This window comes from Lynx rufus, unplaced genomic scaffold (genome assembly GCF_022079265.1).
Source record: "Lynx rufus isolate CCGP_SWC_20201006 ecotype Redwood Valley unplaced genomic scaffold, mLynRuf1.p SCAF_7, whole genome shotgun sequence".
Taxonomy (NCBI): Eukaryota; Metazoa; Chordata; class Mammalia; order Carnivora; family Felidae; genus Lynx; species Lynx rufus.
Genome location: NW_025814889.1, coordinates 46962439 through 47106617, shown reverse-complemented (window position 1 = coordinate 47106617; position 144179 = coordinate 46962439). Strand labels below are relative to the sequence as shown.

Genomic DNA, 144179 nt, shown 5'->3' with positions numbered 1-144179 from the left:
TCACCATAGGTCATCCAGGAAAAGATTGCCACAGATCATAGGACATCACATTTAAATTAACTGGTTCCTCCACACTTGTGAAGCAAAGCCAACTGAGATCACATTCCAGAAAAGGGTGGGGGATGATAGGCCACAATATTTCTCAAAATTCAGGAGTAAACTTCTGCCAGGATATTTCAAATGGATCTTCCATTTGCTGGTTCTCTGGACCCTCTTTGGGTCCCAGAAACTCCAAATTCATCACATAAGCAATCCAGCAGGACTGAGAGTTTCCCAGAGCTTCCTTGGAGTGGAAAGAATCTCTACTTTGTGCTAAACAGCTCTCTGACAACAGAGAGCAAATGGATGAAAACCCTATTTTCAAGTTTACCAAAAAATCATTTAGCCTTCAATAATATATTCTGTCACTCACAAAGAGTGCAATGAAGGCAGCAATGAACTGGTTCTAAATAGGGAGGAAATAAGGAAATGAGATTAGCTTAGCATCAGACCATTGGCTCCCACCCTTGGTGTGCCTCTCATGTCATCTTGGTTCCAAAGCAAACTGGTTTAGGCATAAGTTTTCTTCCCTGTACATGGTCTGGTCTAGGGCCAGAGAGTTTTTGGTTGGTTGGAGTAAGTAAGGGAACCAGGAGGCAGAACTTGAGCCTTACCCCTGAGTCAGCAGCTGTCTCACCAGGTGACCTCAGGCAGGCTGTCTGAGCCCTTTTGGATTCTAACTCTCTGGTCTGTAAAAGGAATGATGACTGTACCCTTCTGTTCCCAGCATGCTGTGAGACTTGGTTAATTGGTGTTTGGAAAAGCTTGTATCTTTGGATGAAAGCATTTACAAGTTTTGAGCTCTGTTCTTAGCTGAGCCTTTGTTCAGTTGGATTTTCTTGACTGTGGCAATGGACGGTCTATAATCCCTTTGGAGAACTAATTCCTTAACCCTAAGAGTGTGTGAATAGATGGCTTTATAAACCTCTTAAGTCTCCCTCTAACTCATGTGTCATCTCATCCATGATCAACATAGATTGCTTCAACTCTAAGAAAAATCCTTTGAAAAGTTTTAATTTTAAAAATATATGGTATAAACTAGATTTTTCTAAATCAAATTGTGGATTAAATGTAGCAGTAAATGTTCCTTGCTTTAAAATTTCAATTTTGAATTTTTAGAAAAGATAAGGTTTTTCAAAGTGAATACACCACCTTCTGATATTCTCCTTTCTTTAAACAGCTGTGTTGACATATAATGACATACGATACGATACGATACGACGTACGATAATGACGTATAATAACATACACTGTTTAAACTATATGATTTGAAAAGTTTTTGCATATATATACATCTATGAAACCATCACTATAATCAAGACAATAAACGTACCCATTATCCTCAAAATTTTGCCTGGATTCTTTCACTCCGTAAAATTATTTTAAGATTTATTCCATACTCTTAGGTGTATCACAGTTCATTCCTTTTCATTGGTAGGTAGTATTCCATTGTGTGGATATACCACATCTGCTTCTCTTTTTTGCTTGTTGATAGACATTTGAGTTGTTTCAATTCGGGGATATTACAAATAAAGTTGCTATGGATATTTATGTACATGTGTCTGCATGGGTATATCTTTTCATTTCTCTTGGGTAAATACCAAGAAGTTAAATGACTAGGTCTTATGGTACAATATTATCTTCTGCGTACATTCTGAACAAACATATTGTATTTGGAGAAAAGCGTGATACACGTGAATCCCTACATATGGTTCTCGATGCCTAAAATTGTTTATCATGGAACCAAAAAAAATGTATAGTTTCTTCTTTATTCCTTATATTATGATAATAACAGAAAGAATTTGCTTTTGTATTACACAATGCAATTTAAAAAATGCTTTTGCACACATTATCGTAATATATCCTTACAAGTCATTTCTTCTTCTAATTCTCTGATTCACTCCAGTTGATTGTCTCCTGACATAACAGTAACACCTCCAAGACTGAATGAAGTATTCTAGCTCTCCAAAGAACTACATATCCAAGGAGCTTTTTCTCCCTTGTCTCTCCAATGGCAACACTTACCCCAAGTCATACGCCCCTGCCAAAGGCTGCCTTGCCCTACTTCGGAAGTGAATCAGCAAGGTGCAGACCAGACCCTCCACTGTTGCCTTCTTTTCTCTCATTCCGCATGTCTACAGATTCATCAATCACTGAGGCTGCAGTTCATATCTTACAAACTTCTTGACTCCAGCCCTTTCACAGATGTCCCAGCTAAGAACATACAGAAACGGCTCTTTGGGTAATTCCCAAACGACAACATCTTACCATGTTGTTTTGGTTAGAAAACAATATTATTGGGGAAATACTGTTGAAAACCAAACTTCACATGTTCACTGTTTCATGCCGGAAACAACTTCATTCAATGGTTGTAGAAAAATTGCAGCGAGACCTTTAGAACCTTCACTCCAGAAATCCCATCCTGTCTCTCTCCGTTCCCTACTACGCTGTCTGTTGCTAAGTCTTACTGCCTTTTCTCTCTCCGATCTCCCAGCATTTTTTAAGGTGTGGAGAAAACTGTCAAAGACTCTAGGAAATCATTCTAAAAAGAGTATTTAGCTTTGGGACAACTGGTTTCCTGAATGCAGAAGTTGGGTTAGATCCCTCCCCACACAAAAATGTAATTTAATATGGATTTACCAATTAAAAGTAGAACTACCCAAGCACTGGAAACATATGGAACTTTTAAAGTAATGTTAGGTGGGAGAAGTCTTCCTAAGCAAGACATAAAACCTAGAATGCATAAAGGAAGTTATTGATAAATTAAGTGGCTACGTAAATTTTCCATTTATGTAAGTGACAACCATTGTAATAAAGTTGAAAAGTAAGAAGCTGATTGGGAGAAAATATATCTCTTGCAATATATCTACATAGAGAAAGAAAGATTACTACTGTTAATATATTGAAAAGCTCCCTACATTGAATTGTACCCCTAAGATATATGCACTTTGGGGGCACCTGGGTGGTTCAGTCGGTTAAGCATCTGACTTCAGCTCAGGTCAAGATCTCATGGTCTGTGAGTTTCAGCCCCCAAGTCAGGCTCTGTGCTGACAGCTCAGAACCTGGAGTCTGCTTCAGATTCTCGGTCTCCTTCTCTCTCTGCCCCTCCCCTGCTCATACTGTCTCTGTCTGTCTCTCTCTCTCAAAAATAAATAAATATTTTTAAAAAGTATGCACTTTGCTGTATGTAAATTTTACCTCAAAAAATAAAAAAGACTGTAAACAAATATTAAATCCTATTATTGATAAGCAACTGGAATATTTAGTGTACTGATATCTACAACTTAGTTCAAAATGCAAAAAAATAAGGTAAATTGAGGGGTGCCTGGGTGGCTCAGCCGGTTGAACATCCGACTTCAGCTCAGGTCATGATCTCACAGCTTGTGAGTTCGAGCCTCATGTCGGGCTCTGTGCTGACAGCTCAGAGCCTGGAGCCTGCTTCGGATTCTGTGTCTCCCTCTCCCTCTGTCCCTCCCCTGCTTACACTCTGTCTCTCTCTCCCTCAAAAATAAATAAACATTAAAAAAATAATAAGGTAAATTGATAAATTAATAAAGGAAGAGACAGAAAGATATATGATAAAGTAAATATAGCAAAACGTTAATTATCCATCTAGATGGTAGGTGTGTGGATGTGTAAACTATACAATTCTTTCAACTGTTCTATGTGCTTGAAAAGTTTCATACTAAAATGTTGGGGGAAACCCCCTAAAATGAATAAGAAAATACATATAACTCCTGAGAGCAGAAAACAAAGAAAATCAACGGACAATTTGAGATTGTTTTAAAAATGGATAAAAGAAAGGACTTTCAATTTCACTTGGAATAAGAAAACATGTATAATGCTTGATAACATCCAACATAAATACACACAAGGGAAAAAAATATATGTGTAAGGATATTTATTGCTTTTCTGTTTAAAACAGAAAATAAGAAAGGGAAAAAAATAGAAAAAAAAAAAAAAAGAAAAGAAAAGAAACAACCCAAACACCCCTCCCTGGGGAAATGGTTAAGTAAATGACAGCGTGTCATGGTCCAGAACCCTGTCAGCGGTGACAAAGCGTGAGATAGTGCTTTTGGACTGACACGGAGGACATCCAAGGTCTGTTGTTCACTGGAAAAACGGGCATCACAGAACATTGTGTGTAAATGGCCATTTGCATAAAAAATAATAATAAAACTACGTGTGTATACAAATATACAGAAAAGGTGTCTAAAAGCATACATATGCAACCCATGATTCATCTTAGGAAAGAGTGAAATTAGAGGGAGGGATAGAAGACAGAGAAGGACATTTAAACTTCTACTCGGTAGAGTTCTAGATTACTTGGACTTTTTGCAATGAGCATGCAATACTTTGGTAACTTTTTAAATTGCCTAAATTGATCCAAAATGCTAATAATGACTAAAATCTACATATCAATAAAGCACCCTGTGCAAATTGCAAAATTCAGTCAGGAATGCACATATTTTTCCCTGCCTAACATCAAAAGCCTGAAGTCTTGCAGACAAAACATCTGGTGATCTTTTACAGGATTTTTCTCTACTTTTCATCTCAATGTGTCAGCATTCGTGTCTATGAGCCGAAACAGTCACAAGCCTATAAATCATGTGAAAGCTCTTTCTTCTCCCAATTGCATCCCCCCAGGGCTTCACCCGACTCTGGATACAGTCTGCTCCCAATAGAAGCTCCATTGACAGAAAAGTGTTCTTAAACATAATGGAACACATTCTGAGCGAAATACCAAAGACTAGATGGGTCAGAGAGGGGAAAGTTTTACAAAAACACTGCACGCCAAAGGAAAGAGAAGCAAAGATGAGAAGTGAGCAAAAGCAGAAGGAAGATGGAGGCAGGGAGCAGACGAGGCGAGGGGGGAGAGTAAGGAAAGAGTTTCGATGTTAATGTTTGCAGTATTTTGACCCGTGAAAAAATTCAGAAGGAATTTCGCCACCTAGGCACACACACATACATGCGTGTGGAGCCCTGTTCAGGAAACCAGAAGAGACTTTCTAGAAGCAGACAGAATGGTAAATCGCTCGTTCAGAGTGAGAGTTTTGGGTCTGCAGATATGCAGACGTGGAAAGAGGAGCGGGGAAGTGTTGAGTCAGGATACATTCTGAAAGATTGCATGCCTGCAAGGAACAGGTTCCCTGCCCACGGAGGGCCTCGGGGCATACTACACACATCCTTGTGAGTGGGGAGGGCATTCAGCTTCTTGCCCAACTGCAGCTTCTCAGGTAGGGACTGGATGGTTTGCATCTGGACTCTGGCAAAAATACCTATGCTCAGGTGAAGATGTAATGTAACCAGGACCAAAATGCCTTTCGCAAAACATGTTTCTCACTACCGCTGTTTCTTACTACCATGGGGGGTGGGGGGGTGGAATACCCCCCCCACCCCATGCCATGCTTTCCAGGGAGGCAGCGGTGCCCTGTGCACATAAGTCCTCATTTCACACTTCCATGTAGTCAGCACACACATATTGGGTACTTAATTCATGCCAGACACAGTGCTTTGTTCTGGAAATGCAAAAATGAGTCATATGACCCTCTCCCCAAGAATCCCACAGTCTGGTGGGTAAATATTTACCCACCAAATAGGGCAGGTGTTTGCAAAAGGCACAGTGACAGCACAAAGTCAATCTTGAGCAACTGCTGGGGAGGGGAAGAGTTAGACCCAGTGTCACAGAAGGTGAGCTCTGAGCTGTGCTTTAAAAATGAATCAGGGCTAGGGGCGCCTGGGTGGCGCAGTCAGTTAAGCATCCGACTTCAGCCAGGTCACGATCTCGCGGTCCGTGAGTTCGAGCCCCGCGTCGGGCTCTGGGCTGATGGCTCAGAGCCTGGAGCCTGTTTCCAATTCTGTGTCTCCCTCTCTCTCTGCCCCTCCCCCGTTCATGCTCTGTCTCTCTCTGTCCCAAAAATAAATAAACGTTGAAAAAAAAAATTAAAAAAAAATGAATCAGGGCTCAAGAAAATGAGAAGATAAGCCAAAGACCAGAAGAAAATATTTGTAAAAGACATCTGATAAAGGACTCTCATCCAAAACATGCAAATAATTCTTAAAACTCAACAATGAGAAAACAAACAACCCGATTAAAAAATGGGCAAAAAACATGCTCAGGCACCTCAGCAAAGATACACAGATGGCAAATAAGCATAAGAAAAGGTGTTCAACATCATATACCATTAGGTGATTGCCAATTAAAACAGCAATGAGATATCACCACACACCAGTTAGAATGACCCAAATGCAGAACACTGACAACATTAAATGCTGGTGAGAGTGTGGAGCAACAAGAACTCTCACCCACTGCCGGTGGGAACGCAGAATGGTACAGCTACTTTGGATGACAGTTTGACACTTCCTTATAAAACTGAACATACTCTTAGCAAATAATCCAGCAATCACACCCTTTGGCATTTACCCAAGGGAGCTGGAAATGGATGCCCACGCAGAAACCTGTATGCAGATGTTTATAGCAGCTTTATTCATCATTACCAAAACCTGGAAGCAACCAAAATGCCCTGCAGTAGGTGAGTGGTTAAACAAACTCTAGTACATTCAGACAATGGAATATTATTCAGAGCTAAAAAGAAATGAGCTATCAAGCCATGAAGAGACATGGAGGAATTTGAAATGCATATTGCTAAGTGGAAAAAAAAAAAAACCTTACAGCTACACACGGTATGGTTCCAACTATGACATCCGTCCCCCCAAAAAAGGTAAAACTATGGAGGTAGTAAAAAGATCAACAGTTTCCAGGAGTTGGTGGGAAGAAAAGATGAATAGGCAGAGCCCAGAGGATTTTTAAGGCGGTAAAACTATACCATACGTTCCTATAATAGTGGATACATGCCAGTACACATTTCTCAAGACTCATAGAATGTGCAACACCAAGAATGAACCCTAATCTAATGATGGACTTTGGGTGATAGTGATGTATCAATGTTGGTTCATCAACTGTAATAAATGGACCACATCTGGTGGTCCATCCAGATGCTGATAGTAGGAGAGGGTGTAAAGGAGAGCCAGGAAGTAGATGGGAACTCTCCGTGCTTTCCACTCCATTTTACTGTGAACTTAAAAGTGCTCTAAAAAATAAAGTCCATTTAAAAGAGAAAAAAAAAGTAAATAGGAGGTATAGCACTAGCTACCACACCTGTCAATGCAGGTTCCCCCTCTAGGTAAAAGACACAGGCGAAGTCAAGCCGTCTGGATTACAAGTGAAACACTCATGTGAAGAAATAAAAAATATATTTTAAAAACTCATAATTGTATCTGATGAGTGACCAAGGTCGAGGAAAGCCAGATTATGAACATAAGGCACTAAGCCCCAAGAATGGTATGTTATAAATTCCCAATACATGGTGGCTGTTGTTATCATCCTCCTTTGCTTCATCATTATCGTCATTATTCAAAGCATTCCAGGGAGGGGGCCACCTTGTTAAAGGCACAGAGATTAGAAAAAGAAAAAACAGACGTGGAGTTGTTGAGTTCATAGAGAGTGTCTCTGGAACACAGAAATCGAGGTAGAAGCAGTAAGGAGACAAGCCAGGTCTTGTGAAGCCATAATTTACTCCCAAAGAACGTTTTATCCTGTAGATAAACAGAGATGGTCTAACGCAAGAGAGTACTTGAGATCAGATGTGCAGCTCTCAAAGACTGGGAATGGGAGCCAGCCTGGAGGCTGCTGCCATTGTCCAAGAGAGGAATTGTGCACTGCTCTGGAACAAGTAGCAGGAATGAGGGGCGGAGACGGAGATTGAACCGGTAGAAATGATAGACTTTAGTGACCACTGAGATGTTAGAGGAAGAAGAAGAGAGAGAAGTCTAGGATGACATTGGGGTTTCTGGTTTTAGTAACGGAGAATGGTGGAGACACTAAGGGGAGGCACAGGTTGGGACAAGGCGGTGAGGTAAGGAGAAAAGAGCAAACGGTACATGAGCTCTCTGCCCATAAGTACACCCCAGATGGCCGTGGGCATCATGGCACCACCGACGACCAACATAGGTGCATGAAGCACTAAATATGGCCCTGCCACTCTGCTGAGCCTTCTGCCCACACTCTCATTTGATCCTTCCAACAGCCTTATAAAATAGACACTGCTGTTATCCTTGTCTTACAGATGAAGAAACCAAGGCTTACAAACTTGCCCGAAGGCAAGCAGTAAGTCGTGGAGCAGAGCTCTAAACCCACGTCTCTCTGACTGCAAAGCTCACATCCTCTAAACCAAAATGTCTGATCTCGCTGAATCGCCAGCACCTCCAGCCCCTTCTCCTTGTGACCCGGGACATGCAGCTTCATCCTCAAGCACAGCCAATCCCCACCTGAATGCGTAGCTTGGTGAGAGAGCCCACTTCTCTCAGCTGGGGACCCTTGGCAGGACACAGCCTGCACAGCTGTCCATGGTGGCCCCATGCTCTATTTCCGAAGCACAGTTCCCTTGTTCTCATCCTTAGGCAGGACTGGGACAATCGGAAGGATTTCAGCCCTATAGGGGGGCATGTTCCACCTTGGCTGAACGACACTTCCCAGAGAAATGGTCTTTTTCTGTGTGTGCCGCTGTCCCCCTTGTGTGCACTGCCCTGGAACTAAATAAGACATCATGATGAGGTGATTTTCATTAAAAAAAAATACACCTAGGGATAAAAACTGTACCAAGAGGAAATAAAAGATGGATGTGTATTTGGTACCTTTGTCATGAAAACCTTTGGGACTCTGAAATTTGCTCTCCTCAGCAATGTGCAGCAATGGCAATTGCAATAGTTAATTAATGACTCTGACTTTTCGCATAGCAGTTTCCAAATGCTAGTCCTCAGGCCAAGTAAGTGCTTGAGGAAGTGTCACTACAAGATAGAATGAGAAAAATAAGCACACTGCAAAATGCTTGTGTGTGTGCAGGTCTGTTGCATACATAGGTACATCAGGATAACTTTTCTAACCGCCTTTCTTGGGAAGAACGCTCCTTTATTTTGAGACTATTATCTTCCCATTTTTAGAGCAGTTTTTACATTCTAAGCAGCAACTCCAAAATTCTGGAACAACTATTGCCGTTAGCCAGCCTTATTTCATCATTCAACCCAATGTGCATTAAGCGTCTACTCTCTGTGCGGCTCTGGGGATGTCCCAGGGAGCAAGTGCCACCAAATGCTGCTCTTCAAGAGATTCCTGGCGGGAAAGATGGGTATTGACGATGTCATCAGAGCACGAGGAACACCAAGAAGGAGAAGCACGGGACATTGCAGAAGCATGTGACAGGCATCCTCGCCTCGCTGCGGGGGGATCTGGGAAGACTTCCTTGAGAAAAATGGCATTTAAGCTGAGTAGGAATGAGTAGGATGAGCAGAAATAAACTGAATGAAGTAGCCCTAAGTGGCAGCAAAAAGTGAGGCAGTTTCGAGGAACGGAAGGGGCTCAAGAGCCAGGGGGCTGGCTATGTCACAGGAGCACTTTATTGTTTACATCTAGATGGTCTGTGGCTAAAGAGGAAAGTTCCCCCACCATAGGGTAAGCCTGAATTAAACCCATAGTCTGCATCTCCCAAAAATGCTCCTGATTGCTTGCAGCAAAGTCACCAACGAATAAATGCCTGACTGCACACTATCAAGTAGTGTTTGAGAAATAAATGTTCAATGAGTAAGATTCTGTCCCTGGCTGAGGAGGGTAGACGAACAGGTTACTTTGCTGATCACTCTGTGCTTTGTTTCGTTTTGTTTTTTGTTTTTTTTTGCTTTTTTTCTGATGCCTAAAATAAGAGGGTTAGTTCTTAGTGCTCAAGGTCTATTCCAGGGCAAACATTCCATAACGATAAATGTGTAACAGCTACCATTTATTGAGCATTTAAAAATTGAAGTCACTGTGTTAGATGTTGTATCTGTATTATCAGCAATCCCCATCACAGCCTCACAAGATAAATGTTATTACCACCATTTTATGGATGAGAGACTCTGAGACATAGACCAAAAGTTCCAAGGTCATGCTCTAGTACATAGCAGATCCAGGATTCAAACCCAGTGCTGTCTGATTCCCAAACCCATGCTCTCTCTTATCAGTTTGTGCACACTACCGTGAAGTCTTGTGATGTTCTGTGATTCAGCTCCTTGTCCCTTTGATATTCTTCAGCATGGCACTCAGAGTCTCTTCTGAGCCACTCTTCCCCCTGGCTGTAATCACACTTGCCTTGGGGCTGGTCCACGATACTCATCCCCCGGCAGCACTCTGCTTATGATGTTCATCCCTGGTCCCCCCATCACCACCTCCTTCCCCCACTAGAATAAAACCAAGTAAGCAACTGGACAATGGCCCGGAAATAAAACACACTGAGTGGGGTCATACAAGCACACAGGAGCAGACGTTATAAGAGAAGATATTTGAAGTCCAACGGGGCTGATGGATGGAGTAATTCCTATGGAGTGAGTAACAGGATAAAGGTCTTGGTGGGCCCGTCAGCATCCAGAATCTCCTACAAGTGTGACAATTGGACCACATACACAAATATACAGGCATGATGCTGGCCAACAGTGGCCCAGGATACAGCGATGAAATTCCTGAGACTGTGGGACTGGGTGGATGACCAAGGCAGCCGCTTCAGCCCTGAGGAGCAAGGCAAGAAAGAATGGAGCCCAAGACTGGGGTTTGGCTCATGGGACAAAGAAGGAACCAAATCATTTATGAGGGATGCCTCATATGAGCCAGAACAGCAACAGAAACCACCCCCCCCCGCCCCCAAAACAGGACGAGGGCTGTTCCCAGGTGCTGGAACAAATTTGAGTCTGATGTCTTGGACAGGGAATCAGTGAGATCATTACACTTCTCTTGGCTGCTTTGGTTCTAACCCTTGCCCTGATGTTTACTAGCCGGGCAACCTTAAGCAAATTAGAAGACAACTCTCCATGAGTCTCTCAAGTTCACACGTCTCTATGAGAGAGGTGCTGATTACTCTTTGTTCCAGATTTAGCTTTTCAAAGACACTTGTGTAACAAACAGACTTGGAAGATAGAGTGTCCCTTTGGAACAAAATACAAGAAGGCTTATTGCCCTTCATAAAAGATTTGGGTCCCCTAAGCTCAAGCTTCCTCTTTTATAGTGAAACCCACTTCGGGTACAAGTATCATCTGGTCCACCTAGCAGATTTACTCAACAAATTACATTCCTTCCACCACCTCTTTCAGAGAGGTGGTGAAAGGATCCTCAAAAGCGCTCACCATAAATGCTAATGTGCTCCATTGTTAATAAGTGTTACTAACAATACAAACCCTACAACTTCAAGTCCCCGCTCATTTCTCTGTCTCCATTTTGACCTTTTCACATAGGTGTCAGGACAGAAGTTAGTCACATAATTTGCACATATTGTCGAAAATGTTTATGCTTACTTCTTAAGCATAACTTTTAGCTCCCTGACTTGATTATTAGTGTTTGAGGGCAGGGATCATATTTCCCACCTCTTCTGGATCAGGTATCTACACTTAGCTTTAGGATAAAGATGCCCAGTAAACACTTGTAAATGATTGAGTCTCATATGTCATCGTTCCACATACCTATTACCAGGAGAAGCTTAAGGAAGGTCAATAGGAAAGAATGTTAATTATTTTTAATCAGTTTTATTGTCTCTGTGATACAGGCTTTATAGCCTGGAAAGAGGGCAGGCTGATAAAAACTGTCCGTGGGATGGCAAGCCCATTGAACTTATCTGAAAGGCTGATTTAGCAGTTAATATGTTTATAGGATATTTGCATCAAGTGTATTATTGAGCACGGGCTTAAGTATTTATATATGCAAAGCAAATTGCAATAATTCACATAAGTTTTTTCCAGCAACTCATCATGTGGAACAAGCCATCTGCCCACCTACAGGAAACAGTCAGGGTCAAACCTCAGAAGCCACATCTTCACCCTGTTCCTGGGATCTCTGAGCCACAATGCATGCCATCTACTTCAAAAAGACGTTAACAAAATTAAGCTCTAAGCTATTAGGGTCAGCAAGCAATAACTCCTATGAGAAAAAGCAAAACTAAAGCAATGAGAACCAAAATCAAGCTTATTCTACAAATAGTTACTATGCTATTACTATCATTATAGACAACGGGGTATCCAGGCAGTTTATTTTCTCCAAGACAGTTGTCCTACAGGGTGATAGAGGTACCTGGGTGGTGGCCTCCTAGTCTAATGGCTATACAACTCAGACACATGGTTAGTAATGAGTTGAGAAGGCTCTCTCAATTAGTTGTGCTAAATATACGAAAGTGGTCCTAGAGTCACCAGCACAAATCCAAACCGATGCTGTCATTGAATATGACAGTCCACAAAGTAGTATGAGTATATCATTTCACAAACCTGCAAGTGAGGATTGGCACTCAAAAAGCGCCCAAATGTGGAAGTCTACCAGTGTTATAATCTGACACACTATCAACAGCCAAATTATGGAAAGAGCCCAAATGTCCATCGACTGATGAATGAATAAAGAAGAAGTGATATATATATATACACACACACACACACACACATATATATATACACACACACACAATGGAATATTACTGGTATATATTTATATTACATATATATTATATATATAGTTAGTGGCATATATTAGTATATTAGTTTTATATATGTGTGTGTGTGTGTATATATATATATATATATGTATGTATATAATGGAATATTACTCAGCCATCAAAAAGAATGAAATCTTTTCATTTGTAACAACATGGATGGATGGAGCTGGAGTGCATTATGCTAAGTGAAATAAGTCAGAAAAAAACAAATACCATATTTTTCACTCATATGTGGAATTTAAGAACCAAAACAGATGAACATAGGGAAAGAGAAGGAAAAATAAAATAAGACAAAAAACAGAGAGGGAAGCAAACCCTAAGAGACTCTTAGAGAACAAACTGATGGTTGCTGGAGGGCACGTGAGTGGGGGAGAGGATGGACTAAATGGGTGATGAGCATTAAGGAGGGCATTTGTTGGGATGAGCACTGGGTGCTTTACGCAAGTGATGAATCACTGAAGTCTACTCCCGAAACCAATATTACACTCTATGTTAACTAACTTGGATTTAAATAAATTCTTGGAAGGAAAAAAAAGAATCTGACCACACTTCAGCATGTTCATCTCCTGTGAGTCGAGAAATACAAGAGGCCCTACTTTCTGGTCTAAAGTACAGATGGCCCACCACATTCCTTAACTTGGATTTTCAAACACTCACACACACACACACACACACACACACACACACACACACACGGCTTTCAGGTAACATTACAACCTGGGAAAAGAAGTGAAATCATGTATGTAATGTTTCTGATTCATCATTAGCATTCACTGAATGTTCATTCAGTCCTCTCTTTCCTTTCTCCCTAAAAGAACCAGAAATGAGAGCTAAGAACGTGCCAAGAAGTCAGAGACAGTAAGAGACCACAGCCCGCTTCATCAAATGCTACCTCCATCCTGGCCACTCACACGTGGGGCGGAGGGTGAGAGGAAAACCCAGACAACCTGCTGCCGCTGAGAATGGAAACACTTGTCTTTAAAAGCTTGTGCTGTGATGAGACCCGCTCAGATAGGTCCAGGTTAGCATCTCTAGGCAGAGTGCTCACTTGGGCCATCAGAAACAGAGCTTTCCCATCTCTTTGTTTCACCAGAACATGAAGCATTTGCAGTGCGAGTGAACTAGACTGAGAGCCAGCCTTTGGTCCTTCCCGGTTGCGCATTTGACAACCCCTACGTCACCCACTACCGTGCATGGCGAACCACGCCGCCCAGGATGGGGCAAACTCCGGCACATCCTCGATTAATGAACCCCGCGTACTTCATTAAAAATCAGAAAACGTGGGTCAGGTCTCACAAACCAATATATTATTGTCATTTGTTTCCACCTAAGAGGTGAAATTCCAACCTTGGTCAAGTCAAAATACAACCTTGGGCAAGTCAAAATACTCTCTCTATAAATTAAGTACAATTATGCCTGGTGGCAGATATCAGATATGTCGAGTATAAATAGCTTTGAGATCTCAAGATGAAAGGTCCAGTTCTCTTTGCTCTTTGTGATGTTATTTGCAAGAATCCCCAGATACTGCCCTTTTCCTCTTTTGCCCGGTGCCTTGCACTCCCCTCCCCCAACCCCTTGGCAACTGAGCTCCAGGGAATGCTCCAGACCTTTTGCATCCGATTTGCCACAGGGGAAAGAAAGATGGGGGAGCTCAGGGTTAAATTCTGAGACTTAGAGATTATTTGGAATAAACTCACCCCTGCAAACCAAAATTTCAGATAACGAGCAATTTTATGAAGTGCTGTATCAGAGCGACTTGTGGTAGCTGCCATACAAAAGGTAATGTTTTAATGAGTGTTTTTGCTTCTTTTATTCAAGGGCCTTGGAATCCTTTAGGATGAAAGGTCCTGGGAGCCTGAAAGGGATTAATGACAGGCTTTGCGTGTTATTATCCTCCCACAGAGGCACCTACAATCTAGAGTGCAGAAGGTGAGTTTTCAGCCTGAAGCACTCAGGTGACACGCCGTTTTTGCTGCTGCAGAAATCCTCCGCGAGAATGACCCTCAGTGCCAAGAAAATAAAAGGAGGGCAGGAGAACAGTCACCCTCATCCCAATAACAGCATGCTGAGGACAACAGTTTGAATTTTACATTTTCCAGATGAGGAAACTGAGGCAACAGGAGATTAAGTAACTTGCTCACATTTGAAGATCTTATAAGGGGTGCGAAAACAATTTGAATCCGGGGGCACCTGGGTGGCTCAGTCGGTTAAGCGACTTCAGCTCAGAGCCTGGAGCCTGCTTCGGATTCGGTGTCTCCCTCTCTCTCCGCCGCTCCCCTGCTCCCTCTCTGTCTCTCAAAAAATAAATGTGTTAAAAATTTTTAAAAAAAAAACAGAATTTGAATCCAAGTAGTCTAATTCCAGAGATGAAGCTCTTGACAGGGAGACAAAGCTATTTAATCTTGTCCATTTCATAAAAGATCAGCTCAGGTGGGAATAGAGTCCCCATACTCCTTCCCTGTTCCTCCCTCTGTACCTCTGCTCTCACTGTGGGGGAACACCCATCCTACCCACGAGAGGAAGAGAGGAAGAGAGCAGGCCTCTTCCCAAGAGAGGAAGCTCAAGGAAAGGAGGGGGGAATCTGCTGAGCATTGGCTCCTCGAGTCTGCCTCGGAAGCTGCTGTGTAAAGACAGATTGAGAGATCTAACAGCTGGAGGCTGAAGGAGGGCCACACTGAGCTCTGGACAGACACTTTCCAGCCCAGACCATGCGGAGCTCATTCAGAACAGCCAGGATGGTGAAAGAACAGGATACTACACCCAATAAGGAATTGCTGAAGGAACAGGGCATATTTAGCCCGGAGCAGAACAGACTTAGAAAACAGGAGGGCTATCGTCACGCACCTGATCTGTTCTCCTGGAAAGAGAGATGAGACTTTGCCAGATGAACCCAAGGGAAGAATTTACGCTAATTTTAGCTAATGCTCAGAGCTGTCCAAAGACAATCGCACCGCCTAGTCTTAGCAAAGGTGTTTAGGTACGAGCCCAAGGCCCACCGGCATCCTTGTTAGTAACACATCCTTTCACTTTCAAAAGGGTCCTGGCTTGGGTCTACAATACTGGTCACCGGAAAGAGGGAACACAGACCCTGAGCTCCTGGATGATCTGTGTAGGTTTCAAAACATTTCTAATGTGTCATTTTTAAACTCACATATACAAGATTTTTTGAGATAGTAATCCCGTTAATGATTCGTAACTACAAGGATTATACTTTTTATCTACTTTTCCATCATTTCCATTGTGGTGACGGAGCATAGTCCTTCACAGGCCTGCTCCGCTTTCCTGTCTGTGCGCTCCCACTGGCAGAGGAAACAAGCCCAGGAATGTTGTGCTGAACGGAAAAGGCAGGAAAGTTCTGTTTGACTTGGAATTCTGCGGCATGTGGCAGCAGGGTGGAGGAGTGACTGAGCTCTCTGAACAGGGTGTTCTTTGGGGCCTAGAAAACTTGCTGAAAGAATCTAAGTTCCAAATAAACCGGGAGGGAAGGGCGGAAGGGACAGGCAGGGACCAGGCCAGGGGAAAACAAGCGTTCGGGGACACAGTCTCACCCTTTGGTGTGGCAGCACCACTTTGTTTTGCTTCGTGCTCTTTCTTTTTTAAAGAAAATACATCACCAGGCTAGGGGCTAAAGTAGCCATTTGAATTAGTTTACAGGGAGGGAGGGAGGGAAGAGAGGCCTCAGAAAGGAAAATCATTTAAGAAAAAGAAGTAAAGAGATCCTCATGTGGTCTAGGTACCAGGTGCCTCCATCAGAGGACGCGAGCTAAAGTTCTCTCAAGTTCCTTTTAGTTTATGACGTGCTGATTTTTGCAAAGAGGAACTGCAGTCCCGTGCAGTGTGAGAGAGCAGAGAACATTTGGCTGGGGTCACCACTTCCCTGCTTGATTCTGGGGCTTTACCTAAGTCACTTCACCTCTTTGAGCCTCAGGGTCCGCATGTGTCCACATGAAACCTTAAGGACACCATGTTTCCAAGGCCCCTTCTTTTTTTTTTTTTTTTTTAAGTTTATTTATTTTGAGAGAAAGCGTGAGCGGGGTAGGGGCAGAGAGACAGGGGGAAAGAGAATCCAAAGCAGGCTTTACGCTGTCAGCGCAGAGCCTGATGTGGAGCTCGAACTCACAAACCGTGAGATCATGACCTGAGCAGAAATCAAGAGTCCGACGCTAAACCGACTGAGCCACCCAGCCGCCCCACCAAGGCCCCTTCTAACTGAAGTTCAGTGATTCTATGATTAAAGTCTAAAAGAGCTTGTAATTGCCCTGGGCACCTCCTCCAGGTAAGGCAATGAGACGGGAAGAGCGGCAGGAAGGGAATCTGTCCATGAGAGTTCTTGACATGCATGTAAAAAGGAACTGGGCTGATGAGGAATGCAAGCAGGGAAGCCCCTAGACTTTTCCTCTGTCTTACTCCATGTCTGATGATCACCAAAGAGAAGGGCAAAAACCACTTCAATTGCCCCCCTCTCCTCTGGAAATATCCTCGAAAAATGAGATAATGGTGACAGCTGATAGCGTCCCTTCTTCTGAGGGGCTGAGGAGGCACAGACAGGAGGCCTATATGACATCATCAGCTGATTTTATCAGAGGCCAGCTCAGGCTTCAAGCTCCACGGACCAAGTGTAAAGTGAGTCACCCAACACCACTAGTTAAAGCAAAGAATCGGGAAGGAGCAACCTGGCAAAATGTGGAAGGGAAGAGGGGAGGTCTCAGGGTAGGCATATTTGTAGAAGACCCTGAAAGCCCCAGGAAGCCAGAACGGCTGGGGACTAGTTACCTTCCCACACGCAAATTCTGTTCTAGGTCCTCAACAGCATCCCCAACGCAGCCAGTTGCCTCTTAGATGCCTACACAGGCTCTGGACAAAACAGTCACCAGTCAGTGCAAACACACGTGTTGGAGTGAGGGGAACATATCTGAGCACGTCTCCTGCTGCTTCTGGAGAACCAGGTTTGGGTCTGTGCTGTTTGACAGCCCAGTTTGCGAGCCAGAGAACTAAGGCCACCGAGGGAACACATCCGCTAACGTGCTCTGTACAGCAATCCCTCCCGAAAGCCAGTGCAGCTTTGAATGTAGCTGTCCCCTCTGGGCAAGAGGCCACCAATAAAGCCCCATGCCCCTAGGTGAGTGACATCATAATAGTAGCTGTGTGTGCAAAAGCCTGTGTGTCAGGCTTTACTGTGTGCCTAGCTTTGATGTATGCTATCTCATCAGATGCTATAACAACCCCGTGAAGTAGATAAAACTGATACTATCACCCCTGTTTTAAGAATAAGAAAACTGAAGCTCACAGTGACCCAATGACCTAATCAAGCTCCCACGCTAGGGAGTGTCTGAGCTTACACAGACTTTGGTCCCAATTAAGGAAAGGCAATACTTCAAAAAAGAAAGAAGGAGCCTACCCACTCCTCTTTGCTTTGCTTTGGAATTTACTTGCATTTATGCCACTGTGGCTGTGAGCCCCAAGGAAGAGAAGGGTGTGCGCTTTCCTGCACAAGAGGCTCTAAATACCTGGCCAATCAGCAGCGTCTCCCTGCTCACTCCTCCCACACACTACACACAACTCCCAGGAATCACACTGGGTGGAAAAGTTAATAACGATCCCTGCTGCACTCCGACACCAATTAGTACCTAATGTACGGAACACCCACGCAGTCCTCACCAAGCCCTGCAGGGCTTTATGGCCACCGAGAAAATGCTGTCTTTATTCTCAAGGAATTTACAGTCTTAAGAGGAAGTAGGAGAAGATGCATATCAAGTTACGCATGGCATAAAATGCTTCACAAAATGCCAGGATGACTGGGAGGACCCGAAATCTATACATAGGTGGACGATGTCTCCTGCGGGAGAGCGTCCTTGGGGTCGGGTCACACTTCTACGTCCAAGGCTAATTGCGTGACCAAGCATATTTGCCTTGCTCGCTGTCCTTATTAAGTAAAAATGCACATGCATACTTTCAAAGGCGTGCTTAGATTTCACAGCCTTGCATTTACTACTAGGATAGCTAATACGCTGCACACTTCCCTTTACCTTTTAAATGCCTTTTGTGTCAATTAGGACTATTAATAATAACAGCCTCCATTAAGTAGATGTTTACTCTGTGTCTGGCACTGTTAAATGCTTTGTATTTACTATCTCATTTAATTTCTTCTAAGACCCTATGAAGTAGCTGTTTTTAGCTTCACTCTTCAGATACAGAAACTGAGGACTAGAGAGTTTTGAAAACGGACTCAAACTCATGCAGCTTATGAGGAAAAAGTAGATTTGAACCAAGGTCTGTCTAAATCCAAAGCTCCTAAGCTTAGAGTCTTCCATTTTAGCTTTATGACACCTTTATGAAGTAAGTAGGAAAGGTTTTATTAACCCCATTTTAAAGATGAAGAAATGGATTTATCCAGAGTATCAACAACTTACCTAAGAGTTTTGGCACTAATCCTGCAACCCATTCCACTTAACAGCCTATCCCATCGTCTTTCCACGGTATCAGCCACTACATACATGAAGAGGGAAAGCCAGAATATTATAATCAGCCTTGAGACCGATCATAAGCAAGAATGCAATCCATGTGTTTTTTAAATTGTTATTTGCTACGTGAGTAGCATCGCATCCAAATGTTAAAAATTCTACCCTTTACCCAGTAGAGAATGCAGGTGGTTTGGACTCTTCAAAGCCAAGCTGGAAATGACCTACATTTGAGAAAACTCATGTCCTGGGCTCTCTCAAAGCCACACGGTGCCAGAGATGGTTGGAACCTTGAGCAGACTCATTTCAGCGCTTACCACTCGAAACTAGCAGTTACGTTGGAATCGCCAATGATTCAGACTCCAAACTCCCCCGGAATCCCTCCCTGCAAGCCCTGTCTGCTCTCAGTTTGCCTCCATAGAGAGTCACCTTCTCTGAACTTCCGCCATGTTTGTTAGTCATCCTAGTAAGTTGGGTAAAATGTGTGTTCAGGCTGTGATACTTTCGCTTCCACAGAAACCCTCTGAGACCTACAGTCCTGCTGTAACTTACCAGAAATTCAAGGGTCGTGATCTATACAGTCATATCCTCGGGTTGCTCATGGATAAAATAATATTAATGAGTCCACCTGACTGCATTACGGGGACTAAGTGAGACAATGAACAAAAAAATCCCATAGCAGAATACGTTGCAAGTAGTCAATAAATACTAGCTACCCAATATTGTATTACATCACATTATACCGTATTATGTTATTAACAATGTAATATCATTATATTATTACTACTCATGAGGAGTTTGAGTATATTGAATTTAATTAAGGAGAGTATGACTAATCAGTATAGGCAATTGGATTTTTTCTTTAAAAAACTCTGAGTAGGATCCTTTCTCAGCCAAACAATGGTTTAAGAAAGGAAAAGACAAGAGGTAGAATTATTTGTAGAGTCAATTTGGATCACATTGTGCCTGTGATGTCTGAATGGATCAGGGGAAGAAGGCAAGGTTGAGAACCACCTACCTTTCATATATGGGAGGGAGAAGAGGCTTACATGAAGAGCTTGTATTTTGGGGACCTTTGCTCCTTTACTCGCAGAATCCCTACGTATTCCATTTTTCTGTTATAAATTAAAAGCAGTAAGGCACAGAGAAGACATGCCTTCCTGCAAGTCTGTGTATGAGCTGGGAGTACTGTATTAGTTTCCTAAAACTGCTGTAACAAATTACCACAAACTTGATGGCTTAAAACACCAGAAATGTACTGTCGCCGACTTCTAGAGGCCAAAAGTCTGAAAGTTATTCCACTAAGCCAAAAGCAAGGTGTCGGTAGGGTTGCACTCCCTCTGGGGGCTCAGGAGTGCATCCTTCTTTGCCTCTTCCAATTCCTGGCCGCCACCATATTCCTTGGCTTGTGGCCACATCACTCTGGCCTCTGCCTCCACGGCCACGTTGCCTTGTCCTCTTCTGTGTGTGCCCAGTCTCCCTCTGCCTCCCTCCCACATAATGTTCAAAGTTCATCTAGTAACAACTTTGTCCCATCTCTGGGATTGGCCATTTCTTGGAGGAACTCTTGGTTTTACAGGCCAAGATTTGAATGCTAGGTGCTCACTGCTACTGGGGAGCCTTTACTTCTAGGCCCTTTCAGTAGACAAAGCTAGAAAAAATATACATATATTTATGCATATACATACAAACATAATACATAGGTGTATATTATACATATACACACATGCACACACATATGTACAGGTATACATATTTAGGTGTCCATATATATTTATATGCATACATATGTATATATGTATACATATAATATATATGTATATATATAAATAATACATATGTGTATATATAATACATATGTATATATGTATATATATAATATATATACAAACATAAAAATATATATATATATTTTTTTTTTCACACTGATGCCTCTAATTCCAGTCCACCCAATAAGGTTCCTTCTTGCCTTCCCCCATTCCATAGTTTGATGTCACTTTCCCATATGGAAATTCTAGCTCCCAACTGCATTAACCATGTTTCCATTTGCCCAGTGCCACAATACCTCTGAAATGTTTCCAAATTGCTTGACACATCTACCACAAGATGCATTAAGGATATTTACTAAAAGGAGTTCAAGAGGTGGCTGCCATTCTCCTCAACTGAACTTCACCCAAGACTGAAGGTAAGTAGTCACGAGTTACTTGGATTTGCTCTATTCCTTTTTCCCCTTCAGGGTGGTTGTAGTGTTTATATGAAACACAATTGCCTTCGTTTGTTTCCCGTTTGTTTTCAGTTGTAGGTTTTTCTTTCCCTTCCCATCTTGTTTTAATTTTATTTTTGAATACGTAGAACATTAACATGCTTCCAAAAGTCAAAACGACACAAAAAACATTGTTCTCCGGCGAAGTGTCACTCCCTCCTGAATCACTTCCATCCCTGCCCCCCACCAAGTAATCAACTTCATTGTTTTTTGGTTTATCTTCCTGTTTCTTTGGTAACGATAAGCAAATATTTATGTTTTATTTGCCCTTCTTTCTCACACAAAAGACAGCATGTTCTATATCCTCTTTTACACTTTCCAGTTTTTCAGTTAATATTTCCTAGAAATCATACTATATCAGTTCATGGAAATCTCCCTCATTTTGGTGTTTTTTAATTTTTATATAGCTGCACAGTACTCCATTGTTTGTATGTATCCATAGTTAATTCAACTAATCTATTTTGGGAGATTCAGGTAGTTTCCAGTATTTCATGACTGCAAAGAGCACTGCAATGAATAACTTTGTGCATATATATTTCCATATTGTTGGAGGTGCATCTTCAGGGTAAATTCCTGGAAGTGGGATTTCTGTGGTTAAGGGATAAACACATGTGTAGTTTTGTTCAATGTTGCCAGTTCTCCTCCAAGGGGCTGGTACCATTTTGGATTTCTACTAGCAATGAATGAAAGTGCCTGTTTCCCCCACAGCCTTATCAATAGAGTTATATTGTCAAGTTTTTTAATTTTGCCAGTCTGCCAGATGAGAAATGAGATTCCATTGTTTTTTTTCCAATATGCACTACTCTGACTATAAATGAAGGTGAACATCTTTTCATATATTTAGGGCCACTTATATGTCTCTTTTCTTGAATTGCCTGTTTCTTAATTTTGCCTGTTTTTTTCTAAGGGAATTTTGATCTCTTTTCTCCCTTAATGTCTGAAAAATCTTTATATGTTAGGGCGAGTAGCCTTTTATCTGTCATATGTATTACTCATATTTTCTCCCAGTTTATGATCTGTTTTTTACTTTGTTTATGGTGATTTTTGCCATGGAGAAGGTTTTTGTTGTTTATTTGTTTTTTAATGTAGTCAAATTTATCAATCTTTTCCTATCTAGTATCTGGATTTTGAGCCATAGTCTGAAAGCCTCTTTTTCACCCAGGTTATGAAGTAATTTGCCCACACGTTCTTCTGGTACTTGTATAATTTCATTTTTTTTACATTCAGATCTCTTGTCCGTTTAGAGTTTATCCTTGTATATGGCATAAAAATGGATACAATTTACATTTTTCTAAATAGCTATCCAAGTGTGTCCCAATGTCATTTGTTAAAAAGATCATCTTTGCCCCAGTAATTATGGATATCACCTTTATCATATACTGGGTGTCTATATGGAGCTGTGTGTATTTCTGGACTTCCTCTTCTATTCCATTGATCTGTTTGCTAGTTGTGTACCAGCACCACATTGTTTCATTTCATTGCAGCCTGGTTTAGTATTTGTTACGGTTGGTCTCCCTCAGAGCTCTTTCCTTCCAGTATTTCCTAGCTAGTGTTGTGCATCTGTTTTCCTAAATGAACTTTAATATCAACTTGTCTTGCTCTTTAGAAATGCTCACCGGTATTTGTATTAGGGTTACATTAAATTTGTAAATTAACTTAGAACCGACATCTTGATCAAGTTGAAACATGCCAAGAACGAGGCATGTGAATTCCTTTTGTTCAAGTTATCAATAGATAATTTCAATCTGGTGTTCTCCCTTAGGCATTTACTTAGGCATCTTAGTGAATACGAAGCTCCCCATTGTACAATTGGATCATACATGCTATACAAGTTCAGAGGAAAGGGAGAGAGGAGACAACTAGAATCACAAGAGAAGGCTCTGGGCTGAATAGAGACTGGAATCACGCGTCCTGAAGGTTGTGTAGGATTTAGGTGGGGTAGCAAAGAAGAGGAGGGAATCCCAGTGAGGGGCACGCAGGCAAAGCTCAGGGGTGGACTGAGGGTGACCTGTCTCACAGGACAGAAAGCCCCCATCCAGACTCTTAGCTGGAATAATGGGAAAGACACCACCTTGCTCTTTAAACCTCAGAGTTACGTCTCAGTGTCAATAGCTCCCAGATCCTCGTTATGTATTATTAAAATTGTATTAGTGAACATCAACTAGATTTCCAGATACTGGAATGATAATTTCTGCACATTCTTGCCTTTTCTGGGAGTGGTCTAGAGCTGTGTTATCCAATACAGTAGCTACTGGTCACGTGGTTACCGAGCCCTTAGGTGACTAATGCAACCAAGGAATTGAAGCTCTCTTTTTTTTAATAAGGTTTTTTTTTTAAGTTTATTTTTATTTATTTTGAGAGAGAGACAGAGAACAAGCAGGGGAGGGTCAGAGAGAGAGCCAGACAGAAAACCAAGCAGGTTCTGAACTGTCGGCGCAGAGCTCGATGCTGGGCTCGAACCCACAAACCATGAGATCATGACCTGAGCCAAAATCAAGGGTCAGACGCTTAACTGACTGAGCCACCCAGGCACCGCTGGAGCTCGTTTCATTTTCATCAGTGTCAGCTATTTTTCCATTGAACCCAACTTTATTGCTCTGAGGAGGACTACATTTTATTCTGATGATACCACCGCATAAGATACCATTGTCGCATCGCAACATGTGTGTCCATTTTACTTTTTTAAATGTGGCTCCTAGAAAATTGTAAATTACATGTATGGCTCATATTGTATTTCTCTCTGACGGCACTGGTCTAGAACCTCCCGCCTCAGTGTGGTCAGCAACATGTGGGAACCATCCCAGGCCTTCAGAATCTGCTGGTTCACAAGGATCCCCGGCAGGGAGCGTGTTCTTCTGCCCAGGAACAGCAGCGCAGGTTTGGATGACTCAGAAGATATCCAGGTCTCTGGCAGGTACCCCAGAGTGGCCCCCCCATCCTTCTGGGGGTGGCGAGAGGAGGCGGGGGGTGGGCAGCAGAGATATCCCTACCTCCCACTGTGATGTCACAGAGAAAACCTCTTGTGTCAGCCAGCCCCACCCGCCCTGGGCCGCAGGATATCCTTTCCATCTCCGGCAGCCCATCTCACACCACCTCACCCCTCTGCTGGCAAGAGGGGACCTGATTCGTCTTCACACCAGAAACTCATTCCGTGCAACCGATTAAGGCAGAGCCGAAGAGAAACGGAAACACCCTTGCCTCAGAGCTTCAAAAGTGAATGAGCAAACCCTCCCAACTGACTCAAAATGTTTGTCTCACCCAGAAGGTAGGTACCAAGACTTTTTTTTTTCGGTTTTATTTAAATCCAGTTCATTGACACACAGTGAAATGGTAGTTTCAGGTATACCATATAGAAATTCAACAGTTCAGTACAACAACACGTCATCACAACAAAATTTTTGAAATCTCATGACTCTCCCCTGCATCATACCCCTTATGGTGGATTTGTAATACAGCTTATAAAAATTCACTGCCTTGTTTCACATGCTCATGGTAAGGAGCTTGAGAACACACTATGGGATTATACAAAACAGGATCAAAATTTGTTACTCAAGCCCCATTTTTACTGATAAACCTGGTGATGGCCATACCTCGGCCTTGGGGTTTTTTTCATCTTCTTCCATTATACTTCCCTTCCCTCCTCCTTTGACTCTTCATCTTGCTTTTCCTTGCTGCTCCCAGGACTACTTAGAGCCCTCTAGTTCTCCTTTCCTCCCTCCCATCTGTATGATTCCCGCTGCCAAAATCTGGTTCCTAGTAAAAGGCTCAGCGGTAGTGGTAACCACAGAGCTGTGTATCACTCTAATGAAGAAAGAGCAGATTTTAAGTTCTCTGCCAGAAAAAGGTGAGGCATCCACATGGTCCTGCTGGTAGTGAGCTCTGATCTGGAATCTACTGGAACTAAGGACAGCACAACCTTAGCTGGGCTCTTTCTGGTCTCAGGGAACCTGGGAGTATCTGCAGGGATCCTTGCAGCTCCAGAAAGACCCTCACGGTCGGCAAAAGATGTCTTGGCTTGTTTAGGAGAACTCACATCTGGAAATGACTTGCCTCCCATCTGAGATAGTTGGGAACTGCCATCTTTCCACTCAAAGGGTTACTAGAAAAGCAGATGTTCATTCTCATACTTCTTGCCTTTCTCGGGAGAGAAAAATGAAGCTTGCAATTCGCCAGAGAAATAAAACCCGCACGCACACTCACGCACACAGAGCAATGTGGTGTGCTGTTAATTGGCTGGATATTAGGGATCACAAAAGAAAGGATAGAAACCCAAAGTGAATAGGTCATAAATAGGAGAACCCACAGAAATGGGCAAGAACGCGGTAGAAAAAGCCAGACATGGTAAATTTTATTGATTATTGATTTAGGAGAGACAGAGGGGGTATGGAAGTTTATCTGTATATCTGAAGTATAAAACACAACGCGTCACATCATTCTGTGTACGTTTCCATAATCTGTCCGGCGATCCCTGTCTTTTGTTTAAGTGTGTGCGCCTCCCCTTTACGAAGGGGCAGCCTGGGGTTGAAACAAGAGACTTTGAATATTGACTCCACCATTTACTAGCATTGCGGCCTGGAGCAAGTCAAATGCTCCCTCTGGAAACAACCTGTCCTTCAGGCCTATTGTGAGGGTTCAAGGAGATGTTTGTGAGGAGCCTAGCAAGGTGTCCGGAACACCGTAGATTCCCTTCCCCTTCCTCCACACTTTCACGAGGCCTCTTGGTCTTCACGGCGGGACCCGGGACCGTGAGGAACAACTCTCTCCCAATTTACTTCTGAATCACTCAGGTAGGTTGTGTAACTTGGCCGAAATCGTTAGTCCAGCGGTGGGCGGAGTAGTGACGAGAACCCAGAACTACTGAGGCTTCTCGGTGTCCCACTTTCCCCTCTTGGGCCCACGAAAGGAGGCAAAGACACAGTCTTGCTTTAGAACAGCGGCCAGGGGCCTGAGCCTTTAGGGGAAGGGCGGGGGCTGGGAAACGCCGGACTTTGGGCTCCCCTGCACCCCGAACCTCCTGACCCTCAGGCCTACAGGCCGGGGCGTGACGAGATGATCGGATGACCCGGGCGGTGCAGGAGCCGCCGCCGGCCAGCAGGCCAGCCCTGGGCACCACGTGGCGGCGGCCCGGCCTCCCTCCCGCCAGCTCTCGCCGGCTCCTGGTCTCGGGAGGGCCCGGGCCGCGGCTGTCAGCGGCAGCGGACGCAGGAGCCTGGAGAGGAAGACCGGCCCCAGTCCCCGGCCCCACCCGCTCGCGTCCCCAGCGCTCAGCCGCTAGGGCGGGGCCTCGCCAAACAATTCAAAACACGCTCGGGGCGCGTCGCCATGGCAACGCGCGCCCGCTGCTAGGCGACCGGGGAGCCATAGTAAACCGGGGGCGGAGGTGTTACTCATGGAGGGAGGGGGGCGAAGGGAGTCGGCGGGGACTCGGCGGGGCTCGGACACCGCGACTGCAGCGGGGAGGGGGAGCAGAAAAGTAGGGACGAGGGGGGCGCGCGCGGAGTGCAAATGGGGCGTCCCAGCTCCGGGCCCTGAGCATCCCTGGGGAGGCCGCTCCCCTTCGGCGCCCCTTCTCGCCCCGCGGTCCCCAAGAGCCCCCAACCCCAGCTGGCCCCGAGGGCTCGGTCACCCGCGCGTGAGCGATTGCCCCACAGGATGTGCAGATGTGGCTGCCGCTCTGATTCACTCCAGCTGCTTAGGGCATGGAAGAAAGGCCGCTTCCTCTCCTGGAAATGACTGTATTAGCAAAAGCCCTCTAACAATTCCACCAACAACGGAAAGGGAAAGGCGACAGAGGAGAGGCCCCCAAATGCTATTCTTCAGTCCTTCCCACTCGACATAAGTAGAAGCGTTCCCAGAACTCAACTGGGGACCCATGTTAGAAAGGAGTCGTATTTATTCTACACGCCCCTGTTCTGGGGCCATGCGCACGCTAAACACTTGGGGGTGAGGTTAACCTGAGGCTGAGAAATCCCACAGCTAAGGGTCCTATGTTAATATTTTGGACATTCGCCATGGGCACTTTGGTGACATGACTCTTCCCTTCTGGGCTGGGAGGCCTATCAAAATGTCCTGCGTGAAGACATTCCTCGTTTTATCAGTGATTCTGTGAGCTGTGGAGCTGTGAAATCTCAGATGGCTCAAGATATGTCATCCGAATGGGTTCCAATCACTAGGGAATCACAGAGCTTGGGAAAGGACATGGCATTTCCAATCCGTCACTGGCTTTTAAGCAATCTGTTTGTACCCTGCTATCTGTGAACCAAAGATAATACTCGTTCGTGAGATCACTGCTGTTTTCTGGGCTTTGCTCATCAAAAAGCAGGAATGTTTCCACAGGTGGGAGGAAATGTATTGGCAGCGGATCTGTTCAGTGAAACTATGGGTGCATCTGTGTAGAAAGGCACAGGGTGTGTCTGTGGACCTGTGGACCTTCTACCTTCTCACTGTTCTCCTGTATGGGAATCAGGAAGATTTGCGTGTCCCTTAACAATAAAAGACTGTTTGGGACACTTTTCTTTATTCACATGTGCTCTTCACCCATAGGCTTCCTCATTGTATTCTGAGCCTGGTTTCCATTACAAACCTCATTCACTGATTCCCGGATGTTAGAAAGTGCTGGGCGCTGACGATCAACAATGAATAAAACACAGCTGCTCCTGTATCTAGCGACTTAAAGTCAAGTGAGCATGTTATGAGCTGCCTGAGAGGCACACGGTAGAACGTGCAGGAACAAAGAACAGGGGCATGTAGATCGGAGCCAGAGACAGCAGAAACATTTCGCATTCCACTCCAGCTTTTTGTCTGCTGAGTAACAGAAAGGGATTAGTTAATGGGTCATGGGTCAGATAATCTGACTCCTGGGCAAAGGACAGAGATACTACTGCTAGGGAGGGCAAATGAACCTATCCTGGGAGAAGAGGCCACTATTGATAATGGGGCGGGGGACAGACAAGAAGGGATTTGCCACGAGGCTTTGCCTTAGGGAAGTGGTATGCTATGCAATTTTCTCTGGCTCAGCCTTCTTACCCATTGTTTTAATCATGTCTAATGGACACTGTATTCACAAAACAATAAATTGGATTCCTGTTTACAGAGTTTGTGTGGGTGTCCCCAAACCATTGTTTCCCTTTGTGTGTACTTAATAAATATGGTTTCGTACAGTGCAGGGAACAGGGACTGAGGACCTTAGCAAGTATAGGTTAGTCCCAACCCTTGGTTTGGTGATGTCATAAATGCTGAGTCACCTATACATCCCCATGGGGAATCGTCCTGACATGGTAACAGTCCAACATACCAAAGTTAAATACTGTTTTGGGATGTGGAATCTTTGTGTCTGTCCTGAGTCATGAGCTTCTGAGCCCAACCTAATTATAGTCATGTTGCACTGACTAGCAATGACTTTTTCTGTTCTAAGAGAGGAAAGAGAAGAAAAAAATATTAACATGCCTAAATTATAATGAAAGGAAGTGAGTGGGATGCCAGACAGAGAAACTCATGGTTCATCAAAAAGGGGAAATTAGACATTGTGGCATAGGGTCCTCGGGGAGGGAGGGTGTCCTCGAGATGGATCACAGCTAGTAGCCAGCCAGCCCAACCATGCAAAGAGCCAGCCTTCGAAGGGGTGGATTCAGGCTTTGGGGAGGCCTAAAGTAATGTAACTTTGGAGGCTCTCTTTAAGAAGAATCATACAAAATGAGGAGTATGTAACAGGCTGGGAAAGGGCCTGAGTTAGCAGAAGACCCCAGAGCCAAAGTGTCCCTGGCTTCACTCAGTCTACCTCTAGGCCTCCTCACATAACCTCCAGCCTGTGCCGCTCCCGTCCCCTTTCCCTTGGAGAAGGCACATGTAATGCTATGAGGGCAGAGGGGGTGCGGTTTCTGAGCAGAGGCAATAAAAACCAAAGACATCAGACTGTGCCAAACAGTGACTCAAGCGGGATATGAGAAGCGTCTGCAAGTATTTGAAGGGTGTAAGCACAGAGCAGGGAAAAGAATTGTTCACTGTTCTGGGGTGGAAAAGGGAATGAGGATACGATTCAATAAAGAAAAATGTGCACGAAACTCATCAGGAAACATTGGCGAACTCTATTTTCTGACACCGTAGAGTTGTATTTCCCATGGGAAGTATTTGAGGATCTATTGAGTCACTGGAACTGGAACTGGCCACACATAAAAAAAAAAAAAATGTGCTGCAGGAAATAATCCTGCGAGATGTCCTCGAGGGAGCGGCTGGATGCTCCCAGAGTTCGTTCCGAGCCCTGAATTCCAAAAGGCTGACACATGGCATTGTATAGATTAGTGAGTGGGGAGGAGGCCAAAGGAAGAAAAAAGAGCCATCCCCCGCAGGGAGGGACAACCACCTGCACCCCATGACTGGAGTTGAGGACGGAAGAGGAAAAACATGAGGAGACAGTGCCACCCAGCGTCAGGACAAAAGCTGTAGCCAGTTGAAACGTGAAAAGTGACCACAAAATTCCTCCTCCCTTCTCCCAGAGAGAGAGCTCTGCCACAATGAATTAAGGGTCCTTTGGGTGAAACGGAGAATCAACGCCTGGGCATAAGCACATGCGTGTCAAATGTGCTGTTACATCAGTCCTAGAGGAGTAGGAAGCAAGATCCAGAGACACCCATCTGGCTACAATCTGGATTAATTCTGTCAGAGGGGAGCGGGCCTTTGATTCCCCAAACTAACTGTACAAATACACAACAGGAAAACCATGGCTTGGTTGGTGGCAAATCTGGAAGAGGTGGGGGAGGGCCGGGGTAGAACACGAAGGGTTTCATTAAACCTAAGCCCAAAAATGAATCAAACAGGTATTACTTCATGGTACATTCATTCCCTGGCTGTATATTTTCCAGTCTGTTCGGCCTTTTCCTCATTGTAAAGCTGAAGTGGCAACTTCCAAGCTCTTTACCTGCGGAACCAGAAGCCAGAAGTCCATCCCTGGGTATATACGAAGAGTTTTCTACAATTGCACATTCCTGGACCTCACTCAGCCTTACTGTGGAATCTCAGGATAGGGCCCAGGAATCTGAGTATCTTTCAGTTTTCTGATGCTCAGTGGTTGTTCTGATGCTCAGGCAGAATTGAGAACCTCTGCTCTCCAATTAAAGAGTGGCCTTTTAGGGGCGCCTGGGTGGCTCAGTCGGTTAAGCGTCCGACTTCAGCTCAGGTCACGATCTCGCGATCTCGCGGTCTGTGAGTTCGAGCCCCGCGTCGGGCTCTGGGCTGATGGCTCAGAGCCTGGAGCCTGCTTCCGATTCTGTGTCTCCCTCTCTCTCTGCTCCTCCCCCATTCATGCTCTGTCTCTCTCTCTGTCTCAAAAATAAATAAACGTTAAAAAAAAAATTAAATAAATAAATAAATAAAGAGTGGCCTTTTGAGGACAGGACGATCAAGCCAACTAACATGAACCACAGAAAGCATTACGAGAGGGGTGCAGTATGGAAGGACAGAGAGGAGGGGGTTGTTCTTTGAGAGAAAAGAAACATTTTCCAAGAATGAGTGGCCTTAACACTACTCTTGATAAGAGGCAGATCGCCAGATAAAAAGGGACTGAGGACATTCCAGGTAGAAAAAAGAGCGCCTGCAAAGGCACCCAGGACAAAAAAAAAAATGTGTGGCATCGGGTATTTGGAGAATCAAAAGCAGCTGCAGCACGAGCTCCATCCTTGCCATCCCAATTAATTGGTACAATTTTTTTTTTCTTTTCAACGTTTTTTTTATTTATTTTTGGGACAGAGAGAGACAGAGCATGAACGGGGGAGGGGCAGAGAGAGAGGGGAGACACAGAATCGGAAACAGGCTCCAGGCTCCGAGCCATCAGCCCAGAGCCTGACGCGGGGCTCGAACTCACAGACCACGAGATTGTGACCTGGCTGAAGTCGGACGCTCAACCGACTGCGCCACCCAGGCGCCCCTAATTGGTACAATTTTTGAGGACGGAAAGAATTCCTGGTTCTCAGGTGGCTGGCCGCAAGAAGATATGCAATCCACCCCTTACTGATTTGTCAAATTACTTTTTTAAAGTTTTAGAACCACTTTTTAAAAAAATAAACATTCTTCTTCCTATGCCCTGTACTATTTTCTGTGACTGCCATAAAATCAAGCCCAGTCCCACCAGCTACCGAGGGAACGGCAGTCAGATGGAAACTGAATCTTCACTTACTTTTTAAAGACCCGTCCCTCTGAGAATGCAGGTCCTTGCTTCTTTGTGCTTAATCCTGGATCCCTATTGGCAAGCTCTCCCATGTACTCTTCCAGAACAGCTGGGCCATGATTGCATTGTCAATTATTAAATGCCCACGTTCCCTGCAAGGCAGCGGTTTAATCAAGAGGCACTCCAAAAAAATAGGAGGTAGAGGAGGAGGGAGGGGCCGGGAGGTGGGAGGGTGGGAAGGCAGTTTCATTCTGTCAACATTAAACCAAAGGGATTTGGGGCACAGATGGCATCCGTGGTCCTTCAGACAAGCAGCAAGTCGCTGACCATGGCCAAGGTAACCCAGCTTCCCGCTCTTATTGCTCAGAACGTACATTCCATGGTTATTTTGCGCCTGATTTAGAGGTGTGTCTGTCTCATCAATGTGTTGTCTATGTTAATTCTGAGTTTTTCTGTTAACCTCTGTCGATGGAAGAATTAGTGACGATTTGGCACCTATGCACTTCCAACTGGCCTGAGCCAGAGTGTCAAGGGAAGCCACTCTCTGCCCCTTTTCTCAAGAGTAGAGAGTCACCTTGGCGCGGGACTTGCCAGCATATGCAAAGATAAAATTTTCTTATGGCTGCTACCCCTTCATGATGACTTTATAAAGAGACCATTGCAAAATTAGACTTGGCCTTCCAATGCAAGAGGTATCTGAATCCTGGAGAGAAAAGGACATGTTTAGAGGAGAAATAAAATACAGGATGAAGGGCACAGTACTGTAAGTGTTGAAGATGATTCTCGAAAGGGCTCTTGAATGAACTCCCATTCAATAATCAAAATAATTCTTGAATGAGTCTCCTTGTGTCCATCCTCGGTAGGACACTCCTTCTAGAAGCAGCCTCTTTGAGCTTTACTCCAAGCTGTAGTTCATCCTTTGTCTCTCAACTCACTGCTTCCTTAAATTGGTTATCACCTTGGTGCTGCAAAGTGGTTATACCATGGTGTGGGGTTCATTATTCTTATCTGGCAACAGTCTGCAGAATAACTTACAAATACGTGTGACTTGAAATGGATTGAGGGTAACGAAAAAAATCTGATGCGATGATAGTAGTCAAATCTCCAAGCCACATAGTTGCTGAAAATATAGAATTGCCTAAATCATTAGCTCAGTCTGTATACAGAATGATTAATGAAGATGTTTCATCTGGAAGTCCATTGCCTGTTCAAGCAATGGATGTGAAAATAATTAGAAAGAGTAACTTATAGTAACAGAGCAATGACTAAACCAATAGATTTCAGAACTAAAAACAAGATGAAAGCATTCTTTTGGGGGGACAGGGGCAATATGTGACTTCCATACCTGGTAATATAAGATCTTTCTTCATTCCTGATGCTGTGGTTTTCAGTCTTTACCAAGGTCACCCAGAGTCTTGCACAGACTGACAATTCTTGGGGGATTTAATTTGTTGAGTGCTTTTTTAAAAAAATCATATTAGCAGATTGCTTTCCAGAAGTTGTTTTATCATGTATTTTATGTATTGATTTTTATATGCATATGAACCTTATATATTTCTTATTGCCATAAATTATCTGTCCTTTATCTGTGGTATGCACTGTTTTAGTCCCTGGAAATTCTGAAGAACAAACTGTTACATTTCTAAGATAAAGTTCTCTGTTAAATGTAGAAAATGCTAAGCTGGAGATGATGAGGCAGATTTATGAGCCTGTCCCATTTAGCTATGGTTTTATTTACGTTTCTTAAGCTAAGAAGATTTAGGTCTGATTAATTCTGATATGAGAGATCCCCCGGAAAGCTCAAGATGGTTTACTTAAGAAGCGTCTGTCAGCAACTAAATATGGGCTTCTTTTCTGTTCCGTATGTATTAATGTAACAGTATAAACAGCTCCATAACACAAAAGTGCAAGACCGGTCAGATTTCTTTATCTTCTAAAGTTCAGTCTGGCTCCGAGCCACCACTCATCAGTGTTGAAATGTCTACTATTAGTCATTTTTCAGCTGGCTCTCCTCTTAGGCTAAAAATGAGGAGGAGGTCAGGGGCTCCGGCCAGAGCCACACGGGCCACAGATCTTTCTGCGGCCACACACTGTCCCCGCTGTGAGGCAGGCACCACTGCTGCCTCAAGCAGTGGAGATGCCCCTCCAGTTCCTCCCCAGTGGCCAAGGGCACCCTCCCTGTGGCTCCATGACCATGACACTTGGTATCCAGTCTCCACGGACACCACCCGGATACCTCCCATTTGAGATTCTGTCATCTCTGTGGCAGTGTGTGAAAGCCGGACCCAGATCACCATCTCTCAGAACCTATAGCCCCATCTCCTCTCCCGGGGTCTCAACACCCCCTCGTCCCAGTTGGTCCACTGCCTTCTTTAATCCTGAAGGCCCTGATCCTTGCTCCCCGCCCCCTGACTGGGGTGAGCCACTTTAATGTTTATCGAGCGAACATATCCCCCTTTCCTCTCCTCTCCGAGGAATCTGTCAGGCAGAGAAGAGGGCAGCAAAAACTTCTGCTGTTACAATAGCAAATACCTCGGCCCATCAGGGCTACTACGTTCCAGTGAAGACAAAATCAAAACAATTCTCAGCAAGAGCATCAGAGTGACCACAATTCTTTTACTCAGCTTGAGATAGACTAGCTCAGTGGCTGAATCGCATTCTGACTGAGGTTATTATCTGATCCTTATTCAGATCATCCTCAGTAAACATGTTCGTGTAATAAGGTCCAGCTTAAACAAACAGCATCGCCACGGCGTCTTCTCCGGGCCACTGCTAAAGCTGAGCCTCCACACGGCTCCTTGGACAGAGCCCCCGGGGCGGGCTGTGCCTGGCACAGGGGAGGGGCGTGGCTTGAGCCCAGGGAGCCTCAGGATCGGGCACCCTGTCCAGATGTCCGAGGGCGCTCTGCAATCAGCTTCTCTGCTCCTGTTGGTCTGTCACAGGTGGAACTCTCGCAGGGCTTCTATGGCCAACGGGCATTCCTATCTGCCATCCTCAACATGCTATCACTCAGCCTCTCCACAGTATCCCTGCTCAGCAACTACTGGTTTGTGGGCACACAGAAGGTGCCCAAGCCCGTGTGCGGAAAAGGTCTGGCAGCCAAATGCTTTGACGTGCCGGTGCCCTTGGATGGGAGCAGCACCAACAACACATCATCCCAGGAGGTGGTGCAATACAGCTGGGAGGCTGGGGATGACCGCTTTTCCTTCCATACCTTCTGGAGTGGCATGTGGCTATCCTGTGAGGAAAGCGTGGAAGAACCAGGTGGGCTCCTCACCCAGGGGACCTTACGCAGCCAAAGAACCAGGGGGCAGTGGCACTCGCCATCCCCGGCTGGGCCCCACCCCCGGGCTCGGCATCTCCCACCTCTGTGTTGTGTCCCTTCTCCTCGGACTCCCTTTTTCTTTCTTTGAAGTTTTATTTATTTTTGAGAGACCGAGAGAGAGCGAGCCCACGTGAGCTAGGGAGGGGAGGGGCAGAGAGAGAAGGGAGAGAGAGGGGCGGAGAGAGAGAATTTCAAGCAGGCTCCCCGCCGCCAGCACAGAGCCCCAAACCCACGAACTGTGAGATCATGACCTGAGCAGAGACCAAGAGTCTGACGCGTAACCAGCTGAGCCACCCAGGCGCCCCAGGACTCCCTTTTAATAGGGTCAAAGGCCATCTGGCTTTTCCCCTCCTGACTGTCTCGTAGACCCTCTGGTTTAAAATAGCATTACCCTTAAAGGGTTTCATTTAGACTTGTAACATCATGAGAATTCCCACTCTAGTGAGTTAGGATTGCCGTTTGGAGACCCAAGGGAGGAGAGATGATTCTTCTAGAAAAAGCCCTGGCTCTGCCTAGCTGTGACCTTATATGAGCAGCTTCCTCTCTACAGACCTTGATTTTCTCACAGGTGAGATGAAAGGATCAGAGTAGGTTACCTGTAGAGCCCCTTCCTCCCCGCCCCCCAAAGGGTTTTCTCCTTCTAAGTATTCTCATTATAATTTTCAGGTCAGGGAACTGAAGCCCAAAGAGGGTAACTAGACCCTGTAAGGGTGCCCTTGACCCTCCCAGGTCTCCTGCCACTCAGTGCATACTGGCAGAGCGGTGCCCTGTCATTGTGCATTCCTTCACTTGTGGTTCTCGGTCAGGAGCAGTTGGCCTAAGGACACCCTCCTCCCCCCTGCGCAAAGCATTCAGAGGTCACTTGCTAGTGAAGTTTCTCTAAAGCCCAGAATTGTGTACAATTAACCACATGCCATTTCTCCCAATTTGGGCTAAGGGAAAAAGGAGATGGAAGAGAAATATAAATGCGTGTATATTTAGATTTAGTATGAACGTCCCGCTTAGCACTGCTCCAACCCAGTCCTGGAAACAATCGAGAGCCATTCAGACCAGTGGTACAGCGGCAGCAAAAGGTTGACACTAGGATTGTGAACCCTTCCTGGCACGAGAAATGGGGACGTTTCCCCGCGGAAGCCCTCTCAGCGATGTTCTCGTCTTCACTGTCTGGAATCGGGGCGGGGCGGGGCGGGGCGCGGGGAGAAATTAATCCTGAGGAATTCTAGCCTATGTCATTGCCTGCCTACTGTATGCGGGCAGGCACTGGTCTGAACGGATGGAGCTGAACCAGGTGGGAGACTGGGGGCAAAGTTTTCATCCCTCCCTGACGTCAGACCTCGTCTGTGTTTCAGGGGAGAGGTGCCGAAGTTTCATTGAACTCACGCCACCAACCGAGAGAGGTGAGAAAGGACTACTGGAGTTTGCCACGTTGCAAGGCCCATGTGACCCCACTCTCCGATTTGGAGGGAAGCGGTTGATGGAGAAGGCTTTCCCCCCCCACCCTCCCCCGGGGCTTGTGGCAAGTATGTGGGTTTGATAACAAATTTAGTTGCCGTTGACTTGGGCCTCTCTGGCCCAACTGTGCTCTGCATTGTACTGTGATCTCCTTTTCTCTTCTTCTGAGCCCCACAGGCTGACACGCATTGCTTCCAGAGTTGCCGCTCATTCATATGCAGGAATGCAGAACAGGAACAGCAGGAACAAATAAAGTTCACAAATAGAAAACCGCTTCCAACCAACCTCTCTAACTTCCTCTTATTGCCTAGTAACCATGTTGAAAAGCTTAGAGGGTTTTTCCCTCCCATATATACATATAAATATATTTTTTTCTATATATATATTTTTAGTGGAATGGAATGAAAAAGGGGAGGGAGGGAGAAAGAAACAAAATTGATCGTTCCAAATTCAATAAGGAGAAAAGAGAGACAAAAATGACCCATAGCAGTCATGCCCCTGGAAGATTTTATGACCATTAGATGGTTTCTTCTGGAATCTCCCTAACGGTGTTTCCAGCCAATCAAGTTTACTTGATTATATATCAGGTAGTGAGCAGAGAGAGCCGAGGGGCTGACAGCAAAGGACCCAAATTGGAGGAAGCTCCCAAGCAGGTTCCAGCTCTGTCTCATTCTCCCCTTCTCTGATTCCACAAGGCTTTTCCCTTTCCGATAGTCATCATTTGTACCACGTTGTTATTTAACTGCCTGGGTGAGGGCTCTTCTTCTGGTTTCTGACAGAGATCCTATGGTTATCAATGGGAGCCCAGTTCTCCTCCATTGGACTTGAATTCGTCAGCTTCCTCCTGCTACTGATGGACCTGCTGTTCACTGGGAACCCGGGCTGTGGGCTCAAGCTGAGTGCCTTTGCAGCAATCTCCTCCGTCCTGTCAGGTGCGTGCCTCCCGGGCTGGAGGGGGTGGGTGTCCTGGCCACCTTTGAGGCACCCCGGGAGGGTGTGTGTGTCTGCAGGGAGGGCAGGAACGGGGTGCCCACAGGTGGTATAAAGAATGGACGTTGCAGGCATGTTTAAGTTGAAATGAAATTTTGTATTAGAGCATTATGTACTCTGCAAAATGATTTATCTCTAGGTTCTTTTTACTTGCAAGCTTTCCCAGTATGTGAAATACGGTTTGGTTTGCTTTTCAGTTGTACATATACACACACAGCTTTTCAAGACTCTTTTGGATCAAGTAAGAGAAAGAGATGCAGATATCTATCTTACATCTTATATCTTATATCTGCAGATATCTATCTTACATCTTATATCTTATATCTGCAGATACAAGACACATCAGGAATAAAGCTCACATACAGGGCCTGGGTAGGAAGAAGTAAAAGCCCCAAATGCAGCATTGACGCAGAAACTTTTCCCATAACCCTACACCTAAAGCCTGGGGCAGCCTATTGGAAAGCTATGCATTCAAGGAGAAGCCCCCATTGCAGATGAGTCTCCCTGGGAATGTGGTGGCAGCTGGGTAATGGAACTTCTCAACCTAGGCTGCACCTGATGCAAAACAAGGCGGTTGCTCCAAACTCCTATTCCCTGTAGACGGCAATGCCAGTGTCTCTCTAAAGGCGCTGCCTTCCTGTTCCCTCTGTAGGCCTTCTGGGGATGGTGGCCCATATGATGTATTCACAAGTCTTCCAGGCAACGGTCAACGTGGGTCCAGAAGACTGGAGGCCACATGCTTGGAATTATGGCTGGGCCTTCTAGTAAGTGCTTATCGTCTCCTGAGCCTTTTACCCCCTCCTCAGCCAACCTGCATTAGATGTTCTGCCCTTAAGCAGGTGCTTGCTCCGTGTCGTCCTATCTTCTCTTCATCCTTCATCCCTCATCAGGGGGGTCTGTGGACCAGCGGGCTGGCCCATGAGGTCACATCTATTCTTTCCCCACCTCCTGGGGAGCTACGGAAGGGATTCTGTTTTTCTGATGATACGGTGGTAGCAGTTGCTTCTTCGCCTAATACACATGTTGCTTTGGGAAACGAGACTGGTTTTATGTGACTTACGGAAGCGATACTCCATGTTTTATATATTTTGTGGCTCAAGGTATTGGAGGACAGAGCAACGAAGAGATAGCCTTGAGATTTGGTTGGAATCCCATGGCCTGTGAATGGCTGACTCTTCTCCTGTAATGAAGAGTAACTTCCTCCTACTTCCATTCTTATCCCACCAAACTGTGTGAGACATAAAACCTCCCCTGCTGGTCATTCCCTAACCCTTAAAGAATGAAGGGGCCAGTTGTTTTCGATTTCTCTTGAGGAGAAGCAGCCACCATGACAAAGTAAACACCAAGTAAACATCCCCTTTAAGAGTTGCTCGCCTTCTCCCTTGAGGAACATGCTGTCTCGGCTGCACGGGTGCCAGCTTGGAGTTGCCCTACTGTCTGGGATAAGTGTGAAGTACTTTCATCGTGCCGAAAAGACACGGTGCTGGGCTCAAGGAGGCGATATGGAAGCCCATCCACGTCTGTTAGGAGATCCCATCCCCTTTTCTCATGGTAGGAAACAGGCCATTTGATTCAGGCGTCTTTGGCCTAACCCACCAGCCACCAGAACTTATTTTCCAGACACATGGTTTTGCACCTTGTGTCTATCTTTAAGCCATTCTTGGCATCAACATCTGCGGAGCTCAGACTACAAAACCCCCATCAGAAGCATTGCCAACCTGAGCCCACTGAGTCTGTCAGAGGCAGCAGATAGGAACACACTGTGCCAGCGTGTGGCCTGGCTTTAACCATCACTTGACCTCCTGAAATTCCTCGCTAACCTCACACAACTTCCTGTTTCCTGGGCTTCCCAGAATCATGGGGAGATTTAGGGGTTGACTTTCCAAGTTTTTAGGAATGTGTTTGATACAGTTCCCTGGTGGGTTTTTTTTTTTTTTTTTCCTTGTCAAATCCATCCAGCTTCTCTTAAATCTCCGGCTTCTCTTCCATCCATTATAAACTCCCTTAAGCCAAGAACCACACTGTTTTCATAATAGGCAAAATCCACTATTACAACCTATAATACCTCCAGATTTGTAGTATTTCCTGAACGACTCTGAGAGGCTCAATTTGTGAACCCTAAGAATGCTAACCTCAAAACGAAGAAGGCAGAGGAATGATCACTCTCAGCAACTGATCTGAACAAAGGAAAATCTTTGGCAGGGTGTGGGGGGTGCTGAGGGGGTGCGTTGGGCTGCATCCACTCTACACGGCTGAGCTACAGGTTTGTGGAATCTCGGGAGATTACAAGGGTATCTGCAGCTTGGGAAACAGTAGTCCAGAAAACTGTGTGTGTGTGTGCGCCATGTGTGTTTACATATGTATATAAAACAGGCACACTGGGAATAAAGGAGCTCAGCACTGACAACGGATCAATCCAGTGAAAACGAATCTGTTAAACTCCTAGTCTGACTCTTAACACTACTGACTACAAGAGTCATTCCCTTGGACTACAAAACGTTCAGAACGTATCCTACTAAGACAGACCAAATTAAGGCCTCGTGCCCATGGTTCTTGACCTAGAATGTGGTGGAGGGAGCACACGCAGGTGCCTAAACCCTAAGGGGCATCGGCCTAGTTTGCTGGTAGGAAGGAATCATGGTATTTTCCCTGAAACCTGTAAGGAGGTCAGGTTCTTACTGTGCAATTTTTTTTGTTCATCCCTAGCACGGCCTGGGTTTCCTTCACCTGCTGCATGGCATCGGCTGTCACCACCTTCAACACATACACCAAGCTGGTGCTGGAGTTCAAGTGTAAGCACAGTAAGAGCTTCAAAGGAAACCCGACTTGCCTGCCACATCACCACCAATGTTTCCTCCAGCAGCTATGTGCAGCCCACACAGGGGGTCCTTTGACCAGCTACCACCAGTATCCCAATCAGCCCATCCGCTCTGTCTCTGAAGGAGTTGACTTCTACTCAGAGCTCCGCAACAAGGGATTACAACAAGGACCCAGCCAGGCTCTTAAGGAAGAGGCGGCGGGGTCAGTCGTAGAGGAAGAACAGTGTTAGGAGTAGTGGGGGGTTTAGAGGGCAGGCTGAACCCAACCTTACATGTTCGTTATCAACATGTACGTAAGCCAAAGTCTGTGTCTTAAGCATGGTTTTGATGGGTAAGAACAAGAGTATCTTAAAGTACAAGACCAAAGGGGTGTGTGCCCGGGTGCCATCGCTCCCTTTTCCTTTCCCACTCCGTCTCCTGTCTCGTTTCACCGTCCCCCTATCTCCCACGTTCAGAATCACCTCCTCTCCTTTACTGATTGCTTGTTACGTGCCAGGTTCTGGGCTAAGCAGCACAGTCCCTGTCCTTTAGGAGTTTATCAGTTTGGTCATCTATCTGGGATTTGGGGGAATGGAGGTGGGCAACTCAACAGGTGATTGTGACTCACCTTTCCACGATGCACTTGAATTTTCCTGGAAGCCTCAGAATGGAAAACGAAGGCCCTTCCGGGAGCTTGGACATGTAGGACAGATGTCCTCCACACTGCCTGCTGCAGTGTCCTGCATCCACGTAGGAAGGTACCCAATAAAAGTTTAATTAGGTATTAACCCAGAGGTCACCAGGAGACTAGTATACACGAGAAGGCTCCCACAGCATGCAGGGACAGGTCCACTTCCAGAAAGGGTCCACTGAGGCTATTCCTCTTGGGATTTATGGTAAGGGAGACGTCTCTAATGAACAAGGCCACAGCACATACTCCTCTCTGGAGCCCCAACTCATCCACCCACTCACCGTTTCTCTTTTCCGTAAGGGAAAAGAAACCATTCCAATGGCTAAGGAGAATAAGGATAACACACAAGCATGTTTCTACACATAATTTTTATTTGTTCTGCAACAATTCACATTTTTAATAGTGCTTCCTGACCATATACCAGCTGGCTCTTCTGTAGTATGGGCAATAAAAGTAGCAATTCACATTCAAGGGGGTTGGTATCAGCATCCCACACTGCCAAGGAGGAGTAGAGACCATCTACGGGATGGGGGGATGCCGTCTAGGATCGAAGAGGCTGTAAGGATAGCAAGGAGGAAAGCTTGGGCGAAGGAAGCCCCTTGCATTTGTGGAAGTCACTACTATCCCTAAGTGGCAGTCACGCTGGCCTTGCCGGCTCCCCATCTTGTGAGTGGGGGGAAGGGAGGAGCTCTTCCCATCTTAGATGTCAGGTTGGGTGGGTGCCTGTAAGGAGTAGGAAGTGTGGGGACCTATCTGACAGACCAGCACCCAAGCTGGTCAGATGAAGCTTCCTCAGTCCTCAGCCACCATTTCTACCCTCTGCATGGCTGCAGGAGGGACGACAGCTTGTACTGTGTCTAGCAAAACGGGAAAATTATAGTCAAAACAGCCTATGTTAAGTTAGTCTGTAAACACATCACGAAGAATGTAGGGATGTATGCTTTCCTAGCTTCCTCTTACATAGTTCTGGGACTCACCCAGCATAAACACAATCTTCTACCAAAAAGGATCCCCCCAGAGCAGGTCCTCCGTAAATGACCTTGCATTTTATTCCTCTACCTAAAGTGGCTGGCTTCCCACAGAGCCTCAACATGGTAGAGAACGAAGTTTAGGCATAGATGGCTCAGCCCAGGCCACAGGACCACAACCCAAGCTTTAGGTATTCAGTTGACTATAGATTAGTCCTTAGAATTATCTACTAGGCCAAACAAGATCCTAGGCTCTTCCACCCAAGTAGATTCAAACCCTAGAAATGAATCTAGAATCATCCCCATCCTCTTGGGTTTTCATCTAATTAATTGTTTCCCCAAGTTTACAACAAGCTGGACCCACACGTGCTTCCCAAAGTATTGAAACCAGATTTGCTTTCAGAGACTATGGCAAGGGGGTTTCCAAGAAACATCGCAGGCCAATCTGCTAGTGCTACCAAACTCGTGTTATGTCATAATGCCAACCAGTGGGCAAGTAATATACATCCCTTTAAATCTGGGATCCCTAAATTTCTGTAATCTCTAAATTTTCTGGACTCCCTTTATTAACACAAGCTAAAAACACAAAGGCTCAAGCAAAGACAGAACCTGAGTTGCACTCGGGCATGACCTATCAAAATTATTCAAGAAGAAAAGCAGTTCTTCACCGGCTAACGTGGGATTTTCTGCTATACAAACAATGACCTAGAAGTTTAGAAGAAAACTTAATAGAAGTAACATATGTATTGAAGAAGGAAGAAATAAGCACTGGAAGTAATTCCAAAGAACTTAATTATAAAAGTTATAATATTTACATGGGAATTTTCCCAAAATACAGTGCTTCCAAGGCTCTACAAGGAAGGAGATGTGCAGGCAAAATGGTTGCATACTGGACTCAAGCAAGAGTAAAACTCCGGAAACAGCTTTGCTGTCATGCAAGCAAAGCAAAAATATCTCGGCAAGTGAGAGGCGATAAGGAGGATGCCCCATAGGAGATGCTAAGAAAGCAGAGTAGAGATGAGGCAGGGATAAGGCTACCCACCTCAATCGTTCCTGACTTCACACACGTAAGGACCACACACGCACAAGCACTCCTGACGTTACTGCCGTGAAAAGGTCATGATGGGCAGGGCAGAACAATCAAGACCAAATGATACCATTGTTAGAGGTCGGTCCCCAACTATACTACTCTGGCTCCCCTTCTGACAGGAATATGGTGGTGGTTATGGTAACTAAGAATATAGAGATGGAAAGTGTGAGGAGGGAGGCTCTGTATGATAAGAAAGTCCTGGATGGCTACCTCAGCCCCTCACTGCCAGTCTTCTCCCTGCTGTTAAAGTAGGGAAGAAGCCAAGGTACAGGTGGTGAGAGAATACAGAGGGAAATGACAAGTGGCCCTGAATATTGGAGGCAGGGCACCTGACGTCTCAAGATGACCAAATAACCCAGATGTATTTCAGAAGGACAAGAAACCGGGTCCCTGAAGCTTAAAACAGACCTAGAAAATGTTTCATCACAATACTAATACATACACACGCGTGGCATGATGCAAAACAAAATGTTCTGGGGAAGAACTTCACTGGAATTTCCCAGTAAGAGTTTATAAATTAGACATACAAAAAACAACATGGAAGATTCACATTTGCATACTATCCACAGAGTGCCCAGAGGGGGTTAACGCAGGGACTGAAAACGTAGGTCAGATACCCCAGCCAAATGGATGGTGCTGTCATCAAAGAACTCTGATGCGCCTTCCAAAGTGCTTTGCAACAATTGCGCAGACATGGTGAAATGAGGTTGAAGTCTTCCTTCTCTCCAAAGCACTGACTCTGCGCTGATGGGGGAGAGAGAGTACCACCCTGCTCACTTCTTCTGAGACTGAAGATTCCATCAGACTATATCTAGGGGAAAGAGCACAAGCATCAGAGACTTTATTTTTTTCATGGTAGAGAACTGGAGGAAACCTAAAGGTCAGGCTATTCCTCTACTTTTCTGTCCTTTTGTCTAGCCCCGGTAGTTCATAAGTCTTTCCAGAAAGGTCCAAAAACTTTACCTTTTTCCATGACAAACTCATGAACACTGAACTAGACCACAGTATTTGAGGGGTGGGGGATTAGCATTTTGAGCAAGATAATTCTCCGGAGTAACCGCCACAATCACTGCATGACGTTAGCACCACGAGGCCCAACCCAGAAAATTAAAGTAGAAGCCACCCACCTCAGTCACTGAGACCGTGAAAACCATGAGCCCACATTTCCAAATGTCCCCTAAGGGAGATGGTACCATCCCCAGCTAAAAACAATTGAATATTTCTGAATGGTCATGAAGCACCCTGAGAAAAGAGTGCTGCTCTAAAACAACTGGTTCTTGACACCCAAGAAGACTCCCACTCTCCCTACCTTCTGGAGAACAAAGTCGGAGTTGGTAGTATTTGCCCCAAACCCTCAGTGGTAACCAAGTATTTCTTTCAGAAGCGATTCACCTGGTAGGGAAGATCAACAAACTTTATCCTAGAGAGGAATCTTCGCAGCTCCCCGCGGCCAATTTTGGGGGTGGTATCCTCGAGTTGGACCACCTGGCCTTCCATCAGTGCCCACCGTAGACTGAGCTTGCTGACCACCAGGGGTGCTGGGTGGCCTTCGGAGCTAGGCCCTGTTGTCCTGGTAACATAAAAGGCATCTTTCCAGAGGTCGTTAATTCCAACTGAGGAAGGACAAAAACAAGAGCAATTAACATAAAGACCAAAAACTTCTGCTAACAGGAGAGTGGCTCGGTTCAGCAGCTAGATTCATTCATTCATTTACTCTTTCATTAATTCATACACAAAGTTTATTGAGCACCTAATAAATGCAGGGCACTGAGCTAGGCAGTGGGTGCACAGTGGGAATGACTGGTGGCCGGCAAACCAGCACATTCCTCTCGGTCTCTGAACCTTTCCTTCTCTGAAGCTGTTTCCAAGAAAACCCCAAATCAGGAAATGAGGATATGCCAACTCTGGTGACAATTTATTTATTTTTTTTCCTGGTGACAATTTGGTAAAAAAGTGAGCATGACAAACTAGAACTTCTGAGAATTCCTGGACTGTCAGTGCGTGGTCACAGAAGCTATGTGCCTCCCCAGTGCTTATTTGGCCTCATCCTTAAAACAGGGATCATAAAAATGGTCTGCATTCTTAATCACCATCATTTAGCCCTCACTGAATAATATTTGATGCTAATATTGAGAAACGGCTCATTTAGATCCAATCACAGGATTCTCCCCCACCCCGGCCCCCCACCACACACACAGCCAGCAGGCCAGTATGCCTGCAAGTTCCAGATCAGGTGTTCTTCCCGATATATCTCAACAAACTGAGAGCCACAATCATTGGCTTTAACTTCAAGGCAAATGAGTTTGTGCACAGTGAGCCAGTCTGTGAATGGCAAGAGAACACAGAAGTAAAGGAAAAGGGGCCAGTCTGGTCTTCCTCTCCACAATACCCACAGCAAGGACTACAGACTCGCTTAGGCCAGAGAGAGGCAAAGGATCTCGGTGGAGGAGACCATCAGATACTTCCAGACCAGGAGGTGGCAGTGGCTGAGTTTCCAGAGCTTTGACCACCTGAATCACAGGACTCCAATACAGGATCCAGATTTTGCTGTATGGTATTATTTACATACATATATAAAGCTGAGGAATACTTCTAAAATGTTAATAGCAATTATGAGTGGTCAGATTCCGGCAAAATTTTTTTTTCTTTTTCCTTTGATTTTTCTCTTGGCAGCCACTTCTACGCAATGGCATGTTTACTTGTACTAGTCAAAAGAAAGCCTCCCACTGATCCTAAACCAATATCCTGGGGACAACATGCTACCTCCATCATATCCCTCACAGTTAATTCTAAATCCTAAGCTCTTGGAGGGTCGGGAAACCAGTCTTATTTGTATTCCTAGCACCTGGCATGGTGCCTGACATACAGGTGATGCTCAGTGAATGTCTGCTGAAGGAGTGGCTGTGGGAATCACATCCCCCCAAGAACCTCTGGGACATGGGGCTGCACTGGCCCTCAGCTTTCAGGCCTATTCAGAGAATTGGGTCCTTAGCCTGTGAGCCAAGTGCTCCTCCCAGAGGGAGCACTCCGGCCATGGCCCTGGGCACCAGGACGCCAGGGAAAATGCATGGGAGTGCTCAGCTGTCATTTGAAAGTACACATCCCTCCGCTGGTAGGACGGTGGTACCCTCACACACACACAGCCGGCACATCTCCTCCCCTCGCTGTGCATGCAGTCCCCACTGTCACTGGGACTCACCCTCTGAAGCCGTCACTGTGCCCGTGGCATTGGCCAGATCGAGAAGAAGAGAGGGGAATGCTGGGTGCAGGAGGTAGAGGTGGTGAAGGCTGGGTGGCCCAGTTCCCGGGATGGCGTCCTGACAATGAGAAGCAAAAAGGAAGAACGCAGGTAACTCTACGTTCCCACATGTGAGGTCCTCGGACAAAAAGGGCAGAGGGGACAGTGATTACTCACTCCTCTCTGATGCTATGACCTGACCCCAAATACAAGCATGTGTTTGAGAAAAACTCCCATATAAAAACTCCACATATTTCAAAGGGCTCAAAACAGACTAACCACTAATTTCTTCAAACCACTAGAGCTGGAAAATGCCCTCTCCCTTATGAGAAAAAAAAGAACGGAAATGCGCATGCCCCAGGAGAGAAGTTTGATGGGGCGGCTCCCAGTCTTCTGCCTGTGGAGTATTACAACATCTCTTGCAGTAGGTGGGGCTTTGTGGAGACAAAATGTATGTTTGAAAAGACATCTGTCTCCTCTCACTGGATATTAAAGCCAATTACAAGTGTCAAGCTCAAATCCACAAAACTCTTCTCAGTTCCTGAGATAAACAGAGCATTGGCCACACAGAAGCAAACCATTAAAAAAAAAATTCCAAGGCCCAAGTGTCAGTCGTCTTTGCAGAAGACATGCACATTGGCCCTTCCTTTACCGGTGTGACTTTTGCACAAGGATGACATTCCATTCTTGCACGTGTGCAGCCATTCGGTTGTTAATGCACAAAAATACCACAGATGGGTTAGTAAATGACTGCTCTACCAAGCTCCTCGAGGACCTCCCCTCCCCTGGGAGCATCCTGGGGCTCTGCTAGTGGAGGAAGTGGAACCCCATATTCTTAGCATAAGAAGTCCACTGAGTGAGGAGAAACACAGGCGGGAAGCTTGCAGCCACACTCCCACCACCACACAGAAGAGGGCGTTTTCCACACACACGCTCAGGAGCCCAGGCTTGAGAGGACAGACCTCTGGCTCTGTCCACGTGACAAGCAAGGAGTCAAACTCCCTCCTCACTGCCTAGGGAATGGAGCCCAAATTCCTAGCCTGAAAACCAAGGTCTAATGGCATTTAATCCAAATCTGCCGTTTCCAGCCTCTTCCTACAATTATTTACCTGCCCACCCATGCTTCAGCAACCTCTACTGCCCTTGCCCTCTCTAACCTCTGCCAACCTATTTCCCCCTTAGACTGTCTAACTATCCCTGCAGCCCACTTCCATGCATTAATACAATTCTCAGCCTTAGGTCCCACACCTAAATGCCACCCCTTTCACAAAAAGCTCTCTAACTGCCCCAGACAAAATTAATATCCTCTCCTTTTGTGCTTCCACCTAAACCTCTTATTTGTGCTTCCTTTGCGGCATGTGTGACATGCCTTTGTTTTGTGGTTATTTATAGACACTTACATTTGAGAGTCACTTGCTCTAATCCCCTCATTTTATTAAATGAGGAAACCGGGAAGTTTAAAATGTTAGGAAAACTATTCGTGGGCACACGTTGGGGCAGAACAGAATTAGGACTAAAACCTAGATTTTGAGTAAATCTGATCCTCAAACTGGAACATATTAGCATATTCACTGACAGATAAAGACCATGAGGCTCAGAAAAGTGAGGTGGCTCGTCCAAGAGTGCACGGTTGATGAACTCAGGACTCTTCATCCTTTGGGGTCCCCCCCCCATCTGGGGACCATCTGCCTTCTCCTCTAGAGGACCAGCACTCTTTCCAGGCTATCCTTAGGTCCCTACAGAGAACACGGCATCTGGCGCAGAGTGAGTGCTGGTCAAGACGTGTTTAATTGAACTCACTCAGGGTGGGTCTTACCAAAAACTCCCAGGCACCTAATACAGGTGGCACCCTGCCTCATCAGCCCCACTGAAATGCTGTGTATAGCACTTAAGACATTCCAAAATCTGCCTTCTGGGCATAGGACCTTCTCTCCCACACTTCCCCCGGGTAAACCCTCAACCTCGGCCTCAGCCTCATCATCCTCTCCAACTGCTTGCCATCCCAGCCCCACACCGTTTCTGCAGGCTCCGTTTATTCGCCTCAAAGCCCAGCCTCACCCTCCATGAGACGTCCTCTGCCCATTCCACACCAGTCACAGTTAGTTCTCTTCGACTGTGGCACAGATGGATCATCTGGAAATCTGGACCTTGTGGCTTTAGAAGACCTATCCTTTATCTAGCCTCCCACTGTCAGCAGCCAGCAGCCAGGGGCTGTCGGCTTGCACGATGCTCGGCCGAGAGGAAGGCCAGGGCAAGCAGCGCTCAGGAGGAAGCAGGGTCTTGCCCTGCCTGCTCGAGTGCTGCTGTGATCCACCCCTGCCACCCGGAAGCATGGCGGCTCCATGGACCCCAGCAGGCCCAATCAGCCCAGCAGAGCAGTTATCACCTCACCAAATGACAAAGGCCCCCAGGCCCACTTACAGAACTGGGAGTTACCGCCGACATCCCCTCGGCCCAGAAGAGGAAGACAGACTTCTGATCTGAAGTAACCGCCGAGGTGGTTGGCGTTTCCTTCATGTGGCAGGGAGCGTTGTAGGTCCAGGTAACAGAGCCCGAGTCCCCATCCACCACCATCATCTGCAGAAGAGGAGCCTGTGAGTACAGCCCGTCTCCAGAAAGGCAGCAGGCCAAGAAAACACACAGAGCAAAGAAAACCCGCAGAGATCCAAATAACACATGTGTTAACAGGTTGAGCTTATTACATGTGAACAAACTGGGTGTTCGGAGAGCATTATATAAGACCTAGGGACCAAGCCCCACTTTTCAGCAGCCGTTGTCTCCATTTTGTAGAGTGTAAAGGATTGTAGAATTCTCCAGTGGGAAGGAGATGTTAATCATCTGATCCACCTCTCATTCTCAGGGTGAGAGGGTGGAGGCCCGGGACAGGAAGGGACTCAGATTGTTCAGGGTCTGTGACAGTGCTCCGACAGAGAGCGGCCCTTGGAGGGGAGCACCTCCTCCCGCTCCTTCCCTCCCGCCACTGCAGCCACCACTTTAGGGAACAACGACTAAGTGGACGCAAGTCCTATGGGCTGTGCTAAAAGCTTTCTGGGTTTGATGATGTCACGGCACATGTAGCTCAGCCCCAGGGTGGTCTCAAATTCAAAAGAGCACATCTAAACAGATGAACACATAAACTAAGAGATTCACTTAGTTTACTTAGATTTACTCCTCAGCTGCGTCTTTCAAAGGACAATTAAGGGGCCTGAACTCATCATCCCTGACACACTGCTATCTCCTTTTCACCCCAAATACCTCATACCTCACGGTTTTAGAGCCTCTTCTCGGCCAAAATCCACAAGAAACTCCCCATCCACCTCTAGCCCCTGTCTTTATGGCCCTTCTCCTCAAGGGTCTGTTCTTGGATAAACGGAAGGACTGTAGCTCTGGCAACAATCACTTCCCTATTCTTCCAGCCTCTGGGTCCTGCCCTTCTTTGTCCGTGCTCGGACTCTGCCTCATGGAAGGTCCTGGAACCACACAGAGGGACAAACTCCCCTGAGCCAGCAGTTCAAGATTCCCTCCGGCAGTCTGAGGAGAAAAGTCTTGAGACACCACACTAAAAAATTTTATCCAGTCACACATACTATTTAGCTGTCATAATAACCCTATGAAGATAGGTGATACTCCCACTTTATAAAGCGATGTAGAATCTGCAGTTGGGTGAGATTATGTAATTCACCCAAGGTCACTAGCAAGTAGTGGAGCCAGGATTAAATTCCAGGTCCAAACCCTCAGCATCTCAGCTCTTAAGCAAGCTACATATCCCCTTCTCCCTTAATCCCGCTGGAATGCCCATGGAAATTCCAATCTCTACCTGAAATCTTTTTGAAACACAACCAGACATCGCTTCCTTCCTGGACAGCACTGCTGGAACTGCTCCCTGAAGTGATGCTTCTGTCATCGGCTCTGTCCTCCACTCATGACCAAATAACCCTACTGCCTCCAATACATCACCTAAATTCTGCAGCCTTGCTTTTCAGGGCCCTCCATCATCAGCTGAGCTCACTCTGATCTCTCTGGAGGAAATACCCCTTGGCCTACCCTTATATACCGACCCAGCAAACCACTTCTCTGCTCTCATGATTTGAACATCTCACCTGCAACCAACATGAAGCACCTCTTGACTCCCTGCACTCTATCTGCTCCCCACGTCCCCATGGCATTGTGCAGACCTCCTTTACCTACCCACCACGATGTGGTAGGGCTGTGTGCATACAGGCACCCCAAAGACTATGAACTACACAAAACCAGGACCTTGTCTTCATTACTGCTGTGCCTCCACAGATATCATCTGTGCATCTGGCACGGAACTTGGCAGATATTAGAGGAGATGATTAAGTGTTGTGTTTGCTCACAGGGAACAGGGCATAATATATAAATATATATGTTACAGTAAAGATAAACTGAAAAGATTGGTCAGTTATAAAAAAGAAATTTTAAAAACTCTAATTCTCCCTGTAATAAGAATGAAAACTGTCTATCCAATCATTATAACCTCATAACATGCAACCTCACATAAAATCAGGAAGACCTATGGAACATGCCATACCATTCTGTCTCTGGGCCACTGGTGTCAGTGTTTCTAACCTAACAAGCCTTCCCAGCCACCCTTCCTCATATAAATGTGGTTCAGCTTTCCAGGTTCTGCTCATCATCTTTCCCTCCTTTGTTAAGTCTTTCATAACAACTCAACCACCCCAGATATCCTGCCTTCTCTGAAATCTTGGGAAGATATGTACTGAAGTACTAAGTTCATTTATGCCTGCCTTTCCCCACCAAGAGACTTCAGAAGGTTCCTATTGCCTAACTGTGAGTTAAGAATCCAGAAAGGGGGGTGGGGAGGGCGGCGGGGAGGCGGGCAGCACCTGGGTGGCTCAGTCGGTTAAGCGTCCGACTTCGGCTCAGGTCATGATCTCGTGGTTTGTGAGTTCGAGCCTCACTTCAGGCTCTGTGCTGACAGCTCAGAGCCTGGAGCCTGCTTCAGATTCTGTATCTCCCTCTCTCTCTGCCCCTTGCCTGCTCACGCTGTCTCTGTCTCTCAAAAACAAATAAACACTAAAAAAAAAATTTTTTTTTTTAATTTTTTTTTTTAACATTTATTTATTTTTGAGACAGAGAGAGACAAAGCATGAACGGGGGAGGGTCAGAGAGAGGGAGACACAGAATCTGAAACAGGCTCCAGGCTCTGAGCTGTCAGCACAGAGCCTGACGCGGGGCTCGAACTCACGGACCGCGAGATCATGACCTGAGCCAAAGTCGGCCGCTTAACCGACTGAGCCACCCAGGCGCCCCAAAAAAAAATTTTTTTAAAAAGGAAAAAAAAAAGAATCCAGAAGTGGGAACTCATGTACAGGAAGGAAGTTAGCTAGACAGGCTTCCAATGCTATAGATTGTAGCACCGAATTGTGAGTTTTCATTTTATCCATCAGCCAGAGTTTGAGTTCTCTGAAGGAAGGGACCAAATTTTAGGTTCTTTTTATTTCTCACAGGGCCTAGCATATGGCTGGACACAACATATATACCTTATATATGTTTCAATTGATTTGAGTCCCAAAGTTTTACCTTTTTCATCCCAACTCCATCCTGTATCTGTAGAAGGAAGTCTAACGTCTGATCATCAGTGAAATACCCAGGAGTAGGCTGGCTGCAAATGAGAACACAGTGATCAGTGGTGAATAAGAAGAAGAGGAAAACAAGGAATTCTCTTCTCCTGCATTGCCCCACATATCAAGCAATTGTCCTGAGAATTTTGACACATGGGAAAGCGGATCAGAACGACAAACACACAGAGGAACACGCTGCAAACCTGTGCAGGCCTTGCAGGCTCAATGTCCAGGAAGGTGTCAGATTTTGCCCCCGCAGCAGGACAAGGCCTTGTCTGGCTGTAATCAGGAGGTTGCTGCAGTTGGAATCAGGTGCCTTCACCATCTGGAGTAGCTCGACACCATCACTGAATTAAACAAGAGCCCAACAGTTAGCCTCCAGCTGGGATGAGATTCCCAACCCACCAGCTTGGGCTTTTGGTCTTGGTACTCTTGTATTCATCTCCCACCATTATCTCATCAGGTGGGCACTCTGTCATTCCAGGGAATCTCAGTTTAGAAACCAAACATCCCTAGAGAATTCACGCAAGTTCAAAAGGAACTCCCAGGAGAAGCGCTGCAGAGCCGTATCTCTGATGTTAGACGCCCTGGGAAAGATAACAGAGCCAAGGATAATGGCAAGGAAGGCGGATGGAAACCTGGACAGGAGGCCTGAAACTGTCACTAAGCTTGGACAGCAACTCACTTGACACTGCATCAAATTATTTCTCTGTCTGGACAACTGGGGCGATTCTATTTAACAACTGCCAAACTGACTGAAACAATGTGATACTGCCAGAGAAAATGCTAGAAAATGATTTGAAACTTCTGACAGAATAGAATGAAGACAATTACCATCCAGGCCTGGGGTTAAATGGGTAAAATCCACTCCATGTGGAAAATGGCATGCTTTGGATTAAGAAATAAACAAAAATAAAAAATAAGATTTCATGGATGCTAGCCTTGCTTCTGCCAAAATGAGTTTTTAACTAAGAGAAAAACACAGAAAAAGAGTAGGGCAGATGCTTCAGCACAGTTTTACAAGCAGGCATTTTAAATAAATCTGTCTCCCTACCTGAAGGGTTCCCAGTCTCACCTATCCCACTCTCAGAACCCTAAACAAATATCCTTCTTTGCAACCTATGTGCAGAGTGATCACAAATCATGATCCCCAACACATAGCTATCAACACATTATGTTACCAAGAAAAGAAAGTTTCTAACTCACCAGACCAGAAGATGGTATATTAAGGGCAGCACTGTTTCCCCCCAAACTTCTGCCCACTTATTCACCAGCCCAACCAAACTTGGAGACTCCATAACACATGCGATCTCAGATCTCACTGTGACAAAGTTAGACATCTGCCCTACCTGTAAATGTCAATGAGCTCAGACAGGTTGATAGATCTTCGCTTCTCCCATTCTGGCTCTTCTATCTGCAGAGAAGGTGGTAAGCTGTCTCGATTTTGGGCCTGAACAAAAATGTCCCGCAGGGCGACAGCTTGGATATTTCCTAGCACCACAGGAAGAACCAACACTGAGAAGTTGAATTTACTAGAACTCTCCCAGGGTGAGGATCTGAGCAAGAGACACAGAGCCGAATCAGATGGGTCTAATATAGCCCACCCAGTACATATCCAACATGGAGTAACTGGAGAAGTGATTAAGCAGATGCTGCACAGTCTTTGGAGAAGGCAGCTGAGAAAAGCAGAGTTAATAACCCGCCATGGGTGGGGGAGAGTGAGAGGCCCCTGGGACAGGAGGGGGCAATAGGGCTGGTGACAGCAATTCCGAGCTTTCATTGTCTCAAAAGGGAGGCCTAACGCACACACACAGATGGGGAACAGCAGCAAAACTACACTTAATTCTTACCAAAGCCAAAAAGGATATAGACAGCCCCATTTGTGGTGACGTAAACCTGAGGACCAATCAGATTCCCCACGCCCACGATGTTGTACTTCACAGGTCGGCCCACCGGACTCCCTGTCCGGCCAGACACCAGCAGAAAGCACAGATCTGGCTGAAGAAGCAAAAAAACGGGAGTCAATAGATGTCATATCGTCTCCTAATCAAGTAGCTTCTACAGAAGTCACTGCGCTCTGATTAGCTAAGGGTTCAGAAACACTTCCCAAAGTTGCACAGCACAAAGCCAAACCTGCTTCCCTTTTTTTCCCTGGAAGCAAGAAAATGAAGCCAATGTCCCATTCCTTGTTAGATATGTGCAAAAAGCATCTTCATGGTAGCTCAGGCAATTTCTCTGAAGCATGGTTGTTGCTGATTAACAGTCTTCTGAGGCACAGAGTTCTAGCCGAGAGCTAAGTGTAGGACAGCTGACTGCTGGGTCTCTATTCTCATACCCAGAAATCCCCAGTAATATTTGGTCCCAACTAAAATCAACACGGGCAGTCTCTCCCATCATAACATTACATGTCTAGCCTGGCCACTATCAACCCTCAAGCAGAGATCAGCAAACCTATCCTGTGAAGAGTCAAAAGGTGGATATTTTAGGTTTTGCAACTCAGATGATTTCTGTAGCAACTAGTCAACCACCACAGTGTGAGAGCAGCCATCGATAATAATAAATGAAGAGGCATGACTGTGCTCCAATAAAACTTTAGAAAAACAAGCAGTGGGCCAAATCTGGCCTGCAGGTCAGTTTGTCAACCCTGCCCTAAAGGGTTTTCTTTAGCAATAGAGTCACCGGTCACTACAATATGAGGATTGTAATGATATCCTGACTTAAGTAAAGCTTTTGACGAAGTTTAGCATCATGAATTCTTCTGGACAAGATAAAAAGATATGGTTTTCAGTGCACCTAGAGTAAGAGTCAATGCCAATCCAGAGGGAGACTTTTGGTGGGATGTCACAGCACTCTGCCATTATCCCATTGCTACTAATCATTCTCATCAAAGACTTGAATGAATAGCTTATCTCAAGCTTATCACGGAACTGAAAGTGATAGCTAATATGCTATATGACAAACTCAAAATTCAAAGAAGTCTTAGGCTTGGAAGATGGGTCAAAATCTGAAAGAAGAAATGGGGCCACTAATGAGTTGATTAAGTAAGAGGTGTGGGTGCTTTAACGGATTATAAACAAAAACTAAATCTTAGAAAGGCTATCGCAATCTTCAGCTGCATTAATAGAAATATAAAGCCTATATCTAAAGAAGTAATAATTTCCCTATGCTGGTAAAACTGGATATATCACAAATAGAATATTGTTTTCAGATATGGGTACCACATTTTAAAAGAGATATGGATAAAATGGAGTGCAAAGGAAAAGAAAGCAAGAAAGAGAGGGGTCTAGACTTCATTTTGTACAGAGTACAGTATAAGAATGGGGGTAGCCTTAGAGTAGCAGGTGTAGTGGGACGAGGCTAAGGGCTAATAGGCCTACATGAAAGCATGTAGAAAGAGGATTAGATTCTTTCAGAGTAGCTCTGTGGGGCTGAAGCTGGAACAGTGAGTAGAAGCTATGAGAAAACAGAATTCTCACCAATGTGACAGAATTTTCTTGACCTGACCAAAAATGAAATGAACTGCCTTACAAATCAGTGATATTCCCATTAGCCTGAGTACTCATGGAGAGTATGGATGCCAATGTGTCTAGAATACCGTATCAGACTATAGCACAGTGGAAGAGGGTTCACCACATGGCTTCCCACCTAGAAGATCCAAACTGTTCTAGACCAGATCAGTTCCTCTCACCCCAAACCAGGTCCCACTGTCCCAAGCCCACCTCATTCTAAACCCAGATCTAAGAACAGAGTCACTCTAAGTCATAGACCTCGTATGTTCTATTCCTCAAGAAGAGAGAGCCTTCTATACTGTAGCTTAGAGTAAACCAGCTTAAGTTTCCCAGGTTCTTTGTTGCTGGCATCATGGTCAAGAGAGGTCAGTAGAAAGATGAGGCTACTGCTGTAAACCCATTGCTTCACTAAGATTTTTTTAATCTACCAACCATCTATCAACCATCTATCAACTTTTCAGGCAGAATGTGTAAATAATTCTGTGACACAAGTTGGGTGATACACTTTTTTTGCTGTTTGGTTAAGACAAAAAAAAAAAAAAAAAAAGCACAGAGTTGGAGCAGACAAGAAGCTAATTCCTCTAATAGAGGCCACCTCACTACGGAGGGTCCTTAGAAGCCAGAAGCTCTAGCCTGTCAACCACCTCTGGCTAATAAGAAGCCAAATGGGGTATTAAGGCCGAGATTTTTAAACTTATCCAGGATACAGAAACTTTTTCAATTTCTTGCTATGCCTCTGCTAACCATACTTCCATTGAAAAGAAACTCCCCATACTTTCCACTTTGGCACCTTCAGATAATCACTCCCTGATGGGCATAGTCTTCAAAAATTTCCCTACACCCTGGTCTCTTTCTTCACAATGACTGTAATAAAAAAGGTTATGTAAACAATAGTTGAGTTTTGGGTTCAATCTACTTTGAGACCAACTGGCTAGCTGAAGAAAAACTAACAGAAAGCACCCTTAAAACAAACTAGCCTTCAGAAATTTATCTAACTTCTTTGTTTTCATCTTACAAAAGTATCGCCAGGTGTCCTAGAGCAGTGCTCCTCAACACTTGTGATTGGTGAAGCACTTTCAGTTAGTCTCTGGTGCTCCTGGCAGAAAACATAAAACACTGATAGATTTCACGCTATTCTAAATAATTTTACTTGCAGATTTTATAACTATACTCCACGCATATGCATTACAAAAATCACAGCAGCAAACACAAGGTCTACTAAAAATTAACATATGCTACCAAATAAAGCAAAATCATCTACATCCACAGTTTTCCACAAATATTATCTGCCAATTGTTCCTGGCAAACTCACATAGGAAGTCTGAGAAAAAGACTTAGAGGAACTCTGACACAAGCTTGAGGAAAAGCTTTAGGAGTAAAAACTTAAAGTTGAGATAAATCTGTTCGTTAACATATTCTTTCCTGTGAATCAGGAGGGAAAACTACTATTATTTTAACTGTGCACAGAATAACTAGTTCCAGTACCCCACAGGTCCAATAAAGCAGAATTGAGAAGCGTAATTTAAGGACCAACGTACTAGACTCAAAGTCTGTATTATCATAGCCTGCGTTACAACTATCCTTTCTTAGGTCATTGTTGTTATTACTTATTCAATTTACAACATGCTCTATGTACATGAACTATCAGCCTATCTTACTGTTTTATGTAAAATAAAAATTAAGTATACATAACTAACAACACAAACACATGGTCCAATAGGCACTACGTGAGGCACTTAAATACATTAGTTCCAACTTTCACAACAATCCTGTGAGTAGACAGAACCTTCCCATGTCCAGGGCCCAGCTGGATCCCATGGCTTGCCCACGGCCACACAGCTACAGCAGAGCACAAATTGAAACACAGACCTATTTGGCTCCAGAGCTCTACCATGTCACAGTCAATGGGAACATAATGAGGCTGCCGGGGAAAACGAGTTCATGATCGTAATTTATTCATTAAATCTCACAAAGACTACTTGCTTAAACCCAAGCCCTCGTAAAAAGGTTTCGAGCAGCATTTATAATAACAACACTAGGAGCTGACTAAAGTTGGAACATTTCCTATGAGAAACACAGACCATTTAATATAGGGCATACCTGCAATTCCCCAATGGCCAGGACTACAAGATCTCGAACACCATCTTCATCCAAGTCTGGCAGCACCACCCCTGGGGCAGCCAGGGTACCGTTGGATAAGTAGTTTGGGTTTAAAGTCCAAATGGCTTTCCCTAGGGGAGGGCAAAGAGGCTGATCACAATTTACAGCTTTCGGACTCTGGAAAAGGCAGACGCCATGCTCCCAGATCAGAAAAGAGAAACCCAATGGGCAAACGACAGACAGCAGCTCTTCCTTACTTTTTTAGTTTTTATCTTACAGGGGACAAACGGAGCAGGGAGTGTAAGCTGAAATCCTCAAGTGTCTGACTCATAAACCTGTGTGATAACTTCATGCCTAGATTTTTTAGATAAAATAGAAGTGCTGAAGTCTCTTCAAGAAAGAGGAGCCCACTTGTCTGGGGCAGAGAAACTGATCTGTAAGAGATTATTACAACTATTAAGGAAACATCCAAGGGCAGCCAGCCAGACCAAGTCTCCCTCCCGCTACCACATGTTCACATGAGCAGGGAAATTGTAGGAGGTTTTCAAAATGACTTCACTTCTGGAGTTAACTCACATTTAAATTTTTTTCACTCAAAGTTACCCCACTACCAAACTCCAACCTCTAAAACTGGGAAGGTTGCTATGCATTCATTCAGCTTCGCTCGAGTCCAAGGTGTTAATAAGCAGTACACTTATGGTGGTGTCGGGGGCCTTCATTATATTTGATTCTCTTTCACTCCTTGTGTCATGGATGTCTGAGTATAATAAGAAGTCAAAAGGCCAAATCAACATGCATCAACAAACCTTAGTTTCTTCCCTGACCTTTGCTGAGGTGGTTAATGGCCAAGTTTACACAGGGACCCCGTATATATCAGATACAAGAGACAGAGCTTGGCTGTCTTTTGTACACAGCAGGAAGACTGGAAACCAAAAGCCTCAGGGTAGTTTCTGTTTGGGCAATTCAGTTTAGCCCCAACCTAACACCAAACAGGTTTAACTGTGGATCTATTACTCAATCTATTCAAACCCTTTCTCTATCTATCTTAATACTCACCTTCCCAAGTAGTAAAATCAGATTTTCCATCATGCGACAGTGGAAAGGCCCCTTCCACACGAGACTGTTCTGACCAGAGACTGTGACTCACTGGAACAGAGGCTTTTGTGGAAAGTGATCTTTACCTGATGTCGCATTGAACGCACTGAACATCTTATGCGTCCCTGTCACGAGGCAGATGGTTTCAGCCACGCTTCCTGGTATCAGATCCAAACATGTAATATCTCGGGCCTCCTCGGGGAGGGGACTCAACCAGAGTGTGCTGCCATTCATCCCCGAAAGGCACACAAGGATAGCAGCTGGCCTTGAGACACCTAAAAGCACTCGAGAGATACAAGAAAAGAAAGGAGACAGAGAAGATAAACAGTACAGGTGAGAAGGAGGCCAGAAAACCAAAAGTAAATGGTGCCGAAGCAGCACCTCACACCTGCGTATTCTGCTCCTTCCCATATTTCTGGCTCCAAGTCTCAACAACAGAGTTCCTCTCACATCTGCCCAACACACTTCTCACGTAGGACAAGAGGTTGTGGACCTCCTCCGGGCCACCTTGTGTGCATGCTGCACCTCCCCCAACACACTTGTTTACATGTCCGTCACCTCAGCCCCCACTAAATAGCAACACTCGTAAGGATAAAGACTGTCACATTAATTTCTGTATCCTCAGTGCCTCACAAAGCACCTAGCACACACAGCAACCAATTGTTTGCTGAATAAAAGACAGGAGCAAAATCTAGAACATGGGAAAGTCACTGCGGAGAACAAAAGCAATCAAGAGGGTAAGGCATGCTCAGAAAAGTCAGACTGAGCTAGAACATGCACAGAGCAGGGGCAAAGAAATACCTGAGTTCTGAGATGCTGGGGTGGCTCAGTCAGCAAAGCCTCCGACTCTTCATTTCAGATCAGGTCATGATCTCATGGTTCATGAGATCGAGCCCTACATCGGGCTCTGTGCTGACAGTGTGGAGCCTCCTTGGGATCCTCTCTCTTCCCCTCTCTCTGCCCCTCCCCTGCTCTCTCTTTCTCTCTCAAAATAAATAAATAAACTTGGAAAAAAAGAAAAGAAAAGAAATACCTGAGTTCTAATCATCGCTAGCAAGTGCTCCCTGAGAGCAGAAAAAGTAAAACATTTTAAAAATAAAATCCTGAAGATTACACGTAGCAATGATCAGTAGGCCTTCCTGGTCTAGACTCCCATGGAATCAGCTGATATAGCCCCAGTCAGGAAAGAATACTTGGGAAAACTTAATGTCTATGTTCAAGGACAGCTGGTAAGGGATCAGAGTAGCTCATCTCTTTAGTAAATAATCCTTTATGTCACTTAATTAACAATTAGAATAACAACTTTCTCTCTTGCCAGTTTTACATTCACTTTCAGGATAGGGATGCTGACTCATCTCAACACTTTCCACTTCCAGCAACAACCAATATGGACAAAGTAATTAAGTTTTAGAGCTTCCCTGTACCTATTCCTCAGCACTGCTAATTAAATATACAACCAAAAAACAAGAGACAAGCTGTGGCTCACTGTTTCAGACCCTGTTGCCAGAAGCATTGATACACATGACAAATTACAGTAACATATGTTAGCTTCCGGACTTCCCAGCGTTGCTGTGATTAATATACTGTGCTGTCCTTCCTCCTTAAGGACCCTCTGAGACTCCAGATCAGTTCTCTGAATCATCTTTTTCCAGGTGGTAATGGGTTATCCCTTCCCCACCAGACTATGGCTCCTTGAGGCAGAGACCACATTCATCTTGTTTAGCTCAATATGACTGGCACAGCTCTATGTAAGGTGCACAGCAGGTATTCAATTCATAGTTGTTGAATAAATGGATGCACAAATGAATAAATAAATAAGTAAATAAATAACATAACCCTTCTTGTGCTCAGTGGCACAGATCTTTGAACCCACTGGCTGGGGTTATGGGCACAGCAGTTTGACATAAGGGTCACGGATGTGAACTCCAGAGACTCTCAGCTATACAGTTTGATCCCAGCTCTACCATTTACCAGCTATGGGACTTTGCCAAGTTCCTCAAACTCCCTATGTCGGTTTCCCCATATGTAAATGGGGAACAGGGGGATATTAGTCTACCCCACAGGATTATGTTGAGAGATAAATTTGTTCATAACATGTTATACACTTACACCAGTGTATAGTACACAAGAAGTACCATATGTTAGCTCCAGTGTTTTCATCATCTGTAACAAAATCAGGCTAGTCTGCATTGTGCCCAAACCCATGGCCTTGCCATTATAGCAATCTGTGTAAAACAATAACTAAAACAAAGTCTCCAAATCTAAAAGGGGATAGGGAAAATTTTTACTTCAAAGGCTAATAGTCATAGACCAAAAAAATGTAATTAAAGTTCAATCATATAAAAGTCAATTAAAGTCAAAAGTCAACCCTCTAGGCTGAAGTTTCTCTCTGCAAACAGATCTATTCCTAAATTGCTTCTACAGATTACACAAGACCCAGAAAGTTTTTTTCTAATAATGTCAGAGAAGAGGGCAGCTTAGCATTCCCTAAAACATACCTAGATGTTTATTCCAGGGCCTGGATGATTAAAAAGTAGCTACTAAGGCATCCTCAGCCTCAAACCAGAGTTCCTGTATCAGTTTACAGACTACAGTTTGAATCCACTTTAATGGATGCTATAGGACAAACCAGAAGCCCCCATGTACCTACAATGAAAATGCAACTTTTTTTTTTTTTTTTTTTTTTGTAGTTGACATATATCACACACTCAATCAGGTTAAGTTGTGGTAAGGTTTAATAAAGAGACTGTTTACAAAGTTGTGGTCTGGGTACAGACAAACCACAAGGGATAGTACAACCCCTTAGAACTGTTACCACTCCCAGACACAAAGAGACAGGAGAGGAAGTGATTCCTGAAATCCCAAAAAAGAAAGTCCTATGAGAAGACCACCTTAAGAGAGGATGTGACCTATGATCAAGGATGTAGCCAGCCTGAGTTCACCCTGGCAGGGAGGGAGCCAAGGGAATAAATACCCTCCCCTCACTCTCTTCCTCTCCTCCAACTTCTTGCCTGTGCTTCCTATTGGCCAAACCCAATCAGAAGTTGGTAAGCAAGGTAGCCTGTTGACATAATGCCTACTGGTTGGCCTTCCAGTGCAGAGAGCAGGGTGGGAGACCAGAGAGAATGAGAGAGGACTAAACAGGAGTAAAAAGAAAGCACCTGGCCAAGATATATGTGTGTAAAAATATGTTAGAACATGAACAGAAGCTTTCTGCTGGGGATAGGAAGGTCGGATTGGATTAGCATTTACTATAATCTAAGAAGCAATGGAAAATTGGCCAGGAGAAAACTCAAGAACCCTGGGAACTAATGCTGTTCATTGGTGTGTAGACAAGTCACCTCCTCTCTGGATCTCAGCTTCTGTATTATGGGACTGGGCGACCCACTAAAAGTTCTTCCAGCTACAACTCTCCATGATTCTTTTTTTTTTTTTTTAATTTTTTTTTCAACGTTTTTATTTATTTTTGGGACAGAGAAAGACAGAGCATGAACGGGGGAGGGGCAGAGAGAGAGGGAGACACAGAATCGGAAACAGGCTCCAGGCTCCGAGCCATCCGCCCAGAGCCTGACGCGGGGCTCGAACTCACGGACCGCGAGATCGTGACCTGGCTGAAGTCGGACGCTTAACCGACTGCGCCACCTAGGCGCCCCTCTCCATGATTCTTGAAATGAGCTTTGCTTACACACAGGAGCTTTCCAATAAGGTTAGTCACATATGATAGACCCATGGTGACTTTCTATTGACTCCAGATCCTTTTCTATAGTGCCCTTCTGGAGACAACCCTCTGTTTTCTCTTAGTTCACAGCCCCTCCAATCAATGAACTTCTCCTGTAGCAGCCTCTATAAGACATGTCTCTTACCGACCGCACTCCCATTCCTTGAAGTTACGAAGGAGAGAAGTACATCACGCAGGCCATCTCCATTCACATCAGCCAATTCCAACGGAGACAGGTCCCCACCTGATGAACACATAAAAACAAAAAAGTCCTGAGTTAAGTCACCACAAACCAGTTCTCCCAGGTTACAAAGGGAACAGACACAGAGCACTGCCAGCACCTCCCTAAAAAATAGGCAGACTTCTGGTTCCTAGATAAGACAGAGTACACACAGTACTGCCTATTCTTCTAAGTGCAGCTCAAGTCCCCAGGCATTACTGAGAAAACAAATGTAAGAAGACTCTGGAAGGCGCAGAGAAGGTAGCATGGCTAGAGATTGCAAAACCCAAGGAATGACAAGGTGATGACTCCCCTGGGCTTTCTTTTGGCCTGAAATGTCCCAGACGAGGTGCTGCAGAAGCTGGCAACCAGAAATGCCAGCAGGTACAGACAAAAAAGGTCCAAGAAAAGCTGGCTCCCCTAGCCAAAGGACCAGGAAAGGAACAGCATAGCAAGACAGGAAAGTTTTAGAAGACAAGTGTTCTACACCAACCAAACACCATACAGATAGAACTGTGCCCCCACCCCACCCCCACAGCAAAGGCCAAGTGAGAGCATAGAGTTCCACTTTGCCCAGCTGTAATAAGGCACCCTTCCCCCACCCCAACCAAGGTCACATCGGAGAAGGCCAGGTGGGGAGCCAGGACTTTCATCCCTGCCTAGTGCCCTCCACACACACAAGGGAAGCCTATAGTTTTACCCCTACCTGGCATGAATGAGGCAGCTCGTGCTGCCCCTGCCTGGGTGGTGTCAGCAGAGGCCTAGCAGGGAGTCTGGGCTTCCCACTGAGCGGTCACAAATAGATAGTGCCACCCTACCCCTCAACAGTGTGGAGTCAGAGGACACCTGCCAAAGTTGGAGAGAACTCATGCACAGCTGGTGGAAGTGTAAATTGGTACAACCACTATGGAAAATAATTTAACGTAAATTGAACACACGCACACCTTATGACCCAGCAGTGTCACTCACAGGTTAATGCTCTAGAGAAATGCTCACACACTGCATCAGCAAACATGTACAAGAATCTTCTTAACAGCATTATTCATTTTTTAAAAAATAGAAGTCGCCTAAATGTTTATCAACAGTAAAATGAATCAATAAATCATGGGATAATCATACCATGGGAAATCAGTGATGAAAATGAGTAAGGTCCAGTTACAGTATATCAATATTGATGAATGTCAAAAAGCATTTTATAAACATGCTAAACAAAAAGAAAAAACAAGTCACAGAAGCCTGCTTAATTACATTTATACAAAGTTCAAAATGGGAAAAATTACTTTACCATGTGGTAAAACTTTAAAGAAAAGTAAAGAAATAATGACACAAAACTCAGGGCAGTAGAACTCCGGCAGGGAGAGGTGGCTTTGGTGAGGAGGGACACATGGAGATTTCAACGGTCTTTATAATGTCTTATTTCTTAAACTCGGTGGTGGATACATCAGTGATTTGTTCCTAGCCTTACCACATATACAAATATTATAAGAGCTCACTTAGAATCATCAAAAAAGGAAGGAAGAGGTGTGCCTGGGTGGCTCAGTCAGTTGAGCATCCAACTCTTGATTTCAGCTCAGGTCATGATCACAGGGTCATGGGATCGAGCCCTGTGTTGGGCTCTGGGCTCTGAGCTGAGTGTGAAGCCTGCCTGCTTAAGATTCTCTCACTCTCTTTCTCTCTCACTCTCTCTCTTTCTCTCTCTCTCTCCCCCTCTGCCCTTCGCCCCTACTTGAGCTCTCTCTCTCTATAAAATAAAAAAAAAATTTTGTTAATAAATTGAAATCTTTTAAAAAAGGAAGACAGGGAGAGATATCCTGTGTGGTGGGAATACAGCATACGTCACATCTACCCAGTCTTGCCTTAAGAGAAAGTAAAGGTGAGAACACAGAACTCATCAGAAGCTAAATCAACTAAAATTAGTGAAGTGTCAGAGGTAAAATATTTCTAAACGAAGATGATGTAGGGGTTTGGGAGTATTGTAGGGGAGGGAAAATTTCTCCTCTACCTTCTTAGGGTTCCTAGCTGGGACTGAGTAATAAAACATAATGAGATAACCGGTTAAGAAGACAGACTGACGTGACAAAAGGACTCAACGTTCACTGAATGAAATTTCACATGTACGTGGGAGCCCCCACAGAAAAATAAAGACCTGGAGAAGTGCTTACGTACTAGGTTGAACAAAGAGTGGTAGCCATGGGAAGGGAGCTAACACGTCTAAAGAGACTAAAAGAAGAGAAGAGTTATTTTAACAAGGTCTCTGTTTGCACAGACTTCCCTCAGCCTCAACCCCCTGTCTCTGTTGATTAGAATGCTTCTTTCCTCCTGGTACTGGGAGGGCATCTTTCACATAGGAGTTTCATCTCCTGCTTCAGGGAAGAATTAAAGGTCAAGGTCAGAGTGCCCTTCTTGCATCTGCTGCTATTCATGTGCCTTCAACTCAAAATAAACAATATTTTGTTTGCTGCGACATATTTTGGGGTGGTGTTCTGAACCCCCGCACCCCAAGGCAGTTCATAAAAGACAGGACTGTTTGGCACTCACAGCTCAGATGGAATCGCATTCTGGACCCAGAACAAGCTGTTTTAAAGAAACCTGCCCCAGAATGAGACAAAATAGCTAGAATTACTTGGGTGGCACCAACCTAACCATTAGGAGCAAGAAAGAAAACTTACCGCAAGAAAGCAAGTCGACTTTACTTGAAAGAAATTATTTCAAAATTCAAATTGGGTGAGGCTCCTATAATCGACAAATGCCTGAGGGTCCTACAAAGCCCTGGCCTCTGGTCTGGCCAGGCCTTGAGCCTTACTTTTCTCTGTAAATAGCCCGTCTCACAGCTTTGCTCTCCCCTGACAGTGTTGGCTGCACTGCAAGGACCCAGCAAACCAATGCTCTGTCCTATCTGCATCTAATTAAGACCAACGCCAATAGAAACACAACAGAGCAGCGACCTTCCCAAGCTTCTGGAGCTGTATCAATCTTTTTGTTTTATTTCCAGTTTTAACCTCCTAACCACCTCCACACACAGGGAGAGGAATGCTATATGACACATATTTATTTGTAAAGACCTGGAGGGAATTTTCAACGTCATCAGCATACAGTTTTACAGAAGTTTTACAAAATTACATGTAAACTTGAAGTTTTCCACAATTGGGGCTGGAAATCCTGCAACTCACCTCTCTGGGGGCCCAGGTGGCGGCTCCAAGTGCTGTGCAAATCTCTGGGGGGACAGGGGATCAGGAAAGCACATACGAGCACCAGGATCATGGAGATGACCAAAGTTAGCAGGAAGACAGATGTGCGTACGTAAGACACGATGGAAGAGGTTGCCTTCTGCTCCAGGCCCCCAAGAGGTTCTGAGGGATACCCCTCTGTGGTGACTTCTGAAAGATGCGGCTTTGCAGCCCCCACAGCCTCAGCATCTGAGTCAGGTTCTGGCACTTCTCCCAGAGGGCTCTTCCCGTTTTTGACCCCTCCATTCTTCTGCTGCAAGTTGAGCACAAGGTCATCCTCGCTCTCGTCACTGTCGGCCTGTGTGAGGGGGTCATACTCCCCTAGATCTGGACTTTTCTTCCCTGAAACACAGAAAGACGGAATGTCAGGAAGAACTAGGAAGGAGAAACCCTCAACAATTACATGGCAACTGTGAACAGCTAAAAGAAAACACAGAAAACAAAATAACTTAAGTTTACAAACTTAAATCTTGATGGCTATCTATAAAACAGATGCCAGCAAAATGGGGAAAGAATGGGGGGAAAGAAAATCAGTGTTCTAAAATTATTGCTTTTATGACTTTAAAAAATTGGAAAAGAAACAAAGTGGCAAATTTCAAATACCTTTTTAGTTTTTTTTTTCAATATATGAAATTTATTGTCAAATTGGTTTCCATACAACACCCAGTGCTCATCCCAACAGGTGCCCTCCTCAATACCCATCACCCACCCTCCCCTCCCTCCCACCCCCCATCAACCCTCAGTTTGTTCTCAGTTTTTAAGAGTCTCTTATGCTTTGGTACCTTTTTAGTTTTAAAAAAAAAACTCTTAATTTGTGTGAATCTCACTAAAGAAAGACATAGCTCTTATATCAACCTTCCATATGCCTTATGTGCAGATTTCCTTTGATTTTCTTAGATCTGTGATGTTCCAATCCTTCCTGGAACTTGCCTAAACTTCAGAAGAATCGTTCTCTGGGCACTGCTTCTCACAGTCGGATATTCATGGCTTCCTAATGGTCTCCACAGAAACAGCTTGCAAAGTAGAACACTGTCACCTGAAAACTCACTTCTGAGAAACTTCCTATGATTCTAAAGCCCTGTCAGTACATGTTTCAGTAAACACTGTTTACCTTTACAAATGCTATTCTGAGCAAGTATTTTAGGAGGGGTGGGATCAAGCAGGAATGCAGCGGTAAAGGATTTTTCTCAAAGCTGGCTTACACAACAAGCGCCCTATTTTTACTTAAACTCTACATTTATTCGGGGTGGCTGACAGGTGAAAATTATAGGAGAGCTGAAGCAACACTTGCTCCCAAGCCACTCCTTGACCCTCACCGCCAATGACTAACTGCTTTTATGCCTTTAGTTCATGCTATCACCATGCAAAAACCAAGAAAAAATTTCCAGTGTTAGAAATTACATGGTAAATTGTACGAACATAAACTCCATTGTTAAAGCTTTTATTAAGAAGAAATGTAAAGGGGCACCTAGGCTCAGTCAGTCGAGCGTCTGACTCTTGATTTCAGCTCAGGTCATGATCCCAGCATCGTGGGATCAAGCCCCACATCAGGCCCCTGTCAGATTCCATGCTGAGCATGGAGCCTGCTTAAGATTTTCTCTCTTTCCTTCTGCCCCTCTCCCCAACTCTCCCCTCCATCAATCAATCAATCAATCAATCAATCAATCGTGTTTAAAAAAGAAATATAAAAAAGAAAATACGACCCAGTTAATTAAAAAGGAAAAAAGAAAAACTCTTGATGTTGATCTCTCCCTCTTGTCACTGTGATCTTGGTGATGTCACTCCATATATTATGTCTCATTTACTCAAGACATAATATGAAGCAATAAAACACTATATAGAAACCAATATGGGAAGTAAAATCTTTAGTGTAAAGCTTAGTGCTTGGTACACAGAAAATCAATAAATATTTTATTAAAAAAATAAACATTACACAGACATACTTTATAACATTAAGTATTTTACAAAAAAAAAACACAGAAGATACTGAGCAAACTGGCATTCTATTAACTAGACACTCCTATGTATTTTCACTTTCAAAGCTATTCATTTTATCAACAAATATTGGATTTGTCTTGTAAAGGCACAAATTGTAAGAAAATAGACCAATTATTAGGAATTTAATTCAAAATAGTATTTCCAAATTATGCTATAAAGTCAGTACAGGTTTTAAGCTAATCTTCTACAATTTATATATCTACTCCGTGAACCAAATTATTTTATTAATTAGGGTACCCCATTTTCTAACTGTCCCATATAATTTTAGTTATAATAATCTGCAAACAGAACCATAGGCTGTTATAATAATATTAACTCTAAAACTTAAAACGAAAAATTTTTTTAACTAAAAGGATATACCTGATGGGATTCAAAATGTGATATATACATCCCATGGATTACTATCCCACCTTAAAAAGTAAAGAAACTCTAACATGCTATATAATACAGACGAACCTTGAAGGTATTATGCTAAGTGAAATAAACAGAGACACTGTATGATTCTTATATGAGATATTTATCTAGATTAATCAAATTCATAGAAACAAATTAGAATGTAGTTTCCAGGGCCTGGGAGTATGGGTAAATGGGGAGTTGTTATTATTTAATGGGTACAGGTTTCCCTCACTATCAAAAACTAGAGTATTCCTGTCAAAATCCTCCTAAGCTGTAATAGCATAAAACAAAGAAGCAATTATCATTAATTAATATGGAAAAATTTTTTGAGCTTTCCCAGACCCAAGCAATAACCTCTCCTAGGCTTTTCTGATACCTCAGGGCACATCTTGCTAATGGATGCACAAAATAAGTTGGGATAAAGCACAGATGCCCCCAGACACAGTTCAAAGCCCTGGCGGCTTGGGGCTGAGATGCTGAGGGTGGTTCCCAGGCAAGCAGCTCGGCGGGACCCCTCCCACGGCTGGGGTGAGCGCTGCCTCTCTAATGACTTGCTGCAAAACAAGCACCGAATGCTCTTTTCACTTTTTGCCTTTTTTCACAAAAGCGAAAATCCTCTTTGGATTTCTTTAGGTTAGTGAAAATAGGCACTGACACAGGTCTTCCATAAAAGCAAAGGGACATAATGCAAACTATCAAAGAGCGGGGGATGCCTTACAGAGCTTCAGCTTTGCTAGACAAAGTTCTAGACACTGGTTGCACAACAATGTGAATATGCTTAACAATACTACATTTAAAATTGGTTACATTTTAAACGTGCATTTAAAAATGGTTGAGAGGGTGACTTTTATGTGTACTTTACCATGATTTTAAATTTTTTTAATTAAAAAAAAAAAAAGACTATATCTAACAAAGAGGAAATCAAACACCCACCATGCAGTCACTCAGCATACACCTGAACATAAGCAGTATGAGGGAAACTCACTGCCCTCCAATCCAGAAAGCAGTTCCATACACTGATTCGAGAATCTGTTTCTGGCCATTTGCCGATTATCTGCCCTAGTTCTAACTTCTGGGACCCCTCTTCCACATGCAAGTCCTTCAAAACGTGAAGACACCAGTCATAAGAAAAGTATGGCATGGTGTTTAAGAGTTCAAGTCTTTACAGGCAGACAGACAGAGTCAAATCTTGGCTCCATCTCTTTTTAATCATGTGACCTCAATTAATTTCTCAGCTTTAGTAAGCCTTATTCTCCCCATTTCTGAAATGGGGCAATTATGTTTCCCACCTCATGCAACTATTTTTGAGGATTAAATAAGATAACATATGCATGGTCCTTAGGGTCTGGCTTATAGTTGCAGTCAACAGATTTCAGCTTCTATTATTACTGTTGGCATTATTTCTCCCAACTGCCCAATCTTGTCTTCCCCAGGTTAAACGTCTCCACCTCCTTCAACTCATCACTTGAAGAAGCACCGTTTCACGTGTCCTCAACATCCTGGTCGCTCTGCTCTGGACACAATGTGATATGTCAGTGCTTCTTAAAGTATGGTTCTTGGAACTGGATACAATCCCCAGGGTGCAGTCTGACCAGGCCAGCGGAGGGCAGAACCATGTCCTCCCTAATCTAGAGAATATGCTACAATTCGATTACTGTAACCTAATATCTTGCCAGCTTTCTTGGCAGTCACATCACACAACTGATTCAACTCAAACTCCCAAGTATTGTCTACATACACTCAGGTCATCTTATATAACGGTACAATTGGATTTTTAGCATCAAGTGAAAAATTTAGCATTGATACTTACTAAATTCAACCTTGTCAGTTGCCACCTTGCAACAAATATACCAGTCTAAAACAGTCAAAGTAAAACCCTTACTAAAATATTGGCTAACAAAACAGTTTAAAAGAAATGCATTTTATGATGTCACACACTATCACAGGCAGGAAGAGAACTTGGCTGCATATGCTACAGAAACTAGTAAAATCTTTACTAAACCTATAAAACTAATTTGCAAGCATCCTTTGAAAATCAGCTGCTCTTGAAATGGTCTCTGTAAAATACTATATACTTCCAGTTGATGATAGCAAAGGAAAGCATTTCTGTCAGTATTCATCCTAAAAACTGGGGGGTGGAGGGAGGGGTGTAATAAAATGGGAGAAAAGAAAACAACCACATTCCCAAACTACAATTTATGAAAAATTGTTGCCAAATGCAGCAAAACTTGTATCCTATTGAGGAAGCACACTAAGAGTAGATACATGCATCTCAGGTCCCCACCAGTGAGCAGAGTTCACAGAGTTAATAATGACAACAATAAAGATGATGGCAATGATGCTAACTGAAAAGTAGGAGTGCCTACTATCCTGGGCACTGGTCCAAGCATGTACATGTTAATTCATTCCATCCTCATGACAACCCTGGAAGGTAGGTATCGTTGTTGTTGTTGTTGTTGTTATTCCCATTTTACCAACAAGAAATGAAAATATAGAGAGATAAGTTGCATAAGATCACAGAACTAGGGAGAAAGAGAGCCAGGATTCAAATTCAGGCAATCTGACTACAGAATTCACAATCCTAACCAATCAATTGTATTACCTCCCTTGTTCCATGGATATATAGCCAAACTGGTTATTTCTTGCTTAGAAAGACCAAGTCTGGGGTCCCAAAGGCATCGATGGGCCCCATTCAACACCATAGACTCAAAAGCAAGGTACGAGTAAATGAGAAAGGCTTCTATGTTTACAGGAAGCAGGCTGTCAGCCTGGCAGGTAAGAAAAGTAGCTGTAGACAGTCAGACCTGAAGAGGGGGATTTTTTTTTTTTTTTAAACAGGCTGGGGCCCAAGTAGATTAAATTCTAGCTTCTAACTGCCCTGGCTCACTCCCCCAGCCTCTGCCTGCATGTCAGCCAAGAGCTAGCTATAAAACAAATGACCATTAAATATGATTTATAATCAGAAAGAAGCCATCATTAGTACTTATTCTATGAGATACTTCAAAGTTCTGCAAATATTCAAGAAAGAAGTTACAAAGAAACAGCCAACAAAATCTACTGAGGAACCAATGCTGGACAAATTATGCCACAAAATGGAAGAAATAATGAACAGATACTTCCCCAGGGAATCCAAGAAATTAAAGAAAACAGTTTCTCTGAAATAAGAGTACACACACACACACACACATAATATTTCTAAGAATAAAGGACAACTGAATAGAGAAGATGAGAAGTAAACAAGCAGGGCTCGGAAAAACAATGGAAAAATTAATAAAACAAGTTTAGAAAAGATACCCTTAGTGGAATAAGCAAACGGGCAGACATGGCTGAAAAGAGTCCGAGATATAAAAGGCAGACTGGTGGAAAATCAAGCAAAATGAAATGGAAACAAGAATGGCTGGTAGTTCCAAGCACTTAGTATGCCCTCTTCCACACCCTTTTACTGCCTTATCTCTGCAATCTTCATAACAACTTTTGGAGACAGAAACATTATTATCTCCATTTTCAAGATGAAGAAACTGAAGTTTAAGTAACTGGGCCCACAGTTAAACAGCAAGTAAGCAATAATGCAAGCATTCAAATCCAGGCAGTCTGGTTTTGAGGTCTCCCATGGAAAAGATCAAGGCTTTCAAGAAGACTAAAAAGGCATAGATACGGACAGCAAAAGTGACCCAATATATGCATAACTGGAGAAGACAACGGAAAAGAAAATGGAACAAAAAACAATAATTAAAAGACATGCCAAACAAGCTCCTGTAATATAGCAAGACCCAAAATGGTAAAGGGTACACTGAGCCCCAAGAAAAACTGATACAGAGTAATCAATACTGAAATATATTGCAAAAAAGGGGCTAAACTTCAAGAACAAAAAAAGAATCATATATGAGCAGCCAAGCCAAGGGAAAGAGAATCCAGTCACTAAAGATGGGAACAAAAACCAGGCTAACTTAGTAGTGCAATTGCTGGGTTGTAGGGTTTTGAAGGGGCACATGCACCCCAATGCTTACAGCAGCACTATTAACAATAGCCAAAGTATGGAAAGAGCCCAAATGTCCATCTACGGATGAATGAATAAAGAAGATGTGGTGTATACACACACACACACACACACACACACACACACACACACACAATGGAGTATTACTCAGCAATCAAAAAGAATGAAATCTTGCCATTTGCAACTACATGGATGGAACTAGAGGATATTATGCTAACTGAAATTAGAGAAGGACAAATATCGTATGACTTCACACATATGTGGAATTTAAGATATAAAACAGATAAGCATAAGGGAAGGGAAGCAAAAACAACATAAAAACAGGAAAGGGGACAAAACATAAGAGACTCCTAAACAGAGGGTTACTGGAGGGGTTGTGGGAGGGGGGATGGGCTAAATGGGTAAGGGGCATTAAGAAATCTACTCCTGAAATCATTGTTGTACTATATGCTAACTAACTTGGATGTAAATTTTAAAAATAAAATAAAATAATCAGGCTAACTTCTTATCAGTAACCTATATTATCAAAAGATAGTGTATTTTTCCAGACATTACACAAAGCCCAGCTTAATTATTCCAGACTATAAACTTGATCAGAGAACTCCTATGTAAATATGTTTGCTATCTGTCACAGAAAGACAAGGGATTGTGAAGTATAAAGTACACCAACTTGCCTGAAGTTATAATCATGATCAAATCCACACTTCAGAAGGCAGGGCACTTTAGCACTCTTTTCTCTACTGATTACAGCCACCACCCATATTTTTAATCAATGAAAGGTTTTCAAAGAATAAAGGAGAGGATACTGATTTCATAATGTATCAATATAAATGAGCTTTCCACAGCTATCGCTTTTCACCTTAGGAAGACTGAGGATGCCAGTTAAACAGCATTCCCAAAATGGTACAGAGGAAAACATGAAGGAAGTGCAACTGTATCTTCCCCAGGTATGTTCAGGAAAATATGGTGTAAAACACACCATTCTGTGATATGTACTATACATAGACTACACTCTACTGCAATTAAAGGTAAATCACATCATAGATTAGATTATCCAGGGCCCATAACGATTCTAAATTACACATAATAAAACAAATCGTTACAGTAACATTGCGCTCTGATATACCTTTCAGGCTTTGACCTTCAAACTTTAAAATGGACTAAAAAAAATACTTACTTAAGATAAGTTGTTCCACAGGCTGCTTTATGAATGTCACATTGTCCTTCTGTTACTAATTTACCCTATCATATGCATGTGAGCCAAACATCTTTCCATCTTGGGCTTAGTGGAAGGGTAAGAGACTGAAATAGATTCCAAGCAACTGTCCTTTCTTCACCAACTTGATGACATCTGTCATTAGCTGACTGTTACATTAGGCCTTCCTTCAGGAAGCACATTCCTAAATGAGCCTGGTGCCAACAAAGATGATAATAAGAACTAACACTTACTGAATAATAACAAACCTCTTCAGTACATCCATTTCTTCTACTAAGACAAATAATCCCGGGGCGCCTGGGTGGCTCAGTCAGTTAAGCATCCAACTTCGGCTCAGGTCATGATCTCACGGTTCATGGGCTCATGCCCCGTATCCGGCTCTGTGCTGACAGCACGGAACCTGGAGCCTGCTTCAGATTCTGTGTCTCCCTCTCTCTCGCCTCTCTCCAGCTCGCACTCTCTCTCTCTCTCAAAAATAAATAAACTTTGAAAAAAAATTTTTTTTATTTTTTTTTTAACATTTATGTATTTTTGAGACAGAGAGAGTCAGAGCATGAACGGGGGAGAGTCAGAGAGAGGGGGAGACACAGAATCTGAAACAGGCTCCAGGCTCTGAGCTGTCAGCACAGAGCCTGACGCAGGGCTCGAACTCACAGACCGCAAGATGATGACCTGAGCTGAAGTCAGAAGCTTAACCAACTGAGCCACCCAGGCGCCCCCCAAAAAATTTTAAGCCAAATAACCCCATGAGGTAAATATGAAGCAGAGTGTGCAGTACCTAAAGAATTTTCCATAATAATAGTATTACGACACATGAACAAACTAAAGCTTAAAAAGATTAAATAACCAATCTGGTAAACACTGGACTTGAACCCAAAGCTGTGTCATGCTCTTAGTTACCATTCTAGTCTGCTTTCTTACACATAGAAATAGTGAGGATGTCACTGTGGTGATCATTTTGCAATATATACAAATATCGAATCATTACGTTGTATACCTAAAACTAATAGGATATGTCAATTAGACTTCGGTTTAAAAAAAAAGAGACGATGTTAACTAAGGTAACATAACACAGTAGCCCAAACTGGATAACAGCCTCACAGTCCCAATCACAAGAAATCCAAAAAAAAGTTATTAAGAAGGCAACTTCTACCTAATATAAAAACTAAAAATTGTATTTGGGGCAGTGGGGAGAAACGACAAAAGGGAGACAAGCAAAAGTACTAACAAAAACAAACAAAAGAAACCACAACCCACATCATCGAAAAGAACACATGGCCATTGCACCCGGGCCTTAAAAAGTATGGAACATACCTGTCTCTTCAGGTCCAAGGCGCTGTTCAAACACAGACCCAAGGACCAGACTATACTTTCCCTACCCTGTCAGCTGACTGAGTTACTGCAACTGAATACTCCAGGGAGGATAGTGTCACAGCCTTACGATGTGAGAATGCAAAAGAGCTCAAGAGTTTCAAAAGCGTTTTTCTTGCATTCCCATCCTTAGAGAAGAATAATTATCTATGCTGGAAAAAAAGAAAAGGAACTTAAAAGAAATAAATCTAAATATGTCTGACATCTCATTATCCTTAGAGAGGATATCATCCTACACTAAGGATATACAAAGGTACTCTCTTTAAAGTTAATTAATCCTGGGGCGCCTGGGTGGCTCAGTCGGTTTAGTGTCTAACTTTTGATTTCGGCTCAGGTCATGATCCCAGGGTCGTGGGATCGAGCCCCACGTCCAGCTCGGTGTGGAGTCTGCTTAAGATTCTCTCTCTCTCTGCCCCTCTCCCCCGCTTGTACCCTCTCTGCATTCTCTTAAAAAAAAAAAAAAACAAACAAAAAAAAAACTAATCCTGCAGGTAAAGGCACACATCCATCCCCCACTTCATTCCAATGTTACATACACATTCCAAGACAGATATTATCAATGTTCCTTCAAATGTTCTAATGAGCCCATGTCGGGGGAAAAATGTCTCAGGTCATGAAGTCTGGGGACAGAAATGCAAATTCATACCCAACCCAGTGTCATCCATGGCACAATGTGGCAGCAGGCTGGAAGCTCCTTTAGAATAAAGTCCCTGTGATGCACCCTGTGATGCCGTAGGCTGGATTATCCACCAGACACCAAACTAGCCCTTTCTTCTGATGCCAGTGAAAGCAACTGTTTTTCCTACTAACCCTGCTTTTCCCACTATCACCGTATCAGCAAATACATGTTTGCAGCTTAATGTTTAAAATTTATTTGGGCAGGACAAATATACTTTTATTTAAAAAAGCAAGCTTGGGGCGCCTGGGTGGCGCAGTGGGTTAAGCGTCCCACTTCAGCCAGGTCACGATCTCGCGGTCCGGGAGTTCGAGCCCCGCGTCGGGCTCTGGGCTGATGGCTCAGAGCCTGGAGCCTGTTTCCGATTCTGTGTCTCCCTCTCTCTCTGCCCCTCCCCCGTTCATGCTCTGTCTCTCTCTGTCCCAAAAATAAATAAAACGTTGGAAAAGAAAAAAAAATTTTAAAAAAGCAAGCTTGTAGCGGCACAGTCCCATTCTGGAGGTTTAAGCGAAAATTTTTAAAAACTTGAAGCTGCTGCCCAAAGTACTGAATTAGCTCTAGAAGTTGTCGACACTACCAGTGTGCCTCCTTAAAGAACATTCCACAATTTATCTTCAACTTTCAGGGGCCAAATCCTTCCCCTCCTCAATACTTAGCCTTGAGAGCCAGAGGCTGATCAATAGGAATCAAACCCCAGGATCTAGAATCAAGAGACCCCAGAGGTTCTAGTCCAGGCGTTTCCAATGCCGTTTTTGCGACCTTGGGACAAGTCAATTAGCCAAGTAACTCTCATTTTCCTCTTCTGTAAATCAGAAGGGGTAAACACCTGTCCCGCTTACCTTATGGCTGCGTCAGTGTTGTCATTAAGTGGAGAGGCTGCTCCAGAGGGTGGCCCGCTGTCCTGCAGCTCCTGTCCCCCCTCGCCCGCAGGGCCAGCCCAAGACAGAAAGAGCTGGGGACCCTGCGGTATGTGGTCCGCGGCGCTCAGGAAAGGATGCTCCCCTCACCAGCCCTCCCTTTGGGATGGCGGCGACGCGCGCTCTGACTGCCGCCCTCGAAGCAACGCCCGCCTGCTCCAGGCCACCAGCCCCGCGCGCCTCCAGCGCTCCCTCCCTTGAGTCTCCCAAGCTCGCCCCGCGCCCGCGACCCCCGACCAGCCTGGCGCCCCTCTCGCCCCCTGGTGGTGACAGACCCCCAGCCCGTGGGGGCTGCACCGGCTCGCCTCCGCGCGCCTGCATCTACGCTGGGGCTGGGGCCAGGCCCCGACCGGCTTCGCCTCCAGCGCCTCGCCTCCCAGTCTCCCCAGGGTCCGCAGGAGCAGGGTGGTCGCGAGGCTGCGACTCCTTACCCGGGAGCTTGAGCGCCCTGGACAGCACAGTCGCCATGGCGGAGGCCCCGGTGCGCGTGCGCGCGCCCACGTCCTGCCGGGAAGTGTAGTTCGCAGCGGGCCGTGCGCGGGACTGGGACCAGGGAAGGTGGGAGCCGCGAGGCAGAGCGGAACCCGGGGAGGCGCGGGGTTGCGGCACCGGAGTCCACGTGCACGCTTCTGCCCGCTCTCCTCCCGCCCACTCGGAGCCAGATCCTTTTCCCGGCAAGTCACTTCACTGCTCCGAGTCTCACTTTCCTGCTCAGTGAAATGGGGAAATAATAACTACCCCGGAGGCTTGCAGTGAGAATGGAATGAGATAGCAGGTATTAAAGCAGGCACTGGTTGTGAAATGAGCCTGGGCTTTGGAGTTAGACGGGATTTGAATCCTACCTGCATACCTTGCCAGCTGGGCCATCTTGGTCAAGTCACTTGGCATGACTAAGCTTCAGCTTCGTTTTTTAAATGGAGACCCTACCTAATTCACAGGCTTATTGTGAGAATTAGATAATCTGTTTAAGACACAGGGCACACAGTAAGCGCTTAGTAAATGTGTTTCTTTATGTTTCTTAGGTAAAGGGTGAGGTTTCTTAGGCCTCTAACCCCCGTCTGGTGTTTCCAGTTCTTCCCAGGTATCTACTGGACACTCTACCCTGCAGCTTCTGGCTTGAAGGGTGTAGGAAGCAGGAACTGACCTGCTTCTTCCCCACAGGCACCAAGAGATCAGCATTTTAGCGCAGGATTGCTGAAGATGTTATTTATCTTAGACTTGGGACGGGTCTTAGAGGTCACCTAGTCCACCCTCCTGTTTCTCTGAACAGAAAACTAAGATCTAGAAAGATGATGTGACTTCTTAGTGTCAAACAAAAGCTCTAAGATACCTCTCTCTTGGACTCTGCCTCATTCCCATGAGAAACTGTCAGTGGGTATCCTGTGGGTGTAATTCACATCCCATCACCCTTTTCCACTCAAAAACATGTCATGGACTCTGATAGGGCACAGAGTCTGGGGACAGGCCACTGAGTTTGAATCCCGACTCCACCATTTCCTAGCTGCCAGATCTAGGGCTTCTTGCTTAATCTCTCTCTGCCTCAATTTCCTCATCTGCAAAATGAAATAGTTCCAATCCCACAGAGTTGTCCTGAGAATTAAATGGATACATGCAAAGCACTTAGAAGAGTGCCTGGCACCTAGTACCTGTCATATAAGTGTCAGTGCTTCTTTTTATTAATAAGTGATTAATTTTTGACAACTTAATAATTTAATAACATAAATTTATTAATAACTTAACGGATTGGTAATTTATCCATTTATTCTTTCAGAGTTCTACAATACCCCAATGTTCTTTGCCATATCTCTGGAGGTATGATTAAAAATCATATTTTACATCTATGTAGGTCATCCTGGACCAATAGCACTACAGATCACAGTAAGCCAGTAGTGGCTTGCCTGATACCAGATTAGCTAATTAGAACACATTCTTGAGATATGGAGACTGAGGAAAATAACTTTAAAGTGAGCAGGATGCGGGGCGCCTGGGTGGCTCAGTCGGTTGAGCGTCCAGCTTCGGCTCAGGTCGTGATCTCACAGTTTATGGGTTCAAGGCCCGCGTCAGGCTCTGTGCTGACAGCTCAGAGCCTGGAGCCTGTTTCAGATTCTGTGTCTCCCTCTCTCTCTGCCCCTCCCCTGTTCACGCTCTGTCTCTTTCTGTCTCAAAAATAAATAAACATAAAAAAATATATAAATAAATAAATAAAGTGAGCAGGATGCAGGATATGTCAGTGTTAGCTGCAGAAGAACAGGAACTTGAGTTTCTAGGAGAAAGCAGGTGGGCTGGAACAGCCAGGGTACACAGAAACGAGAGAGATAATCTATCCACTTTTCATAGTAAAAGGGTATATGCTTCTTATGTGACGGAAGTAAAAGTGTACAGCTTACAGTTTGATTAAAATTCTGCTTCAAAGGGCATAGTCACCAAAAGCACCAACGTGTGTACATAATTACCTGTGAAAACATAAACGCGGGTGAATGTACACATATCCCAGAGCTGTGTCCTCTCCGGCCCCTCAGCTTTCCATGCCTAATCTTTGTGGCATTTACAATCTCCCTATAATCACCCCAGCTTTGCCCAAATGATTTTCAGGGGGAAGCAGATCGCTGAAGACTCCTTCTCAGCTCCCTGAGCGGTCCCCCCTCTTTGTTTTCCTTGGCCCTTCCAGAAATCTCTTCCATCCTCCACTTTTTTTTTTTCATCTTAACACAGGACCCCCAGCTTAGAACATTGTTTCTCAATTTCAACGTGCTTTGCTTCCAAATGAAGGAAAAAAACCTCAGAGCAACCACCAAATGAATCAAGATCCTGGCCTTTTACAAAGAGGAAACCTGCAAGTTCCTCTCTCGTTACCTGCAGGAATGTGCCTTCAGTGCCCAAACACCCATTGAGGTCACTGTGGAAAACGCAAACATCCTGGGTTTCCTGACTGCCCAACTTGGCTTACCTCCCGGAGAAGTGAAATAAGGGGTGGCCGGGGAGGGACGCCTGCGGACAGCCTAACCTGCCTGAGTGTTGTGCCTGCTACGTGGAGAAGAAATTCTATTTCTGGAACTCATTAACTGAAGCCAGAAGGGCCCCTTCTCTTCTTCCTACATGATCTGCATTGGGAGAGTTCCTTCCCAACCTTCCAAGGTTCTAATACTTGGTAGAGGGGACCCATACTTGCTGCTTCTTATTACCATCATGCTTTCCCAAGTTTTGCTCAAAATCTCGAAGCGTCCTACATGGGTTCATGATCCTATCTGGTCATCTAATCCTTAACATTCCCTGGATGCCCGTGTCACCACTTCTGCTGGCTGTGACCGTCGCATTAGCATTCACCGCTTCCCCTGGGAACCCGTACTGCTGTGTCCACCAGCAGCTACAACCCCTCTCTCTTGGTACTACTGAGACCTCCAGGCCTCCTGGCCATTTCTACTTCCTTTGAAAACTTCTCCTTCTTCCTCTGTCTCCCATCAGTTAACGCCACTTCCTATTTTAATGCTGTTAACATGGCAAAGCTGTTTGATGCAGTGGCAACTAGGGAAGACTGGCTCTCTTCTTTTTTTATGTTACTCTTTATTAGAAAAATACTAACGCTATGCTGCCCATTCTTCAAGGTCAGATGCAGTATTTTCATTAAACAAAGATTTCCATTTTTACTTAGCAAGTCAGTCAGGGCAAGGTTATTGCTGTTAACGAACAACCTCACAATTTGTATGGTTTTAGAGGATAAGAGTTCATTCGGGCTCATGTCACCATCAAGGTGAGAACGGGGATAGGCAGCAATGGGGTTCTATTCCTCCCATTTATTCAGGGCTTCCATCTGGGGCTTCATTCTTCATCCCTAGGGCCTTGGATTCCTCCACTGGATTATCTGCATCCCCAATCATGCAGGAAGTTTCATGTGCCAGGCCTGGAGGTGGTATATGTGACTTCTGCCCACATTTATTTGGCCAGAAATCAGACAGAGAGTATGTATGCCAGGAAGGTATGAGCCCAAGAAGGAAAGGAAACAGTTCAGTGAGCGTCTTTTCAGTCTGTGCTATATTACACACCCCCCTACCTCTTTATAGCATATAGACCTGAGTTCTTGGTAGTGGGGAGGGGGTTCGGCACTGCTCTACTTAGAATTACCCTTCTCCTCTAGAGGCTAAAGCTTTGCTCCTGAGCTGAGCTTGTTGTCCTGAGCTAAGACTTCCCAATGTGTGTCAGATAAGGAAGGCTTTCCCAGGAGGTTCCTCAATCCCTCCACAGACGGATGTCCAGGAGGCATTTCTACATCCGTCAGCAGGACAGAGACAAGTCTGAACCCATTGGTAGACCCATCTCAGGCTCATCTCTACCCTCTGCTTCACTGGTGCCAAAGACATGGATCAGGAAGCAAAAGAGAAGCAAATCACAATGACAGCAGGGGAATTGAGAAGAGCAAAAGAGGCGCACAGCAAAGATTACTTTGGGGTTAAATGCCAATGTCAAGAATCTTACGAAATCAGCCTTGCATCTGGATCAGGAAGTTCTAAAAGGGCCCGCGCAAGTGGCATATTCGCTTCTCGTCACAGACGACTTGATTCTATGACCAGAAGTGGTATGGCTTATTGCAGGTTTATGTTCTCAGAGCGTCCTTTAGTAAAACACAAGGGCTCATCCAGCTTAGATTCATACACATAGAACTTTCTAGAATCTAGACTATAAAATGCTTTCTGGGCCCTGAGATTTAAACAAATGCTTCTTCTTAAAGTATTTTCTTTTTTTTTTTTTCAACGTTTATTTATTTTTGGGACAGAGAGAGACAGAGCATGAACGGGGGAGGGGCAGAGAGAGAGGGAGACACAGAATCGGAAACAGGCTCCAGGCTCTGAGCCATCAGCCCAGAGCCTGACGCGGGGCTCGAACTCACGGACCGCGAGATCGTGACCTGGCTGAAGTCGGACGCTTAACCGACTGCGCCACCCAGGCGCCCCTACAAATGCTTCTTCTTAAGTCTCTGGCTGGAACATATGTTTAAGAATGACAATATAATTAAGGACAGACCTGCCCAGGGCAACTTGGCTCTCCTTCATCTGGGCCTTCATCATAGCTTGTTCCTATGTCTACCAAAGTACTTGTGGTAGTAATGGGCATGCCAATAGTTACCATGTACTGAGTACTGGTCTCCTACAGGAGAAGACATTGTTTCGGACCCTTGCCAACCTTGATCCAAAACTCAGCCCTTCACCAGCTTTCAAAAATAAAAAAAAAAATTCAGTGGACCAAGTATATTGTGAATTGTGTAGTTTTCCTGAAGATTTAAGGGGGCCAGAGGGTGGAGTCACAGGGTACACATAGCATTTCACCAAAAAATATTCTCCCGGGCCCTTGCTCCTGGATCCATCACTGGGTCTTCCTCCACCAGGACCCCCTTGTGTCTGTCCCACATTTAAGCTAAGCTCTTTCTTCTCCTCCCTTGTATGCCTCCTGCTGCTCTTAGCCTTGACATAGGCTGGAATCTTACCTCCATCCTACAGTAGGCATGATCTTTTCCTGGAAGCCATCACGTCACACAGTGGAATTGTGACACGATGTGTGCCATGCTGTCCCTCCTTAATTCTCACAAGGGTCCTGTTCCTTAGGTCTTACCCCAATCTTACGACGAGGATGTATAAGCTAGATGGATAAAGCCACTGGCCCAAAGTCTTACAGCTCCTTCACACTGGAAGGAGGATTTGAATGCAGGTTTGTGGTTTTTATTTTTTTTATTATTTTAATGTTTATTTACTTTTTGAGAGAGAGAGAGCATGAAGAAGGGAGGGGCAGAGAGAGAGAGAGAGAGAGACAGAGAGAGAGGCACAGAATCTGAAGCAGGCTCCAAGCTCTGAGCTGTCAGCATGGAGCCCGATGTGGGGCTTGAACTCACAAACTGGGAGATCATGACCTGAGCTGAGGTCGGACGCTCAACTGACTGAGCCACCCAGGTGCCCCCAGGTTTGTTTTTTTTAATCACAAGCAAGGACATCAAATACATGACACGTGGACTACAGTTTGTCTTCCTTCATCCCTGGCACACATCAGTCACCACCACATTCTTTCACGGTGAGCCTACACACAGCTTCCAAATCCTTAACTCAGCTATCTGGGGAGTCACAACCTATCAATTTCTAAAAACTGGCCTAAAAACTGAAAACTATTTGTAACCCTTGCCTCACTTATGGCATGGTAACCACACTACACACCCCTTTAAAGATGGTACCTGATTCTCAACAGGTGTTCAGTGTTGAATGTAGCTGATAACCGGCCAACAATTGCTCTAATTGGTCAGGAGTCCTAGATGATTAGTCAGACAGGTTCTGATTGGTCAGGACCTATGTGGTACTGGTCTGTTAACATCTAGACTATACCCCTGGTTGAGTCTTTTCAGTTCTGCACTTCTAGCTCACTGGTTAAGTCCTAAGTAATGCTCTAAAAGTCAGTAAACTAGGTTTTTTGTGTAACTAACTCCTTTTTTCTGCCCTTCTTAGAGTACCACAGACAACTGCGTATTGTAATCATTTGAATATGTGTCTACCACATTAAAACTCCCATACAAAATGTTGACTTCTTAAGGAATAGAAGTAAGATTCTTGTATCTTTTTTTAGCCCTATACAATGCAGAGGACATTGCTTTCAGATGTTTATTGGATAAATGTGAATTCATGAATAAATGACTCATGTGTGAATAGGATGAAATCAATTTAGCAACAAGGTCTTTAAAAATGAGATCCTTTTTATAATGAAGGAAACCTTTTCCCCCCTAAGTTCACATTCCTTGATTCATGTAACCCAAATGTTCTTTCACCACTGCTCATGCTGCCAGGGCCATGGTCCAAGCACCCAGCCTGCCCGACTTCAGGAAACCCAGTCCCTTTGCAGATCTGCCCCTTAGTAGTGCTTACACACACCACATATGCCTCGTGCTGCTACTTCTCCCCCATCACTCTGGTTAGGTGGAGTCAGCTTGTCTGATAATTACCTCCGGTATTCTCATCTCTGCATTTCCATAAGGCATCATACTACAGAACAAGAAGCATTGCCACTTATATCAAGTGCCCTGCTCCTGGAGTCCACAGGCTATGTCCTTCTCAAGGGGCCACTCCTGGCCAATTCTTTCAGCAGAGCTGAATGTAAAATACATTCACGGGGCACCTGAGTGGCTCAGTTGGTTAAGCCTCCAACTCTTGATCTCAGCTCAGGTCATGACCTCATGGTTTGTGAGACTGAGCCCCAAATCGGGCTCTGCAGCTGACAGCATGGAGCCTGCTTGGGATTCTCTCTCTCCCTCCGTCTCTCTCTGCTCTCTCTCTCTCCCCCATCTCAAAATAAATAAACTTTTAAATATAAATAAATAAAATAAAATAGTGAACAGAAGCAGCAAGGCCTTGCAATCTACGGGGAGAGATGGACATCAAGCAAGTAATAAAACATGTATCATTACAAATGGTGATAAGCATCATGAAAGAAAAGAACCTAGTGCCATGAGAGAGAATTACAGGGAGAACATCGAATAGGTAGGGACTGGGGGCGGTGGGGGGGGGGGGTGTGGGCACAGGAAATGGCTCCCTGGGAAACTGAGACCTGAAGAACGGGTAAAGGTTGGCTGAGGAAAGGCTGAAGAACAGTGTATGTGAAGTCACGAGTCAGACAGGAGCTTGGTTGTATGGAGGAAACCAGTGTGCCTGGAGGACAGTTGCAAAGAGCCGGTGGTGAGAGCAAGAGGTGATGGGAGTCAGACCAATCATGCAGACGCCTTAAAAACTGTGACATGAAGGACTTCAATCAAAAAGCGATCTGATCTAGTTGGCTGCTATGTGAAGAATAAATTGGAGGAAAATAAGAATGGACACAGAGGGAGCAGTTATAAGAAAGATATCATGGTGCATGAGGTTTCTCATGCTTTGTCTTTCTGACAATATATGCACGGATTCTGATTTCTCACCTGCTTTCCTGTTCTGGAAAGAAAGAAAATATGGGGATTATCTATTCTCCTCGTATCATGCAAACTATTAAACCTCACAGAACTCCAGCATTTTCTCCTGGGAGCCTGACTGTAGGTGGCACAGTTAACCACACCCAGCCTGACATCAGCAGCCAGCCTCTCTGTAGACACAGGCAGCTTGCATCCATAGGAGTCCTGGACCAAATCACACACAGACATAGGCTCCCTGGCTCTCTCACACCCTGAGTGATGCCACTGGGCTGTGTGGAACCATTGCCTTAGGTGACAGCCCAACATGCAATGTATGGAAATAAAACTCTTTCCCTCTACATTGATCTGCCATGAGGGGAATATAAACGGCTGCCATATGAAACATACCATATAAAACTATGTTTTCTCTAACACACAATTATGTTAAATACTACCCAGGGGCGTCTGGGTGGCTCAGTCAGTTGAGTGTCCAACTCTTGAGTTTGGCTCAGGTCATGATCCCAGGGTTGTAGGATCAAGCCCTGCATTGGGCTTCAAGCTGAGCGTGAAGCCTACTTAAGATTCTCTCTCTTGGCCCCTCCCCCACTTGCAAGCACATGCCCACTCTCTCTAAAAGAAAAAAAAAAAAAATAGAGGCACCTGGGTGGCTCAGTCCGTTAAGCATCCGACTTCAGCTCAGGTCATGATCTCATGGTTCATGGGTTCAAGCCCTGCATCAGGCTCTGTGATGACAGCTCAGAGCCTGGAGCCTGCTTCGGATTCTCTGTCTCCCTCTCTTTCTCAAAAATAAATAAACATTTAAGAAAATTTTTAAAAATACTATCCATTATTTTCATTCCTATACAATTAACACTTTCAGCTTTCTTATTTGAAGCACATTGCTGTAATTTAATGAATTGCGTTAAACCTAAAAATCATTTCTGAAATCTTTGTCCTAAAATTATCTCTTAAATATTTTGCATTATAATCTTATGACCAAAACTTATTTCTTAAATATTTTTCATTAGGATCTTGCCTCTAAGATAATCTAATAAAACCCGATTACTGTTTACTTCTGGCTGGCTTTCTGGGTTTGGCAGTGAGCTTCTCTGGTCAGCCTGGAGTTTACTATAACACAGGACTTATTATGATGCTTCATTTCTCTCTAGAATGTTCTTTGAGGTTTCGAGAGGACTGATCACAATGGCAGAGTTGACAGCACGTATGTAACTAGAAACCCTCCAAAGGTTGGGAGACAAATACATCCACCCTACCTTTGCCACCACAAATATTTTCATTCATTCTTTTTTTTTCTTTTCTTTTGTTTTCTTTTCAAGAGTTGGTCCTTGGGGTGCCTGAGTGGCTCAGTCAGTTAAGCGTCCGGCTCTTGGTTTCAGCTCAGGTCATGATCTCACAGTTCGTGAGATTGAGCCCCATGTTGGGCTCCGCACTGACAGCACAGAGGGGATTCTCTCTCTCTCTCTCTCTCTCTTTCTCTCTCAATAAATAAAGAAATAAATAAACTTGAAAAAGATACTTAAAAAAAAAAGAGTGTGTCCTTAAAGAACTAAAGGCTCTGAGAAAATTTTTCAGAAACTCTATATAAAGCTGATTTTTTACTTACCCAATTCATAAAATCACATTTATTTTTCTTCTTTCCTATCACAAATATCATTCTATCTTAATCTTCCACACCTGGGAATTTTATTTTTTCACCTGAGTAACAACTTTTTATTTCCTTACCCCGGCCTTAAAGACCAAAAGTGGGTTGCTTAGAGATGACATTTTGCATACGGTTATGTCCTCCTTCCCAACACAGATTGTCTCATTTTATTTCTTTCTCTGGGTTAATCTTAAGAATTTGAGTTTTGTTCTTCACCTGGAAGGTTTTGCATGAAACCAATCTTTTTGCCACTTCCCTAGTCTTAAATACTAGTGCGGGTCTTATTTGAGGAGATGTTTTATAATAGGTTGTTATATTTTTTCCATCACTTTTTGGGGGGACACTTATTCCCCAATGCTCAGATTTCCTTACAGAGGGATTTCCACTAGAACATCATGGAAGAAGTGAGTTTTCTGATCCGGTGTGATCAGAAGAAGGAGGGCATGCTTAGCATAGCTGTTTCTCCTTGGGACTCATACATTCATTCATTTTAAAAATTATTCATTCAACCAATATTTGAGTGATCACTACTTTCCAGGCCCTATTCTAGATGCTGGGGATAGAAGATCAAACAATACAGACAATACTCCTTACTCTCTGGCATATGTGTTTGTGGGAGCAGAGGAGCCAGGGAGGGAAAAGGGTAGATAAATAAAATATATGCTGTGTCAGATGGTGATATATGTTATGTAGACAAGAGAGAATAGGGAAGGGGAAATGAAGGATGGAAGCTGTAGGTGGTGAGGGGGGCAGAGTGCCCAATTTCAAGTGGGATGGTTAGAGAAGATCTCAGTGAGAAGGTGACATTGGAACAAAGATTTATGGAGGCAGCATGAATAGGAAATGAAAAGTCTTGGAGGCAGAAGCCTGGCCTATTTGAGGATGAGCAGAAATGTGGCTTGAAAGGATGGTTCTAAAGAAAGATTAGTAAGAGATGAGATCAGACATGGCCAGAGCAGAAACAAGTTATGCAGAGTCTGTGGGAGACCCAAGGAAAGATTTTTTGGCATTTAGTCTATGTTAGGTAGGACTTTGAACGTTTGGGGGCACGGAAGTGTTGATTTGACTTAGATTTCAAAAGGATTCCTGTGGATCACTTTCCTGTTCTGAGAAAAGACGATGGGGATGCTAGGGTTGATGAATGCTTTTGGCTAGTGCAATAATCCCAGTGAGAACTGTTGATGGCTTAGACAAGAATGGTGGCAGAGGAGGGAGGGAGAAGTGGTCAGACTCTTAATTTATTTTGAAGATAGAGCCCAAAGGATTCTCTGATGAATCGAATGTGAGCTGTGGGAGAAAGAATTAAGGAGACCTTGAGGCTTTTGGCGTAAGCGACTGGAAAAAAACAATGAAAGGGAGACGGAGAGGACCAGGATGGAAAGAGGAGATCAAGGTTTGGCTTGGGGTGTGCCAAGTTGGACATCCAATTGGACGTGCAAGTAGAAATGGCAGTTGGGCAGGTGGATATCAGAACATGGAGACAGGGAGAAGTACTAGGTGGAGATGTAAATTGGGGGGTTGTTAGCACGGAGCCCATATTCGAAGCAGGTCAGCATAAGGAGTGAGTGTGGCTGAGGAGAGCGGGGGAAGGGGAGGGGTAGTAGAGTGAGCCCTGTGGCATTTCAACATTCCTGGTTCTTGGAGAAGGGGGAGAACCAGCAGAGGAAGCCAGCAGGAGTCGCCAGTGAGATCAGAGAATAACCAGGAGAATTTGGTGTCCCAGAAGCCAAGAGAAAAAGTATTTGGCAGTGGGAGTGCATCAATCGTTTGAAATGCAGCAGAGAGACCAAGGAAGAGTAGCCTAGGAGTGATCTGCCTGCTTTCAGAGCGTTTATTTTGGTCTGTTCTCTGCAGTTAGCCTGCTGGGTAGGTCTTTCTAATTCAAAGAAAGACTCTGCAAGCCCTTTTCGGCCCCAGATCCAAGCCATGTTATTCAATATAGCTTTCTTTTAACAATGAAACCGGTATTTTTGTCTCCACCTTCCCATCCCTTTGCTCTATCCTCAGTTCAGTCAGAGCTATGCAGGGAAGATGGGTATCAATTTATTGTCCCCCTAAACCTTCAACAATCAAAAATATTCTTTTTGTATCCCTCTGCCTGGCAGGTGTCTGTTCTCTCATACTACGTTTCCCAATGATGTTATTTCCTCTTCTTGCCCTGTCTTAGGTTCTCTCCCAGGCTACTTTCTTCTCTAGCCCCCAGCTTTTAACACCTATTACAGGAGCTACAGATACCTTCACGTGGAGCCAGACCCTGATCTAGCCACGGAGCGGTTCCTTCTTCTAATGGGGAGCCAATGGAATTAACACACCATTCCTAATTATTGTTCTTTTTTTTTTTTTAATTTTTTTTTCAACGTTTATTTATTTTTGGGACAGAGAGAGACAGAGCATGAACGGGAGAGGGGCAGAGAGAGAGAGGGAGACACAGAATCGGAAACAGGCTCCAGGCTCTGAGCCATCAGCCCAGAGCCCGACGCGGGGCTCGAACTCACGGACCGCGAGATCTTGACCTGGCTGAAGTCGGACGCTCAACCGACTGCGCCACCCAGGCGCCCCTCCTAATTATTGTTCTTAAACAAGGTACTACAAGATTTGTAAACCTCTTCCCAGAAGCCAGACTGTACATCAGACACAAAGGAAAAGAAGGTAGATTTCTTTTTTTTACACCGTCACCGTTAAAAGCCCCTCCTTACGGAGAAACCAGGCTTGTATCTTTTCATATTTCTAAGAGGACAGGAATAAACATGCCCCTTGGTGACCCAAAGGAAGTGGAGGAGATGATGGGTTATCTCCATGATCCCACAGTATCTTCTCTGAGCAAAGTAATACAGAGAGTGAAAAACAATCCTACTGGTTGAAAAAGTCACGAGGTCATGCCTGCAGGACATTCAGTTGCCCACTCTCTTCTGAGTCCAGATAGACAAAGACGCACCAAATCTGGGCCAGGGACCCCTGGGAGCTTTAAGGAAGACCCCCTGAGGCAGACGACAACAGCAAGGAAGATCATAAAGGTGTTGGGCAATCCTCTGGTAGCCTCTGGCCCTTGGTGTCTGGAATGTCCCTCTCAAGATCAAAAGCATCAAAATGCAGTCTAGCTGAGATATGGCACTTGCCCCAATTTTGGAAGAGCCTAAAAATAAAACCCATTAGGATTTATTAGAGACATAATAGTGCGTGGGACTACTCTTGCATGAAATTAAACTTATTTATTCTTCATTCTATCTTTTACGTTGGCATTAAAGAGCTTGGATTTTTTGTTGTTGTTGTTTGCCTTGTCATTGCTTTACAAACGATTAAGTAGGATTCTTAGATTTACATGAAGCTATTTTCTTATTATCATCAACAATATTTTCATTCTAACCTCTCCCCAGGGGGCTAAGATTTTATCCTTTTATTCAGGAGACAGTACCCGAAGCTACATTCTCATGCCTGTGAAAAGGCCTTATTTTTATGTATTTACACAAAACATTCTCCTTCAGTAATAGAGTCTTAAAGTCAGGCAGATTTCTGACAATGGGCATTTCACATAATGCCAACCCACTCTTAAAAGTACAAATTCCCTTTTCTTCTCAGCCTTAAACATTTATGATTGAGTTCTTTTATTGAGAAAATCTGTGCACATCTCTCTTTCACCTTGAAACTGGGTTAGAAATATTAAACACTGGAGAATTTATTATCCTTTGGCTTTACATGATATAATTCTTTCCAAGTGAAATAACAATTTAATTTTCGATCTATCTTCCATTACATCATTATGCAGGTTTTAAAATATTAATCTCATCGATGATATATCATCTCCTCCAGATCCTGGTATATGGTAAACTACATGTTCTTCAGTTTTCATTTAAATGAAGAAATGGTGCCTGGGTGGCTCAGTTGGTCTGACTTCGGCTCAGATCATGATCTTATGGTTTGCGGGTTCTATGCTGACAGCTTGGAGCCTGAAGCCTGCTCCCAAGTCTGTGTCTCCCTCTCTCTCTCTGCCCCTCCCCTGCTCGCTCTCTCTCTCTCGCTCTCTCTCTCTCTCAAAAATAAATAAAACATTAAAAAATAATTAAAAAATTAAAAGATTTAAATGAAGAAGTGGAGGAGAAAACTTGGCAAAAATCTAGTTAAAAATGGAATAAATAAAAACACTTCATTAACCTTCATCTACCAAATTTAATGTCATGCCTTCTAAGTAAATCCAGAATGAGAATTTCAGACAAAAGGGCAGTAAGTACAGCCTTCACACCAGGGCAAACAGGGTTCCTGTTCTGGGCCTTACAGCTCAGAGAACACCCCGTTTGAAGAGCCTTCCTTGATATGTCCTAAGCCCCCTCCAGCGCCTGGGACCAAGTGGGTGCAATGCATTGTTGTCTCTCTCATTAGGGGAGCTCTGCGACCCTGCCCCCACCCACATGCCCATGAATTTTCCAATACTTTTTCAATCAAACTGTTTATATTGATGAGGCCCTGCTAGAAATATTTCCCCAGGTCACCCCCCACCCACCAATAGCCTCCCCACCACAGAGAGACACCCTACCTCGCTCCCCGCCAGGTCCAGGGCCAGTCTTGCTGAAGGGGATTTGAGGGTTTGGGGTTGTTCCTTTTAGTAACATTGGATCTCAGTGTCAGAAGGGATTCCAGATGTCTGCAAATCTAACCCTCACCAACTAAGAATTACTTCTGTACTCCCCAGTCATTTCATTTCTGCTCAGGTATTATCAGACTCTGAGAGCCCGTGGCGTGCAGCAGATACCCGCTGTTGGATAACTTTGCGACTGCCACCCGTGACCCCCATCCAGCGACAGTAATGCTTCCTTCCAAAGCCATAGAAGAGGCCTAATCCCCACGCCATATGGCAATCCTTAAAATGCCTGACATACGAGGCAGTGTTCTCAAGAAATTTCGCTTGAAGTTATTTCCCCTTTTCTATCAAAAATATTTTTCTTTCTCCCCCTCCCCTTTGCCTTAGGTATATGATGTCTTGTCTCCCAATACAAGAGGTTCACTTTGACGTTAATTTCTCCTTTCAGCAATCAAGCCTCACATTCCTTAGAGAGAAGGTTTTTTTATGGAGTTAATCCCTCCTTCCTCTCAAAACTGTTTTCTCTCAATGCATGGGCTTTAAATCCTTAAAGACCTTAAATGTGTTTTCTAAAAGCTGAAAACGTCCATTTCCACTGGTCAAAGCTTGACGTTCAAGAAAGGCTTTTTTCAGAGAAAGGAATGTACCTAGAGCTACCTGGACCTATCCCATTCCATCACAGAACTCTCTCTGTTTCCCTTTCTATGCTAACCTTAAAGAACCAAGTTTTTGTCCTCACTTCTAAGAATGAAGCTCTGTTCTTCATTAGGCCAACCTTAAATAAGAGAAAGCACCTTAGACAAAGGATTTTTGCATGTTTTTCTGCCTATCCCATATAATCCCTTACAAATTCTTTCTTTCACCTTAATTTTAGTCCTGCAGTGCTGTTCCCTCATCTGAGAAATTGTTGAATATATTTTCCTCCATTCCCCTGTCTTTTTTTTTTTTAATTTTTTTTAACGTTTATTTATTTTTGAGACAGAGAGAGACAGAGCATGAACAGGGGAGGGGCAGAGAGAGAGGGAGACACAGAATCTGAAACAGGCCAATGCGGGGCTCGAACTCACGGACCGTGAGATCATGACCTGAGGCGAAGTCGGATGCTTAACCGACCAAGCCACCCAGGTGCCCCATCCCCTGTCTTAAAGATCAAGGATGCAAGAGTCCATTTGCTTCTTTTACAAATGTATTGCTTTCTACACATTTGCCTTATAGATCTGCGATTTGTTCTTTTAGTGAATGAGCGAAAAATACAAGCTGGCAATTTAGAGAATAGATACATCTGGGACCAATAACCAGATACTACTTATTCAGATTATATATATTTTTTCATTTTAGAAGAATAAAATAAGGGTATGGTTCATTTAATTTTATCTTTTTGTATATCATTTCAATGAAATAAAAATGTAATTCATTACATTTGGGAGAAGGGTGGGCGAAATAGGGGAAAGGGATTAAAAGGTACAGACTTCCATAGGGCGCCTGGGTGGCTTAGTCAGTTAAGCGTCTGACCTCAGCTCAGGTCACGATCTCATGGTTCCTGGGTTTGAGCCCCACATCAGGCTCTGTGCTGACAGCTCAGAGCCTGGAGCCTGCTTCAGATTCTGTGTCTCCCTCTCTCTCTGCCCCTCCCCTGCTCATGCTCTGTCTCTCTCTGTCTCTCAAAAATAAATGTTAAAAAAAAATTTTTTTGAAAGGTACAGCCTTCCAGTTATAAAATAGTAAGACACAGTGATACAATGTACACATCGGAAATATAGTTTATAGTATGCAATAATTTTGTGGTGACGGATGGTAGCTACATTTATCATGGTGAGCACTTCCTAACATGAATAAATGTGGAATCATCATGTTGTCCACCTGCAACTAAGTTATAATACAGTATGTCAATTTCCTTTGATACAAAGGAATACATGATATAAAATATGTTACAATTGTAATTATTTAGCGGTCATTCATGAACTTGATACCCAATCCAACAGCTAAAACATTCCCAATAGTTTGTAGCCATGTGTTTTCTCTATTCAATTTCTCTGCTTCCCATAAGTGATAACCAAGATACTGAAGATTGCCTTTCAATTTCCTTTAAAACATGAAAATGTTTTAATACATGTGGATATATACCTAAACAATAGCTGTTTAATTTTGCTTGTTTCTGACTTTATGAAAATGGTATCACATATTATCATCTTCTGGACTTGTTTTTCCCTTAAACAAATATCTCAAGGATTCATCCATGTTATTGTAAGTAGCTATATTTCACCGCCTTTTCTATTGTCCATTGGGTGAATATATCGTGATTTATTTTGCTATTCTCCTGTTAATGTATGTTGGTTGTTTTTGTATTTTCCCATATATAAGAGTGCTGTTGTGAGATTCTTGCTATTTGAGGGAAAGTTCTCCTGCAATAGACACCTAGGGGTGGAATTGTTGTGTTGAAGTGTATGCGAAGTACAACTGTATCAAAAATAAATTTTTTAATTTAAAAGTTGTACTACTATCATTCCCACTAGCAGTGTATTAGAGAGTCCGTTGATGTACATACATCGTTGTCAACACATGGAATTGCCAAAACTTCTTAAAGTTTCTGCTAATCTAAAGGGTATATGCAGCATGTAATTCCCTGATTATTACTGAGGTTGAGAATATTGTCCTATGTGCTTCTCTTATGTGCTTCTTTTTCTGAGAATTGTTAGTTCTATCTTTTGCCCATTATTCTACTGAGTTGTTTGGAGTAAAAAATAGATTTCTAAAAAACATAATTTGTTAATATGTGTGCAGAATGAAAAAAATAATGACGTAGATCTAAATGTAGTAAGATGGGAACATATCCATCATAAGTTTCAGAAACATATAGACAATGATCCTGCGTGTGCGTGTGTGAGTTAATGTACATAAAAAGATGCAATGGACGGAATGTTCGTATCCTCCTACAATTCATGTATTGAAACCTAATCCCCAATGTGATGGTATTTGGAAATGAGACCTTGGGAGGTGATTATATAAAGAGGGCAGAACCCTATGAATGGAATTCGTGCTAAAAGAGACCCCATGAAGCTCCTTCACCCCTTTGCCACCTTAAGACACAGCAAGCAGACAGCCATCATGAGCCAGGAAGCAGGTTCTCTCCAGACACCAAATATGATGGCACCTTGACCGTAGACTTCCCAGCCTCCAGAACCGTGGGAAATAAATTTTTGCTCTTTAGAAGCCACCCAATCTGTGGTATTTTGGTTATAGCAGCCCAAACGGACTAAGATAGGAAAGATAAATCTAAAACTGTCAAAAGTGGTTATCTCTGGGAGGAATGTTGCGTTACATCATGAAGGGAGAGTACTGTTATAGAACTTTCACTTTTGACTCTGTATTCAGTTGTGTTCGTGGGTAATAAACACATACTCCCTATAAAATATTTTAAAGTTGCCACCAGAAGAGAAATAGAAAAGAAAAATTAAATATACTAAAAACATAGAGTCAGTCAAGAGAAGTTAATGTAGATATTAATTTCTATCAAAATGCTTTTCTAATACCTAATATTAGATATCTAATATTTAAATTTTATTAACCTCAAATTATGTCACGGAGTTTAATTTTATAGTCTAATGGTGATTGTATTTAACACTGATTCCAGTTTTCCTATGAAATAGTCTGTGATGAACTTTGGTATCTCTCCTCTTGCATATTGAAGACTAGGGCTATATCTCTTAAGGAAGCATTATACATGTTTTCCCACCGTGGAATTTCAGAGTTTTTATATCATAAGAATTCTTCACAAAAAAATGCTTTCTTTTTCCTAGCAGTAGTCAATATTTTATTTTCTCACCCAGCATGCAGTTCCCAGCTTTGCTGAATGCCTGTTTTCCTCAACTTGACTCTAATCAGGTTCAATTTCTCTGGGGTGTTGCCATAGAAAATTTGGAAGAGATGATAAACCAGCGTTTCCCCATATTTTCTCTCTTAAAAAAAAATAAATGTCCCTTTCCCTTGTTTAATTTTAGAAATCAAATAGAATGTTTACTTCCTGCAAAGATGGAAACCTGGCACAGATTGCTGGCTCCCTTCCCCAGGTGATTCAATGAGGAAACAGTTGAAGGGGATGTGAATTCCAGAAACTAATGACATGGATAGTCAGAAGTTCTGGGGAGGTAGGAGTTGTGCACCTGAAGCGGGTTGGGGCACATGTTGGCCACAGCCTGGGGCAGATGACTGGCAGCGAGAAACAGGTTAGTGGAAACAAGTTTACATTTCCTCTTGCCTCTTCCTTATTCTGCTTTGAGGCCATGACTGTCTTCCCATTTGCCAGGGAAATCAGCGAAATAGGGACCCAGCGGATAAAATCAGGCAACTACAATCTCAGCAGGAGTTACGAGTTAATGAAGACAGGGGAGGACTGACCAGCCTGAAGCATTTACTCCTCCAATCCTTCACCATCCTCTCTGGCTATTCACTTACAAGTTACATGTCCAGGCTGGACCTTGCCCCTGAACTCCAGGCTCAGATAGACAAGTGTCTACTCTAACTCTCCCTGGATATGAATAGGCATCTCCAACAAAACGTGTCTTCAATCGCACGCCTGATAGTCCCCTTAAAACCTGTTCTTTTTGCAGTCTTCCCCATTGCAGCAAGTGATAACTCTACCCCTCAAGTTACTTATTCCAAATCTGCTTTATCTGGATAAATTCACACTGTGGAGAACCATGCAGCTGTAGAAAGGAATAAGATTTCTATGTACCACTATGGAGTGAATTCCATATGTTTATTTTAGTTCAGTGAGAAAAGCAAGGTGAAACATAAAATTCTATTCTAAATTTTACATTAAAAGTGAGGAAATATATTGGAGCTTCTGGGTGGTTCAGTCGGTTAAGCGTCCAACTCTTGATTTCAGCTCAGGTCATGATCTCATCAGTTGTGAGTTCAAGCCCCAAGTCAGGCTCTGCGCTAACAGTGCAGAACCTTCTTGGAATTCTCTCTCTCTCTCTCTCTCTCTCTCTCTCTCTCTGAACCTCCTCTGTTCGCATTCTCTCTATATCTCTCAAAATAAATAAACTTTTTTAAGAATTGAGGAAATATGAAAAATGCATGTATTTTCAAAGATGGAAGAACAAATTAAAATGTAATGGAAAATGGTTACTTTTAGGAAGAAAGAGGAAGCAGATTAAAGGGAACAGGGCTAGAAGCCAAATTTCTCTGAACTTACTTTGGGTATAGCTTTTAACTTAGAAACCATGTCAATGGTTTACATAATTATAAAACAAAATTAAATCAAGTTGGGAAAATATCAGTCCCAGAAATTGAAAACAAGATATCAAATATATCAAGTTTATGTCATAACTATATAGAGAAGATTTAATTTAGTAACTTCTAAATATAGCAATTTGACTGTATTTTCCCAGTGGGATGTATTCTAAAGGGAAAATAAAATTTCAAAGAAATCTTAGGTTGTATTCAGGGCTTATATTGCTAATAACAATAGTATGAGACTATTATACACATGTATATAACAGGATAAAGCCAATATGTAATTTGCAAATGATGTTTGAAACTATTATACATACACACAGAGTAAGCTAAAGCAAGATAAGTAATGAGTTATGTTAATAAGTAAGAGTAAAGAGATACAAATATAAAATAAATGAATTAGGTAAAGAAAAAATGTAATGTTTTGAGTTGGAAGTATGAGAATTAACTCTCATGAGGTATTTTTCTTTTTCATACAAGAATACATACTTCTAGTTCTGTCCAAGGAAAATGCGATGGCCAACGCAATGAGGACCCCTAGTGCCCAGATTGAATCTCTAAATACTACTTCTCATAAAGCAACCAGTGCTCCTTGGAACAATAGAGGAGTTTCAATTGGGATCAGGAATGAGCCTGTAATATCTAGTCATGCTAGAAACAAGGAAGCTATTAAAGTCCACTGGGGTCATGTTGAAAGGTCACAAGAACCAATCTGAAGGAGCTCCCAATGGTCAAAACTGCAACAATTTGGGGGCACCTGGGTGGCTCAGTTGGTTGAACGTCCAACTTTGGCTCAAGTCATGATCTTAAGGCTTGTAGGTTTGAGCTCCACGTCAGGCTCTGTGCTGACAGCTTGGAGCCTAGAGCCTGCTTCAGATTCTGTGTCTTCCTCTCTCTCTGCCTCCCACCCCCCAACCACTCACACGGTCTCTCTCTAAGAATAAATAAATATTAAAACATTTTTTTTTCACTGCAACAATTTGAAGGGGCTCCCAATAGCCAAGGTGGAACGTTATCATTAAGAATCATGATTGCAAGAGAGTGAAACATACAAAATATGTTAAAATCCATAAGTTTGTAATGACACATTAAAAAAAAAAACCTTACTGGTCACTTTTGGAGGATACAAAAGGATGAAATAATTTTTCTAAAAACTGGAAATGCAAGAGACTTAGTGCCCCATGGGACAACCCTCATACAAGAACAGGAGGCAATGATAAATATTCCCTTCCCTTCCCTTTCAAGCAGACAGTTCTTAGACACATTCTTCCCTAGCAGGGTTCACCTCGAATTCCTCACAGTGGATCAACTCAGTGAGGTGCTCTTAGGTTATCTGTTCTTCCTTTCCTGCTTCATTCTTCCTTCTTCTGCTCCTGGAAGGATCATTTCCCAAAATAATGACCATCAAGCAAGTCCTTGTCTCAGGCCCTGCATTTCTTGAAGAACATCGGCTAAAACAACTGGTAGTAGAAGTAGGTCTGGAAAGCAGACCCTCAGAATGAGATTCTGGAACTGGGTCACCTGTAGGTCAGCCATGGGTAGGGATTCCATTAGTGGTGATAAGTAAGAAGGAAATAATTATAAAGACTGTGGAGTTGGCTGGCTTTTGTTCATAGCCTTAGAAGCCTTGAAGAAAAAAAATTAAATTTAAATTTCAATTAAAAAAAAAAAAGATGGGCTCAGGTTAACCAGACAACTCAAGACACCCTGGGAAAGTGAGAAAACCTCCATGGCAGTGTTTAAAGAAGTGCTTATCCTTTGTAGCCCAGGGGGCAGACCATGCTGAAAATCAAGTCCAGAATTTCATTACTAGGCTAGCAGGGCTCAAAGAATACTGAACAGCAGCCTAAACAGGTCTCCTGTCAAGGTCAAGGACCTTGTATGATGATAGTGAGAATCAGAGACCTAAGATGGGGATATCTGGGTGCATGAACCTAACAGCCTTGAACCCTGATACCTCTTAACCCTCCCAGTCCGCAAAAGCAGCCCCCTCCCCATGGCTAAAGGAGAATAGCCTCCATTCCATCGGAGGCTCCAAAAGACCTCAGCTGAGGCAGGCACTTCACAACATGGTGCCTGTCCTTCTCAAGACCTGTCTCCACCTTTTCTAACTTCCTCCAAACCAATGACTAGGGAAAAGTCACAGCTCAGCCCCAATGGGTAACGCCTCCTCTGGAAACGTGTTGTTTCCTCTTGGAAACATGCAGCGAATGAAAATACCTGGCCGACAGGTATCAGCAGGAATTTTTTAGATGTCCTTGCACATGTGGGAAAGGATATGTGTAGGGAGTTATTCATTCCAGCATTGTTCTCATTATCAAAAGTGTAAACGGCTATTGATTCACTACTTTTTAAGGGTGGCACCTCCACGCACGGGAATCTCCACAGCTGTAGGGAATATGAGGATGTTCCTGATACACCAACACGGGACGAATTCATTCTGTATCGGCACATAAGACAGTTTATAGAAACCATGAGTATAGCAAGCTACCATTTGTGCAGCAGGAGTGGGGAGAACAATAGATGCACGTATTTGTCTATGTAGAAAAAGAAATCTGGAAAAAATATATCTGAAAGCAATGTAACAATATATGCTTCCGAGAAAGGGAAGTAGGTAGCTGAGAAACAGGGGCTAGAAGGAAACTCTTTACTACGTATCCTTCGGTACCTTTTGGGTTTTTGAAATGTATACGTGACTCAAAAAAAAAAATGGCATGAAATTTTTTAAAAGTTAACTGTTTTCCTGTTGTCCTCTCCCAGAGATTCTGATTTTGGGCCAAGGAATCTGCATTGATACAGAAGATACAGGAGATGCAAAGAGCACACTGTGAGAAACTCAGACTGACATCACAGGTCCACATATCAAAGTATTCTATGTGAGGTATCACCAGGAAGTGACAGTGAAGAGAGACAAAGATGACGTCCAGGTGTTGGTACCATAAATGGGGAAATTAGAACACTGTTCTGAACAGGATAAGATGGAAGGGGAATTTCCCAAAATAAAGGACAAGCCAGTCCACTTAGATGTAATTGGGAACTAGATCCTTTTTGCCATTCTAGCTGCAATTTTCATAGAGAGTCTGTCATCAAAAAGAAATCGCTGACATGACAATGGAGTTATGGGTATGTCAAAAAAGTTCCTCTCTTTTGATTCCTCTTTTTCCCCAAAACTGCTGACTATGATCAACTCTGTTTCAAACAAGCACATTTTTACAACTTTTTCCTTCTCCCTCCTAAAACAGTGTACTTGGTTGGTATAGGATGGAACATGAGACACTAAGACACACACACACACACACACACACACACACACACACAGTCTCTCCAATAACTGTGCTCATGTTGCCCACTTTCCTCCTAGAGTCCTGCCCCTCCCACTCTCCCCCTCCCACCCTCTCACACCCCCTCCCATCTTCATTCATTCAACAAATATATATTGAGAACTTATGTTTCTGACACTGGGTACTAGAGACAGAGTCCTAATCAAGGTTCCTTCTCTCATGATATGTACATACTAGTGGAAAGAGCTAGAAAAAAGAACGAAAAGTACAGAAATTAATTAATTAAATATTTTCAGATAATGGTAAGTGTTCTGGGGGAGAGGGAACACTTTAGGTTGGGTAGTCAAGGGAAGTTTCTCTGAAGAGGTTATCTGAGACCTGAATGATGAGAAGGAGCCAGTCAAGTGAATTTCTGGGGCAAGAACATTCCAAGCAAAGGAACAGTCAGCGCAAAGGCCCTGACTCTTGAGGAATACAAAGAAGACCAGTCTGGCTGGGGCAGAGTAAACTAGGACGAGGGCACAAACGTATTAGGCGAAAGAAGAAGGCTATGTGGATGCGTGTGTATACCTACTACAATTTATCTCCACATCTTTTGATAGTAAGCTGCATATTTCATGCCATTTGTCACCTTAATACTTTAGTGTATGTTTCCTAAGAACAAGGATATTCTCCTGCACAATCACAATACAGTTATTAGTTGCAGAAACTTTAACGTTGGTACGTTTATCTAATCTACAGTCTTATTCCAATTTAAACAACTATTCCACTAATGTTCTTTATAGCATTTCTTAGTACAGAGTTCTTTATAGTATTTCTTAGTACAAACTCTGGTCCACAGTCACAGACAGCATTTACCTGTCATGTCTCCTCGTTTCCTTTAAACGGGATCAACTTCTCAGCCTTTCCTTGTCTTTTAACATACTGGCCAGTAATTTTTCTTTATTAAGTTGTTTTTTGTTTGTTTGTTTTCAGAGAGAGAGAGAGAGTACGAGCACATGCGAGTAGGGAAGGGGCAGAGAGAGGGAGACAAGAGAATCTCAATCAGGCTCTGCGCTGTCAGGGTAGGGCCTGACGTGAGGCTCGACCTCACGAACTGTGAGATCGTGACCTGAGCCAAGATCACAAGTCAGTCCCTCGACAGACTGAGCCACCCACGTGCTCCCCAGGCCAGTAATTTAGAGAATTTTCTCTTATTTGGTTTTTCTGATATCTTTACCATTCGATTCAGGTATGCCACATATGTCACATGGGCAATTTTCCATCCTCAGAGCATTAGTCCAGAGGCATGTCGTGCCTCGTTGGTGACGTTAATGTTGATCGTTTGTGGAAGGGATCATCCAGGTTCTCCGCTGCGCTGTTACTTGGTGGGGAGATACACATTAATTTATATCCAACAAAAAGTTGACTGTCACTCCCGGGTTCGATTTTATGGAGTAGTTAGAAAAAAAAAATTTTAACCTTTAGTTTATGTCAGTCAGGGTCCAAAGAAGGACCATACAATGCATTTGGTTGCTATGTCACCACCCTGTCTAAAGTGGCATACACAATGGGGCACCTGGATGGCTCAGTCGGTTGACCATCCAACTTCAGCTCCGGTCATGATCTTGCAGTTCGTGGTTTCAAGCCCCGCGTCAGGCTTTGTGCCAATACCTCGGAGCCTGGAGCCTGCTTTGGATTCTGTGTCTCCCTCTCTCTCTCTGCCCCTCCCTCACTCGCACTCTGTCTCTCTCTCTTTCTCTCTCTCTCTCTCTGTCTCTCTCAAAAATAATAAAATTAAACAAATTTTAAATAAATAAATAAAGTGGCACACACTGACACACCTCTGCCTCAACACACACCACCTGCCCTATCATATATTTATTGGTGCATTTATTTACTACCTGTCTCCCACATTAAAAATGTTAACTCCAAAAAGGCAAGGGCTTTTGTCTGTTCTGCTCACTGCTCCAGTACACAGCCTACCTAAACATGAAGAAGTGCTGAAAATTAAAGGAAACAAACCGGACCTGAAGAAGCGTTGAAAATTAAAGGAAATGACCTTTTGTTTTTGTAATCCGGAAGCAAAACTGCAAGGAAGCAATTAATTCCCTGGTGTATCAATATCTGTGGTACCGATTTTTTGCTATGTTCTAAGAGGAGGCAGAGGAAAAGGCATCACTACCATGGGCAGAGAGTGGGTCTTCCCTGAGGTTAGAACATGTGCACAGTCAAAAAGGACAGGGTAGGATATCATTGATGAGAAAGGCTGACCGGGGAGGCAATCTTTGTGCAAACAGGGGAACTCATTAGAGGGGGGAACGCCTTCCTCTCTGAGCCTCAGTCTCTTGGACCCGCACTCAGAAGCCTCTTGGTTACACCAGATGACCCTCTCTGCTAACGTGAGTCAGGAACACCAATTATTTAGCCCCCCTATGTAAAAATCTTAGTGGGATAGATCCCCACTACCTGGACCATACACTCTAGGCTTCCTAGTATTGCATACAACCGTGTTCTCATGCCTTATCACCAATTACGATTTGGTTTGCCGATGCTTTGCCTCTAGGGAAAAAAATGGTGCCTGTTCTGTCCTGTACCTGTTCTATTATTCTCATAATCTACTCACAGAGAAAAGAAAATCTTTCTGACATGGGCTCCTATACCTTCCCACCTACAACCTCCAAAAGCATAGACACCTATACTCATCTCCTCCTTTTCTCTTTGCGTAATGGAAGATACGTCCTGATGTACGTCTTTCTTAACTTCTCAGAAATATCACTCAGCCAACCACCTCACTCCTGAATCTTGACATCTTCCTCCTTCCTAGCTCCTTTTTTTCAAAATTAAAGTAACTTGCTTCAGTCTCTCCATGGTTTTAAAAAAAAAAAATGTATCTTGACCTCTCCTCATTCAGCTGCTGTGTGTTACCCTCCTTGTAACAACTAGACTGTGTCATCCGTTTCTGTACCATCCACAACCTCCTTGGATCTCTCAGTCTGATTTCTGCACCTCTCAGCCTGCGGTGTAACTGTTCTTGCCAAGAACAGAGGCTTTCTTGTTGCTACATCCAGCCAATGCTTCCCAGTCTCTTTCCTACTTGGCTTCTTAGCAGCATTCGACACTGTCCATCAGTCCTTCTTGGGACACACATACTCTCCTCTGGCTTCTTGGCTCAGTGGCTCCTTATGTCACAACTTTTTCTCATTCTCCTTAGTACAACTGTCCCCCACTTCTGCCCCCTTGAGGCTCTCTTTTCTTATTCTACCTTCTCTACTTGGGGAATTTCATCACTTCCAAGGTGCCCATGAGTACCTGAAGACGCTAATGACTTTCCATATCTGTTTCTCCAACCTACCTCTCCTCCCTGAGACAACACAGTTCTGCCCTAATTGTCAGCCTCAGCTTTTTTAAGGCTCAGAAACTTGGTCTACCTGCTTTTTAAAGTGGCTTTTTCTCAGAGGAAATTAAGTTATAATCGTCACATAGTAAAGATGCCAAAAATGTTAGGAGCTATTGTCATTGCACTGATATTATCAGTGGTATTGTTAGCATATTCATCACAATTATTTTTAGCGTGCAAGTGATTTTTAAACAATAAATCAAGCCCATTCTGAAAGGGGCAGAGGGACCAAAAACAAAATGGCTTATCATGCTTGACTGCAATAACCTACAAACAAGGGAACACGTCTCCATTATTCTGTCCTATTTGAAGGGAAAGATGTCATATTGTAGAACCTCGGTGTAGAGTGTGTTTCTGGACTTCAATTCACAGGAAGAATAAAACTAAAAATCAAGGCCAATCAAATGTTATCCAAAGTAACTGAACCTTGTCTCCTTTTAACTAAGGCCAGGCTCAACTCTGACTTCCCATGCAACCCCCTGACTTGGGAAAGTATGTTGGCTTAATGAATGTTTCCTGCAAAGAAGGAAGAGGCAATTATCCTATGCTTCAGAGTAAAAAAAAAAAAAAAAGCCACTTCCATTTAAAGTGTCTTTCCTCAAAATCTTCCTCTCTCCTCAGTAGCTGAATTCTCCCTTCTTACCATGCTCACTTCACCAGACTCCCTTCCCTCAGCTCCTGGTCTCGCTCTCTCTTCCCTGTAAATGGTTAGTAGGCAATTCAACATGCATACAACTTTGGTTGCTAGAGCTCTGCTTTGTTTTGCCTTACACATAAATATTACTACCTGCATGATTTCCCTCTCGGCCTAGGTAAACCCTGCTTCTGAGTGTTCCTCCCATCAAGCTCCAAATTTTGAGTGGGTTCTTCTGCTGTAGATATCAACCCCCACATCCACCCCCGATCTCGTGAACTTGTCTCTCTTCCTGGGTATCATTTCCAAGGAAACAAAAGCAGCTGTAGCCATTGCTGTGATTCATTGTGAAGTCTCCGACTGCCCTCTTCCCCAACCTCTTCAGCACTTGGTGATTTGGAAATTGGGTGGGTCACACTTCCTGCTCTAATGCCCTAGATATTTACAGAAGCATTCAGAGCAGCATGACTCTGGCCCTACAGTACCTGCCTTTGAACCCTACCTTCACCGTTACTAGCTGCCTGCTCTTAGGTAGATTACCTAGCCTTTCTATGCCCCAATTTCCTAATCTACAACACTGGGGAAGTACTAGTACCTTCCTCCCAGGGTCACTGTCAAGGTTAAAGGAGATAAACCAAATAGAGCACTTCTGATGCTAACTGGTTCATATACAGCCCTTAAGGAGTGTTATTATTATCCCTCTCCTACCAAATTCTGCTTCATCATAACATTGCATCCTTAAAACCCCACTGCCTAAACAATCCATACGGTATCTTTTGTCTATAGTACACACACAGTCAACATTATTCAATTTTAATAGCTAATAAATTGCAAAGGGAAGTATCTCACAACATATCAAAGTCTTCAGAGAAAGGAAAACTCCTAATAATCTGTGCTTTAAAATGATGCATCCATACAATGCTCTTGAAGCAGCTGGGGTCAGTTGTAGGTAGTACAACCAACTTAATCCTAGGAGTAGGGAGAGTCTAGCCCTTAACAGTCCACACAGTGCTTTTAAGTGCCTGAGCAATTTCTATCCTGCTGACAGCACTGTAAAGGGACATTATTACCCCAACACTGCAGATGTAGGAACAGAGGCCTACAGAGGCTCAGGAATTTGCAGAGGAGACACTAATCACACTAGCAGGACAGAGCCAAATTGGAATCCAGATCTTCTGACCCTATGTTCTTCTGATTCCCAAATGTTCTTGCTACTTGACCATGCTGAGAAATAGGCCCCATTTTACTGTAACTAAAACAGATGATTAGATCTAATGTCAAGAATAATTCTGTTGGGCGCCTGGGTGGCTCAGTCGGTTAAGCGTCTGACTGCGGCTCAGGTCACGATCTCGCAGTCTGTGAGTTCGAGCCCCAGCGTCCAGCTCTGTGCTGACAACTCGGAACCTGGAGCCTGCTTCGGATTCTGTGTCTCCCTTTCTCTCTGCTCCTCCCCCGCTCATGCTCTCTCTTTCTCTCTCTCTCTCTCTCTCTCTCTCAAAAATAAATAAATATTAAAAAAAAAGAAGAAGAATTCTGTTAATCATTGGAAAGCCATTGAGCAACCCTTGGATGAGGGTAATGCTAAAGAAAAATAGATCTTTGCCCTTTAATAGATTAGTTTGTAATAAAGGGGACATGGCTATGAGAAGGAAAGACCCAGGAACTCTTACAAAGCAACATACAATCTCTTCCGAATCGTAAACTGCATGCTATTTCACATTTTAATGTCCCTGGATGATTTCAAATCAATTAAATATCATAGTTTACCAGGTAACATTTGTTTTCTTTCTTGGTGGCACATAAAATAACAGTGCCTCATAATCAGTGTCATCAAGTAATTAAAATAATTAAATAGTCATTTATTTTATAGTAATCAACAAATATTAGTCAAAAGTAAATCTTGTTTATACACAATAAAGTTAACATATGTTACCACAAAACTGGAGGCCATCAGCATCACCATTATTGATCACCACTATCTGGCTCAGGTTCAAGGTCCTCTCTGTCAAGATGCAGGCACAGCAGGAAGTCCTTCAAGATTAGGGCAGAGCGGCCTGCACAAATGAGGCTAACAATTAGGTTAACAACTCCAGATGACAATGATTACCAGTGAGTTAAAGGTGCATTTAAATCCCTCATATGGACAGAAAGAACACTTTGAATAAACAAAATGGTGGGTGAGTTCAGACAGAAGGACTGCACGGTGTTTCCAGGGACACAATGAACGTTGTATTGTCAGAGAATATTGACACCATGCATATTGACAGCATGCTCAGGGATTCAAATCCTGGCTAAGCTGCACACTGGTTTTTCATCTTAGGAAAGTCAATTATTGTGAGTATCGAGTTCCTCCTTTGTAAAATGGCTATAAAATATGCATGTTTAGTGGTGAGAGGAGGTGATATTTGTAAAATGCTTGTCAGGGGGAACAGGCACTCAACAAATGGTAATAACATTGGTTAGAAGGTTTTGAATAGAAGGGATGAATGAGCAAAGCCACGATTTGAGAAATTAACGTGGAATTTGTGATTAAAACTGGTTGCAGGAAAGAAAGTGGTAAGGAGAAAACTAGTTAAGATGCTTTTTCAATCGTCCAGATGAGAGGTAACGGGGTGGAGGGGGGGGACACACTAGGATATCTGTAGGTGGAGATGCCGCCATCAGCTGTCTCCAGGGGTCAGGAGCTACAGAGACTTTGAACCTTGTCTACTCAGTCCCTGCGGGGGGCAGAGCCTTAAGAGTGGAGCACCAAAAAGCCCGAGAGGAATCAGAGGCTTGGAAGTTTGGTGTCCAGGTACCTGAGAGCAGAAGCAGCCGTGGACAGAGTGGAGGGCGGCGGGATGTAGGAAGTTCTCCGTTACCGTTGCCTAAATCCCTAACGCGGGAGAATCTGTTTCCAGGCCCCCCAGAACAGTCGCACTCAGTGGAGGAGGCGGGGCCGGCGGAGGCGGAGCGCGGCCCCGCCTCCGCCGCTCCCGCCGTGCCCCGCCCAGCCCGCCTTCGAGCGCCGCTCCGCGGGGCGGAGCCCCAGCAGCCCAGCCCGCGGCCTGCGGCCCCGCTCGCCCTATCCACCCTTGCAACCCCGAGTCCGCAGGTGCGTCCGGAGCGCCGCAGCCGCACCATGTTGGGCATGATCAAGAACTCGCTGTTCGGGAGCGTAGAGACGTGGCCTTGGCAGGTCCTGAGCAAAGGGGGCAAGGTAGGCCCGCAGGGCTGCCGAGGACCTGAAACGGGGCGGCACCTCCCACCGCACCCTGATCAGAGGGGGGGCGGGGGCGGGTTCTGACGGCAGGTGGGACAGCGCTGTGCTCTGGAATATGCGTTTTGGCGCCTACCGGGGGCGCGGGCCCCCCAGTGCCCAGCACGTGAATTGGGAAGGAGGAAGTAAGGGAAGTCCAGCACAGCAGGCCTAGGGCTCTGCTGGGAGGAGGGGTGACAAAAAGGAGAGGTTGCTTTGGGGGAGGGGTACCCCGTGGCGATAGAACTGCGCCTGTTGAATGCATTCCTTCGTTTAAACATCCCAAGCATTCTGCTCTTTTGCTTCCTGGGAGACCTTCGGTTGCAGAAAGACCAGAAACATGCTTGTCCTTAAGAAACTCCCAACTTCTGGGGCGCCTGGGTGGCGCAGTCGGTTAAGCGTCCGACTTCAGCCAGGTCACGATCTCGCGGTCTGTGAGTTCGAGCCCCGCGTCAGGCTCTGGGCTGATGGCTCAGAGCCTGGAGCCTGTTTCCGATTCTGTGTCTCCTTCTCTCTCTGCCCCTCCCCCGTTCATGCTCTGTCTCTCTCTGTCCCAAAAATAAATAAACATTGAAAAAAAAAAATTAAAAAAAAAAAAAAGAAACTCCCAACTTCTGGAGGACTGAGTATAAAGGAACAAGATCTGTGCTCCACAGAGGCACAGAGGCACAGGGGCAGGAACAAACCATTCTGCCAGGGGCTGATGAGGGGGCCTGCCCTGAGGAGGTGTCTTCAGCTGGGCCTCAGGGAGGTTAGAAGTGCACAGAAAAGGAGAGAGCAGGTGCAAAGGCCCAGAGCTGTGAAATGGTATGTTGGCCAGTGGGACTCCCAGAGTTGGGTCCTAGAATACAGGTTGGGTGAAGAGGGCGTAACTGCTGTCTCCCCCCAAATTTACATCAGTGCTAACACAAGCAAATGGGACTGCCCCCTGAAGACAGAGTCCCCCACTAGATCATAGTCTCCTTGCAGACAAGTACTTTGTGCACTTTGTAGACTCAGCTCCCAGCTTCGCATCTCATATGTTAAAGGACTGTGTTGTCTGGCGGCCAAGTTCTGGTACCTGCTACAGTGATGGTCACAAAAGCCCTCAACTAGACTCTAGTCTGCACTCTTCAAGCAACTATAACCAGAGGCCTGTCCCTTCATCTGTCTGTCTCTCCGTTTCCTCGGCAGCACATAGAATGATCAAGGTTAGCCCAGATCAAGGGTGACATAGTCAGATGCCCACAAGCATCCAAGCAGGTAAGGGGAATAACGCTAGCCGTGTTAGGTGCTAGGGCAAGGTGGGGTCTGAGGCAAATCAGAGAGAACTCAGGGCCCCCTCTACAAAGGCAGTGATGTGGCTTCACAGAGACGTAAACCAGAGTTGCCAGATTTTTAAGGAAGACCAGAAATCCAGATTCTTCGTGTGAACTCTCCCAAGTTAAAATTAATTTATTTGACAAGGAACTACTTGTCGAGTGCCATCTGTGTGCCAGTCCGTCTTACAGGCCGTGGAGATAGAGCAGTGAACAAAACCAAAAAAATTCCATGTCCTCATGGGGCTTACATCTGAGTGGTTAGTGAACAAAAAAACAGGTCAAACATCATTATCAGATGGTGATCAGGGCTGTGAAGAAAAACAAGCAGGGGAGAGAGGAAGGAACAGGGAATTTTAGGAGTGAGGCTGTGCAAATATGTCGGTTTTAACTGTGGATAGCTGCCTACGAATGTTTGTAAACTGCGGGCCATAGGATCTGTCTGTGCCTAGACCAGGCCTGTGTGCCTGCCAGTCTGTGGACTCAGCCCAGGGATGTCTACGGTGCTTTTTGGCCCTAACACTTATAGAATCCACATGTTACCAACAAGTTCCAGAGAGCTTTCCTTTCTATAGTGGAATCCAGCTTACTTGGTCTTTTTAGGTTAAGAGACAATTGCACATTCAGGTCTGAGTTGGTCTGCTGCCTGTTTGCCCTCAGATCCCTTCCTCACCCACTCCCTGCTTTGCTCTCTGGGTCTCTGTGTGGAGTAGGGGCTGATCCCAGTTGCCTATTTCCCAGGCTCCGATGTCAGGCAGCTGGCAGTGAGGTTCACCCAGTGGGAGGCACTACTGGGAGATAAGAGGGTGGGAAGAAGGGAAGAAGGTGTTTCTCCAAACTATCAGGTCTCTGGCACCAAGAGTGTCTCTGTGGACCCAGCTCTTTCTAGACAGGCCACCATGGCTCTAGCTTCCACCAAGTGATCCAGGTGTCTGAGCTCAGGTAGCATAATCCTCCCTCTACCCCTCCTAAGGTGTTCACTCACCTGTGGGTTGCCTCGCTGCTCCCTGTGGGGCATCTCCACTCTTCTATTATTTATGAAATTAGTTCCTTGAATCAAGATGCCTCTGTTCAAAATACTCTGGTAGCTTCTGTTTCCCTTATGGATACAGTGTCACCTACCACTGATTTGGTGCCTCTAAGGACAAATACAACTCCCTGATAAGCATCTTCCCTCAACATTTGATGGGAGTATGGTGCTATCTGGGATGTTGCTATCAGGCTGATGCAAATCATTTAACCTGACCGACCTCAGTTTCTGCAGCTATAGAATGGATATAAAAATATCTTTCCCAACTGCTCCCAGTGTTACTATACATATTAATTTTTTAAAAGGCGTGAAAATGCGGGGTGCCTGGATGGCTCAGTCGGGTAAGCGTTCTGACTCTTCATTTCAGCTCAGGTCACGATCTTGGGGTGGTGAGATTGAGTTCTGCATAGGCCTCTGCACTGAGTAAGGAACTTCTTTGGGATTCTCTCTCTACGTCTCTCTGCCCTTTCTCCACTTTGTGCTCTCTTTCCCTCAAAATAAATAAGCATTTAAAATGTTTACCCCCTTCAAATGTGGTAATATCATCATGTCACAACTCAGCTCTGTTCTTACTGGCTGTGTGGTCACAGGCAACTTACTTAACTTCTCTGAAGTAAGCATGAGAGGAAATAATTTGTATCTTATAAGATTGTTTGGAAGCTTAAATGAGATAACCAATTAAAAGTTGTTCAACAAAATACCTAACACTTGGTTGGGTATGGTGTTAGTATCCTTTTAGTTTCACAGGTAATTTTGGGTAAACTACTTGACCTCCTAACCACTCTGAACCCTGAAATTCCTCAACTGTAATACAAGAATCACCATGCCTATGTGACAGTTACTTAAATATTCAAAGGTACTTACAAGCCTTTTTAAACATATATATATATATATATATATATGCACACACACACAAATTCAGGGTGTTATTATTTTGAAAACAGACTCTCCCTGAAATTGAGCATCTTACCCTGGAAAGAGTCTGGGTCAGGAACTGTTGCCTACTTTGCTGGGCAAATTGATGGCAGGAAGCGTCTCCTGTGTAGCTCAGGTTCAGGCTCACCAGATGTTCAGAACTGATTGTGATGGGGGAGGTCCAGGCTGCTGCAGACCTTATCAGGTGCCTTCCACGTTGCTTCTGGAGAGAGGAGGACACACTGCTCTCTGTGTTGGATTGGGTGGGTCTTGTGGATGCTCAGAGCAGGACTGACATCAACAACTGACGTCTTTATGGGATTTTTTTCCAGCCTGTGCACATTGGTTGGGGCATCCTGGGTTGGAATCCTGGCTCAACCACCTGCCCGCTGTAACTTGGGCATGTTATTTAACCCCTTGTGCTCCAGTTTCATCTGAAAATGAAGATAAAAACACTAATGTCTTCACAAGATCATTGGAGGGACTGAGTGAACGAATCCATGCAAAATATTTAAAGTAATACCCGACACATAGAAAGTCCTGAGTTAGGTTGATTGTTATTATTATTTTCTTACAATGAGAAAGCTGGCTTCCGGAATTAACATGTACACCCACCACATCAGGTGGCAAGGAAAAAAAAAAAAACTGACCTTGCAGAGAACCTTGCAAATACCGTTGCAAGAGGCATTGTTGCAAGATCCCTGTCTGGAGTTTGAACTTGACCAGGGTTCCCATCGAATGCTGAATATTGGTGTCTGTAGTCATGGGCCAAATCCTTATATGACTGGGAGCATAAGCTAGCTAGCCGGATCTGGGGCAGAAGTGGGCTATTCTGTTCCATGTGACAATGAAACATACTAGGGGCGCCCGGGTGGCTCAGTCAGTTGGGCATCCGACTTCGGCTCAGGTCATGATCTCGCAGTTCATTAATTCAAGCCCCGCTTTGGGCTCTGTGCTGACAGCTTGGAGCCTGGAGCCTGTTTCTGATTCTGTGTCTCCCTCTCTCTCTGACCCTCCCCCACTCATGCTCTGTCTCTCTCTGTCTCAAAAATAAATAAACGTAAAAAAAAATTTTTTTTAATAAAAAAAAAAAGAAACACACTAAAGACATTAAATCTGAAGAACCAAGTGTGTTAACTGGGTTAACCTAGGTGCTTTGTTTTCTGCAGAAATGGAATTCTATTTCAATTCCCCCTCGAGAACTAGAGTAGTTTTGTAATATCCGTCACTTAGGTTTGAGCGATCCAGTAAACAATGAGAGTTTATGGACTTAGATGCTGTAAAAACAAGGTGGGACCTGCCATGGTACCACCTTTAGACATTGTGGCCCCGCTTTTCTCCAACATAAATATAACTAGACTAGTTTCTTATCTCTCTACCCAGCTATGTCTGTTGTATTCCTTGTCGTTAGGGTAAGACCAGGTTTTAGCCTCCTTCCCCACAGACCCTTGCAATACCTACTATATGCAAGACACAGCAGTACATGCTAAGAGATGCAGACAGCCCCTGCCCCCATGGGGCCTGGGATTGCAGGTGGAGGTTAAACACGTTATTCTTCAGCTGTAATTACAATACGTATTGTGTCGCGAAAGGACAAGGGCCTGTCCAAAATACCAGGGGAACTTGTTTTAAATTGGGATCCTCTTTGGGAAGCGACTTTTTGGTTGGGGCTTTTTGGATAAGTAGGGGTTCGTCAGGCAGAGACAGGAAAAAGATATTCTGGGGAGAGAAAAGAGGCAGGTTCAGAGGCCCTGAGGCAGGAATGACCATGGCACTGAAGGCAATAGAAGGCCAGTGAGGAAGTGCTCTGAGTGTGGCTGGCAAGGCAGACAGAAGTTAGGTGGAGCCTAGACCACCTGGGATAGGTTAAGAACCTGGTGAATGAAGACTTGTAGGTAGGGGATTAATTAACGTGATTAAGTGATACTGAACGCTCATTTGTTCCCCAGGCAATCTTCGCTCCATTCACAGGTTTAGTTACCCCTTCTGCTGATGACTCCCAAACTTATATCCCCGTATCAGTGTCTTGCTGAGCTCTAGACCCACGTGTCCAGCTTGCACAATGGACAGTTTGCTCATCTATAACAGGACGCAGATGAACAGATAGATATGAAAGGGCCCTTCTAACCTTAGTCTTGTCTGCCTTCCGAGCTCCTCAGAAGGAAGAATCACTCTGGAGGAGGAGGTTGAGTTGAGCCTCAAGGGTGGGTAGACTTATCATGGAAGCCTTATCTCTCTGAATCACACTGGATTCCTTTCTTTGAAGCCCTTCTTCGCTGTCCCTGGACTTTCTGCTTGGGGGACAGGCTGAGAGCACGGATCACCTAGACCATCCCCAGAACTCTCCTTTCTGCTCCGGGACCCCTCCTACTCAAAATTCCATATCTGGATCACAAAGTCAGTTGAATTAATGTGGGGTGGATGAAACTGACTTGCATACTCGGCTCACCGTCACTAGGACAGTTGTCACAAAATCCTTCTCCCTGTGACAGCCTATGAGGTCTTTGTGCGTCTGGCCCCTCTCTTGCTGTGCCCTGCTTGACCGCCTTTGCTCCAGCCCCAGTGAACCGCATCACCCTCAGCAGTTTGTTCTTCTGTTCTTTTCATTTACACTCGTGGTGTCCACAACCTGTAATCGCCCTCTCCGAGCTATCAGAACATTTACTACATCATACGATAATTTTATAATCTTCTCACCACCCAACCAGACTGGCCATATCATATTAATCTCTAAATCTATAGCACCCAGCAGAGGTTTTCAATATTCAATGAATCAATGCATCGGTGACTGAATGTCCAGCTGGATGATCTATAAGCACCTCAAAGTCAGCCTGACCTAGCCAAACACATCAACCTGCACCCGTGCCCTGCAAAACAACCTGACTAGTCTTCTTCTGTGTTCCCACCCTGCCCTGCCTCTCCTCTTAAACATATCAGATTATTACCTGTAAGCCCGTGCCCCTCCTGATGTCAGAGACTCTGTCTCTCTTCTCTGTATCGTAGCCCATGCCACAGTGCTCAGCACACAGTAGATGCCCCATAGTTGTAGGTTGAGTGAATAAAAAGAAGGAATGAAAGAACAAAGGAAAGAGCCAACCAGCTCTTTTCTCCATTGAGAGTTTATTGGTTTCTTCAGTTGTGAGAGATGAGGGTCCATGAAATGAATTTGGATGCCCCTATTCTGAGTTTGACACAGGCACACAAATGTCTATCAGAAGTAACTAACTCAGGGCGCCTGGGTGGCTCAGTTAGTTAAGCATCCAACTTATTTTTTAACGTTTTATTTATTTTTGAGAGAGAGAGCATGAGCGGAGGAGGGGCAGGGAGTGGGGGGCAGAGGATCTAAAGCAGGCTCTGTGCTTATGACAGTGAGCCCGATGTAGGGCTCAAACTCACAAACCGTGAGATCATGACATGAGCCAAAGTTGGACACTCAACCAACTGAGCCACCCAGGTGCCCAAGCATCCAGCTCTTGATTTCAGCTCAGGTCATGATCTCACAGTTCATGAGATCAAACCCCGCGTCTGGTTCTATGCTGACGATGCAGAATCCGGCCTGGGATTCTCTCCCTCCCTCTCTCTTTGCTTCTCTCTCTCTCTCTCAAAATAAATAATAACTTTTAAAAAAAGAAATAACTTAGTAGCTAAAGAAAGATGCTTCAAAGCACTAACATCATCCCCCATACAGTATAGAGTCCGGCAGTAAGCATTAGACTAGGGTTTGGAGGTGTGAAGTCTGGTTCCAATTTCACCACTTAGTAGCTGTGTGTTCTTGGGCAGTTCAATTCCTCTGGTTCTTCATTTCCTCTTTGGGAAATTTCAGGCTGAAATTCTGTGATTCACGGAGTAGCATTTCTGGAATTTAAAACATAAATGGCAGGACTCGGTGGGACCTCCAGTGGAAGGTGTGTGTCATCTGTGCTGCGACAGAGCCAGAACGAGCAAAACCGCCCCGTTTACACAGCAGGGTTTGCTACTGGAGACTCTTTGATAGTGTGATGCTCTCCGAGGGGAGGGCCTCACAGCAACCCTTGGAATTAGTAGCCAAGGTAGATTTGCAGCCTCTTGATTCCTGGTCTGGTGCAATTCCCGCCCCCCCCCCCTTCTTGCTATTCTCCTTTAATTTTGCATTACAAACACAATAGGTATTTTTCTCATTCTAAACACAAAACTATAATGTAAATGTACTCTTTCAGACTATCCAGGCCACTTAGCCCCACCTCCACAGAGTCATTCGGTCCCCTTGGGAGTTGAGACCTTTCAGTCTAGGATGTCATAGGAAGTCCTGTTTCCCCAGCAAGGGGCAGCCAAGTTCTCTCTCCCATGTGTCTGGTTTTCATCATCATTAGTAAACGAGGCAGTTCCTTAAGTATCTAATTTATGATGAGCATCTCATTTATGATGCTTCGTGGCATAGCTCTTGTCCACAAAGACTTCATGGCAGATTTTTCAAACTGCACCAGTGTTTCCTTACCCGATAGCTCAATATAGGGCACATGTTTCTTCTTTTCGTGGAATAGCATGAAATTTACTTGAGTAGAGTGGAAGTCAACAGGGAAGAAAGAAAAGGCTAGATGCAGAATGTATCCCCTCCCTAAGGGTAAAGTATTATTTTTGTGAAGCTTTGTTTCTCCTTGTAAAAAAAATACACATTTCTTGTTATGTGACGTGGTTCTCTTTAACGTTTGAAAGACACGGTCTTATAGTGTATGTCGAGGAATATGAAATTATCGGAGATATCACAGGGCAAGGAAGAGGAGGAGGGAGTGAAGGAGAGCTGCGTGGGTCTCTATGGCAAAGGACCTTCAGGCAGAGACCCACACAGAGAGTGGTCATGCTGGGAGTGGCTGGGGGGGGGGGGTCCCGCCAGGAAGGCTCTGGAGAAGTAGTGGAGCTGAGCATCCTGGGGAGTGGGGGAGGGGTACCATTTAGCGAGACAGGAGTAGTGTCTGGAAGTACTGAGGGAAGAGAGCTACTCTGTTTCTTCTTGCCCTGAGTCCCTGCTTCTAGAATGAGGCCCATCCTGGAGCCTTGGAGTCTGTGGCATTGTTGTTGTATCTCTTTGTTTCCTCCTTTGCAATTCTCTTCTCTTTTTCCTGGCTCTCCTGTCATTCAGGTGTTGGATCTCCTGGCCTGATCCCCTGATTTCCTTTCCTCCTCTGTTTTCCACTCCTTTGCCTTTTCACTTGACTTTCTGGAAGATTTCCTTCCGCTTTATCTTCTGACCTCTCCACTGAATTTTTCATTTCTGTTGTATTTTTAATTTCGAAGAGCCCTTTGATCTCTGGACATTCTATTTTTATAGCATTCTGGGGGACGTTCTGAGTGGCTTGGGAATGCAGTATCTTCTCTTATCTCTCTGAGAATATTGATTATACCAAGTTTTTTTTCTGCTGACTCTACATTTGTAAGAAATCCCAGAACCTTTTTCTCATGGCCCTTCGTACCTCTACTGTCATCTCTTCTACCCTGCCACCATGTCCAGGTTCGTCATGGAAAGTTCTTTAGCAGTCAGGGTCTCTTGTAGCTGGACAGTTACTGCTTCTGGAGTCACCACAGGTTACCACTTTACATCTCTTAAGCATGTGTATTCTGCCCCTAGGAAGAAGTCTCCTATGAGGAGAGGACCTGTGAAGGCGGACAGTTTGCCACAGTGGAAGTGACAGATAAGCCTGTGGATGAGGGTCTGCGTGAAGCCATGCCCAAGGTCATGAAGTATGTGGGGGGCACCAATGACAAGGGTGAGTATCCCTGAGGGATGTGGCTCTAGTCTCAGAGGCAAGCTTGCTACGGCTCCCGTCATCAGTGGAAAACACAGGGAGAGGCCACAAGGCACATGTCACCGTGTGCTTCCGTGGCCTGTGAACTTGTTGTACTGTGTGCACGGGGGCACTCGGCAGGCTGGGGGGCGGGAACCACACTGACTTCATCCCAGCCTCCCCCTCGTCGTGTGGTATCCCTGCTCAGTATCACTGCCTTCCTGCTTCTCTCCCAGGCGTGAACATACACTCTGGGGTTTTTAACCATACGGTGCTTATCATGACTGAGTGAAGGAAGCCAAGTCACAGAGCCAGGCCAACCTCTGACCTGAGACCTCTGCCTCCAGGCTGAACATCTCTGCTCAGTCCCCTGGTCTGGTTGCTCAGAATCTGCAGGGTACTGAGGCTCAGTGAATGTTGAGTATGGCAGGTCCCCGGCTCTGTCCTAGCAAATGAAGGGTCTGAGAATTTTTAAGCTGTCCCACTCCTTACAGTCTTGGCAGTCTGTGATGGCTGTGCCCCTATTTTTAAAATGATGGGCGTGAAGTTTCAGTGTGCCTGTCAGCATGAAAACCACATTTAATACGAATGTAACACTAAAGCTCTCTAATTTAAACTACCCTTTATGATCAGTGCAAACCCAAAGTGGATCAGAAAGCAAGGTGAAAAAAGAGATGTGATGTTTTATTTTTAGGGTATTTCTCAAGCTGATAATTTAGAAAGTTAGAAACTGGTATTAACCTCAGTAACATTTACTAGGACTAAAGTAATCACGCTTTGTATAAGTCCACCAGTAGGAAGTCAGAAATCTTTTCCTTCTTAATACTGTCATAACTTTTTTTTAGAAGAAAATATGTATAAAAATTATAAAACTCGTTAAAGAAAATTTTGAACATAACACAACAGCACCCCAAATAATACAATCATTGTTGTCTTCTGAATGTATTTCTTTAGGGCTTTTTGCTAGGCTTTTTTTTTTAATGTTTATTTTTGAGGGAGAGAAAGAGTGTGAGAGGGGGGAGGGACAGAGAGAGAGAGGGAGACACAGAATCCGAAGCAGGCTCCAGGCTCCGAGCTGTCAGCACAGAGCCCAACACAGGCCTTGAACTCACAAGCCGTGAGATCATGACCTCAGCCGAAGTATGACGCTCAACCCAGTGAGCCACCCAGGCATCCTTTAATAGGCTTTTAAAATGTAATCATAGTGTTTGTGCAATTGTATACCCTTCTGTTACTTATTTCGTAACTATTTTCCACCTTTGAGAAATTGTCTTCTTAAGCATAATTATTGATAGCTATGTTATATTGTATCATGCGCCTATAATTCACTTAGATATATTGCTGTTTTGAACACTTATATGGCTCCCAGTCTCTCACAATTATAAATTCTGCTGCAATGAATATCCTATCACCTGTAGCCTTTTCCACATTTTGGATTATTTCCTTAAAATTTATATTTAAATAGAGAGTAATTAGATACTGATCTATTTACAGTCTTGATATATATTAGCAAATAGTGTTTTCCAAATGAGTTGAATCACTACACTCCTATTTCCAAAATATACCAATAAGAGGTGTTTTGTATGTATCTGGCTATATAGTTTTCATACCTGAAAGGTTTATTATTAATTTCAAGAACAAAACAAATCCTGATTTGGAAGAAGAATGAGACCAGCAGATCTTTCACAGTTCTGAGCCAAAGTTGTGTCTACAATACCCTCACTCTGTGGGTTTTTATGTTTTCAGGAATTGGGATGGGCATGACCGTGCCTATTTCCTTTGCTGTGTTTCCAAGTGATGATGGCTCCCTGCAGAAGAAATTGAAAGTCTGGTTCCGGATTCCAAACCAGTTTCAGAGCAACCCTCCAGTTCCCACCGATGACAGTGTTAAGATCGAGGAGAGGGAAAGCATCACTGTCTATTCCCTGTAAGGAGAGGGTTCTGTGTGTGTGTGTGTGTGTGTGTGTGTGTGTGTGTGTGTGTGTTTAATTTATTTATTTAAATTCAAGTTAGTTAACATACAGTGTGGTATTGGTTTCAAGAGTAGAACCCAGTGATTCATCACTTACGTGTAACACCCAGTGTTCATCCCAACAGGTGTCCTCCTTAATGCTTATCACCCATTTAGCCCATCCCCCCACCTCCCCACGGACAACCTTTGGTTTGTTCTCTATGTTTAAGAGTCTCTTGTGGTTTGCCTCTCTCTCTGTTTTTATTTTGTTGTTGTAAGGAGAGGAATCTTTAGGCATCCAGGGTAGCACGTGACTTCCATCACCACTCCTTAATCATCTGGAGGAAGCATTTACATTACATTTATATTTTATTCCAGTTTTATTGAGATATAATTAAAATATAACATTATAGTGACTTATGGTATACAATATGTAATGCTTTGATATAGGTAAATATTATGAAATGATCACCATAATGTTTAGTTAACATCCATCACTTGACACAGTTACAATTGCTTTTTCCTGAGATGAGAACTTTTCAGATCTGCTTTCTTAATAACTTTCAAATATTTATTACAGTATATTGTTAACTATAGTCACCTTGCTTTCTATTATATCCCCAGGACAAATTTACCTTATAGCTGGAAATTTGTACCTTTTGACCACCTTCACCCATTTCTCCAACTCTCCGCCTACATCCCCTATCGTTGGCAACCATCAAGCTCTTCTCTGTGAGTTCAGGGTTTGTTTTTTTTTTTCAATTCTACATGTAAGTGAGATCATATAGTGTTTTCCTTTCTCTGTCTGACTTATTTCACTTAGCATAATGCCCTCAAAGTCATCCACATTGTTACAAATGGCAGATTGTCCTTTTTTTATGGCTGAATAATACTGCATTGTATATATGTACCACATCTTTGTCCGTTCATCTGTTGATGGCCCCTCAGGTTGTTTCCGTATCTTGGCTATTATAAATAATGTTGCAGTGAACATGTTAGTGCAGATATCTCTTCAAGATAGTGATTTTATTTCCTTTGGCTATGTACCCAGAAGTGGAATTGCTGGATCATATGGTAGTTCTACTTTTAATTTTTTGAGGACCCTGCATACTGTTTTCCCTAGTGGCTGCACCAATTTACATTCCCACCAACAGTGCGCAGTTCTCTTTTTTCCATAGCCTTGCTAACTCTTGTTATTTCTTGTCTTTTTGATAATAGCTATTCTAATGGATGTGAAGTGATATCTCATTGTGGCTTTGATTTGTATTTCAATGATGATTAGTGACGTTGAGCGCCTTTTCATGTACGTGTTGGCCATTTGTATGTCTTCTTTGGAAAAATGTCTTTTCAGATCCTCTGCCCACTTTTTAAAAATGTTTATTTAGGGGCGCCTGGGTGGCGCAGTCGGTTAAGCGTCCGACATCAGCCAGGTCACGATCTTGCGGTCCATGAGTTCGAGCCCCGCGTCGGGCTCTGGGCTGATGGCTCGGAGCCTGGAGCCTGTTTCCGATTCTGTGTCTCCCTCTCTCTCTGCCCCTTCCCCGTTCATGCTCTGTCTCTCTCTGTCCCCAAAATAAATAAAAAACGTTGAAAAAAAAATTTTTTTTAAAAATAAAAATGTTTATTTATTTTGGGGGGAGAGAGAGAAAGAGTGTGTGTGTGTGTGTGTGTGTGTGTGTGTGTGTGTGTGTGTGTCAGCAGGGGAGGGACAAAGAGAGAGGGAGACAGAGGATCTGAAGCAGGCTTTGCACTGTCAGCGTGGAACCCAATATGGGGCTTGAACCCATGAACTGTGAGATCATGACCTGAGCCAAAGTCAGATGCTTAACCAACTGCCCATTTTTTATCAGATTGTTTGGCTTTTTTGCTATTGATTTATAGGAGTTCTTTATATATTTCAGCTTTTAACTCCTGATCATATATATGATTTGCAAATATTTTCTCCCATTTAGTAGGTTGCTTTTTCATTATGTTGATGGTTTCCTTTGCTGTGCAGAAACTTTTTTGTTCAATGTAGTCCCATTTGTTTATTTTTGCTTTTGTTGCCAAATACAAAAAATTGTTGCCAAGACTGATGCCAAGGAGCTTACACCTTATGTTTTCTTCTAGGAATCTTCTGGTTTCAGGTCTTATGTTCAAGTATTTAATCTATTTTGTGTTGATTTTTGTGTGTGGCGTAAGATAGAGGTCCAATGTCAGTCTTTTGCTTGTTGCTGCCCTGTTTTCCAGACACCATTTATTGAAGACACTTGGCTTCTTTGTTGTGAATTGGTTGACCATATATGCATGGGTTTGTTTCTAAGCTCTCTATTCTGTTTCGTTGATCTGTATATCTGTTTTTATGCCAATGCCGTAGTTTGTATTATAATAACTTTGTAATACAGTTTGAAATCAGGACATACGCTTCAGCTTTATTCTTTTTTTCTCAAGATTGCTTTGGCTATTTGGGGTCTTCTGCGGTTCCATACAAATTTCAGAGTTGGTTTTCTAGTTCTGTGAAAAATTCCATTGGAATTTTTATAGAGATTGCATTGAATCTGTAGATTGCTTTTGGTAGTATGAACATCCTAACAATATTAATTCTTCCAATCCATGAGCATGGAATATCTATTCATTTATTTGTGTCTTGTCCAATTTTCTTCATTAATGTCTTACAGTTTTCAGGTACAGATCTCTTACCTCCTTCGATAAATTTATTCCTAGGTATTCTTTCCTATTTGATGTCAATAGGATTGTTTCCTTAATTTCTCTGTATTGTCGATGAATTAAGTTAAGAAATACTGAGTCCTGACAATCTCTCACTTCAGTTTCTTCAGCTTACAACGCACAAACATTTGTACTGTATCTGAATAAATGCGTTTGCCAGTTGCCACATTCACCTGGATAGAGTATCCCCACAGCTTAAGCTGAACATCTACATTAGCCACAGCAGGGTTCTGGGAGACTCTGGGAATATCTAAGTCAAGCGGTAGTTTGGGGTCACGAATATGTAAATGAGTACATAAATACATAAAGGACTTGGGGGAATCTCCTTTTTTAGCCCATGCTCCCTTTGAATGCCAGAAGGGCAGGGAGTATTTGCCAGAGCTGGACTGCCACCCCCTTAGCTGTTCATTGTCCATGGTCCTTTGAGCAGAGCACTATTATCATTCTAGTCCTGTTGCTAGGGCCTCAAATGGGGTCATGTTCCTTTTGACTGTAGAGCACAACAGGTACAGATGGTTGCATGTTTTTATTCTTTGGGCCCCAACCTCCCTTCAGAAACCAAGTCTCTTGTAGATAATCAATGACTCCCTGTTTTCAAAATCCTACTTTGTGACAGGCACTGAACCATGCATAGTCAGAGACCGGGAACGTCACCAGTATCAACTATAGGTATGGATCTGCTCTTGCTCTGGAACAACTTAAAGAAAAATAAATATACAAATTATCTTGCACTGGAGAGTTTTTGTCCACGCCCAGGGGCCTCCACACATACTTATTTGACTGCCCTGCCCCACTTCTGCACCTGAGGATGCAACTTTCTCTGTTGCCAACACTAAGGCTGGGAATGTGAGTTTGGCTGCTCTGGGCAGTCCTAGACCAAGCGACGCAGGGCCCCCCAGAGGACAGTGAGTGTACTGCAGTTGGACCGCTAGCACTGGAAACTCAGCTTTTCTCCAGTCATCAGACTTTCCAGCCTTCACTACAGAGTCTGCAGAGAAAGCAAACTCTAAGTAAAGAATGTCTTTCCCAGGTCACCTGGGTGGCTCAGTCAGTTAAGCGTCCGTCTTCAGCTCAGGTCAAGATCTCAAGGTCCATGGGTTCTGGCCCCGAGTTGGGCTCTGTGCTGACAGCTCAGAGCCTGGAGCTTGCTTCGGATTCTGTGTCTCTCTGTCTCTCTCTCATAAATAAACACTAAAAAAAAAAAAAAAAAAAAAAAAAAAGAATGTCTTTCCCAAGGGCAGGGACTAGAGTGGGGAAGCAAGGTGAGGTGCCTGTGGCACAGCATTTAAAGAGACACCCACTTTCACAGTTGTCCAAGTGTAGGGTTAGCACTGAGAGAATAAGCACCTCCTTAAATCTTATGCCCTCTGTCTCACCTATCTGACCTTCATGCCTGATCCCTCTGTTCCATTCTCTTCCCTGTGTCTTGGGAGGCAGTCTGGTATACTCCAATGAATAAGTATGTTTTCGTTTGAATCCCAGAAGCTTGGGAAGTCCCTCACCCTCTTTAAGACAGTTTCTCCATCTGTCGAGTGCCATAACAATGTCCCTCATAGGATTATTACTAAAGAGTACCTTTCAGTAGCTACTAAGATGCTTCTGTCTTTACAAATCACTTCATGACCTGTGGTAAGTTTCAGTAATTTTTTTCCCCTTCGCTCCTTTTGATTTCATGAGGAATGAGGTTGACATGGTTAAATCAGTTCGCATAAGACTTCAGGCGGACGAGGCTGGCTTTGAATCGTCTGTTTTACCAGACCCAGGGTGATGAGTTGGTATGATTTTTTTTCTTTTAACATTTTAGTATGGAAATTTTCAAACTTATAAAAAAATAGAAGATAGTGAAATCCTACGTAACCCATCACTTACCTTCAATGATAATTAACTCAAGGCCAAACCTGTGTAATAAAAAGATACAATAAACTTAATGATGTCCTATGTAACCTATCACTCACCTTCAAGGTAATTAACTCAAGGTCAAATCTGTGTCATGGGTACCCTCACAACTACCACCCAGCCCCTCCACTGGGTTATTTTTAGGCAAATTCCAGACATTTTATTATTTCATCCACAAATACTTCAGTGTGACTACCAGAGACCTTTTAAAAACACACTCGTAATGTCTTATTACTCCTAAAATTTTAACATCATTTCATTAATGTGATAATAATATAAAATATGTCCAGTGTTCAGATTTCTCCCACTACCTGAAAATTTGTTCTTAAAAGTTTGTTTTGAGCCGGGATCCAAATAAAATCCATCCATTGCAATTGGTTGGTATGCCTTTTAAGCTTTTACTAATCTGCGGCCTTCCTCGCCACTGCACCTTTTCATTTTTCATTACTGCCTAGGGGTCATTTGTCCTCTTGTTTCCTGTAGTCTGAATGTTGCAGATTGCCTTTCAGTGACCTTTTAACGTGTTCCTCTCCCTCCGGCACTGCCTGTAAATTAGTCGTTAGAACCAGAGGCATAGTCAGATTCCAGCTGCTGCTTTTGGCAAGGATGTTTCATAGGTGGTGCTGTATCCCTCTATCGGGGGCCCATACGGTTTGCTTGCCTCTGTTTTTGTGAGGTCAGCGACTGTAGATCACCCTTGCCTAGAGGCCTTTCTTAGAGCTGGTAAAGTGATAATGTGTTCTATTTGTCCTTCAGTTATTAGCTGGAATACTTTGATACAAAGAGAAACCTCTCCTCGTCTGCCATTTGACTTCCCTGAGATGGAGTCGTAGAGAAAATGCAAGATACCTTCTCTGTAGCTTGTTGCCTTCTCCTTATCTGTTTTCGGAATAATGACTTCGTTCCTGAACATCTGCCACACGCAAGGTGGTGTCGATCTGTTTTTTGAGTGTCGGTATAAACACAGGAATTTAGACATAATTGATGTGTTTCAGTTCTTTGTAGCTGTTCTTACTGATGTTCAAATTGTCCATCTTTGGCCAGTGGGAGCCTCTTCCAATTGGTTTCTGAGTCCTTTGGACATGACTCTAGTGCTCTATGGTAGCTTCCTTGCTTTCTGGTGTCACAAAAATGTTTCAAGCACATCTGGGCATTTCTTGCTCTAGAGCTGGAATTAGCCATTTCTCCAAGGACCCTGGTTCCTTATAGTGTGAGAGGGTATCTCTTTAAAAGTACTATTAACACAGGTCTGTGGAAGTTTCCTTTTAATTCTCTGAAATCTAAACCTATGAAAATGATGAATAATGGTATCTTGCATGGCTTAGTGAATTTTTTTTTTAACCGAACACATGGTCCTAAATTAACGTATGTTATTCCTCAACCAGCCACTGGGTGTCACTGCAAGTCAAATGTGCATTTAAAAGTACCTTTATGTGGAAGGCAGTGTGAATGCGGTAGTAGAAAGTCAAGTACACAGTATGTGCATTAGATGACCAAAAAATTAATTCCAAAATGAAAGCTTTGCATCCTTCATTCAGCCTTCCTTTTGTATGAGCTTGTGAAGGGATGTTCAGAAGGGAGTATACATTTATTAGTAGTATGTGTTAGCAGTCAATGAATAGAAGGCTAAGAAAGAATAATACTATCAGAATCCTTTTAGTATTCACAAGAGGCAATAGAAATACCCTCACATTTATATGAGTGGCCCCATTCCAGACCACTGTCCTCCCTCTGTGTTCCACAAAAGCCACTTAGGTTACAGCTCAGCCTCCTCAGTATAATTCAGCACTGAGTTCAACAGAGACCGATGGCAGGAGAAGGTTGACGGTTTTAGTGAAATGTCTGGGTATAAAGTGTTGGAAACTAGGAGTTCATTGTCAGGGTGACCTGAGATCCAATGCTAGCTCAATGGCCACGGGACCTTTGGCGTGTTGCCGAGCTTCTCTGTGCCTCAGTTTCCCCAAGTATAAGATGGAACAAGAGTACCTAACCCACAAGGTTGTTGTGAGGATGCAATATTGTGTATCCACAAATGCCTACACATCGCGAGACATTAGGTAGACCCTTGGTGAGAGTTAGCCTCTTCTCTTCTTGACTTCACCTCCCTCTGAGAATCAGGTCAGGTTTTACTAGAATTAACAAAAAAGTCAAGCTACTACAGATACACTTCAGTTCAAACCTCTAATAATTATGAGTTTTACAGTTGGGCTTTCTGAGCTTTAGTTTTCTCATCTATAAAATAGAACTTATGGACACCAGGGTGGCCCAGTCAGTTAAGCATCCAACTTTTTTTTTTTAAATGTTTATTTTTGAGAGAGACAGAGTGTGAAAAGTTTGAGAGAGACAGAGTGTGAAAAGGGGAAGAGAGGGAGGGAGACACAGAATCCAAAGCAGGCCCCAGGCTCTGAGCTGTCAGCACAGAGCCTGATGTGGAGCTCATGACCTGAGCCAAAGTCGGACGCATAACTGACTGAGCCACCCAGATGCCCCAAGTGTCCAACTCTTAATTTTGGCTCTTTAACCCTTCCCAGGATCATGAGATCGAGTCCTGTGTCGGGCTCCATGCTGGGCATGGGGCCTGCTTAAGATTTCCTCTCTCTCTCTCTCTCTCTGTCCCTCCTCCACTCACACTCTTGCTGTCTCAAAAAATTACATTAAAATAAAATAAAATAAAATAAAGCTTATGATGCACTGTTGTTAGGGTCCAGTGAAATGTGCATATGACACAACTTTGTCAGCCATGAGGCACCAACGGATCCTGATGTTGTTTTTCTCTCTAAATAACCAGGCCCTTGGGGCATCTGGGTGGCTCAGTCGGTTAAGTGTCAGACGATTTCAGCTCAGGTCACGATCTCACGGTTTGTGGGATCGAGCCTCACATCAGCCTTGTACTGACAGCTCAGAGCCTGCTTGGGATTCTCTCTCTCCCTCTCTCTCTGCCCCTCCCCTACTCTCTCTCTCTCAAAATAAATAAACATAAATAAATAAATAAATAACCAGCCCCTCACTGAGGACACTGGCAGCTTGGGAAGTTCAGCCTAGAGAACATGAACTTTGGTAAAAAGAGTACAACTGCTAAGCTTCTAGGGTGTTCCCAGAGCTATAGACCAGTGTTAGCCAAGTTTGTAGATAATTCCAGCACCCATCTGTAATCACAGGAGGCTCAGGCCGAGGGTGACATAATACAGTTTTGCCTCCTTGGTCAGCTCAATACTCAAGCTCTGTCCTTTGATTGCAAGGAGCCTCACCTTCTTTCAAAAACCTCACCCCTTCCTTTTCTGTCCCCTCACCCTTTATTTTCCTCACCTCACTTATTCTCACCCGCATTATATACCCATTTGTTCATTTGTTTATTGTCTACTCCCTCACCAGGATATTCTTGAGGGCAGGACCTTGGGCTAGTCTCTAGTAAGTGCTCAGTTAAAAGTTGAATAAATAAGTGAGTGAAAGTCTTGGTCCTTGCCTTCCCTGCACTTCTCCTTTTTTGCTGTCCTCCCTAAAGATCTTGGTCCCCTCCCATAGCTTCAACTGTCACCCTTCCATTGGTAAATCTCCAGCCTGACCGTCTCTCCAGCTCCCTTGAATGTCTTAGCAATCATCAGACTCAACATGATGACTAAGGTGAGGCCATTTACACTTCCATGAATTCATTCAAAAACACCACATATTCATTATTCACTTACTCTGTGCCAGGAATTGCTATAGGTCCTCAAAATAGTGCAGGGGAACTAGCGACGTGGCCGCCCTTTGAAGCCCGAAAAACATTCTAGTGGGGAAGAGATGAGAGACAGATGATGTCTCAAGTATTTGAGGACTGTGTTATTTCCGAGATAAGAAGTCGTGTTTGTGGGTTGAGATTATAGGGGAGCATATTTCTTATTCTGGCATGAAGTATCTAACAGTAAGAGGGACAGGTGACAAGGCGAGGAAGCCCTTGCCCTGAAGGAGTCTAAGCATCGTCTGGAGAGATGTGCAGCCCGTGTGCTATGTAATGTTCGTACTAACTGGGAAGTTTGGTTCCACTGGGCAAATGTCTATCGAGTACCTCTGATATTTAAGCCGCCTCCCTTCTAAGAGCCTGCCAGTGATGAGATTCCGAATCTAAAAACATTTCCCCCCACAACTGGTCAGGTGTCCCGCCAGTCTTCCGCGAACGGGTACTTGGAAGGGACTTCAGCCACCATTTCTGGGCGGATGAGCCTGAGTCAACACGGCTCGCGCTGCCTTGTCTCCCAAGCACCAGCCTCTCGTTCCCAGCTCCCCAGGAGGCATCTTTCCAAACACCTCCCCAGGGCCTCCCAAATCAATACGTCAAACATGGAATTCAGATGTCCTCCCCAGATCTGATGCCCTGTGTTCTGTCTTACTAGAGGTCCCTTCTGTCCTCCTACTCGTCCCGTTCAAATCTCATCCTGACTCCTTCACCTGGCACATCAACTGTCGGCCAAGTCCTGGTCACCCCCCCAGCCGTGCCTCCCCCTGCATCCGCACCACCTTGGTCTTCGGCACCTCTTGCCTGAACTGTTGCCGTGTCCTCCTGATAATTTCTAGTTCTTCCACCTCTGCCCCTTCTAAGTTGTCCTTTTATCACCACCTTCCATAGAGCGTGGGACCGATCGCACTCCCTCCCCCCTGCTGCTCAACTCCGGTCACGGGCCTCGGGCCTGCCTCTGACCTAGGCACGCATCAGGGCTGGGATCTAAGCCCAAGCTAGTAATAAAATGAGAAGGGGGATGGGGAAACTTTGGGCTGGGTCCCCGAATGTGTAGCCAGGCAGCGAAGCCTAGTAAAAATGCTCGGTCATGGCATCGCCTCCGCGACGTCGCCCCGCTCCGTGTCCACCTGATCTCAGCGCACGCCGCCCCCCAGCTCCCAGGGCCCCCCTCCAACACATGCACAGGCACCCTCCACTTCCACGCTTTCACTTTCACCCAGCTCCTCCTACAGACTGTCTCCAGCTTCTGCTTCTTGGAAGCTGTGTGAGGACAGGCATTTTTGTCGTATTGTTCATTGTTGGCATCAGGAAGGGATGCTCAATAAACAAGTGCTTAATATCAGGTCCTCCATGATGCCTTCCCTTCGTGTTGTAAGTCAGAACCAATCATTCCCTATTCCCCACCCCCAGAGCATTCCATTTGTACCTTCGACCTTCATTCTAGTGCTTCCTTCTGCCCTATATAATCTTTGTGTGTGTTTCTGTCCTGACCACTACAGTTGGACCTCGAGAGGGTAGACAGACGTCTTCGTTGTCTTTACAGCTCTGTGGTGTCTAGCTTGCGTTTTGTGCCCCGTGATGCTCGACAACATGAGCACGGTTCAGTCTGATGGCCTGACATGCCTTATGGTGTGACTTCTTTCCTGTGGACGTGAAATTATCAGCTCCTAGTCATAATTCCTCTTTTGCCTAGCACAGGGCTACATGCACACCAGACTGTCTCTAAATTTGTGTGGGCTTGTTGATGAAGTTTTAGACCAAGTTGGGTGGTCAGGCTAGACCATGCATTTCTCTTCCTATTTTATTTGCATGCCTGAACTATTATTATCTTTTGCCTCTTTGGACCAAAGCCTCTTGTCTGTTGGCCTGCCTCATTGATGCCTGCATCATCCATCACCACCACCCCCCCTCCCCAACCTCTTCCAGACCTTTTTAGTCAGCTCCTTTCATGTTTCTGCAGTCTAGGGTGTGTGTGTGTCTTTCCTCGGTTCCCATAGTAACCCAATGCTTTGTTCCAAATGCTGAACTCTGACGTGAGGGGAGATAAAATACAGTGCCCCGGAGGAGAGCTTCTTTGAAGATGGAGACTGAGACTTGTTAACAGGCTTACAAAAATAACGTATAGACTTCGTGCTTACTTCCTTTGAGGAGCTCAACGCGCGTTACGAGAATTCTTGAAATCACACTCAAACGTGCTTGTGAACTTGGAGAGCCATGGGCACTATGTTACCCTCCGCGGATAGCTTGGAAGCTTGAGGCAGGGAGAAAGGAGGCAGCTTACCTGTGAACAGGCTGAGGAGCCAGCACTGGGCCTGAATCATTTATTAGGACCGCGTGCCCTGTGGGGTTTGGTTTTCTGGCCTGTTTGTGCAGTTCTGTGATTGGGTATGGGTGAGTTGGTTGATTTACCAGTGAGGAGAACACACGTATCTGTTTCATGGCCCACTCGCTTGGTTTGTTTTCTAGTAGAATACCTCCATGGTGAAGCAATAGGGAATTTTTATTCTCATTATCAGCATCTCAGTCAGCCTGGGAATAAATAGTTTTTAATTGGGTTGGTTTGTTTGTTTTTTTTTTTAATGAACTTAAGAATCCCCAAATGATGACATTCTCCATGTCACGTCTCAGACAAGTTCCTTCTCCAGTGGCCCTTGCCAAGGCCACTTTTTCCGCTCACCGCTTGGGGAGTAGGACTCCCAAGAGCAAACTGCTGAACCTCTGTCTGCTCACCGTCCAGGCCTCGTCTCCCTCCTTACCATGACGATAGCCAGTAGCTACTCACTGAGGACTCCCAGTAGCTGTCACTAGGCCCACCTTCCCAAATCAGGATCTCTGACTCCAGTTCTTTCCCAGGTCTGAGGAGATTTTCACAGTGCCCGACACACACTTAGGTACACAGTAATAGTTGCATGAATGTATTTCACAGATGCACCTTCGTATCAGCATGCCCCCAAACCATATCATTTACCGTCCTCACCCCGCTCCTTCTTTTCTTCAACCTAGCATCCCTATTCTGGTTATTGGCACCAGTTGCCATCTAGAGATTTTACTGGAAGCCCTGGAGAATCTTCGACTCCTCCACCTCTCCCTGCCCTCCCCTCATATCCAGTCACCCCTCACGTGTGCCTTTGTCCAGAAGCCTTTGCCACCTCACAACTGGCTGTTCCTGGCCTCCACTGACTATCTCTCCCTCCACTGCCACCAGAGGAATTTCTCTAGAACACAACCTGATCATGTCAGCCTCTTACTTTCAACCCCCTTGTAGGTCCACCTTTGCATCTAGGATCAGGTTCAAAGTCGGCATGGCATTCAAAGCCCTTCCCAGTGTGGCTCCAGTCAATCCAGTTTTCTTGTTTAAATTACCACTACTGTCCCCTTAGTATGTGCTTCAGATTTTATTACATGAGTGAGTGAATATGGAGGCCAATAGACCTAAGTGCTGTCATCTTGAGGTCTGTCAACCTGAAGACCCTAATCCTTATTGTTTATCCCAGAATTGTTCATCTAGCCAATAGATCTAATATGTGTCAGGCACTGTGTTAGGTGCTCAGAACATACCAGGGGGGAAAGTGACAAAGATCCCTGCCTTCATGGGGCCTATATTCTTTCAGGAATTCAGACCATAAACAATGAACACAATAAATGAATTATATAGTATGTTAGAAGGTCATAAGTGCTGAGGAAGGAAGGAAGGAAGGAAGGAAGGAAGGAAGGAAGGAAGGAAAAGGAAAGAAACAAAAGAGAGTTAGAGAAAAAAAGAAAAAGGGGAAAGAAATGGGGGTGGGGGAAGTGGAGTGAAAAAGTAAACAGGGTTTGGAGAGAAGGTCCAGTTGAGAAGATGAGATTGTTTATCGAGTCGGTTCTTCATTACTAGGCTATCTTCCCAGGTTCCTGATATTACCGTAGATTACCGTCATGTCCCCCACCCCAAAGGCAGGGAACCAGATAGCTGTTCTGAGCAGAATTGCAAAGTAACAACAGCTTCTGTTTGTTGTGGGCTTACTTTGTGACGGGCACTGTGCTGAGCAGTTCACAGTCTTTTCTCCCTTCATCTTTACAACAGCCTTCTGAGATTCTGCTGTCGACCCCATTTAACAGTTGAAGGATCTGAAGATTAGAGAAATTCAAGCATTTGCCCAAGACCATGAGCTAGGAAAGGGCAGAGGTAGTATGATTGAGCACACAACTAGCCATTTTGACTCCAACCGATGAATGAAGGTATTTGAGGACCACACCTTCTTTGGACGTTTCAAAAACCCAATAGCCTAAAGAGCCAACATTGTTCATTTTCAAGGATAAAATTTAGTGTCACAGCATGAGAGGGAGATGCAGAGGGCACTCCACACTCCTACATTCAGCACCTGATTCGTCTCAGGCAAGTGGCTCTCAACCTATAGACATTCTCTGAAAATAATTCCAATGTCTTGCAAGCGTTTATTGCCAGAGCAGTCTTTCCTTAATGTTCATCGTTGGTCTGCTAATCCAGTTTCCTCTCATTGAGTTAGAGTTCAGCTTTTCTTCAACTGCCTTGTAGTCTTTCTTTGATATACTTGAACCAACTTTCTTCTCTTCCAGATTGGTCTCAGCTTTGTCCATGTTCTATGGCGATTGTCTAGACACTGGAAGAATCAATCCCTTAAAGATGAAATCCTGGGTGTTTTTACATCAGTAACCCTGTAATCAACGTGCTGAATGCTTGCCCAGCATGACTAACCGCTTATAAAAGAGCAAAGCGTGACTCAGAGAACCCCACCAAAAATAATGCATTTGGCCTAATCTTGGCCTGGTGCAGATTCAGACTTTTGAGTCATAAAGCTCATTAGAATTGGGGACATATTTGACTCTAATAAAGATTTCAGTGCAACCCAGATTTAGAGTGGTATATTTAGGGTAGGCCACAGGATGAATTTTGGAGCGTAGGCAGATGACGTAAGGAGGGAATAATCATCTTGAAAAGGCAAGCTTTATTCCTTCTCTGTCCCCACCTTCTGCCATCAAGAAAAAGCCTGATTTAGGAAAGTCTTTTTACTTGCTAGAAAAAGAAGGCTTTCATGATTCGAACAGGAGAAGGGATTTATTAGAAGTGATTTCTTTATTTGGGGCATGCTTACAGCTTGCCAAGGAGCCTCCCAAGCCTTCCTCGGGTCTCTGCCTTTGGTCGCTCTGTGTTTTTAACAAAGCTGCTACCTGTCACTGCTGTGATGTGCTCCCTCCTCAAAAAGGATCTGCTGGGGAAGAGACATTAGCTTCAGCTCCACCCTAGCTAACGCCCCTGTCTCCTCCTCCTTCCCCAGCTAGAGCCAGAGGGGCCCAGAGGAGTGGCTGCCTGGGCGGTAGAGAGATCTAGAGAGAAGGGCGAAGGCACAGCCTATGGGAAGGTCAGCCTACCCTCGCTCGGGGAGATTCCAGAAAGGAAAGGGAAGCTCACACTTAGCACTTGACTCCTGTGTTTCAGGCTCTGCATTAGTTTTTCACATCCATTACTCTATTTAATGTTCATAACAACCTTGGGGGGAAAAGACAGCACATCTCCATTGTACACACGAGGATCTGAGGCTCAGAGGGGTCAAATCTCCCCATCTAGGAAGTGGCAAACGTCTTACTGCTCTCACGTGCTTGTCATAGTAAGAGCGGCCAGTGACTTCTTTTTTTAAAGACTCCCCCCTCTCTTGGAGACCGCGTGCTTTCTTAACCAGCCCCTTGTTCTTCTACCCTAGACAGTTTGGTGGTTATGCCAAGGAGGCCGACTATATAGCACACGCCACTCAGCTGCGGACCGCCTTGGAGGGCACAGCCACCTGCCGGAGTGACATCTACTTCTGCACTGGGTACGACCCTCCCATGAAGCCCTACGGACGCCGCAATGAGGTCTGGCTGGTGAAAGCATGAGTAATCCTCTGAGTTAGACCTTCCTGGACGTGTGTTTCTGTGTCCGCTTCCTCGGGGGAGAAGGAGGAGCAAAGCTGCCGGCTGTATCTCCAGCTTAACCAATCTTCCTTCCTTCAGAGCCCTTCACTGCCAGTTTTCTGAAATCAGCATATTCCATCCCTGCTCTTTTTCTCGTGGTGGGAAATAATACAGCCCAGGTAGGCGGCATCCTTCTGACTGACTTAGAAAGCTCTGTGGTAGACCAGAAAAAGAATCAGCAACGTTTTTCCAGCTATCTAGGGCACTCAAAACTGCTTTTTAAAAATTATTGAACTTGTATTTTTGCTATTGAGGGGAAAATGTAATTTGTGCATGATCTTTCATCTGTGGTCCTTACAAGATCTTTGTCTGAAAATAAAGATCTTCGATTCAAACAGCTGATACCGATCCTAAGTATAGTTATTTCCACGACTCCAGAGTCTCATAAATAACACCGTTATGAGTACTGGTGATGATGTTTACTGTTACAGGAATCCCAAGTTTTGTTCCAGAATATAAAGCCAAAAATCCCGGGGTAGAAGGACATGTGCCATATGCTTGAACGTGTCTACATCAGAGACGTTCACTTTGACTGTGTTGTGATGATTCTACAACCGTGAGTTGACGATCCTTTTTGCAGCTGTGGTCCACGAAGGGTTCCGGGAGTCACCAAAGTAGACCAATGAGAAAAATCATCACATTCTATTACACATCCCTGAAGGCAGGAAATTTGCTTGGAGGATGTGTTCATGGCGACGAGCTGAGGTTAGAAAAAGCACAGGTCTGGTTTCATGAGCTGAAGAAGAACGTGCGGTTTGGCCTGCGGAGAAGGACAGGGCCCCTCGACCCCCTGCTTCCGGGGGCCGTGAGGGGCAGGCGGGAAAGTGACTGACTGAAACAGAACGTGTGGGTGAAGCAAGAGGACAGAAGAGCCTGGTGGGTCATGGGGCAGGTACCAGGGCCCTGCCCTGTCAACAGCCCTCCCGGGGACAGCTGGAAAGGTTTTCTGGGAGAAACCCACCTCGGCACCCATCAGAAAGTTACAACGTGAGCAGCGAGGAAAGAAACCAAAATGAGCTTGGATCCTCACCAGGATAAAACGGGATTTGCTAAGGAAAGGGGGAAGAGCTATGCCATCGCCTTTCTTGGCAACCATTCAGAACGGCCATCTCTTCTGAGGGCCGGGCCGGGCCCCTCTCTGAAGACCAGTGAGAGAGCACCCTGGAGCCTTGGCCACCTGGAAACACTGTGCTGCGTGCCTTACGTGCAACCCCACGTACCCCACGTACACGCTCTGGGAGGGAGGAACTGTGGTGACCCTCACACACAGCTGAACGCCACAGGCTCACACACTGAACTCAGGGCCAAGATGCCAGCACGGCCACAGGGGCCTTAGGTCACGGCAAGGCGTTTGAACTTTACCCGGAGAGAAAGGAAAAGCACGTGAATGACTGTGAGCAGGGACACGACACCGCCGTGGTTTAAAGGGAAAATTCTGTGGAAAGGAGACCGGAAGGGAATGCAAGCGGAGGTGTGAAGAGCAGTCACGAAACTCTCAGAGGACGGGGGCCTAAGGTGGGATGGTGGCGTGGGGGTGGGGAGAAGCGGGCAGTTCGAGAGAAGCAGGATCGACAGGACTTGGAGGCGACCGGGTGAGTGAGGTGAGGGAGAAGGGGTCCAGGGCAGTGCCCAGGATGTTGGCTGGAGTGGGGTGGATGGAGCTGCCACTCTCTGTGGCAGGGAGCCCAGGCGAGAAGCAGGTGACCGAGAGCAGCGTCCACGCGATGGTCGTGCGGGAGCACCTGAGGGAGGCTGCCTCCCAGTTGCACGTAGGACATATGTGCGGAGGCCGTCAGTATACAGATGGAGTGGATGAACTACGGACTCTCCCAGGGAAAGGCTGCGGAGGAGAAGCGAGAACCTAGGTAAGCATCCAGGGGAACCCCATGTTTGGAGAAGAGCGGAGGAAAAGAGACTGACAAAGACATGGTCAGTGGTGCAGGAAGAAAATGGGAAAATCAGCAAGGAGGACGTGGCCAGTGAGCATTACTACATCAGGAAGTGCCACTGAGGCAACTCTGTCTCCACTGGGACCATCCTAGGGCACGTCACCATCTTTCTTCCCTGGACTCCCGCAGCGGCCTCCTGACTGGTCGCACCTCCCTTTGGTCCGTTTCTATACAACATCCAGAGGGACTTTGCTTTAAAACTCTCACTTTGCCCTTAGACTGAAATGTATGTTCCATTTCATGTCCTGCCAGGCCTTGTGTGATTGGCCCCTGACCACTCTTTCCCCTTCCTTTCTTTATAATCTCTTCCTTCTATCCTCCAGCCTTGGTGAACTTCTGCTTCCTTGAACACAGTGAGTTCTTTATCGCCCCCAGAGCCTTTGCACTAGCTGTTGTGTCTGCCAGAAATCCTTTCTACCTTCTTTTTCAAGTGGCTGGGCCTTCTTCTCTTCCCATAGGCCCTAACCTAACCCCCTCATCCTCAAAAGTCTATAATGGCCCCTCTGTCTAAACTAGGGTCCCCCACAGTTTTCTATCTTAGCATTGTATTTATGTTTTCCTTATTAATGCAAGCCAATATTTGTGATTTGGGGACTTACTCTTTTTTTCCTCACTCTTTCTTGATAATAAGGAAGAGCCGCATACCTGGTTTGTTCTCCATTATATCCCCTGACCTAGTTCAGGGTCATCATTTAGGGATGGATTTAACCTTTAAGTAACAGACAACTGAACCAACAGTAGCTTAAACTAATATGTTTTTTTTTTTTCTCACATAGCAAGAAATCTAGTGGTAGGTTCATTAGCTCAATGCTTACATCTCTGCACTTGCCTTGCTGTTTCCCTCATGACTGCAAGATGGCTGGCACAGCTCCTGCCATTGCACGTTCATCCATGTTCAAGGTAGAAAAAATGGGAGAGGAGGAAAGGCTGTATCAGTAGTATCATCTAATTTTATGAGTAAACAAGCAGACACTCCCCCAGCAGATTTCCACTTATATCTAATGGGCCAGGACTGACATAGAGCCCCCATACCTGCAACAGAGATGGGGTAAGTGTGTGTGTGTGTGTTTAACTTTCCAGCCTCTGGAGTGGGGAGCAACATGGGAAAATGACATTCAGAATGGCTTCAGAGTAGCTAATCTACAGGGGTTTCTGCAAGAGGACAGTGAGTAGGGCTGTTTACCTGGAATCAAGAATTTGGGACAGGGAGAAATGAGAGACAGCTGAAGAGATGGGTGGAGGCCAGATTGCAGAGGATCTTAAAGGTTTTAATTCTACATTCTCACTTTTTTTTTTTTAAATGTTTATTTTTGAGAGGGGTCGGAGAGAGGGAGGGGCAGAGAGAAACGGAGACACAGAATCTGCTCCAGGCTCTGGCACAGAGCCCCATGCGGGGCTCGAACTCACAAACCGTGAGATCATGACCTGAGCCGAAGTCGGACACTTAACCAGCCAAGCCACCCAGGCGCCCCCTCTACATTCTCACTTCTGAGCTGGTGCAAATGGCTTCGCACTTGGCTGCCTTCCTCTGCTGGTGGTTCCTGTTCCCCCCATCTCTCCTCTCTCCCCCTTTGAAAGCCCAGAAGAGTGGAGCGCCATCAAAGTGCAGAAGGGATTGATTTTCAGTCCCCTACCCCACAGTGAGGACGTGGGGTGACTGGATGGTGATACAGTGAATTAAGAAAAAAAGAGGGACAGGAGCGAAGGAAATAAAATGTTTATCTTCAGTCTGGATTTAACAATGAAAAACAACCACAGAAACCAGGGTTTCCAATTGCCAATCTGTGAACTAGTGAAGGTAACATCTTTTCCTGACTCCCATGTACTTCTCGTCTGTATCTTTCCCAAAATAGAACTTTATGAAAAGGCCCTCTGGCCCCATCTCCCTCCTTCTCTCCCTGGGGTCTGGAGTAGAGCATATAGTTAATATTTGGGATTATTGTGTAATGAAGTTGGGAACCAGGAAACCGTAGAGTACAGATACTAACAAATTATCTAAACTATGCTCAGGGTCTGATGCTTAGGACCACAGCCTGGAACTGCATATATAAGGATGCTGTCTCTGCCTTGAGCCAGAAGCCATCTTCCTGTGGCATTAATACCCTTGTATGTTTTGTGAGCACCACCCAGTAAGCTTTGTCCTGTACATAACCCAGCACGATACCTCACTCTCCTGCTTACGCGAGTGCTTAATGGCCGTCAGGTGATTGTGGCTGTGACTACAGTGGAACATTTGGCTGAGTTCAGGGAACTGGTCATCACTTGTTTAAGGAAGACCTCCTTCATTTACATTTGGCTTCTTCACTCTTGAGTAAAATTACTTTGATCTTGAGCACAGTAATTAAAGCTTCATAGCATTTGGTTGAATGCCATGGATCTTGCCTTTGATTGAATTTATATTCTTGACTAGCTCTAGGCTTTCTCTTTAGAGATGTTTTGTTTCGCTAGCAATCATCATTCTGGAGAAGTTTGGGGAGAGACCCGAGCGATGTGCACAAATGCAGAACGGAGAATCCATCTGTGTGAGGTGGAAATGCCAAAGAGGACTGAAAGTGTGGCAGGAATCGGTACGGGCTGCATAGAGCAACCTCGTAATCAAACTTCAGATAAAACTTGAGTTAAGTTTTCCTTGGCAATGAGTTCATTAGACCCTCATCAGAAAGTCACGTTATGAGCTGGCTCAAACCCAGCTTCTTTTCATGTCTTGCCTCTTCTCTCCTAGGCTCCTTATCCTCCAATAGCATGAGAATACATGCTGCTTCTCCAAAGGTACCCCTCACTTTCCCCATTCCGTGCCTTTGCTCACGCTGCTCCCACACCTAGAACCTCCCCTTGCCTCCCTATCCATCCTCTGCCCATCCCTCACATCCCAGCTGAAGTGACTTCACATTCTTCCCCGATTCCCCAGTTACACCCCTCTTCCCCATGTCACCCCCAGAGTATAAGGATATGTGCACGGTGGATGCTCAGTCTTGCTAATGTAGATTGTTTTGAATTTTTAAATGAGAGCTATTGGTAACTAACATCTATGGAGTGTTCGTCATGTCCCAGGCATGTCCCTAGGCAAACTCATTATGTGAATTATTTGTTCTATACAACAACCCTGTGAGGTAGTCACAGGCGCCGCCATTTCTACCCCATTTACAGATGAACTGGGTCAGCTCAGGAAGGTTCATTAACATGCGCCGGGCTGCACAGATGGTACATGACAGAGCTAGAATGGGAGCTCAGGAAGTTTGACTCCAGGACCGAATACTCCTAAACATTCAGTTCAACATCTGGCAAGAAGGAAAGGAGGCCAGGAGGGAATATACTGGGTGGACGCTCCCTCCCTGTATAATTTATTCTGAGGCTGAGCCAAAGTGGCAATGATATAATCCCTGTATCCCTAGGGTACATGGCATGGCCTGAAATTTCGGTGAACCAAACTCCAGGAACTTAAAACTCCAGAAACAACACAGATACCCAGCAGCAACCTATTCGCTACCTGTCAAACCAGCAGCCTTGGTCTGTCCCGTCTCTCTCTCTCCCTCTACAGATCAAAATTCAGCTAAAAGAGGGGCGCCTGGGTGGCTCAGTCGGTTGAGCACCGACTTCGGCTCAGGTCACGATCTCGCGGTCCGTGAGTTCGAGCCCCGCATCGGGCCCCTGTGCTGACAGCTCAGAGCCCGGAGCCTGTTTCAGATTCTGTGTCTCCCTCTCTCTGACCCTCCCCCGTTCATGCTCTGTCTCTCTCTGTCTCAAAAATAAATAAACGTTAAAAAAAATTTTTTTTAATTCAGCTAAAAGAAGTTCATATACCACCAATGCAAACACAGGACTATTGCCCCTCCTTAAACAATGTCTACAACATACTTTTGAATATATCATGTGTGTCTGTAATCATGTTGTCTCCACTCTGATTTTAGAGTCCTTTCTTATGGGCCACCAAATGGGGGCATTCACACAGGGTGTTTGCGGGGTGAGCGGAGTGTGTTTTCATGAACGGAGAGGCCTCAACCAGAGGCAGAGCCCCGTCAAGCCTCAGCCATTCTAGAAACCAAGAGGAACCTTCAGCACTTGGTTGTGTCTGCAAAGGCCCCATGGAGGAAACAGAGTTATTGGAGTCTATGTAATTCTTAGGAGAAGGGCTTGGTGGTCGTTGGACAATACTGTCCTTGATTCCTTCCCTCTCACAGAAAATGAGGTGTCCCACTGTCCGTCGAGACCTGTCCTGCCACCTCTGCTGGGGCCAGGTCTCACTTCCATAAGAATTCTGGACTATCTTACTCCACCCTTATGATTTCAATCTTTCCCTCTTCGCTGGCTCTCTCCTCTCCAACGTATGATCATCTCACACCCTCCAGTTAAAACAGAGAAACTTCCCTTGGTCCTGTCTTGTTTTCCAGGTACCATCTCATTTCCTCCACAAATTGCCTTACAAATTACTTTACACACAGGGGCACCTGGGTGGCTCAGTGGAGCATCCCAACTTCGGCTCCAGTCACGATCTCGCAGTTTATAGGTTTGAGCCCCGCATTGGGCTCTGTGCTGATGGCTCAGAGCCTGGAGCCTGCTTTGGATTCTGTGTCTCTCTCTGTCTTTCCTCCGTTCACATTCTCTGTCTATGAAAATTAATTAATTAATTAATTAAAATAAAAACAAGTTACACACAGAGTATTCATTTCCTTGCCTCTCGTTCACTCTGTTGATAGACATTTACGTTCTCTGAAAGTGATCCTCCTTCACAAAGTCCAGCAGGCACATTTTGGTCTTTATCAGGGTAAATGGCTCCTCTTACCATTTGATAGAGACACCACCTTCTCCCTTGCATTCCTCCTTTGACACCTGTGATCTGTCATTCTCGAGTTGCACCTACCCCAGACTACTCCGTACTGCCTTCACTCCCCACCCTGCCCTTAGGTTGCTGTGGTTCTCGGGGGGGGGGGGGGGTAGAGTCGGGTAATACTCTACCCTCTTTCTGCCACATCAGTTGCTCTGCACACCCTCCCAAGGGAGCCCATCCATGATGTCACAGATCCCGTGCCTGGGTTCTGTGACCATCCATGTGCCAGTGACTCCCAAGTGTTCGATTCCAGCCCAGACTTAACTTTTGTATGCATCCCATCTCCTTTCAAAAGGTGGCCTGCAGGCATGTGGAACTAAGAAATGGGTCCATTGCTAAGACCTACACTGAACAGACCCCCTCTCAGTGATGCAAAAACATAAGACCTTTGAAATAACCACTTGTGGGGGGTTAATAGGTAATTGACAAGGCCTGCCCTTTTCTGGAGTCTCTTTCCAGTAGGAAGAGAGGTGGGTGTATTCATTTATTCTTCAAGTTACACCTTCGAGTGCATCCATCTCCACATTTGTCAGCATAGCTCACCAATTCGATGTGATTTCTTGAATGCTGATAGGTAGGCTTGTTTTTGTATTCTCAGCTCCCAGCAGAATACCAGTTCTTAGCAAAGGCTCAGTGTCTGATTGCGGGATGAATAAATGAAAGAATGTGCTTCCCAATTTATGCAGCTGCTGAGAGACAGCTGGAAAGTGAGGGTGAAGGGGTGTCCCGTCTCCCTGTCCTCCAGCTTGGTACCAACAGGAACCTGGCACATGAAGAAAAGGACAAAAAAGCAAAAATAAATCTATAAGCTCCAGATTGCATTTATCCAACAGACTACCTGACATATTCACACACACAATTCACAGGTACTTCGGACTTGATGTGTCCGAAACTGAACTCTCGGTCCAGCCACCAAGACCTTTTCCTGTCTCAGTCTTCCTTGTCTAAGTAGCACACCATCCCCCTACTAGCTTGAGGCAAAAACCTGGAAATCTGCCTGGTAAGAGACAAACCCTTAGTTGGTGGGTGGTCCTCAAGCAGCTTCTCCCTCTCCTGTGTGGCTATCGTCTGATACCAGAGTATTCCTCTTGCCAACAAGGCCATTCTCCTTGGAAAGCCCCCATTTTAACTTGACCAGTTGGCCAATTGTTTCTTGTCTCCTCCCAACTTCTCCTACAGAGACTGGAGGGGTGGGTAGGGAAGAGTGGAGGCCCTCTCCTGGATCACCATTCCCACAGTGCCTCCAGGCAAGCTTGGCCAAGAGTGACAGTCCAGGGGACCATTGCTGACTGCTGCTGAGTCCTCGCTATTAACCATGCTTTAGCTTATGTTTATAGCTTGTGGTGTTAGGCTCTCCTCTTGGGTGTAACACATTCCTGATTCCTTCTCATCGCTCATTCATTTCACAAATATTTATGGAGCCCCCACTGTATGCTATATGCCCACTGTTGTGGGCGATTAGATTCATCAGTGAAGGGGCACCAGCGTGGCTCAGTCGGTTGAGCGTCCGACTTCGGCTCAGGTCATGATCTCGCAATTCATGAGTTCAAGCCCCGCATTGGGCTCTCTGCTGACAGCTCAGAGCCTGGAGCCTGCTTCCGATTCTGTGTCTCCCTCTCTCTCTGCCCCTCCCTGCTCACTCTCTCTCTCTCAAAAATAAACATTAAAAAAAAGTAAAGATTCATCAGTGAACGAAACAAAGATCCTTGCCCTGTGGAGTTGGGTATGTAGGTAGTAAACAGTAGACATAATAAATCATTTACTACCTTATATTTTAGAAAATAATAAATGCTATGGCAAAATTAGAAGGTAGAGCTGGATAAGAAAATAGGCAGTGTTAGAGGATGGTGTGAAATTTTTACTAGTGTGGAAAGGCCCCATAGAGAACAAAGACTTGAGGCAGTGAGCGAGCTAGCCATGTGAATATCGGGGGCGGGGCAAGAGGGACGGGGGGGGGGGGGGGATGAGGGGGGAGCGCATTCTAGGCAGAGGAAATAGCCAATGTGAAGCCCTAAGACAAGGTAAGCCTGTGTGACTGAGGCCAAGCTGGCAGGTCAGTGGGGCTGCAACAGCAAAGGCCAGAGCACAGAAGGCGAGTTCAGAGAGGTAATGAAAAGGGCTGGTCTGTCAGGCCTTAGAGGCCACTTTATTTTATTTTATTTTTTTAATTTTTTTTAAACTTTATTTATTTTTTTGAAACAGAAACAGAGCATGAATGGGGGAGGGTCAGAGAGAGGGAGACACAGAATCCGAAGCAGGTTCCAGGCTCCGAGCTGTCGGCACAGAGCCCGACACGGGGCTCGAACTCACAGACTGTGAGATCATGACCTGAGCCGAAGTCGGACGCTCAACTGACTGAGCCACCCAGGCGCCGCTCAGAGGCCACTTTAAAGCGTTGGCTTTCCCTCTGCACAAAAGGGAGAAGACCATTGCAGTATTTTAAGCAGATACATAAAGCCGTCCTTTGAAAGAATCCCTCTGCTGCTGTACTGATTACATACTATAAGAGGCACAGGGTCGGGCTTGGGGTGGGGACAAGAGCAGAAGCAGATGGCCAGCTAGGCGTCTTCCTTCAGCCAAGCAGACAAGGGGTGATGGTGACTTGGGCCAACGGGTGACACCGAAGTGGTGGGAAGCGATCAGAGTCTGTATGTATTTTCAAGGCAGAACCAATAGGATTTCCCATTAAATTGCATATGGGGCGTGAAAGAAAGAGAAAAGTCAAGATGATGCCAAGGTTTTGATTTGAGGAACTAGAAAGATGGATTTGCTATAAACTGAGATGTGGAAGGGGGACCGGTGAAGCAGGTTGGGGGTTTCAGGGGCCCAGTCTTCCTTTATTCTCTGTCTCTCAACCACCAGCAAGTCAGAGATTCCTCTTCCAAAGGGTCCCTCGAATCCCGCTGGCTCCCACCTACCGCCCCCACCAGCCCTAGGAAACCGACAGCCACCATCACGGCCCGTCTGGGCTGGAGGTGGCCTCCTGCTTCCTGTCCTGATCCTCTCCGATCCACGCTCCTGCCCCCAGTTCCTACGCGGGTCAGTCTGATGCCCAAGCTGGATCGCATCACTAACCTGCTAACCGCCCTTTAGTGGTTTCTGTTGCACCGGACTCCGTTCCCTGGGTCCCAAGCGCCTGCACCGTCTGATGCTCACCTCCTGTCCCACTCTCATCCCTTGCTGCAGACACAGTGGCCTTCTTTCAATTTCCCAAACACTCCACTCTTTGGCAGCCTCGTGCTCCTGCTCATCTTACCTCTCTTCCTGGATTGCTCTTCCTCTTTCTGCATGGTCCTGGCTGGCTCTTTCCTGTCCCGTTCCATCCCATCTCTGCTTCAGTGTCCCCTTCGCTGAGAGACCCTCCTAAGCCACCCTAACAGAGGCACTCCCCACTCCCATTTTTCGCTAGTACAGGCTCTTTTATAGTACTTTCCACAACCAGTAAATAATGTATATTTATATATTTTATTTGCTGTCTTACTGCCTGTTCTCCCACCAAACTGCAGGCTCATTGAGGCCAGAAACATGTCTGTCTTCTTCATCTCTATGTCCGCAGCATTTGACACAAGAAGTAGTTACAGATGTTCCATAGCCATGTGTGGGTATGGGAACAAATGAATCATATTAAGTGTAATGCAATAGAAAGTTTAAATGCCATAAATAAAATTACCCTCAGAATAGCATCTATATCCTTTAAAATACAAGGCTCTGGGCCCCTCCTCCTCTCTCACCTGTTCATGCCCCACCCCCCACTCACCTACTTGTCATTCCTGGCCTCAGCCACTGTGCATACAGGCTGTTTCCTCCATCTGGAGCCCTCTGATTTCTTGTTTCACGTAGCTTAGCTTGGCTTACACATGTCTTCCTCTGAAAGGTCTTCTCTGATTCCCCCATCGGGTGTACCCACAGGTTATTTACTGAATGCCTAATGTTTCCATTATCTGCTCACTCTCCACCCACCTCAGTCTATAAGCAACTTGAATACAGCAATGGGCCCTAGGTCTCATTAGCTGTGACAGCTCAAGCGAAAACAGATGCTCAGAAACAGTCATTAGAAGAATGAATGAGTGGGCCCCTGGTGTCTCAGTCAGTTAAGTGTCTGACTCTTGGTTTCAGCTCAGGTCATGATCTCATGGTTCTTGGGTTCAAGCCCCACATGGAACTCTGCACTGACAGCACAGAGCCTGCTTGGGATTTTCTCTCTCTCTCTCCCTCTCTCTCTCTCAAAAATAAAATAAATAAACTTTAAAAAAAGAACAACAAATGAGCAAATGAATGAATTAATGCCGATAATACATTTCTAGAGAGAGGCTCTAGAAGTAAATAAATGGACTACCTTCCTCTGTAGACCTAACATTTGAATTTAGCATCATAGTTTGCATGTTGACAATTAAGTTATGAAAGTCCTTTAAAATTAATAGTATTCCGGGGCGCCTGGGTGGCGCAGTCGGTTAAGCGTCCGACTTCAGCCAGGTCACGATCTCGCAGTCTGGGAGTTCGAGCCCCGCGTCAGGCTCTGGGCTGATAGCTCGGAGCCTGGAGCCTGTTTCCGATTCTGTGTCTCCCTCTCTCTCTGCCCCTCCCCCATTCATGCTCTGTCTCTCTCTGTCCCAAAAATAAATAAACGTTGAAAAAAAAAAAAAGAATATCTAAAATTAATAGTATTCCTAGGTTCAACAGTCTTATTTAAACTTTCATAGAGTTTGTATCATCATTTTGCTTTCAAGACTCTTTAACCCAGCCCACACCAAATTATCACAGAAATCACTGATGTTTTCTTCTTTAAGTAAATATACCCACAGGAAAGAGGAAACATTTATGTAAGTTCAGAGAAATCGAGAAAATTGTCTAGGATCAGAGAGCTAGTTCATAGCTGGTATCCAAACCCAAGTCGGATTCCAGGCCAGTGCCCATTTGATGAAACTAGGATTTTTCAAACTTTTTGTTAACCCCAGCCCACAGTCAGAAATACGTCTTACATTTCAACCCAGTAACAGCACATGCACACTCCCACACACTGATGAAACAAATGATATGAAAATATGAAATGATATTTCCCATTACTACCAATGGTAAATAAAAACATAGCAGAGTTCACATTGCATACGATTCTATTGATATTTACACAGAAGATAAAAATCCAAAATTGAAAATAAACAAAAATTTAGACATGATTTTTCTTTAGTGAACAGATGTGCTTACCTGCTTGTAAATTCATTCCAGTGGAATACCTGAGGACAAATGTAATAATTCCAGCTGCTGGACAAAGTGTATACCTGAGGATATACATCTAATACACTGTTGAACCTGGTTCTTTGCCTTTTTTAATCCAGTAAAAGTTGAAAACCCTAAAAATTCACCCAAATGTGTTGTTGTGATTGGTAATATAGTAATACTCTCTATGTAGAACTGGAAATTGATTAAAATCTCAATCTAAATAACAAACATAATACCTCTTAATCATTCTTCAGTATCAGAATGAAATGAAATTACTTATTCTCTTTTCTGTTCACGAAGGTTAATTCAATTATTGATTCAGAGTTATTGACTCAGAGTCAGTGAAAAGAAAATGTATCTTTTATTCAACGTTTTCTCTGCAAGCTTCAGATTTTCCTCTACAAAGGAATGATTGGGACTTTGAGAGAAAAATGAAGTGTAACAGTATCTCTCATTTTATCTCATTCAAGCTGATTTTATAATGTTCCCTTCTAGGGGTGCCTGGGTGGCTCAGTCGGTTGAGTGGCCGACTTCGGCTCAGGTCATGATCTCACAGCTCGTGAGTTCGAGCCCCGTGTCGGATTCCATGCTGACAGCTCGGAGCCTGGAGCCTGCTTCCGATTCTGTGCCTCCCTCTCTCTCTGCCCTAGCCCACTCGCAATCTATCTCTGTCTCAAAAATAAACATTAAAAAAAATTTTTTATAATGTTCCCTTCTATGTGTTGCAAAAATGTCGGGAACATGCAGCAGCTGGAATTACTACATTTTTAAGGAAAATTTAAAGACTGGAATGAACATCGTTTCAATGGAGTGCTGGTCGCTCTGATTGTATGGGGATGTGGGCCTGAGGCGTTAACTAGACTACACCCCCACTTACCCACCCAAGTAAAACATGTCAGTTTTCATTTGGAGCACTGAATGAAGTTTCAACGCACTTCAAAGCTTGATGACAGGAACAAAGATTTAGAGGT

At 44.5% G+C, this 144179-nt stretch overlaps 3 protein-coding genes across 5 annotated transcripts; 2 read left to right on the top strand and 1 right to left on the bottom strand.

Moving 5' to 3' along the window:
* Positions 1-24462: 24462 nt before the first annotated feature.
* Positions 24463-40381, top strand: GSG1 (germ cell associated 1). Its single transcript, XM_047066843.1, has 6 exons — positions 24463-24579; positions 34416-34737; positions 36148-36318; positions 37030-37182; positions 37893-38004; positions 39947-40381. Exons 1-6 carry the CDS (start codon positions 24532-24534, stop codon positions 40287-40289), a joined length of 1149 nt encoding a protein of 382 aa, XP_046922799.1. The 5' UTR covers positions 24463-24531; the 3' UTR covers positions 40290-40381.
* A 701-nt stretch (positions 40382-41082) lies between these two features.
* Positions 41083-76550, bottom strand: FAM234B (family with sequence similarity 234 member B). Its single transcript, XM_047067114.1, has 13 exons — positions 76503-76550; positions 65444-65842; positions 62199-62297; positions 58422-58610; positions 57241-57371; positions 53482-53629; positions 52981-53122; positions 51835-51978; positions 51591-51672; positions 48447-48602; positions 45987-46104; positions 44180-44400; positions 41083-43598 (listed from the first exon to the last, which is right to left on the bottom strand). Exons 1-13 carry the CDS (start codon positions 76537-76539, stop codon positions 43593-43595), a joined length of 1872 nt encoding a protein of 623 aa, XP_046923070.1. The 5' UTR covers positions 76540-76550; the 3' UTR covers positions 41083-43592.
* A 29231-nt stretch (positions 76551-105781) lies between these two features.
* Positions 105782-131559, top strand: HEBP1 (heme binding protein 1). Of its 3 annotated transcripts, none has more exons than XM_047066641.1 (5): positions 105782-105941; positions 114826-114964; positions 116729-116909; positions 117558-117665; positions 120256-120370. In XM_047066641.1, exons 1-5 carry the CDS (start codon positions 105864-105866, stop codon positions 120260-120262), a joined length of 513 nt encoding a protein of 170 aa, XP_046922597.1. In that variant the 5' UTR covers positions 105782-105863; the 3' UTR covers positions 120263-120370. The 3 variants fall into 3 exon arrangements, with proteins under 3 accessions (XP_046922597.1, XP_046922595.1, XP_046922596.1); XM_047066639.1 differs by lacking the exon at positions 120256-120370 and adding an exon at positions 130968-131559 and having other exon boundaries at positions 105784-105941; XM_047066640.1 differs by lacking the exons at positions 117558-117665; positions 120256-120370 and adding an exon at positions 130968-131559 and having other exon boundaries at positions 105791-105941.
* Positions 131560-144179: the final 12620 nt, after the last annotated feature.

Coding starts and splice junctions, on each gene's coding strand:
- GSG1 (XM_047066843.1), top strand. CDS start 24,532: ATGAGCAAACCCTCCCAACTGACTCAAAATGTTTGTCTCACCCAGAAG. Junction 24,580..34,415: donor ATGTTTGTCTCACCCAGAAG/GTAGGTACCAAG, acceptor GGTCTGTCACAG/GTGGAACTCTCGCAGGGCTT. Junction 38,005..39,946: donor AATTATGGCTGGGCCTTCTA/GTAAGTGCTTAT, acceptor GTTCATCCCTAG/CACGGCCTGGGTTTCCTTCA.
- FAM234B (XM_047067114.1), bottom strand. CDS start 76,539: ATGGCGACTGTGCTGTCCAGGGCGCTCAAGCTCCCGG. Junction 57,372..58,421: donor TGCGTTCAATGCGACATCAG/GTAAAGATCACT, acceptor GCCCTCCCCTAG/GGAAAGCCATTTGGACTTTA. Junction 51,979..52,980: donor GAGCTCATTGACATTTACAG/GTAGGGCAGATG, acceptor TGTTTAATTCAG/TGATGGTGTCGAGCTACTCC.
- HEBP1 (XM_047066639.1), top strand. CDS start 105,864: ATGTTGGGCATGATCAAGAACTCGCTGTTCGGGAGCGTAGAGACGTGG. Junction 114,965..116,728: donor GGGGGGCACCAATGACAAGG/GTGAGTATCCCT, acceptor TTATGTTTTCAG/GAATTGGGATGGGCATGACC. Junction 116,910..117,557: donor AGCATCACTGTCTATTCCCT/GTAAGGAGAGGG, acceptor TTATATCCCCAG/GACAAATTTACCTTATAGCT.